At 47.3% G+C, this 142,268-nt stretch overlaps 5 protein-coding genes across 9 annotated transcripts in view; 2 read left to right on the top strand and 3 right to left on the bottom strand.

Moving 5' to 3' along the window:
* The window catches only part of ADGRE1 (adhesion G protein-coupled receptor E1), a 48,828-nt gene extending 18,106 nt beyond the window's left edge, over window positions 1–30,722 (bottom strand). Inside the window, exons 1-15 of one of the 2 annotated variants that reach the window (XM_082620239.1) lie at window positions 30,683–30,722; window positions 27,217–27,279; window positions 19,474–19,620; window positions 15,807–15,962; window positions 15,565–15,684; window positions 13,749–13,895; window positions 11,490–11,639; window positions 10,453–10,593; window positions 10,221–10,367; window positions 9,424–9,512; window positions 8,067–8,150; window positions 4,889–5,066; window positions 4,128–4,247; window positions 1,965–2,164; window positions 1,334–1,504 (exon numbers count right to left, since the gene is read on the bottom strand). In XM_082620239.1, the coding sequence (XP_082476365.1) occupies window positions 1,334–1,504; window positions 1,965–2,164; window positions 4,128–4,247; window positions 4,889–5,066; window positions 8,067–8,150; window positions 9,424–9,512; window positions 10,221–10,367; window positions 10,453–10,593; window positions 11,490–11,639; window positions 13,749–13,895; window positions 15,565–15,684; window positions 15,807–15,962; window positions 19,474–19,620; window positions 27,217–27,279; window positions 30,683–30,713 (1,944 nt within the window). In that variant the 5' untranslated portion in view covers window positions 30,714–30,722. Of the gene's footprint in view, window positions 1–1,333; window positions 1,505–1,964; window positions 2,165–4,127; window positions 4,248–4,888; window positions 5,067–8,066; window positions 8,151–9,423; window positions 9,513–10,220; window positions 10,368–10,452; window positions 10,594–11,489; window positions 11,640–13,748; window positions 13,918–15,564; window positions 15,685–15,806; window positions 15,963–19,473; window positions 19,621–27,216; window positions 27,280–30,682 lie in introns of those variants that run through there. The other variant, XM_082620240.1, reaches the window with a different exon arrangement.
* Window positions 30,723–49,703: 18,981 nt separating this feature from the next.
* VAV1 (vav guanine nucleotide exchange factor 1) lies at window positions 49,704–106,176 on the bottom strand. Of its 2 annotated transcripts, none has more exons than XM_082622764.1 (27): window positions 105,890–106,176; window positions 74,336–74,452; window positions 73,773–73,831; window positions 73,585–73,653; window positions 73,193–73,301; window positions 73,006–73,101; window positions 71,745–71,813; window positions 71,457–71,560; window positions 70,746–70,845; window positions 69,897–69,992; window positions 69,610–69,678; window positions 69,269–69,355; window positions 69,084–69,169; window positions 68,528–68,660; window positions 68,122–68,231; window positions 67,191–67,292; window positions 66,849–66,946; window positions 66,733–66,755; window positions 66,511–66,556; window positions 64,114–64,250; window positions 63,726–63,791; window positions 61,523–61,554; window positions 57,419–57,535; window positions 55,858–55,945; window positions 53,356–53,470; window positions 51,876–52,027; window positions 49,704–50,009 (listed from the first exon to the last, which is right to left on the bottom strand). In XM_082622764.1, exons 1-27 carry the CDS (start codon window positions 106,091–106,093, stop codon window positions 49,956–49,958), a joined length of 2,538 nt encoding a protein of 845 aa, XP_082478890.1. In that variant the 5' UTR covers window positions 106,094–106,176; the 3' UTR covers window positions 49,704–49,955. The 2 variants fall into 2 exon arrangements, with proteins under 2 accessions (XP_082478890.1, XP_082478891.1); XM_082622765.1 differs by having other exon boundaries at window positions 51,876–52,024.
* Window positions 106,177–108,626: 2,450 nt separating this feature from the next.
* SH2D3A (SH2 domain containing 3A) lies at window positions 108,627–119,017 on the top strand. The gene is made up of 11 exons (XM_082620712.1): window positions 108,627–108,837; window positions 109,761–110,008; window positions 111,831–111,967; window positions 113,602–113,951; window positions 114,321–114,397; window positions 115,906–116,381; window positions 116,515–116,630; window positions 116,787–116,961; window positions 117,050–117,161; window positions 117,690–117,875; window positions 118,710–119,017. The coding sequence occupies exons 3-11, from the start codon at window positions 111,899–111,901 to the stop codon at window positions 118,868–118,870; spliced, it is 1,722 nt and encodes a 573-aa protein (XP_082476838.1). The 5' UTR covers window positions 108,627–108,837; window positions 109,761–110,008; window positions 111,831–111,898; the 3' UTR covers window positions 118,871–119,017.
* A 582-nt stretch (window positions 119,018–119,599) lies between these two features.
* On the bottom strand, window positions 119,600–128,189 carry TRIP10 (thyroid hormone receptor interactor 10). 3 transcript variants are annotated; one of them, XM_082621083.1, is made up of 15 exons: window positions 128,083–128,189; window positions 126,796–126,911; window positions 126,655–126,711; window positions 125,642–125,789; window positions 125,502–125,564; window positions 125,200–125,304; window positions 124,985–125,113; window positions 124,226–124,372; window positions 123,921–124,115; window positions 122,706–122,873; window positions 122,333–122,442; window positions 120,692–120,824; window positions 120,330–120,475; window positions 120,129–120,250; window positions 119,600–120,018 (listed from the first exon to the last, which is right to left on the bottom strand). In XM_082621083.1, the coding sequence occupies exons 1-15, from the start codon at window positions 128,104–128,106 to the stop codon at window positions 119,870–119,872; spliced, it is 1,812 nt and encodes a 603-aa protein (XP_082477209.1). In that variant the 5' UTR covers window positions 128,107–128,189; the 3' UTR covers window positions 119,600–119,869. The 3 variants fall into 3 exon arrangements, with proteins under 3 accessions (XP_082477209.1, XP_082477211.1, XP_082477210.1); XM_082621085.1 differs by lacking the exon at window positions 128,083–128,189 and adding an exon at window positions 127,873–128,038; XM_082621084.1 differs by lacking the exon at window positions 122,706–122,873.
* Window positions 128,190–130,300: 2,111 nt separating this feature from the next.
* Window positions 130,301–136,879, top strand: GPR108 (G protein-coupled receptor 108). The gene is made up of 18 exons (XM_082621082.1): window positions 130,301–130,459; window positions 131,173–131,292; window positions 132,095–132,145; window positions 132,373–132,455; window positions 133,282–133,406; window positions 133,523–133,584; window positions 133,671–133,739; window positions 133,836–133,940; window positions 134,151–134,284; window positions 134,393–134,468; window positions 134,942–135,015; window positions 135,105–135,222; window positions 135,308–135,438; window positions 135,524–135,567; window positions 135,820–135,869; window positions 136,059–136,142; window positions 136,245–136,369; window positions 136,557–136,879. Exons 1-18 carry the CDS (start codon window positions 130,340–130,342, stop codon window positions 136,627–136,629), a joined length of 1,644 nt encoding a protein of 547 aa, XP_082477208.1. The 5' UTR covers window positions 130,301–130,339; the 3' UTR covers window positions 136,630–136,879.
* Window positions 136,880–142,268: the final 5,389 nt, after the last annotated feature.

The following is a 142,268-nucleotide window of genomic DNA, read 5'->3' as shown; positions in this document are numbered from 1 at the left end:
AAGTTATGTTTACACTACACCATATTCTACTAAGTGTACAATAGCATGTGTCAAAAAATGTACATACCTTAATTGAAAAATATTTTACTGCTAAAAAATGCTACCATCATATGAACCTTCAGTAGGTCATATACTTTTTCCTGGTGGAAGGTTTGAAATATTGTGAGAATTACCAAAATATGATGCAGAACATGAAGTGAGCAAATGCTGCTTGAAAAATGGCGCCAATAGACTTGCTCAATGCACACAGAGTTGCCAAAAACCTTCAATTTGTTAAAAAAAGAAAAAGTATCTGCAAAGTGCAATACAACGAGGTATGCCTGTAGATGATTCTGTAGAAAGAGACTTCTGGACTCAGACCATCCTGGGTTCAAACCCCAACTCCACTAATTACTGGCTTCATGACTAGACTGGCTGCTGAGCTCCAGTCTCCCATCCTGCAAAATGGGTCTAAAAACACTTAAAACAAAGGGTTCAGGGCTTCCCTGGTGGTACAGTGATTAAGAATCCTCCTGCCGGGCTTCCCTGGTGGCGCAGTGGTTGAGAGTCCGCCTGCTGATGCAGGGGACACAGGTTCGTGCCCCGGTCCGGGAGGATCCCACATGCTGCGGAGCGGCTGGGCCCGTGAGCCATGGCCACTGAGCCTGCGCGTCGGAAGCCTGTGCTCCGCAACAGGAGAGGCCACAAGAGTGAGAGGCCTGCGTACCGCAAAAAAAAAAAAAAAAAAAAAAAAAAAAGAATCCGCCTGCCAATGCAGGGGACACGGGTTCGAGCCCTGGTCCGGGAAGGTCCCACAGGCTGCAGAGTAGCTAAGTCCATGTGCCACAACTACTGAGCCTGTGCTCTAGAGCCCCCAAGCCACCACTACTGAGCCCGCGCGCCTAGAGCCCGTGCTCCGGCACAAGAGAAGCCACCGCAATGAGAAGCCCGCGCACCGCAACGAAGAGTAGCCCCCGCCCGCCGCAACTAGAGGAAGCCCGTGCGCAGCAATGAAGACCCAATGCAGCCAAAAATAAATAAATAAAAATTTAAAAATAATAAGAAAATAAAAAATAAATAAAGGGTCCAGCCCATAGGAGGTGCTCAGTAAGTGGGGTCCGTGATTGTCATCGTGCCTGCACCTGTTTAGGGTCATTTATCATTTTATATATGAGTGTCATGGCTTCCCAAACAGACCATGAATTCTCTAAGGGCAGAAGTATGGCCCACACCCCTTCTATCCCCCATAACCCCTTCCCACAACACCCAGTGCCATGAGAGGCATACCATGGATGTTTAGTCAATATTTTCCCATTGGATCTGGGGAGCTAGAGTACAGAGCATCAGTACTGACCGTGAGCTCCGCAGCAGCCATGATGATGGCCAAGTTCACCATTCGATTACAGCTGCAGCCAGTGTGCGTCTCAGAAACTTCAAGGATCGCACAGCCAGATTGTGTCCATCTACCTCCTTCAACATCTGTGTTCCAGGAAACGCAGATGGGACTCTCAAAATTCTGCTTTGGCTGAAAATTCAAAGGCTTTTGTTACCTGAGAATCCCTCTATTCAAGAATCCATTCAGGATTCAACTTGATCAACCTCAAGAAGATGTGGGTATGTTCTGTAGGGAAGGGAGAAAAATGCTGATATTTCAATGTGCAGTCATGAAAAGAAATGTCTTGGGTGCCAGACCTGTCTCTACCACTAACTTGGTCATAGCTAATGTAAATATCCGTGTAAATGTTCCTGCATCAACATGACTTAATCTAGCCTAAACCTTGCCCATTGATGAATGGGAAAATGACACATAGAAATAGGAGAGCTCATTTTTCTAGTGGTGGATTTGGGGAAGTGGCTTGAGTTATCAGAAATTGTGGACACTTGCTGCTTTAATGGGTCCCCATCAAATATGAGAGTTAAGCTCACTTGAGAATGGGGAATTCTCAGAATGCAGATGGGGGTCCAATGGAAACCTCTGCACAAACCTCAATGTTCTCCAGGGTGTAGGTGACTGGTTTAGAGAACCCATCTTTCTTCTCTCCTGTTATGATGCCCCCAACAATGCGAGAATTCAACTTCAACTTCCTCTGGGAGTTGGCCAAGGGCATCTGAGGGTCTTGGAAGAAGCGCTCATCCAAAACGGACTCCATACCCGCAAAGGAGACAAAAGCCACCCCGTTGATCCCTGCAATTTCCCCCAGAAGCAAAAAAAAAGGGGGGGGAATCATTTGCTCAGTAGTTATTATAGATGACCCAGCCCATCCACACGCATACACACTTTCTTATCCCATGCATCTCTGCACCACTGGCTTGCTCTGAGAATTGAAACACCAGTGGACTTCCAGGTAGGTGAGCCTCACCAGAACCTTTAAAAAAAAAAAAAATCTCGAAGTACTATCACCTGGAAAAAAATCTTGGCTACATTTAAAAATAAATTTGAATTTGTGTTTTTAAGGGACAATTCAACTCAGCAGTGGGAAATAAGTTCCCCTCCCACATTTATGGTTATTCTTGTTCAGTCTCTCTGGTGGGCATCCGCTTTCAGTGTTGGTGGTCTCCAGGGATGTGTCCTAGCCTGTTCCTTGTGCCCTCCAGACAGCATATAGATCAGGGAGTGATGAACAATGACCTACAAGCTAATCTGGCCATTGCCTGTTTTTTTGTAAATAAAAGTTTCATTGCAACACAGCCTCACCCATTCATTTACATATTGCTTATGAATGCTTTTGCACTATGATGGGAGAGCTGAATCATTGCGACAGATTGTATTGTTCTCAAAGCCTAAAATATTTACTAACCATGCTTTACAGGAAAGGTTTGCCAATCCCTGATACAGATTAGCTCTGTCTGCTAGAAATATCGTATAAGCCACATATGCAATTTTACATTTTCCAGTAGCCACATTTCAGAACAGTAAAAAAAAAAAAGGTCATTTTAATTGTGTATTAACTCAATACCTACAAAATATTACCATTTCAACATGTAGTCCATATAAACAATTATTAATAAGATATTTTACATCCTTCATCTTTGGCACCAAGACTTTGAAATCCAGTATGTATGTCACCCTCACAGCCTAACCACACTTGAAATGCCAATAACAAAACATGACCAATGGCTGCTGGATTGGACAGGAAGTGTCTTGACACTCCTGTACTGTGAGATTATTTTCTTTAATTAATATTTTATTGGAGTATAGTGGATTTACAATATTGTGTTAGTTTCTGCTGTACAGCAAAGTGAACCAAACATACATATACACATATCCACTCTCTTCTAGACTCCATTCCCAGAGATTATTTATTTAATGTCTGACTTCCCTAGCAGATGGAAAACTCCCTTAGGGCATGGGCTATTTCTGCCTCTACCATCATTTATTTTTTTTTTTGGCCACGCCTTGTGGCATGTGGGATCTTAGTTCCCCGACCAGGGACTGAACCCGTGGCCCCTGCATTGGGAGTGTGGAGCCTTAACCACTGGACCATCAGGGAAGTCCCCCTCTACCATCATTGATTCCCTCACTTCTTGGCACAGGTCTTGGCACCTAGGAGGTGATCAATAAATATTTGCTAAAGAAATTAAAATTAAAAACAAAATAAATACATGCACCCCAATGTTCATTACAGCACTGTCTACAATAGCCAAGACACGGAAGCAACTTAAATGTCCATCGACAGATGAATGGGTAAAGAAGATGTGGTGCATATATACAATGGAATACTACTCAGCCATAAAAAAAGAATGAAATAATGCCATTTGCAGAAACATGGATGGACCTGGAGATTATCATACTAAGTGAAGTAAGTCAGACAGTGAAAGACAAATATCATATGATATTGCTTATAGGCAGAATCTAAAAAACAGTGATACAAATGAACTTATTTACAAAACAGAGACAGACTCACAGACTTAGAGAACGAACTTATGGTTACCGGGGTGGGGGGAAGGGTGGGGAGGGATAGATTGGGAGTTTGGGATTGACATGAACACGCTGCTATATTTAGAATAGATAACCAACAAGGGACTGTTAGAAAAAACTTTTTTAAGTTAAAAAAGGTTTAAAAGGTAATAAATAAATAAATAAATAAATATTTGCTGCTTGAATGCACAATAACCACCCTCTCTGATTCTCAGGAGTGGGTCTGTACCTGTGGATTCAGATTCTTCGATTGTGGAGCACCAAATCTTCATCTTGTCCCCTTTCGCTTTCAAATTAAAGGCCTCATTCTCTTCAGTGCATCCTTTGTTGATAACTTTGGTCTCAATGTCTAAAAGGAAGAAAGGGAGAATTTACAGGAGGTCACCCAGAAAGTGGGTCTGGAATTTGGTTTCTGGCCAAGAAAGGGACGCATCCCTGGTTGCAAGAGGAAAGGACAGACAGAACGATTGGTCATGGGAAAGATCCTGAGGCCCTTGATGAATGACAGGAGGATGGTAGCACCAAATAAATGAGAAACCCAATTGTAATTCTAGGAGTGAGCGCTCACATCCTTAGAGGATGCATCAGGGAAAGATGGGCTTGAAGTCAACAATGATGGAAAGCAGCAGAGTCATGGTCCTCTGACTACTCCAAATTTAGACAGGTTTTTCAAAGCCAAAGGAAATTGAAAGAGTCTGGAGCATGCCCAGCATAGTGGACAAGAAGGGTTCAGGTTCCACAGTCACTAACTAGGAGGCCTAGCTCCGCCACTCACCAGCTGTGTAAACTTGACCAATGACTTAACACAATGCCAGGCACTCGATAAATGGGAGATGTTGTTACAATAATTGGACTTGCTTTGCTGTACGTTCAGAGGTTGGAAACAGCTGGGGAAATGGTATATGGGAAAGCCATGCAGAATCACATTGCCAAAGTCACTCGTCTAAATCAGCCCCTAGGTGTGACCTTGACACGAAGGATATGTCCTACCTAAGTAGTCCGTCTGAATAGTCTGACTGACATTCGCTGAGGGTTTCAGAAAAGCTGCCAAAGTGGTGCTTTCCACGCTCTCCAGTAAGACTGTGGCCAGGGTAGATGTCTTCTCTTTGGTGAAGTTGGACCATGTGGATGTTTGTTCAATCACAGAGGCAAAGCTCTCAGCCGTTCTCTGCAAGGAAAGGTGTGTTTGCGCGCGCTCTCTCTCTCTCTTATCAGTGAAACAGCAGCTGTTCCCTCTCTCATCAAGAGAATGGGTTGACAGTCTAGGATAATGAAGACTGTGAAAGGACATTCACTCAGCCTCCATTTCCTGATTCAAGAAGCCCCACTGGGAATGCAAATTGGTGTCGCCTTCATGGCATGCAGTAAGTCAGCACTTGTCATGGCATAAATTGCACATACCCTTTTGACTCAGCAATTTCCCTTCCAGGAATCCCTCCTGCAAGAAATACTTTAAAATTGTGCAAGAATCTTGTCTAATGATGTTCATTTCAGTGTGGTTTGTGATAGCAAGAATTCAGAAAACCTAAATGTCCAACTGATTGGTTAAATAAAAGATGATAAAATCAAATCATGGGATAGTATACAGCTGTTAATAAAAGAATGACTTAGTATATCTATGTATATTAACAAGCAGAAAGGTCCATGAGCTACGATTAAGTAAAGCAAATTACAGAATCACATGTTATATTATCTCCTTTTGTTTAAAAAGAACAAGTACTTTAATTTAAAATTTTGTATTTATGGTATTTATGTATCTGACACTAATTGAGATTTTAAAATAAATATAATTAATACTTATTATGAGCCAAGTATTAAGTGCCTTATATATATTAATTTATTTAATTTTATGAAGATACTTATGAAATAGAAGCTATTATTATTTCCATTTTGGATGAGAAAACAAAGATACATATCTAGTAGGTGACAGAACCAAGATTTGAACTTTGGCAGTCTGGTATCAGAGGTGGAATCCTTAATCACTGCTCTAAACCACTCATAGTAGGTACTCAATGTGTGTTTCAATGTGTGTGTGTGTGTGTGTGTGTGTGTGTTATACAAGCATTCACAAAGTAAAAAAGGTATGGAAAAATATGCATCTAAATGTTAACATTGGTTATGCCTAAGGAATAGAGTTAAGGAAAGACTAGCAATAATAATATTAATATTAATGCTGATACTGTTCCCTTGATTATTGATTACTGTCAATAAACTGACTATAAAAATGTAATCCCATCAAAAAAATATGAAGAGAATTCACAAGCTCACAACCTAATAAATGAAGGGAAGAAATTAGTTGAAGCCAATCCAATGGTGAAGGAAATTAACTGAAATCTTAGCAGGGAAACCAATTTCTATGTATCCAAATTTGATGATAAGAAGATAAGAATTTCAATAAAAACTGGATCAGAGTGAAACTTGAGAGATGTTTGGGAAAAACAGGATGCGCTGAGTTTTATAACCATATCCCAAATGAAAGGCATGAGTTTGGGGTCCCTCCCCCTCGACAGAGCAGAAAAATCATCCTGAAAAACTGTGGTTCTCAATTCTGTGGCTGATGAAATCTCATCAAAATCCCCTTTGACATTAAATCTATTCTTCTTAGCTAGGAAGTTTATTTTATATCCTCAGGAAAGAAAAAAAATAGCAAGCAAGCTAAAACTCCATAATGGTAATACTTCTGTGTTAATTTTAGAAGGTTTTGTAATCTTTGGCATAATTTGGAAATCTGTTGTTTAAAGGGCTGGAACAATTTGACACATTAGAGAAGGAGACTAATTAACCACATGATTTCATGGCAAAAAGCAATTAGACGTGATTTTAATATGAACAATTTAAGAGAACATGGCTGTTGATACACCATATTACACATTTTTTAAAAACTCTGAATTATTATATTTATGCACGTGACTGAGTGGATTTATGAATCCCTTAAGGGTATAGTGACCTTGCCTTTTAGGTTTGTAAATCTTCCTCATTAAGTACTTAAAATCTGGGGAGAAATGAGAATATTTGTAAACATGGTAGAAAATGTTTGAGGGAATTTAAATAAATTTGTTGAAAGGGTTCATTGTTTATACAAATTTAATCTGAAAACCCTATGAATAAGTGTACATTTCATGAATAAGCATGTTATACTAATAAATTACTTTAAAGTTCACCAGAATACAAATGAAAGTGTTATTCTTATTTTCATACAGATTTATAAATGAAATAACAACATCCATAAGTTACAACTTAAAGTCTTAAGAGAAACTATTTTTTTAAATCTGCAATTGTAATGACATAGTCATCCCCCTCCTAGGTATTTACCCTAGAGAAATGAAAATTCAAGTACACACACACACACACACACACAGATAAATGTTTATAGTAGGTCTACTGATAATTGCCAAAAGCTGGGGTGGGGATGGAGAAATGAAGAGATCTTGGTCAAGTGGAAACAACTCCAATATCCTTCAAAGATGAGTGGATAAACAAACTGTGGTCCATCCAGAAAATGGGACACTACTCAACCATAAAAAGGAGTGAAGCACTGACACAGGCTACAATGTGGATGAAGCTTGAAAATATGGTGCTCAGTGAAAGAAGCTAGACTCAAAGGGCCACTTATTGTGTGACTCCATTTACAAAACACTCTTGAAAAGACAAAACTATAACGACAGAGAACAGATCAGGGATTCACAGGAGCTAATGGTGGAGGGAGTGAATATCTGACTATAAAGAGGAAGCCCAGGGCTTCCCTGGCAGTCCAGTGGTTAAGACTCTGTACTTCCACTGCAGGGGGCATGGGTTCGATCCCTGGGCAAGGAACTAAGATCCCGCATGCCCCGCTACACAGCCAAAACGTTCCAAAAAAAAAAAAAAAAGAGGAAGCCCAGTGGAGTTGGTGGGGGTGGGGGGAGGAGAGGAGGGTCAGGGGAGAGGGATGGAACTGTTCTGTTGTCTGACTGTGGTGGTAGTTACACAAACCTACTCAGGTAATAAAACTCACAAAACTGTACAGAAAAGGGCAATATTCCTGCATGTTAATTTTTCAGACCTTACAACTGGAGTAGATTAAACGTTAACTCACAACCCATTCATGATAAAGAGGATTTTGTGCACCCGAAGTGTGCCCTCAATATGTTTGAAACTCGAAACATGATTATGAAGACTTCTTTGTTACCTTCAGAGAGACGACGGTGGTTTTGTTTTTACAGACATCATCCAGAATGCTGAGGGTGGCATTCATCAGTGCACAAAAGGAAACCTGTATCCCAGAGGGAAGAGCATTTGTGAGCATCGATCAAGTGTGCAATGTACAAACTGGGCCATCCAGCCCACCACATGGGATGGTCCTGAATTCCTGAGGTGTCACAAGTCTCTAGAATTCTCAGGGAGATAAAAACTCACCTTTTGATCAGAATTGGAATCATAGCATCTTTCTCTTCCATAAATAAGAAAAGAAAACATCAACCAACAGCAAAACTATTGAGTGGGGTGAAAAGACCAGTGGTCTAAGTGGAATATAATTCAGCCATGAAAAGGACTGAAGCACTGACACAGCCACAACACTGATGGACCTTGAAAGCACGATGCTTAGTGAGAGAAGCCAGACACAAAATGATACATAGTGTGTGATTCCATTTATACGAAATATCCAGAATAGGTAAATCAATGGAGATAGAAATTAGATTACTGTTTATTGGGGGCTGATGCCAGGGAGGGAATACAGAGTAACTGTCAATGGGTACATAGGGTTCTTTCTGGGGGTGATGAAAATGTTGTGGAGATAGAGGTGATGGTTGCACACCACTGTGAGTGTACTAAATGTCTCTGAATTGTACACTTTAAAATGGTGAATTTTATGTGTATTTCACAATTAAAAAAAAACAACAGTTAACCAAAGTGCATGGGAATTCCAAAGCTAATTTACAAACTCATATTTAATATAGTGACATCAATACCTGAAGATGCTTCTGGAGTCTTTACTTACTAGAATGACTTCATTAGAGAAGCAAGACATCCAAATTCCTCTGCCTGGCCTGGAGGCTGTGTATCACCCATCCCATATCACACAGATGCAGCACATACACCTTCACTAATAGTGAGACTCCAATACCATTTCTTCTTTTAGTAAACAAATCCCCAAGTTTTAGATAGACAAATGTCCTTCCTTTCCAGCTGTCCTTGAAGCTATGTGTAAGCAAAAGTGATACTGGGTCATACTCTTAAAGGGAAGGACTGTGTCTTTCACTTCCCATTCTCTTCTGCCCACAGCTGGAATGCAGACTTGATGTCAGGAGCTGGAGCAGCCATTCTGGACTAAAATGAGGGAGACTTGTGTTGGTGATGGCAGAGTATTATGAAGCCATCATGTCAGCTCTCAGCAGCTTATACTCAGACTGTTACAAAGAGATAAATAAATTTATATCTGGTCTAGGCCACCGTATTTTTTGACTTTGTTAAAGCTGCAAAACAACATTCTACCTAAGTGCCTTCTGGGAAAACTTCAAGAACTAAGAACCTTCAAAAATACTTACATATTCAGGCTCCACTGCTGCTCCCACTTGGCACAGCTGGACCCACTCATTGTTGGGTAACACATCTTCTTTACACTTGAAGGGAACCCCTAAGAAGAAAAAACAAAAACAACCAAATCAAACTTAACCACAGCAAGGTATGATTAAAAGGCAAGTCTGATTCCTTCACCCTCTGCTTAAATCCATCCATTGTCATATTATACAACAGTGGAAATGAACAAACTACAGCTACATGCTACATCAGCAACTCTGAGAAGCATGATAGTAGGTGAAAAAAGCTAATCAGAAAAGACTATACATAATATGATACCAGTGTTATAAAACTCCAAAGCAAACCAAACTAAGCAAGGAATGTTTAGAGGGGGAATATTTTAAGTAGGGGAATTACAAAGTTCCATGTGGTTCCCTCTGGGGAGGGGTCAGGGATACGGAGTAAGGAAGAAGCATGTAGGAAATGCAATGGCATTGATGATGTTCTAGTTCTTATGCTACCAAGGGCCTCAGATATACTCATCTTATTATTATACTTCATTGCCTCCATATAAGTTATCTATACTTTTAACATATCATATAATCCATAATTTAAAAAATATAAACCTTTCAAACTTCCCCATGGATTGATGCTTCAAAAATAATTTATCAAATGAGTGATTAATGAATGATTAAATGAACAGAAAAAGAGAGAATATGTGGACGAGGTTAAAAAAGAAGAGGGTACAGAGGTTGGGAAAAGTGAGGATTCTACAACCAAAGCAAGACACAGATTCCATTGCCAAGACATGCAAGGAGATTATTACTTTTGCAACTGAAGTTGCCATATTTCCAGGAGACTTCTGGATTGGGATGAAAGCCCACCATGCAGCCACAGCTGTAGGAGCCCAGGGTATTGGTGCAGACAGAATTTGGGCCACAGGGTGATGGATCCTGGAGGCATTCGTCAATATCTGCGGAGAACTCAAGAATATCCAACAACTCAGAGGAGTAAGGAGATACTTCCTTCCAGGGATGTCCAGCAAACCCTCCGCTCACCTATGCAGTCCACTTTTGGGTCTATGGAGTTGAACTCTCCGTTGCTTGGTGCAAAGCCAAGGTGGCAGGTACAAAAGTAGCTCCCGGGGGTGTTGGTGCATGTCGCATTGAAAAGACACTTATCAAGGCACTCATCAATATCTGTGGAGTAGAGAATGGCCATGAGGCAGAGTGGGCCACCAAGCCAACAAAGATCATGCTTTGCCTTCCAAAGCAGAAACTGGCCGCTGAAACATGGCATCCCAACCAGGAACTACATTTCCCAGAACCCTCTGCATCTAGGTGGGATCATGTGACTAGCTTTCACTTATGGGAACATGACATATGTCACTTCTGGGCCAAGATGGTTAAGAAGTGGGTGTGCCTTTTCTCTCTTTCCCCACCGCTGGCTGGAACCAGGAATTCTAATGCCATAAGGGATAGAAGAACCAAGAGATACAAGGAGACTGGACACCTATATCACCTTGTGGAGGAAAGCTGCCCTTTGGCCAAGTATATCCATATTGGATTCATATGAGAGTAAGAAATTTCTATTATGTTGAGCTAGTGGTTCTCAACTGAGGGAGATTTGCCCCTCTGGGGACCTTGGGCAATGTCTGGAGACATTTTTGTTGGTCGCTGGGATCCAACGGATCGAGGCAAAAGATCCTGTAATGCACAGGACAGTCCCCCAGAACAAAGAGCTATCCAGCCCCAAAAGTCAATAGTACCAAAGTTGAGGAACCCTGACCTAACTAATCTCCCTCAGAGGGTTTCTGAGCCAGCTGCCATGATCTGAGGAAGCCCAAGCCGCCATGAGGAAAAGTTCATAAGGAAAACTGAAGGGCCAACTAAGCTTCCAACCAGAGACCAGTACCAACTACCAGTCATGTAAGCAAGGTCATTTTGGACCTGCCAATCATCCTAGTGCCCCAGAAACACCATATGGTCAACCCACAGAATCATGGGCAAGAACAATTGATTGTTGATATAAGCCACTACATTTCAGGGTAGTTTGACATCCACTGAGAAGTCCCCCAAATGGCTGGAAGAGTTACCTGTACACTTGAAAGCCTCAGGTTTCTCGGGGCTCCACAAATTAGGTGAAAAGAACCCTGGCAGGCAGGAGCAACTGTATTTTCCCAGGATGTTGGTGCAGATGGAACTGGGACCACAAAGTGTCGAGTTCCTGGAACATTCATCCACATCTAAGCAGATAATCAAAAGGATGAAGGAGGCTGAGGCTACAGCAGCAGTTCATAGCCCTACCACTGACCTAAAGCCAATGGGTTTCCCCAGCTCCTCTGGGCTCACCTTCTTAAACACATTTGCATCACTATGAAAAGGAAACATTTAGAGGCATGTGTATGACCCATGCAAATCTTCTGATGAGGCTCCCCACAGCTCAGGATAGAATCCATACTCCTCATTAGAACATATAAGACCCTAAGAGTCTGTTCCCAGCTGAGCTCATCCTTTCCTTCTAATCCCTTCATAATTCATGATCTGGATTCATCGATTACCTGTAGTTTCACAAAGGCTCATCCTCTCTCGCCTGTGTTCCCTCAGCCTCAAACTCATTGATGAATCTCAATTCCTCTCCAAGAAATCACTATATCAGAGTGGAGGGGTAGAGAGCATGGACATCTTGAGTTCAAAGTCTGGCTCTGCCCCCTTATAATCTGCATGTTACTGGGTGCTGTGGAGTGAATTACATCACCTCCCCCCAAATTCATATGTTGAAGCCCTACCCCCCAGTGGGATGGTATTTGGATGTGGAAAATAATTAGGTTTAGATGAGGTCATGAAAGTGGGATCCTCATGAGAGAGAAGGAGAAGAAACACAAGAGCTCTCTCTGCCCTGGGAGAGCACAGCAAGAAGGCAGCTGTGTACAAGCCAGGAAGAGATCTGTTTCCAGAACCCTAACATGCTAACACCTTGATCTTGGACTTCCAACCTCCAAAACTGTGAGATAATAAATTTCTGTTGTTTAAGCCCCCCAATCTCTGGTACTTTGTTATGGCAGCCTGAGCTGACTAATACACTGGACAAGAGAATTCATCTCCGTGTGTCTCCATTTCCTCATCTGTGAAATGGAAGTAATCATAGAACCCACCCCACAGTGTTGTTCAGAAGATTACATAAGGTGATACATTATCTTTAAACACTCAGAACAGAACCTGGGACAGAGCAAGTACTATGTTAAGTATTCATTAACTAAAATAAAAACTTAATGGCAAACGTGTTGAGCTTTCTTTGTGGCAGGCAATGAGGAAGATCCTTTACATTCATCCACTCAACAAATGCTCACAGCAGCCCTGTGAGGTGTGAACTAATATTTCCATTTTTCAGAGGAGGAAACTGAGGCTTCAAAATTGTGCAAAGTCACATAGCTTGTGAAAGGCAGACCTGGGATTTAAATTCAGGTTCTGTCTGGCTCTGGAATTTTTACATGACAGCTTTCCAGGCTGTCTTGAGTCTCAGAGACTGGAAATTTGGTGATTAACTTGATATCTGTCCTGCACAAGCCCACCCTGAGTTACCAGCAGGGGTAGCCTCATTCAGAGGCAGCAGATCATGGTGGCTGAGGTATGAAGTCACACTAGGCATAGTTCTACCATGACTCTCTTATTTCCTTTCTATTTGACCTTGGGAGAGGTGATTCCACCACAATGGAGGCTCAGTTTCCTCATCTATAATATGGGTATAAAGTATCACTGATAGCATCAGGTTGTTGGGCACATATGAATGAGCACATATATGGAAGAGCTTAGTGCCTTGGCTGGGATCCTGCCTTCAGGACTGTGTACCTGCTGTTCCCCCTTCCTGGAACACCCTTCCCCAGATAACCTGTATCTCACTCCCTTCAGGTCTTTTCCCAAATGTTAACTTCTCAGCATGGCCTTTCCCTACCACGCTATTAAAACTACAACTTCATCCTCTAGTATTCCCTACCCACCTGTCCTGCCTTCTTTGTCTTCATCTCCTTTAACTATCCCTGACACACAATATGTCCATGAACGTATTTTGTTTGTTCCCTATCTCTCCCCACACTGGATGATAAGTTCCATGAGAACAAGTGTTTTTGCCTGTATTACACACTGCTGTATCCTCCATCCCTAGAATAGTGCTTGGCATGTAGTAGGTGTTCAGGAAGTGTTTGTTGAATGAAAGCATGAATGGATGAATGATTATTGGCTTCAGCTTTGCAGATGAGGGCTTTGAATTCAGCTGAGACCCACCTCAAATCCTCCCCCACCACTGCTGTCTTTGCAAACAGATTGGACTTGATTCCCCAAGAGACCCATGAACCTACCTTCACAAGTCTCTCCCAGGCCCTGGAAACTCATCTTTCCCCTGCTGGATTCAAATCCTGGGTTGCAGGCACAAGAGTAGCTTCCAAGACTGTTGTGGCAAGTTGAATGCTCTGGGCAAGTTCTATGATCAGCACATTCGTCCACATCTGGTGAGTGGAAATGGAAACCCTGGTCAAGGTGGAGGAAGCAGTGAGGACAGGAGACTGCAATCAAGAGAGTCACTCCACCTGTCCTCCACCCGATGCTCCCCAATAGCCAGACTTTCCCCTTCTCTCTAACGTCCTTGCAGTTAAGCATGGTCTTGAGAATAATGCTGGCCAACCGTATGCAAGCAAAAGGGTGGCAAATAGTTTCAAGTCACAACGATCATAGATTGCAGAAATGGCTGTTATCCTTTACTCCTCTCTGTGTCTACAACTTGGGATGAGGTTTGTGCTGTACCATGTGACATTGCCACTCCTCTCTTTAAGATGTGGAGTTTGTTTCCCCAGCCCTTGACTGTAGCTGGCTCTATGACTTGCATTGGTCAATAAATATGGCAGAAGCAATGTGATGCCAGTTCCAAACTTAGACCTTGAGAAACTTACTTGCTTCTGCTCACACTTTGGACCCCTTGCCTCTGCCATATGAACAAACCCCAGGTTAATTTTTAAAAAAAGACAAAGTGCAAGAGAGTTAGATCATCCCAGATGAGCCCCAGATATGTGAGACCGCCCAGCCAAGATCAGCAAAGCTGACCCGCAGCTGTCCACAAACACATGAACAAGCCCAGTGGAGACCCAAAGAACTGACCAGAAGAGCCCAACCTAGACTGCCAACATGTGGAATCCAGAACTAAACAAATGATGGTTGTTTTAACCACCAACTTCTGGGGTGATTTGTTACTCAGCAATAGCTAACTGCTACAAATAGATCAGAAAAGTCAGAAATGACTTCAAATATCTCTAACTCCAAGCCAAGGGGGTATGTTGAGGGCTTGATCACTCCATGCCTTGCTTGATAGAGTCACCCTCCCCTTAAATAAATAATAATGCTGCAGCAGACTCAGGAAGATGGAGCCCTTGTCTCTTGGTGAGAATATTCTGGCTGCAGTGCAAAGGATAGATTCAAGGGATCAACACTAGAAGAAGGGAGAGACTAGTGAGGAGGCTGTTGCAATAATGATGAAACCTAAACCAAGGATGGAAAAGAGTGAAGAGATTCAAGACATATTTAGCAGGCATTTTGCCCAATGACATGATGACTGATTTAATATGGAAGGGGAGGGAGGATCAAGAATAACTCTCAGGTCTTCATTCCAATACCTTTCAGGGAAAAGTTTTGAAGTTTGGGTCTGAGCTCTCCCCAGGACAGAGTTTATCTCAGTGCTACTGACACTTCAGACCAGATCATTCTTGGCTGTGGGGAGGCTGTTCTGTGCATTGGAGGATGTTTAGCAGGGTCTCTGGTCTCTACCCACCAGTTGACAGTAACACAAACCACCCGCCTCCACCACCAGTTGTGACAACCAAAAATGTCTCCAGACATTGTCAATATCTCCCCCCCACAGGGTGGTGAGTGAATCACTCTAAGGATAGAGCTCCCGTTACTCTCAAGTACTGCCTGACCCACTGCTTAACTCATAGTAGACCCTCAACGGGAGTTCAAATTCATGTTCTTCTACTTAATAGCTGTGTATTCTTGGACAAATGACTTTACCTCTCTGAGCCTCGACTGGATTATTTCTAAAATGAGGATCATAATCCCTACCACATAGGATCACTATATGAAGTTCTTAATTAATCGAGTAGGTAAAGAAGATCAGGTTCTCTATACCTTCACAGGTGGAGTTTCTAGAGGTGAATCCAACTTGGCAGCTGCATCTGTAGCTTCCCAAAGAGTTGGTACACTCAGAGTGCTCTGGGCAGACCCCACTGTAGAGGCATTCATTAATGTCTGAGGAGCAGTGGAGGACGTTGGGGAGACCAAAGATTAGGTGTCTATGGTTAGAAACACAGTACCCAACTCAACAGGAGCTGTCCACCAAAGACCCATGCTTGGGAGCCTGAGCGCATTACCTGTACAGGTGAAATGACCTGGCTTTCCTGGGTTCCAGTTATTTCCAGTGGGAGAAGAGAAACCAGGCAAACAGTTGCACTTATACCTCCCCGGCAGGTTTCTGCAGATTGAGTTAGGACCACATGGTGGGTGGCTTTGAGAACATTCATCTATATCTGGAGAGAAAAAGAGTCAGAGTGTTACAAATTTTCTTCATCTTGTGAAACAGTTTGTATTTTCCAAAGTTGGTTGAAACAATGTCTTCCATCCCATATGCCCTTAATTCAATGCCCTTTCATTGGTATTCCTTCCATCAAGCCCTGGGGTCTATATTTCCTCCCCTTGAATCAGACCATGCTAGTGACTATGGTGGTGGTGACACTAGGTCCTAAATATACCATGCAAGTCATAAAAATGTCACACACTTCCACCTTGTTCTCTTGAGAAGCTCATGCTTGACTCAGCCGCCACACTGTGAGGAAGCTCAACCAGCCATGAAAAAGCAGCCCACGTGGAGAAGAACTAAGACCTCCAGCCCACAGCCCTGGCAGAGCAGCCAGCCAACAGCCAACACCAGCTTGCCAGCCTTCTGAGTGAGCCCCATGCAAATTGGATCCTCTAGCCCCCAGTTTAGCCGACTCAACTAACAACGTGTAGAACAAAGTCAAGTCATCCTCAGCAAACTCAGTCCAAATGGAAGATTCATTCATGAGCAAAATAAATGATTGCTGGTGTTTTAATACACAAAGTTTGCTGCTCCCCAGCAGTAGATAACCAGAACAGTTTCCAAACCCTCCTCTAGGAATTTACTCATTGAAGCACCCATAGAATTGTGCAGTCACGGTACCATGGGGTGATCCTCCCCTAATCGCCTTCAGCCCTACTCTGTCAAGTCACCCTAAATAAACACTTACGATGCACTTGTCATGCAAATAGAACATAAAGGCAAGTACCCTATAGCTCCCTCCCAGCAAACTGTGTCTCTCCTAGAGAGAAATCTGTACCTGCCAATATATATCAAGATAAGATCACAGGAATGTTCGTTCCAGCTTTAAGTAATGAAACATTAGAAAGACCTAGTGTCCATCCATTTCAGGGTGATTAGGTCTGGAGTTGACATAAAGAATAAGGTATCATCGTCCTTCATTTGATAAATATCTATCAAATATTCACAATGTGTTAGGTACCACAGGTCAAAGACATAGAGCGGACAAGATCCTTGCTGTAGTAGCCACCATTTTGTAGATGGGGAATGTTGCTCTCACCCCTTATTTAAAAATAAGGGACCAACAAGACTACTGTGCTTACTGAATAACCCATGAACTGTAGCCTAAAGGTTTTAAAAAGTATGTTTGTACAGATGACCAATGAAATGATGCTCAACATCACTAATTATTTGAGAAATGCAAACCAAAACTACAATGAGGTATCACTTCACACCAGTCAGAATGGCCATCATTAATAAGTCTACAAATAACAAAGGCTGGAGAGGGTGTGGAGAGAAGGGAACCCTCTTACATTGTTGGTGGGAATGTAAATCGCTGCTGCCACTATGGAGAACAGTATGGCAGTTCCTCTTAAAAACTAAAAATAAAGTTGCCATATGATCCAACAATTCCACTCCTGGGCATATATCCGGACAAAACCATAATTTGAAAAGATACATGCACCCCAATGTTCATAGCAGCACTATTTACAATAGCCAAGTCATGGAGGGAACCAAAATGTCCATAAACAGATGAATGGATAAAGAAGATGTGGTCCATATGTACAATGGAATATTACTCAGCCATGACAATGAATGAAATAATGCCATTTTCAGCAATGTGGATGTACCTAGAGATTAAAATACTATGTGAAGTCAGACAGAGAAAGACAAATACCGTATGATACCACTTGTATGTGGAATCTAAAATATGACACAAATGAATTTATTTCCAAGCCAAAAATAGACTCCCAGGCATAGAGAACAGACTTGTCGTTGCCAAGGGAGTGGAGGGGAGGATGGAATGTGAGTTTGGGGTTAGCAGATGCAAAGTATTGCACATAGGATGGATAAACAACAAGGTCCTACTGTACAGCACAGGGAGCTATATTCAATATCCTGTAATAAACCATGATGGAAAAGAATCTGAAAATATATATATATACACACACACACATATACACAGACACACATATACATATATATATATAACTGAATCATTTTGCTGTACAGCAGAAACTAACACAACATTGTAAATCAACTATACTTCAATAAAAAATAATTTTTTTTTTCTTTTTCTTTTTTTTTTTTTTTTTTTTGCAGTACGTGGGCCTCTCACTGCTGTGGCCTCTCCCGTTGCGGAGCACAGGCTCCGGACGCGCAGGCCCAGCGGCCATGGCTCACGGGCCCAGCCGCTCCGCGGCATGCGGGACCCTCCCAGACAGGGGCACGAACCCATGTCCCCTGCATCGGCAGGCGGACTCTCAACCACTGCGCCACCAGGGAAGCCCAATAAAAAATAATTTTTAAAAAAAAGTATGTTTGGGCCTCCCTGGGAACTATAATAATACAAATCAGTTATCTTGTTCAGAGCTCAGCAAATGATTTACAGCCCATAAGTCAAATCCAGCCTACTACCTGTTTGTGTAAATAAAGTTTTATTAGAACACAGCCCCACTCATTTATTTATGTATCATCTATGGCTGCTTTTGCACTACACCTGGAGTACTAAGTAGTCAAGAGAGATCATTCAGCCAGCAACCTCTAAAATATTTACTATCTGGCCCCTTACAGAAAAAGTTTGCAGACCCCTGCAAACTATGTCAGAGGCATAGTCGGGCCTTTACAGTCAAGAGGAGAGTTTGGGTCTAAATACAAGGAATACAAACCAAAAACTTAGCTTATTCTGGGAATTATTTTAGTTTCTATTATTTATGTTGATAGTAGCTCTTGGGACTGTACATGTGCCTAGAACACTGCATACACTACTGCATATAATCTCAAATATCCTTTAATGTAGTTACTCTTATACTCCCATTTTACAGATGGAAATAGTGAGCCTTAGAGAGATTAAATACAATTTCCCAATGCTTCACAACTGGACTGTGGCAAATAGGTAAGTGGTTGAGAGATCGCTGTTACACTCAAAAAGACCTGGGTTTGAATTCCAGTTTGACTGATCCTAAAGAAGTCATTTCAGTTCTCCAAGCCTCGGTCTTCTCATCTGTACGGTGGAGATCATCACAACGACTACACTTGACGTAATGTGCAAATACACATAAAGCCCTTCACACAGGGCCTGGCACTCAGTACATGCAGAAATTCTTGTGATTTGCATGGAGAGGCGACCAGAAGGAAATCAGTGGTTATTTCTGTATATTGACAAATAGCATAATTTTGTTTCTTTTTATTCTAGCACTTGTCTCTAATCATTGGAGGTTTTTGTGACCAGGAACAGAAAGAAAGGTGGCGGGGGAGGGAGGGAGGGAGGAAGGAAGGAAGGAAGGGATTAAGAAAAAAGGAAAGAGAAAGAAAGAAAGGAAGGAAGGAAGAAAGAAAGAAAGAAAGGTAGAGACAGGGAGGGAAGGAGGGAGGAAATAACGCTTGGGAATAAAGAAAAAGTACCTACATCTGCTGCCCAACCAGCTTCCACCTGATTTTCCAACCAAATGTTAGAGGATTTTGAGGGGGCATGAACTCACCTTTGCATTCCACTTGTGGGTCCCTGAACTTTGTCAGTCCACTGCTGGACAGGAAGCCTTTTTTGCAAGTACAGTAGTAACTTGTTGAAGTGTTGGTGCAGGTTGCGTACGCCGGACACGTGGTGGTATCTGCACACCCCTTCATATCTAGGCAATGGAGAAGAAAGGATTTGGATTAAAGCACCGAGTGGGGCTGCAAGGGAAGCCAGCGCAAGAGAAGGAAGCTTACTGTTATGGGTTGAATTGTGTCCCCTCTCCCCAGAATGTTGAAGTTATTGAAGTCCTAAACGCTGGTCCCTGAGAATGTGACCTTATTTGGAAATAGACTCTTTGTAAATGTAATTAAGACCTAAATTAAGATGAGATTATGCTGGAGCAGAGTGGTCCTTTAATCTGATATGATTGGTGTCCTTCTAAGAACAAGAGGCGAGGCACAGAGACAGGGAGAACAGCACGTGATGATGCAGGCAGAGATCAGAAGGATGCATCTACAAGCCAAGGACCACCAAGCATGACCAGCAACACCAGAAGCTAGGAGAGCTTGGAATAGATTGTCCCCTACAGGCTTGAGAGAAAGCACCTTGATTTCAGACTTCTGGCCTCCAGAACTGTGAGAGGATACATTTCTGTTGTTTTAAGCCACCTGGTTTGTGGTAATTTCAGCAGCCCTGGGAAACTGATACAGCTACCAAGGGAGCTCAGTGAAGGACCTTATAGACCCTAGACCCTTGCTTCTCCAAGTGTGGTCCATGGACCGGCAACAGCATCATCGACTGGGAGTTTGATGGACATGCAAAATCTCAGGCCCCGCCACCAACCTACTAAATCACAATCTGCATCTGAGCAAGATCCTCAGGTGATTTGTGTGCATATGAAAGTATGAGAAGCGCTGTCCTGGATATTTGCTACTCCAAGTGGGGTCCACAGACCAGTAGCATCTGCCTCATCTGGGATCCCCAAGAGATCTCGGGAAATCAGATGCTGATTCGGGTCTCGGGATGGACCTAAGATTCTGCATTTTGTTGTTGTTGTTGTTTGTTTGGTTTTTTTGCGGTACGCGCGCCTCTCACTGCTGTGGCCTCTCCCGTTGCAGAGCACAGGCTCCGGACGCGCAGGTTCAGCGGCCATGGCTCACGGGCCCAGCCGCTCCGCGGCATGTGGGATCTTCCTGGACCGGGGCACGAACCCGTGTCCCCTGCATCAGCAGGCGGACTCTCAACCACTGTGTCACCAGGGAAGCCCAAGATTCTTCATTTTTAACAAGTCCCTGAATGAGCCTCAGAGCTCTAGACAGAAGAGTTATGAGCGAACATTACAGCCCTGCAACTGATTTTATTGCAGCCCCAGCTGACATCTTGATTTTAACCCGGTAGGACCCATTTCAGACTTCTGACCTCCAGAGCCGTAAGATAATGTTTTTGTTATTTTAATCCACCAAGTCTGTGGGAATTTGTTACAGCAGCCACAGAAAACGAATCCAGTTCCCATTATACAACTGTGGAAAACTGAGGGTCAGAGATGTTCAGCGACTTGCCCAAGGACACACAGCTCGTGAGAGGCAGCAGCAGGCCTGTCGAAATCCGAAGTGCGTGGTTTTCACTGCTGCTAGGGGAGAAGAGGTGGGTCTGGCTGGAAATGGAATAAATCTTCAGACAATTGCTAAGACAATTCTATGCAAAAACTTTTGCAATTGGTTGTTTCAAGTCTGTTGTCCTGATGGACTGTGAGCTCCCAGAAGGCAGGGGTTTGCGTCTGTCTCATTTACTGCTGTGTCCCGAGTGCATAGTGGGTGCTCGGTAATGAAGACCTCACTGAGAAGGTAACATTTGAGCAAAGACCTAAGGGAGCTGAGTGAGTGAGCTATGAAACTATTTAAGGCAGAGGAAACAGCAAGTGCAAAGGTCCTGTGGCAGGACCATGCCTAGTGATGTCATGGAATTACAAGACGGGTGTGGTTGGAGCAGAGTGGATGACAGGTGCATGGGAGGAGGTGATATGACAAAATCACGTAGGATCTGCTGGACCATTGTAAGATTTCAACTTTTTATCAGAGACGGATGGGAGCCATGGGAGAGTTTGAGCAGAGGAGGAATCCAGCATCACTTAGGTTTTAACATGATCCTCCTGGCCACTGGTTGGAGGATGAACTGTATCGGAGCAGAGGTAGGATGACCAGGTAGGAGGCAACTGCACTTGTCCAGGTGAGCGATGATGGTGGATACAGGCCAGGTAGGAACAGTGGCGCACATAAGATTCTGGGTTTATTCAGAAGGTAATGCTAATGGGATTTGCCAATGGATTGGATGTGGGATGTAATAGAAAGAGAGAAGTCAACAAAAGTGCCCCCATCAATTAGTCGGATGGGAAATCACAGGAAAGCTCTTTATAAATTGCTGCAAAAACAAAAGGGACAGATTTTCATTACTAAGGTCTTGAGAGCCAGACTCTTTGCTGCCTGCACCCTGCCTTGTTTATTTCCTTCCCCTGCACTATGCCTCAGGTTGTATCTCTCTTCTCATTTCCAGCTTCCCCTTTCATCAGCAAAGGCAACATTTCTTTTTGCGGATTTACTGTGTATTACCAGTTGTGAACTCTCAACTTTGAGTTTCCCATTACTGTCTTTCTTCCTCTAGCTCAATCTCTCAGGACTCAAATTCACCCCAAACCAGAATAGCAACACAGTCCTGTGTGACCGGCCACCTGTCAGCTTCTCTGGCTCATCTTCTACCTGGTCCCACCACCCAAACTCACCTTTGCTCAGTTCTCCAAATTCTTTCTGGCCTGCAGATCTTGAGACTTGCCAGAATCGTGTGAGCCAATTCCTTACAATAAATATTTACGTATACTTGTATGTAGCTATCCATTCTATTGATTCTGTTTCGCTGGATAACCCTGACAAATACAAACACCTACTATATGCCAGGCAATATTCTAAGCCCTGTGGATTCAGCAGAGGAACAAGACATACAAAATTCCCCACCTTCACGGAGATGATAATCTGATGAGGCATACAATGTCAAAAATAGGGTAGTCACTGAGAAGATAACTCATGAGCTGAAGCATACAGAAGGTGAGGGAGGGAGCCATGTATACATAGGGAGCAAAAGATTCCAGGCAGAAGGAACAGCACATGCAAAGGCCCTGGGGCAGGACAGTGCCTGACGTGTTGCAGGAACAGCAAAGAAACCTGGGTGGCTGGAGCAGAGTGAGCAAGGGAGAGAGAGGGAGGAGGGGAGGGCAGGGAGGAGACAGGGCAGGTCATGCAGGACTTTGTGGGCAGCAGGGAGGATTCAGACTTTTGCCCTGAGGGAGGAGGGAGCCCTGGAGGACCGTGGGCAGAGGCGGGGCGGGACCTGACTCAGGGGCTCACAGGCGCCCTCTGGACATTCTTAGATGGGCAAGGAAACAGGAGACTGGGGCAGAAGCCACTTCAACAATCCAACTGAGACATGCACATGATCCACAACCATGAGCAAAACAACTTAATAGATGGTCACTTAATTGACCAACATAGAAAATGAGACTCAAGGAGGCAAAGAGACTTTTAAAAATATAACTAGAACTACCATTTCCTAGGTGTCTTCCATGTGCCCAGTCCCTTCCTTAGATGTTCTGCAGTCCTCACGATAATGCTTTGAGGAGAGATGACCAAGCCATCCTGGTTTTCCCAGGACTTTTCTGGTGTTAGCACTCAAAGTCCAGCATCCTGGGAAACACCCCTTCCCTCCAGTCTGGGTCAAGCCAGGATAGTGGGTCACCCTACTTCAAGGTAAACGTTAGGACTCCTTTCTACAGATGTGGAAAGGGAGGCCCAAGAGAGTTTGTAAAACCGTTCCCAGGTCACACCACGAGTCAGAATGCAAGAGAAGAGCCAAGTAGGGTGGATGGGTGTTAAGAGGGAGACCTGCTCATCATCCTGGCTGTGCTCCACCACTGGTTACCAGCTTTGGCGCAACTGCAGCTGAGCCAAGTAAGAACCAGTTAATTTGAGATGCTCAGAGGAGGAGAGAGAGGAGGAAGGGGGGAAGGGAGGAAGAAGAGGGAGGGGAGAAAGAAGAGGAGGGAGAGGGAGTGGATAGGGGGAGGGGTTGTCATTAATCAGGTGACAAAACCGAGTGACAGAGGCATTTGCCCAAGGTGGGGGAGTCTCTTAACAAAGTGTGTCTCCAACCGCCGCGTCTGCTCACCTGCAAGGAAAGAGAAGTTGATGGATCCCTTTGAGATCTGGCCATGACCCATCCTTTCAAACCAGGCTACCTTTTCCCCTGGGTACCAATGATCACAGTGGTGAGTTATGAAAGAGGGAGCGAGGATGTGAAGAGGAAAACCCAGCCTCTTCCTGGGGATTTACCACCATCAGCTCACGAGTACTTCACACCTTGCCAAGTAAGAAAGGATGGGATTCCAATGTTCATGGAAGCACTTTTTATAAGAGCCAAGACATGGAAGCAACCTAATGTCCATGGACAGATGAATGGATAAAGAAGATGTGATATATATATATATATATATATATATATATATATATATATATATACACACACATACACATACAGTGGAATATTTCTCAGTTATAAAAAAGAATGAAATAATGTCATTTGCAGCAACATGGATGGACCTAGAGATTATCATATTAAGTGAAGTAAATCAAAGACAAATATCATATGATATCACTTATATGTGGAATTTTTAAAAAAATGATACAAATGAACTTACTTACAAAACAGAAGTAGACTCACAGACATAGAAAACAGACTTATGGTTACCAAAGGGGATAGCGGGTGGTGGGTAGAGATACATTAGGAGTTTGGGTTTAACAGATACAAACGACTATATATAAAACAGGTAAACAAGGATCTACTGTACAGCACAGGGAACTATATTCAATTTCTTGTAATAATCTATAATGGAAAAGAATCTGAAAAAGAATATATATACACGTGTGTGTGTGTGTGTGTGTGTGTGTGTGTATAAAACGGAATCACTTTGCTGGACACCTGAAACTAACACAACATTGAATATTAACTATACTTCAATTTTTAAAAACAGTTTAAAAAAGGGGGGTGGGGGGAATTCCCTGAGGTCCAGTGGTTAGGACTCTGTGCTTCCACTGCAGGGGGTATGGGTTTAATCCCTGGTCGGGGAACTAAGATCCCGCATGCTGCGCGGTGAGGTCAAAAAAAAAAAAAAAGTTTGAAAAATATGGGTGGGGGTGATAGCAGCCGCTCTCAGCCCTACCCCCATCCAATTTACCTGATTCGCATCGCCACACTGTCTCGCTGGCCTAGAAGTATTGCCTGACAGATGCAGGAGTGTAACGGTCTCTGAGCAGGCAGGTGAACCTCTGTGGTGTAATTCACACTCCAGAGCTCTTCCTGGGATCAGGTTGTGGCTGAAACTCTCCTGAAACACCTTCTGAGTAGCTAGTTCTTCCCCTATCCAATCCTGCTTCCCTCCCTCCCCTACAAGTGTCTCCTGAGAGCACTTCCTTAATAAATTACTCACACAAGAATCCTCACCTCAGACTCTGCTGCTATAGAAATTAACCAAAAGCAGGTGGTGATCCTTATTTTTGTTTCTTTGGGGTTTTTAAAAAAAATTTTTTTGAGGTATAGTTGATTTACAATGCTGTATTAGTTTCAGGTGTACAGCAAAGAGATTCTGTTCATATACATATATATATATTCTTTTATATATATACACATATATATTCTTTCAATTCATATACATATATATATATTCTTTTTCAGATTCTTTTCCATTATTCCAAGATATTGAATACAGTTGCCCGTGCTATACAGTAGGACCTTTTTGCTTATCTATTTTATATATAGTGCTGTATATCTGTTGTTTCATTTGTCTTTATCTTTTTTTAAGAAGGTAATAATTACTTATATTAAAAAAATTCAAACAATGCAGAAGTATATAAAATTAAAAGTGAAGATTTCCCTGTGCCCCATCGTTATACCCAGAGGTCACCACTGTCAAAAGCTTAGAGTGAATCCTTCAAGGCTAGGTCCTATTCACAAGCTCAGTCATGTAAATATAACATTAAATATAAATGAATTTATAAATTCACACAATCTTCTGAACACAAATGGTATCACTCAACATACAGTCCACTGTGCTGTCCAACACAGTAGCTACTAATCATATATGGCTGTATACACTGAAATCTATTAAAATTAAATAAAATGAAGCATTGATTCTTCAGTTGCACTAGCCACATTTAAGTTCTCAGTAGCTCCATTGACTGGTGACTACTGTAGATGTAGAACATGTTCATTGTCATAGAAAGTTCTTTTGGACAGCTCTGTTCTACTATTACTTTCTTCTTCATGTAAACAAGAGCAGCAAAATTTGCCAAGTGTTGAAGTTGAGCAATGGGTACATGGGAGTTTGTTATACTATTTTTCCTACCTTTGAACGTTTAAATATTTCTATAATTTAAAAAATTAAGAAAATAATGTTTGGGGCAATTTTCCAAGTCAGTTCACATGACCAAAATTGAGCTTTTTATCAGCTGTATAGCATTCCATTATATCCATGGGCTCTAACTGTGCCAGAGATAGCTAGGTAGCCCAAGATCGAACAAAAACTTCACACTCTCCTTTCCATGGTGTAGAATTGACAGTAGGAGGCAACTACCCTGCCATGGACTACATTTCCCAGCTCACCTTGCATCCAGGTATGGTCATGTGACCATGAATGGCCGTTGACCTGTGTCACTGCAGAGCCTGAGTTTTAATAATGTGGCTTTGCCACTGTCTGCAGAGTCTCTGAGATACTAGTATGGCTGAGCCACAAAACAGAAAGCATCTGTGTCCCCGAATCACCACATGTAAGAAAACCACCTACCAGCCAGAAATATCCTCATTGGACTCTTAAACAAACAAGAATGAAATTTCTTTTTCTTAAGCCACTGACAGTTTGGGGTTTATTTGTTACAGTAGCTTGAGCTGGTCTCACAAATGCAACAATTTATCCAGCCAGTCCCCTGGTGTAAGCATACATTTAGTTTATTCCAAGTTGTTACCATTTTTTATTCCCCAGTGGACAAAACACCCCATTCAGAGTCCACACTTCACTGTTGCAAGATGCCATAAGCTGCCCCTACGCCAACACCCACACACCATCTCGGGAGGAATGAGAGTAGGGTGAGGAGATTTGAAAGATTAACTCTTCGTACCATAAAGACTGAGTTTCCCAAATAAGGCTGAGCCAGGAAACTGAGACACTGAGAACACAGAACTGGCCATGTTTCTCCTCCTGGATCCAGCAGGAGCTTGTATGGAAGATCAGAATACTGAACGAAACATCTAAAAATGCACTTTTTTCCCCCACGTTGAGTTGTAGTTTAAATAAATCCCATCCCCAGCCCCACTGCCCCATCATTCATGAAGCTCTTCTCACACATGCCAGGTAGTATACAATGTTACCTCTTTGGTTTTAAGCTTCACAACATCCCTGTGACATAGGAACCCTCGTTACCTGTATCTTGCAGCTGAGGAAACTGAAGATCAAAGAGGCCGTGTGACTTGCCAGAGGTCGTGTGACCTGCCTGAGGTCACACAGCAAGTTTAAGGCACAAGAGAAAAAGCTTGGGTGGGAACCGGGAGACCTGGATGTTATCCCTTGCTCAGCCACGGACTAGTTTGTGGCAAGTGTCCAGCTGTGTCTCAGCCTCCTGGGTCAGAAGAGTCTCCTCCCCGCCACACTGGGCATAGAGATTCCCCAACTTACGTCTTGTCTTTGATTCCAGTGAGGATAATGTGAACATTCCCCAGGTGTATATACCACAACACCCTGTGAAGAAAGAAAAGAAAAACACCATGACCCATCAAGAAGCTCTTTGGACTCAACCTGAAAAACTACTCTTGGTGTAGCCTCATAGAAACAGATTTGATGAGCTTAGATGAAAGCCCCAAGTGAATGACAAGCATACATTATTTTATATAACCATTCCTGCTTTTCCGCACTTCATTTTCGTTTTTCATTTTGTTTGTATTATCTTCATTTTTTTTCATTTACAAAGAGTTCCAGATGATTTTCAAAAACATACATTGAGGAAATTCCCTGGAGGCCCGGTGGTTAGGACTCCGCACTTCCACTGCAGGTGACATGGGTTCGATCCCTCATCAGGGAACTAAGATCCCGGAAGCCGCGCAGCACGGCCAAAAAGAAAAAAAAAAAACTAATAAGAACCTACTGTATAGCCCAGGGAACTCTACTCAATATTTTGTAATGGCCTATATTGGAAAAGAATCTAAAAAAGAGTGGATATATGTATATGTATAACAGATTCACTTTGCTGTACACCTGAAATTAACACAACATTGTAAATCAACTATACCCCAATAAAAATTAGAAGAAAAAAACCCCCATACATTGAAACATGCATTCTCAAAAGAAATGATATCTCCCCCCAAGAGCAAAACTTGGTTCTTGGGAAGAGATGAAAAAACCTTATTCTTCATGTATAAGACACACACAGATATACATAAAATATATAAATAAGTGTATAGTATATCTGTAGTATTAAATTTTAATGGGAGGGTAAGACAATTTTTTAACATCTAAAAGGCAGTGCAGTCCCCCAACATTTAGCTCCTCTCCATCATCCCATCATATCATCATCACCATCATCACATCATATTATCATCATCTTCAGCATCACCAACATCATCACCACCATCATCAATGTTAGCATCACCACTCTTTGCTTATCAAGGGCAGAATAGAGTGCTAATGGCCAACACCAGTGCTGACACCCCAAAGAAACAAGTCTGCATTTTAGCATTTGAGCTCCACAAATTACCTGCTCCTTCTAGTGAAACCTGCCAGTCAACAAGTCCCACAGACCCAAACTCCCAACTTTCTTATTATCACTAACTGAAATTCTCTTGCTCTTTAATTATTTTAAAGACAACAGAACATTGCGTTTAAGCATATCAGTGCTAGGGTCAAAATGCTTGGGCTTAAAACTCTGGCTTCACCAATTACAGACTACGTGGCCTTGGGAAAGTTACTTAATCTCTTTGTGACCAAATTTTCTCCTCAGTGAAATAAGGGAAACGGATCCAATGTACAACACAGAGAAAACCCACACTTGTTGCTTAGATAGGGTCTCCCATTCTTAGATTTGAACCAAAGACCAAAACTCATGAGACCCGTGAAGGAAACCATGACATGAAAGATAAGCAAGACCAAGAAAAACTGACACCTGAAGAAAAAAAAATTAAGAGAGCAGACAGGATGGCTCCATCTCATTGTTCAGGCCTCAGCACAAACATCACTTCTGCAGAAATACCTTCCCTGACTTCCCTCTTCTATGTCACCCCCGGTCACACTCTGTGACAATTTCTTTCGTAGCGCTTGTCACTCCCTGAAATGCTTTTGTTTATTTGTTATTTGGAGCAGCATAGTTTAGAGATGTACAGACTCTGGATCCAGGATGCCTGTTTTTAAATCCTAGCTCTACCCATTACTAGCTAAATGGTCTTGGGCAAGTTATTTAATCTCTTTTGCTTCATTTTTCTCCTTTGTAAAATGGGACAATTTTATTTTCACTGGGGTATAGTTGCTTTACAATGTTGTGTTAGTTTCTGCTGTACAGAGAAGTGAATCAGCTATGTGTATACGTATATCCCTCTCTTTTGGATTTCCTTCCCATTTAGGGCACCACAGAGCACTGAGTAGAGTTCCCTGCACTATGCAGAGTGTTCTCATTAGTTATCTATTTTATACATAGTAGTGTATATCTGTCAATCCCAATCTCCCCATTCATCCCACCCCCGCCCTTTCCACCCCTTGGTGTCCATATGTTTGTTTTCTACGTCTATGTCTCTATTTCTGCGTTGCAGATAGATTCATCTGTAACATTTTTCTAGATTCCACATACATGCGCTAATACACGATATTTGCTTTTCTCTTTCTGACATACTTCGCTCTGTATGACAGTCTCTAGGTCCATCCACGTCTCTACAAATGACCCAATTTTGAAAATAAAAACAAAAATAAACAAATGGGACCTAATGAAACTTAAAAGCTTTTGCACAGCAAAGGACACCATAAACAAGACAAAAAGACAACCCTCAGAATCAGAGAAAATATTTTCAAATGAAGCAGCTGACAAGGGATTAATCTCCAAAATATACAAACAGCTCATACAGCTCAATATCAAAAATGCAAACAACCCAATCAAAACATGGGTGGAAGACCTAAATAGACATTTCTCCAAAGAAGACATACATATGGCCAAGAAGCACATGAAAAGATGCTCAACATCACTAATCATTAGAGAAATGTAAATCAAAACTACAATGATGTATCACCTCACACCAGTCAGAATGGCCATCATCAAAAAATCTACAAACAGGGCTTCCCTGGTGGCGCAGTGGTTGAAGGTCCGCCTGCCGATGCAGGGGACGCGGGTTCGTGCCCCGGTCCGGGAAGATCCCACATGCCGCAGAGTGGCTGGGCCCGTGAGCCATGGCCGCTGAGCCTGTGCGTCCGGAGCCTGTGCCCCGCAGCGAGAGAGGCCACAACAGTGAGAGGCCCGCATACCGCAAAAAAAATAAAAAAAAAAAAATCTACAAACGATAAATACTGGACAGGGTGTGGAGAAAAGGGAACCCTCTTGCACTGTTGGTGGGAATGTAAGTGGGTACTGCCACTATGGAGAACATTATGGAGGTTCCTTAATAAACTAAAAATGGAACTACCATATGACCCAGCAATCCCACTACCCTGAGAAAATGGGACTATTAATGACCCAATATCAGAGACATTTAGTGAAGACTGAATACATTCTCTATTTGAGGAACTTAGATAGGTGCTGCTTGGGAGGTTGCTATTACCGTTAGTGGCTTCCTTTCTTCCTATCTCCTCCTACCGGTATGTCAGCCTCACAAGGGCAGAAACCTTGTCTGTTTGTTCACTGCTCTATTCTCAGTGCCTAAAACAGCACCCAGCATACAGTGGGTGCTCAGGAAATACATGTCAACTGAATGGCTATAACGAAACTCTTCCTTGACAGATGAATTCCCTGAACTGACTGATTTTGGTCAAAGGTTCCCCAGTGAAGATGTTTGCAGTGTCCAGCCTAGAATTATGATCTCTTGGCTGGACAGTCGAGGCCCTCCCTTTTCCTTACAGTCTATTTCCAGTTCAGACTCTCCCCAGACCCCCTATTCAGGCTCATACTCACCCCAAAAGAGGAGAAAACTGAAGCTCCACATCGTGCAGGTTCTGTCATTCAATGAAGAGTACTTTCTCGCTGTTTCCAGGGTTTTCAGTAAAAGAGGGCGTGGGGAGAGGGGAAGGGCAGGGCCAGAATTGCTCAATGCAGCCAAGGCATCATGGCCCTTTTTGCTGAATTGCCTCCACTCATAAAGGAGAGTCTGACAAACCTCTAATCCTCTCCTTTCTCTACAGTGAAGAGAAGTTTGTCCGGCTGATGGGTCTCTGTGTGGGTCTATCTCCCTCTCTCTCTCTCTCTCCTTCCTTCCTACTCACTTTTTTCTTCCCCCAGCAACATCTATCTCCCGTCTCTCATCACCTTATTTTATTGCACCCAATAATAAATAAGCTTCCACTACCCAATGAAGCAAGCCCCAAACTCAACCGTCTCCTCCCAGCCTGCCCCATACAAACATCATCAGAGCCCTCAGGTACCAGGCGCTGTGCTAAACACGTTTCCAATAAAATTTAATTTCACCATGATGTCAACATCATATACTAGGGATTCCCACCCCCACCTATTTCATCAAAAAGTACAATTAAAATGGAAACCACGGTTGAGAGAGGAGATGCGACTTGTCAAAGATTACCCAGACCCGAGCTTTGAATCCGGGACCCTCCTACTCCAAGGTCTAGAGCTTTCACCATTTCATTTGCCTTTAGCTCCCCACAATATCTGATCACTGGACAGTGACACACCCCATTCCCAGCACTGCCCCCAAACCAACCCAACACACACACACACACACACACACACACACACACACACACACACACGCCATCTCATAAACACGTTGGTCTAGGAATGTCTTAGTTAGGGCCCCCAGTTGCAGATGCTCAGACAAGGATTCTCGTGAAAGTAGTTCATCAGGGAGGTGACCCCAAAAAACTCCAGCTGAGGATGGGGGAAGTGAGAGAGGGAAGGGAAAGAGCCTGCAGTGAATGTTATCAGGCAAGTTACCCAGTAAGAAACTGAAACTTAATGTGGCTGGGGACCTCTGGAAGGTAACCTAGAGTACACTCCTCAGAGTTATCCCAACTGTCGGGGGAGGGAGTTGGGGTATTTATCCACCAGCTACCGTCAGTCACTGATTGAGGCTTGTGTCAACCCAAGACCTGGCCTCCAAGCAGATAGAATGGGCTCCAGTTCATAACCCTGTTGATAACAAAATGCAGTGGCTGGCACATGTCAGACTAGTGTGCCCTAAGGGTTGAAGGTCACAGGTGTGGACGGGCACCAACAACACCTGCTCCAAGCCAAAACTTAGGTGCAAAAACCAGCCCCGAGTTCTTGGGAAGAAGAGCCCCACTTGTTTTTATATTCTCCTTTTTTGCTCTGTGCAAGGCAAAATATACACCTTGGAGTTATGATTGCTGAAGCAGATTCATCAGTGGTTCCATCTGTTCATCAGGAGACCCTACCCAGTGAGGCTGCAATTAAGAGCCAGAACAGAAATACAGTAAAGTTCACAAAGAAGGAAGATAAATGGAGCTATGTTAAGAGAAGCTCTGGAGGATAAAAACAGACTCTAGCACCAGATCGCCAGGGGTCCAAATCTTGTCTCCACTGCTTGCTAGTTATGTGTGGTCCTGGGCAAGTTCTTTTTAAAATTTTTTTAAACATCTTTATTGGAGTATAATTGCGTTACAATCGTGTGTTAGTTTCTGCTTTACAACAAAGTGAATCAGTTATGCATATACATATGTTCCCATATCTCTTCCCTCTTGCGTCTCCCTCCCTCCCACCCTCCCTATCCCACCCCTCTAGGTGGTCACAAAGCACTGAGCTGATCTCCCTGTGCTATGCGGCTGCTTCCCACTATCTATCTACCTTACGTTTGGTACTGTATATATGTCCATGCCACTCTCTCACTTTGTCACAGCTTACCCTTCCCCCTCCCCATATCCTCAAGTCCATTCTCTAGTAAAATAAAGAAGATGTGGCACATATATACAATTGAATATTACTCAGCAATAAAAAGTAACGAAATTGAGTTATTTGTAGTGAGGTGGATGGACCTAGAGGCTGTCATACAGAGTGAAGTAAGTCAGAAAGAGAAAAAGAAATTTCGTATGCTAACACATATATATGGAATCTAAGAAAAAAAAAGTCACGAAGAACCTAGGGGCAAGACGGGAATAAAGACACAGACCTACTCTTTTTTTAACTTTTATTGAAATATAGTTGATTTACAATATTGTGCTAGTTTCAGGTGTACAGCAAAGTGATTCAGATATATATATATATATATATATATATATATATATATACACATATATATATATTCATTTTTTACATTCTGTTCCATTATAGGTTATTGCAAGATATTGAGTATAGTTCCCTGTACTATACAGTAGGTCCTTGTTGTTTATCTATTTTATATATAGTAATGTGTATCTGTTAACCCCAAACTCCTAATTTATCCCTCCCTTTCCTTTCCCCTTTGGTAACTATAAGTTTGTTTTCTATGTCTGTGAGTCAATTTCTGTTTTGTCAATAAGTTCATTTGTATCACTTATTTAGATTCCACATATAAGTAATATCATATGGTATTTGACTTTCTCTGTCTGGCTTACTTCACTTAGTATGATAATCTCTAAGTCCATCCATGTTGCTGCAAATGGCATTATTTCCTTCTTTTTTATGGCTGAGTAATATTCCATTGTATAAATATATCACATCTTCTTTAGCCATTCACCTGTCAATGAACATTTAGGTTGCTTCCATGTCTTGGTTATTGTAAACAGTGCTGTTGTGAACATTGGGGGTGCATGTATCTTTTCAAATTATGTTTTTCTCTGGATATACACCCAGGAGTAGGATTGCTAGATCATATGGTAACTCTACTTTTAGTTTTTTAAGGAACCTCCATACAGTTCTCCATAGTGACTGCACCAATTTACATTCCCACCAACAGTGTAGGAGGGTTACATTTTCTCCACACCTTCTCCAGCAATTAATTTCTCTATGCCTCAACATGGCCATCTGTAAAATGGGCTTGATAAGCAGGATATATTTCATGGCGTTGAGGCGAGCATCAGAGGAATGGCTGTATGTGACATGCTTAGAACAGAGCCTGACACACAGGAAAACCTCCAAGGCTTGGCTATTACTCAAATTCTTAGCCCTCCCTTCAAGAGGGGAAACCTAATTCTTCTCTCCTTGAGTATGAGCTGGACTTAGTGACTTGTTTCTAAGGAGCAGAGAAAGGAAGATGTGACCTTGTGTGGGATCTGAGACATCTGAGGTTGTAAACATCATGGTGGTTTTCCCCTCCCTCTTTCTTTCCAGGATCATTCACTGAAGGGACGTCAGTTACCATGTTGTAAGGACACTCAAGCAGTGCCATGGAGAAGCCCACATGAGGGGGAACTCAGATTCCAGCCAACAGCTTGACTGTGACCTCCTGAGAAGACCCTGATCCAGCTCCACCCAGCTAAGCCACCCCCAGATTCCCAACCCTCAGAAACTGTAAGAAAATTAAAAATGTGTTGTTTTAAGCTGTTACATTTTGAGAGTGATTTGTTATCAGCAGGAGACAACTGATACACTTAGAAGCAATTGTCCCTGTCAGTTAAAAAAAAAAAAAAGATCATCATAACATCATAGGGTTTGAGGTTTAATGTGATAAAACCATAAAATCCTGCCTGGAAAAAATAATACTCAATATTATCAGTTATTATTGACATTGTTTCAATAATAAGTGGTCACAGCTACTGATCAGAGGCATGGTGCCAGCAGTGACTCAGTTAGAAGAGTCAGCAAGTCCATTTCAGGCAGGACCTTCCATTGTACATGAAAGAGTTTAGATCGTCTCCGCAGGGCAATAAAAGAGATTTCATCGAGGAAGTTACGGTCACATTGGTATTTTACAACACTTGCGTTGTGTAGTATGGATGTCAGACAGGATGTGGTCATTGGTGGGGAGATGGAGAGAAGAAAAGTGTGATGACCTGGAGGAGGGCAAGGGCTGTGGAGACGAAGAGGAATTTAGGATGCAGGAACAGCAGAATGGGGGGATGTCTGGATGTAGGTGGGGAGTCTGGGACCGAAGCAGGAATTGACCTTTGGAGGTAAGGTTTTTCAACCAAGCCCAGATTCCTCAGGGGGCCTGGGGGCAGGACAAGGTTGTGGATGAGTTTCCTGATGCTCCCAAAACAAATCGCCACAAACATAGTGGCTTGAAACAACACAAATTTATTACATTACAGCTCTGGAGGTCAGCGTCCCAAATGAGTCTTAGCAGGGCTGAAATCAAGATGTCAGAAGGGTTGCGATCCTTCTGGAGGCTCTAAGGGAGACTCCATTCCTTGTCTTTTCCAGCTTCTGGAGACAGCTGACATCCCTGGGCTCAAAGCCCCTTCCTCCATCTTCAAAGCCAGCAATGCAGTATCTCCAAAATCCCTCTCTCTCTTTCTCTCTCCCTCTCTCTCTCTCTCACACACACACATTCACTCTATGGATGAATGGATAGATAGATAGATAGATAGATAGATAGATAGATGATAGATAAATGATAGATTTGTCTCATTCCCCGTCTGCAGTCTCTCTCTCTCTCCGTCTCCTTCTCTCTCTGACCCTCCTTCCACTCCCCTTAAAAGGATTTTGTGATTACATTAGACCTACTCAGATCGTCCAGAATAATCTCCCGTCTCAAGACCCTTAACTTTATCACACCTGCAAAGTCCCTTTTGTGGTAGAAGGTCATATATTCACAGCTTCCAGGGACTAGGATGTGGCCAACCTGGCAGGGGTTGGGGGGAGCCTCATTATTCTACTGACAGCAGATGGGGTCTGGGATCCTGGTGAGTGATTGGGGATGCAAGCTACCAGTCACCCTTCAAACGCTAAAGAAGTGACCGAGGCTATGAAATCTGGACGGCAGAGATCTTCCAGGGATGAGGGCAGGTGTAGGGGGAGAAGAAAGGGAAGGAAATGCACAATTCTAGTAAAGTGGCTTGCGTAAGACTAACTATTGTGACTTTCCCGGCAAAGGGGAAATTGAGGGACACTCAAGACTACAGAAGTCAGTCTGGAGAAGCCCCAGAGACGTCACTCATCTGTACTCTTTTTTTTCTTTATTGGAGTGTAGTTGCTTTACAATGTTGTGCTAGTTTCTGCTGTACAGCAAAGTGACTCAGTCATACGTATACATATATCCCCTCTTTTTCAGATTTCCTTCCCATTTAGGTGACCACAGAGCACTGAGTAGAGTTCCCTGTGCTCTACAGTAGGTTCTCATTAGTTATCTATTTTATACATAGTAGTGTATATATGTCAATCCCAATCTTCCAGTTCATCCCACCCCCCTTCCCCCCTTGGTAACCATACGTTTGTTCTCTGTGACTCTATTTCTGCTTTGCAAAGAAGTTCATCTGTACCATTTTTCAAGATTCCATATATAAGTGATATTATACAATATTTGTTTTTCTCTTTCTGACTTACTTCATTCTGTATGACAGTCTCTAGGTCCATCCACATCTCCGAAAATGGCAGCACTTTTTCGTTCCTTTTTATGGCTGAGTGGTATTTCATTATATATATGTACCACATCTTCTTTATCCATTACTCATCTTCACTCTTAATGAGGGTGTCGGAGGGAGGGTGGCTCCAGGGCAGCCCTACCCAACTTGACATGTTCCTCCTGTACTCTAAAACCCCCCATGGCTCCCTAGTACCCTCAGGATGAAGTGCAGGCTCATTAATACAGCACTCAAGACCCTGCCTAGTATACCATAATTCAAAAAGAAACATGCACCCCAATGTTCATAGCAGCACTATTTACAATAGCCAGGACATGGAAACAACTTAAATGTCCATCGACAGAGGGATGGAATACTACTCAGCCATAGAAAAGAATGAAATAATGCCATTTTCAGCAACATGGATGGACCTATCACTCAGATTGTCATCCCGAGTGAAATAAGTCAGACAGAGAAAGAAAAATATCATATGATATTGCTTATACATGGAATCTAAAAAAAAAATAGGTACATATTAACTTCCAAAACAGAAATAGAGACACAGATGTGGAAAACAAACTTATCATTACTGGGGGGGGGGGGAGTAAAGTGAGGGAGGGATAAATTGGGAGATTGGGATTGACATATACACACCACTATATATAAAATAGATAATAATAAGGACTTACTGTGTAGCACAGGGAACTCTACTCAATACTCTGTAATGACCCATATGGGAGAAGAATTTTAAAAAGAGGAGATATATGTATACTTATAGCTTATTCACTTTGATGTACAGCAGAAACTAACACAACGTTGTAAATCCACTATACTCCAATAAAAAATTTTTAAAAATTAAAAAATAAAAACCACAATGCAAAAAAAAAAAAAAGACTCTGCCTAGTCTTATATTGGTCCCCCTCTCACTTCATTGTTTCCTTCACCCTCCAAAGCCCCAGTCATCCTAAACTAACCAAAGTCTCCTATAGTGGACACTGTCGATGGCACGTCCAGCCACCCTTGAAGCTGGACACCCATCTTCCAGCTGCTGTGGGTGTTGCCTGCTAACAGCTCACAGCTTCCTGTTCTCCAGAGAACTGCTGTCCAGTTCAATGCCTGCACAAACCCTCAGACCCAGCCCACGGCCAATAACTGATGGTCATGGAGGTCAAAACCTCACTCAAAGTGAGGTCAAGGGCTTCCCTGGTGGCGCAGTGTTTGAGAGTCCGCCTGCCGATGCAGGGGACACGGGTTCGTGCCCCGGTCCGGGAAGATCCCACATGCCGCGGAGCGGCTGGGCCCGTGAGCCATGGCCGCTGAGCCTGCGCGTCTGGAGCCTGTGCTCCGCAATGGGAGAGGCCACAACAGTGAGAGGCCCGCGTACCGCAAAAAAACAAAAAACAAAGTGAGGTCAGCTGGGTAGTGTTATTCAGGCTCCAGGGATGCCCGTGGGGTCAGGCAGAGTCTGGGCTCCAGCTAGGACTACCTCCGTGCTCAACTCTTTCTTCTATCCTACCCTGTTCCCCTCACTTGTCCTCTGCTAAATGCCCTCCCTCAATCAACCGTGAAACAAGAATCCTCATGGCAGAGTCAGCTTCCAGGAGGGCCTAAGAATCCCTCCCAGCCATTAAACACTAAGCTGTCTCCTGACCCCAGGTCTGACATGGGTACTCACCCCATATCCTATGCATCTTTCCCATGTAAATATCATCTCCTCCCGTGCGGAGTGGGGGAGGGAGCGTTCCAATATAAATATCACCTCCTCCAGGAAGGCTTCCAGTGTAAATATCACCTCCTCCAGGGAGCCTTCCCATGTAAATTTCACCTCCTCCAGAAAGCCCTCCCTGCCCTCCACTTCAAGATTAGCACAGACCTCCTCCGTGCTCCCCAATCCCAACAGTCAGTATGATCTATGCTTGTTTGAATGTCTGTTTCTCTCCAAAGACTGGGAGCATCCCCTGGGGTAGGGAAGGAATTCTGTTGCCTGTTGTATCCCAGAAAATTAAGAAACAAATGAGAAGGAAGAAAGAAAGAGGAGCTGATGAATCTCCTGACCCTCCCCTGGCCCCAGAAAGAGGACCAGAGATTTGAGGGCGTGGGAGCTGGACAAAAGGAACAGGAGTCCTAGGACGGATGCAGTTGATGAAGGACAGAGCCACAGAGCCTTCCTTAGAAGGATTCACAGTTATCCGGGCTCCTCAGACCCCTGCCAAGCAGGGGTGGTTTGTTGACAGTCCCCAAGAACCACACCCGGTTCAATGACTCCCTAGGATGACTTACAGAACTCAGCCTATAGCAATCATCACAGTGAGATACAAAGAAAATCAACAAGAGGAAACAGTTGAGGTCCAGAGGAAATTAGGTGCCAGCTTCCAGGGTGGCCTAGGGCCAGGAGTGGAGGGAGGGAGGGATTACAAAAGGGCTCAAGAAAATTTAGGGATATGATGGAAACATTCTGTATCTTGATTGTGGCAGAAGTTATCAAAATGCATCCAATTTTACACTCGTGAAAGGAAGCAGTTTGTTGTTCATAAATCACCCCCTCAATAAATTTGGTAAGATCCGCTCCAAAGTAAAGAGTACCCAGACCCAGCATTCTGCCAAGTTATGTTATTGTGCATGCTACATGAAGGGACCCAATTGTTATATTGAGCCTACTGTGTATAAAGGGACCAAATTATTTTATGTTATGTAAAGGGGTCAGAAGACATGTGTTTAGAGTTTCTCCAGTGAAGTGTGGTCTCTTTTCCATTTAAACGTTTGTTTAAATAGAAAGCTGATGTTATTTCACAGTGATAAATACACATGACCTTAGCAAGTTTAGGAACGATCTAAATCTATACTTCCTTTAAAACTAAACTGAAACAACAAAAACTAGTACAGTTCAGGTTTCCTAACTGCACCCTGACAGATAAGAAACGTTTCTTGGAAATACTTTCACATCAATAGTTAGAGCCTGGTTACACCCTTGAACCTACATAGTGAATGTGTAATAATTTGCATTTCCATTTCCCTGTGGGTGCATCACTGGTGTTTGCAAGCATTGCTGTACACCTACTCTCCCTCTGCAAAAGATCTGCAGAAACTCAGTTCCCTGAATGGTTTTCTAGTTATCATTCCATCTCACAGCTAGAGGAACTGTAACTAGACCTCGTTTGGACAGAACCAGAAGTAGAACCAGAAGAGGATGTGGATAGACAGAGCTACGAGAGAAAAATAATACATCATCATATTTGCTCCCTAAACATAGGGCCCCCCCACCCGAAAGCACAAGCAAATAGGAGCCAGAATTTGAGGAAGCAGCTCTCCAACGATGTAAGAAGAAAGTGGCCCTCAAGGTCTGAGCCTCTGAAAGGAAGGAAGATTCTGGAAGGAGAGGAACATCAGGAGACAGCCCAAACAAGAAATATTCTAAGCTCATATTCCATGAGCTTAGAATATGTTGGCAGATAGAACTAGTTTCAGTGTATTTGTTTGCTAGGGCTACCCTAACAAAATACCACAGTCTAGGTGTTGTTGGTTTATACAACAAATATATATTCTCTCATGGTATAGAGGCTGGAAGTCCACAATCAAGGTGTCGGCGGGGCTGGTTCCCTCTGAGGCCTCTCTCGTTGGCTTGTAGACGACTGTCTTCTCCCTGTGTCCTCACGTGGTCATCCCTCTGTGTGTGTCTGCGTCCTAATTTCCTCTTCTCTTAAGGACACAGTCCTATTGGATCAGGGGCCATCCTAATGAACTCATTTAATGTAATCACCTCTGTAAAGACCCTCATCTCCAGGTACAGTCACATTCTGAGGTCCTGGGCATGAGAACTTCAACATATACACTTGGTGGGGGGTGGGGGGACACAGTTCAACCCATCACACTCACATTCCAGCTCCAACCACTTAGCATGTGACCTTAAAACGTGATAGCTTCTTTGACCCTCCCTTTTCTTGTCTACTAAAAAAATATGTCTACTTCTGGAAGCAACCTAAATGTCCATCAACAGAGGAGTGGATAAAGAAGATGTGGTACATATATACAATGGAATATTACTCAGCCATAAAAAAGAATGAAATCATGCCATTTGCAGCAACATGGATGGACCTAGAGATTATACTAAGTGAAGTAAGTCAGAAAGAGAAAGACAAATACCATATGATATCACTTATATAGGGACTCTAAAAAAATTGATACAAATGAACTTACTGACAAAACAGAAATAGACTCACAGACATAGAAAACAAACTTATGGTTACCATAGAGGGAAAGGGAAGGAGGGATAAATTAGGAGTTTGGGATTAACAGATACACACTACTATACATAAAATAGATAAACAACAAGGTCTTCCTGTAGAGCTCAGGAAACTATATTCAATATCTTGTAATAATCTATAATGGAAAAGAATCTGAAAAAGAATACAGATGTAGAGATAGATAGATAACTGAATCACTTTGCTGTATACCTGAAACATTATAAATCAACTATACTTCAATTAAAAATTAATTAATTTTAAAAATATATATGTCTACTTCAAAAGTTATCATAGGGACTAAACGAAGTAACACATCAAAAGCATTTAGAGTAACAAGTACACAATCAACAAACATCAACTATATTATCACTATTACAACACACTACATACATACACATCCATGTACGTGTATATTATTATTACAGGATATGACGGTGGGGCTCTCTCTCGGCCAGGCTGCAGTTCCCAAACGTGGGAGAACATAACAATAAAATGCAATAAAAGAGTTTTATTATATCAGCCAAGCAGAGCTGGCAAAGTAGATGGCTAAAAGCCAGGCTTGTGATCCCTTAGCTCAAGGGTCAGCAACTTTTTCTGTAAAGGTCCAAGTAGCAAATATTTTCTACTTTGGCAGCCTTTGGATCTCTGTTGCCACTTTTGTCATCTTATTGTGAAAGCAGCTGTAGATGGCATGTAAATGAGTGTGGCTGTGTGCCAATAAAACTTTCTCTGTGGACTCTGAAATTCAAATTCCATATACTTTTCACTTGTCATGAAATACTGTTCTTCTTTTGATTTTCTTCAACCATTTTTTTTTCTTTTTTCTTTTTGGCCGTACCACGAGCTTGCAGGATCTTAGTTCACCTACCAGGGATCGAAACCGCGCCCCCTGCAGTAAAAGCCTAACCACTGGACTGCCGGGAAATTCCCTCTTCAACCATTTACGAGTGGTAAAAACCACTCTTAGAAGCACTATTCCCAATAGCCAAAAGGTGGAAACAGCCCAAATGTCTGTCAACAGATGAGTGGACATACAAAATATGGTATATCTATCTGTTACCCAACCAAACTTGGGTCCAAGCTATGGTGTGAATATATTATGCATATTTACCACAATAAAAAAATTATAAATTTTTATAAACCTTCAATAGCTTCCTATGGTAACCACTGAAGTTCTGCAAGAAGTCTTTGTGAGAATTAGAGAACAATGCCCCCCTTTGACACCTGCAGCTTAACTCAGGATGAGTTTCAGTATCCCCTTATTCCCCTAACCAAGCACTTTTCTACAGAATGCAAGTATATACAGAAACACTGGCTTCCCATTAAGGTTAGAAAAAATCCCAAGTTTTCACCATGGTTTGTCCCTGTCAACCTCTTACTTCTCTCTTTTCTCTATTTCAGGCCACTTTGGCCTTATTACTAGTTCTTGATTTCACCAAGCTCATTCCTCATACCTCCATAAAGTGGTTTAAAAAAAAAGAAGGAGAAGAAAAAGAAGAAAATGTGTCCCATGTCTGACTTCATTGCCTGAAATTCCACTATTAGAGAGTCATTCCTTTGGCTGAAAGCATTTCTCTTCCAGAAAATACAGGGTACTGACTCAATAGCCTCCTCAGAGCCTTTTCACTTGCCATTTCCTCTGCTTGAGGCACAAGTTTTTCCTTCCCGCTTTTCCATGGTGCACTCTCTCCATTCACTCAGGGTCTCAGTTCAAATGTCAGAGATGGCTTCCATGGCTGCCTGATCAATAATAACCACCCACCACCATCAAGGTACTCTGTACCCTGCTACTCTACATCCTTTTTCTCCATGAAGCTAATCTCTAAGTAAACTCAAGATGAGGCCGCATCTTTGCTCAGCTTTTTCTCTTGCCCCTTCCTGCTTCCAGAGGTCAGGGCGTCCAGGGAAAGAAGGGAGATGCAAATTATATAGGGCCCTTTGGGTCATCCTAAGGGTTCACCCTGGTGCCTGGACTATATGATATTGGTTGTGCTTTTGCAGAATTGATTGGAAATTGGGGAGATATTACTGGAGACAAAGAAAGTGATGATACTTTAAATGACTTTAAATCAGCCATAGCAGGTATAAAATGCCATGCCAACATCCACTGATTAAATCCCCTTACTCCATGGCTCCCTACCTCCTGTAGTTTAAAGCTCAAACTTGTAAGCCTGGCCTGGAGCCTGCTCTTCCAGCCTGGTCGGGGAACAGTCTAAGCAGAAAGCTTAAAGTCGGAGAAAGCAACAAGGGGGCAGTACACAGCTTCAAACTGGTGAAGTGAGGACACAGTGGGGAAAGATTTCACGGGACCTGAGCCCCTCCTGCCCTGTCTCAAACAGCGTGCTGGGTCCCCAGGGATAGGATTTCGTCAACAGTTCCCATGAAATGTAACGGGGCCCCAACATGAAAATCCACCGCAGGAGTAAACTTTGGGAGGTGATGGATATGTTGATGGCATTGGTAGTGGTGACGGTTTCGCAGGTGGATATGTATCCCCAAACTCATCGTGATGTATACACTCGTGTATAATTTTTCATGTCAATAATACCTCAATAAACTGGGTTTTAAAAGAAAGAAGGAAAATTTGCCCTGTTCCCGATTTCATTGGCATTCCACCATTAGAGAGTCATTTCTTTGGCTTAACTTTATATTCCAGGAGATGCAGGGTACTAACTCAACAGCCCAAACTGAACCCTGGAAGGGTTTAAAGAGGAAGAGCCTTTGGACCACAGTAAAAGGCTCTGGGTAGAGCCCACTCTACCTACAGTAGGTGCCTTCTCAACAGTATAAACACATGCTTATCCTTCAAAGACCCAGATCCAACCTCTCCTTCCAAGAAAATCATCCCTCTAGGCTCCTCCGACTCTGTGTTTCTCCCTCTTGCCCCATCCTGCCCACATGAGGCTGCGAGTGTTTGTATCCAACAAGACTCTGAAATGAGACCTCTATGGATCCCTTCCCTGTGCTCTTGGGTGAATGAATCGAGGCGGGGTGGGTACCCCCGGGCAGTGTGATGATGCTGCAAAGCCAAAAGCATCAGGGGTCCTTTCTGGTGCCCAAACCTAGGCCCATATAGACAGGTTTGTGAACAAGCACACACCACACACACACACACACACACACACACACACACACACCTACCTTTCTCTGGTCTCTCCTCCCTTCCCTAAGCAGGGATCTAGGTATCAGCCAAAGAGGTTGGGGCACTACTGCTAGTGTCCACCAGGGGGCAAGCTTGGCCTAACTTTGTTGCTATCTGCCTTTGTAATGCCCTCGTGTGTGTGTGTGTGTGTGTGTGTGTGTGTGTGTGTGTGTGTGTGTGTGTGTCTTTGTGATGTTTATAAATGTTTGATCCAATGGGTATCCGTCCGATTTCACCTGTGGATGCCTTCATTAGAGTTAGTAAGGTCCCAGGGCAGGGTGTATGAGTGAATATGTTTGAGGGTGTGTATCTGTCAGTCTGTCTTCCTATTTCACGTACTGTCTGTTATGTGTTTGGGGTGTGTTTCTGTGCCTGGCTGAGTAGATATATGTCTCAGTATCTATAGCTTTATACGTGCACCTGTGAATTGCAGGTTGAAAGGAGGTGTCAGTATTTTTACATCTGTGTATGTGTTTCTGTTCATATTTCAGTCAGTTTTGGTGTTTGGGGAGGGGAGTATTTGGGTCTGGGGTCTGTTGGCCTGTCGCAGTGCGGGGGAGTATTTCTGTGTCTGTGCATCTCTGGAGCCATCTGCTTGCTGTTGTGGATGTGGGTAGATCCTTTTTGTCTGTCTGTCTGTCTATCTATGACCACCTGTGAGTCTGCTTGCCAGTTTCTATTTGCTGTATTTGCCCATCTGTGTGTATTTTGGGGGCTGTGTTTCTTCATGACAGCCTGTGCATATGCTTGGCCTGTTATGTGGGTGTATCTTCACAAGGGGCTTTGTATCCATCATGTGTGTTATGGGTTAAATTGCATTCCCCCCCAAAAAAAAACCCAAATTCACATGTTGGAGTCCTAACCCCCAGAACCTCAGAATGTGACCTTATTTAAAAATAGGGTCTTGGCAGATGTGATGAGTTAATTTAAGGCCATGCTGGAGTAAAGTGGACCCTTCATCCAGTATGACTGGTGTCCTTATAGGAGGGAAAATTTTATTTTGTTTTGTTGTGGCTTCGCAGCCCTCGGCCCTGAAAGCATGGAGTCCTAACCAGTGGATTGCCAGGGAATTCCCTAGGAGGAAGAAATTTGGGCACAGACAAATGCACACAGGGAGGACACCATGTAAACACTGGAGTTTTGCTACCACAGGCCAAGAAAACTCCCAGGAGGTAAGAGACAGAGATGCCTGAAATAGATTTCTTTCTGGTGTCTTCAGAGGGAGCACAGCCCCACTGAAAACACATTGATCTTGGACTTCTAGTCTCCAGAACTGTGAGACAATATATTTCTATTGTTTAATTAAGCCACTCAGTTTGTGGTACTTTGTTACAGCAGACTGAGCAAGGTAATACAGTGTGTGTGTATGTGTGCGTGCGTGCATGCGTGTGACAGCCGGATGTAACTGACAGCCAGCACCAGAGAACTTCCGAGTTAGGGCATCACGGGGTTGCCTTGTGTTCTTTTGAACTTCTCTCTGCCAGTACATTCGGGTGACATCTGTCCCCTGGAACCAAAGTCTCCAGCCATCAGCAGGCCACTCCAGGGCACACCTGAGGCCCCTCCTCTCTCCACCAGCCAGCAAGAGGTGGCCTCCTCCAGCAGAGGTCTGCCTGGTCCCTCTGGGGGCATGTAAGAAAGCAGGTCCGACCACTTCTCCAGATCCTCACTCTCTCCCTCCCCCTCTAAGCAGAGTTAATGCTCATTTGCACATTCCCCCAAATTCCTCCCATTTTTCTTTCTTTTAATTGAAGTATAGCTGTGTTAGTTTCAGATGTACAGCAAAGTGATTCAGTTATACATATATATATTTTTTTCCATTATGGTTTATTACAGGATATTGAATGTAGTTCCCTGTGCTATACAGTAGGACTTCATTGATTATCTATTTTATATAAAGTAGTTTGTATCTGTTAATCCCATACTCCCAAATCATCCCTGACCCCCATGCTTTCCCCTTTGGCAACCATAAGTTTGTCTTCTATGTCTGTGAGTCTGTTTCTGTTTTGTGAATAAATTCATCTGTATAATTTTTTAGATTCCACATATAAGTGATATCATACAGTATATGCCTTTTTCTGACTTACTTCACTTAGTATGATAATCTCTAGGTCCATCCATGTTGCTGCAAATGGCTTTATTTTATTTTTTTACGGCTGAGTAGTATTCCACTGTGTGTGTGTGTGATACACACACACACACACATCTTCTTTATCCATTCATCTGTTGATGGTGCATCCCAATTCTTAGAAGGACAGCAGTCACATTTGATTAGGGTCCATCCTAATGACCTCGACCTCATTTTAACTCAATTACCTCTTTAAAGAACCCATCTCCAAATACAGTCACATTCTGAGGTCCTGGGAAGGTTAGGACTTCAACATACAAATTTGTGGGGACACAGTCAACCCATAACTGCCAGTGTCACTAACTCCTTGTCACAAAAGTGAGGGGACTTCCCTGGTGGTCCAGTGGTTAAGAATCCCCCTTCCAATGCAGGGGACGTGAGTTTGATCCTTAGTTGGGGAACTAAGATTCCACATGCCAAGGAGCAACTAAGCCACGCGCCACTACTAGAGAGAAGTTCACGCGCCACAACAAAAGATCCTTCATGCCACAACAAAGATCTCATGTGCCGCAACTAAGACCCAACACATCCAAATAAATAAATAAAGTGAGTAAATGAATCAATGAATGAATGGATGTTAGAACGGGCTCTCTGGCAGGTTCTGGTTTTGTTCCAAGTATTCACTGCCTCTCCCTGGAAGAGGAGTAAACCCTCCTGCCCTGCTGATGTTACTCTGGGCCATACAACTTGCTCTGGCCAATGAAATGTCTTCTTGTCATCCCCAAGAAGAAACATTAGGAACCACTGAGTGGTCCTGCCATCTCTCTTTTCCTTCTGCCACAAGCCTGACGCATCCCAAGGCTGGAGGTCTCCAACAGTGTGATTCCTGCAGCACCTTCTCCTTCCAGAAACTTCTTCTTCAGCAGAGTTGAGGCCAATGCATGAAGGAGTTGTTTGTGAGATGTTGAGATGGGGAGTCATTTTTTACAGCAGCAATACTCAGCCCAAGGTGACTGATACAGGTCGTGTTGTGCTGGGGCTTAAAGACCCAACCAAAGACCCCCAAGACCAGGGTTAGAACTCAAGTTCAAAGTTCAGCCTGGGGCTGGAGGACAGTGATTCAAGACCTCCAAGAATAAGTCCATGACCTCAACCTCATTGACACCATTGAATTAGACAACCCAGGTAGCCACATTAGGTAAATTCATGGCGTGGCTCAGGAGGAAGTTGGGGGGCAGGGCAGAAGCCCCTCCCCATAATCCCTGACCCTTGGAACTCCATTCCCTCTCCAATACCCTCTTTCCAGTTTCACAGCCCTTCAAACACGGAGCACACGTCACACCAGACTCTGGAGTCTGGATCCTGCACCTGGCCAGGTATGCACAGGTGCTGTCTGGGCACTGGCTTACCTGGGGTTGGGGAGAGAACTAGGAAATGATTAGGTCCCCACCAGCTACTGGAACAATGGTTAAGAAGGTGAAGAAGGCGGCTTTACACTTAGACACAAACTAACTATGCTCTCAAACAGGTGATTTATCTTTCTCCGGTTCAGAAAGGTGAAGTCACTTTTCCAACATGTGACAGCCAACTTTGTAAGGGCAGAGCTGACCTTAGAATCCTCCTGGAACCTTGGCCAAGATGCTCAACTGCCCACGAAGCTGGTTGTGAGATTATATTAGATAACATCTGTGAAGAGCTTACTATCGTGGTACCAGGCAACGTTGAATGTTCAACATGGGGGCTGCCTCCATCATGAGGGGGGTGGAGTAATATTCACAAGTATTACCTATTTTCCATCAAATTAATATATTGCCCATGGCCCCTCCTCAGCCTTGGCCACCATCATTTTTTTTCTCCTAAGAGTTATTCCTGCAGGAGATTTACCAAAGAAGCACCTTCCTGGCTTTCGAACTTCAAAAGCCTAAAGATGCTGATTCTTGGCTTTTGAGCCCCCACCATCTAAGCCCTCAAGAGCTCTAGATAAAAGTCTGGCCAAAGCAGTTGCCAGGGGACAGTGGGGGAGGGAAAGGGAACTCATTGCTCAGTGGGGACGGTTTCCCTTTTGCAAGATGACAATTTCTGGAGATTCATTGCATAACAGCATAATATTCATCCCATTACTGAACTGTACAGGTAAAACAGGTTAGGATGGTAAATTTGATGTTATGTGTGTTCTGCCACAATTTAAAAAAATAATAAATTCTATTAAGTAAAAAGAAAGTCTGGCTATAGATGCTATAGTCAGGCTGAGTCAACTTTTCCTGCAACAAAATAGATCATGGTTTCCCAGTGTGGATGGGAGGAGTTGGGTGGGAAAGATAGTTAAACTCAGAGACAGGTCCAGGGATGCATCCCTGTATCCTATTAGCCCAACCCCAGTCTAAACAGCTTCAGGATCAAGTGAAATTTGAGACATCGTCCTCCCAAAAAAATGCAGATATATGCAAATTCTGGATTTTCTTTCAGAGGATTCAAAGCTCCTCAGGGATCCACAGACCACTGGTAGGATCTATGTGCCTTAGACCAATGGGCTTAAGATGTCTAAAAGACAGCCCAAAATTACAGGGCACCAAACAGAAGCAAAAACACTGGAAAGGCATTTGGATTCTCTATGGAATGGTCATTAATCAGATTAAGCAGAGCTAAGTCTTGAAGTCTGACAAAAATAAGGGCTCTGCCATTCTGTGATACCAGATGAGGACTAAAGTTTCCCTGGAGCCCCCTGGACCCCAGGATAGAGCAGGCTCTACGGAGTTTCCCCACACCCTGCATATGGCAGCATCCATTGAGTAGGGATGGCTGCAAAGGACTGTGCAGACCCTGTCAGCATCCCACCCATAGCGCCCCAGTACTGACAAGGTCCCTACAGGTCAGTGGCTCCAAATATGCCTGTGGTTCTCTGGCCACCAGAAAATGTACTGCCTATATACAAGCAGCTCTCAAGCAATGACAAATGGAAGTTGGTGGATAAATACCCCAGCTCCCTTGCCTCTCAACTCCAAGGCTTGTTCTATACTGACTTCCAGAGGTCCTGAATGAAGAGGAGACCCCATTGCCCAAAGCTGTCACCTCATCCATGCTCCCTGTGTCTCCCTCCCCTTCCCATCTCTCTTCCCTGCTCCATCCCAGCTGCTTCCTTGGATCACCTCCCAGATAGATTTTGAACCCCCAAATCCTTGTCTCAGGCTCTGCTTCTGGAGCAGCTCAACCTAAGACGGTGACTGTATAATTTTTATCATCCAAACCAGGACACTTTGGAGAATGAAAAGGATCGTGGTTAATAACTACACTAGGGCAATAGTCAGGACTGTCCCGGGGAAACCAGGATGTAGAGTCATTCCACTCAGCACTTAAGGGGAAACAGCCAGACATGTTGCATGAGCCAAGAGGGATGTGGAAAATGCAGAGGCACCAAAGATGAAACAGAAGCAATTACCTCTCAGCAGGAGGCAGTGATGGAAGATAACCACCAAGAACCAGCAGTCTTTCCAACACTCCAGTTCCAAAGCCCCTGGAATTGAAACATGACCTTGGAGAGAATTGACTCAGCAGACCCAGATTCAACCAAGATGAAGTTTTTACCACTTAGCAGAACTGGAGAGGCTCCAAAGAGTAATCATGTCCTATTACAGAAAAAAACTGATAGTTACATTTTTGTGATCTGGAATCTGTGAGTGTAAAATTCTTTCCTGCCACGTGGGGGTCCCACTTCATATTTCAGGTTTTCTTTCTTTCTTTCTTTCTTTCTTTTTTTTTTTTGCGTTACACGGGCCTCTCACTGTTGTGGCCTCTCCCGTTGCGGAGCACAGGCTCCGGACGCGCAGGCTCAGTGGCCATGGTTCACGGGCCCAGCCACTCCGTGGCATGTGGGATCTTCCCGGACCGGGGCACGAACTTGTGTCCCCTGCATCGGCAGGCAGACTCTCAACCACTGCTCCACCAGGGAAGCCCCAGGTTTTCTTTTAAATGGCAGAGAAAAGTGATAGAGCTGGAAAGCAGGAATTAGTGAGGGGGCTTTGGTCTGTGTCCCAATGCCCTTTCCCATCTTTCCCTTCCCAGGTCTGACACAAGTCCATCCATTCATCATTTTATTAAAAGCAGTTGATTGAGCCCTGCTTTCTCAAGGGGACCCAAGAGGAAATCAGTGTATTATAAATTAACCATGGCAGGGCATCATCCCAGGAGTCCTGCCAGCTAGACGCTAGCCCTCCACAGTCCATCCCGGACTCTCAGCCCGCCAGGACGTATCACAGCCCCGAGGCCCACTGCCTGCTCATCCCAGGCTCAGAGCCTAGAGTTTCTCATCTCTCTGCCAATGTGCCAAAGCTCAGCAGTACTCAGAATAATCCTCTTCCACATAGTTGGAGGGGAACCAGCCAACCTGGAAAGAGACAGGGAAGTGGTCAGGGCAGCCTCTGCACGTTCTCCCACTGTTCCTCGACACACCAGGAAGGTTCCCTCCTACCACAGGGCCTTTGCACCTGCCATACCTTCTACCCCAGAAAGTACCTCCCCTAGATACACCCTCGGCTGACCACTCCCACCTCCTACAGTCCTTTACTTACATGTCACCTTATCAGCAAGGGCTTCCTAACCATCCTATTTAAAATTGTAAACCCCATCCACCCCAACAGTCCTTATCCCCACTTCCTGCTTTTCCATAACACTTTTCACCATCTAATTGATTATATGTTACTTATTTATCGGCTTCTTGTCTGTTCCCCCTCCCTTCACTACAATAGGCCAGAGATTTTTGTCTGTCTTATTCATCACTGAGTTCCAAAAGCCTAGAATAGTTCCTGGCACACAGTAGATACTTAATAAATATTTGTTGAAAATATGGATGGATGACACAAGAGGGAGGAGATATGGGGATATATGTACATGTGTAGCTGATTCACTTTGTTATAAAGCAGAAACTAACACACTACTGTAAAGCAATTATACTCCAATAAAGATGTTAAAAAAAAGATGGATGAAATGATGGATGGATGGAACGATGGATGGATGGATGGATGGATGGATGGATGGATGGAATGATGGATGGATGGATGGATGGATGGAATGATGGATGGATGGATGGATAGATGGATAGATGGATGGATGAGATGATGGATGGATGGGTGGGTGGATGGATGGAATAAAGAATGGATGGATGAAATAAAGGATGAATGGAAGGATGGATGGATGGATGGATGGATGAATTCTTTACAGCCTAAACCTTCCTAAACATCCCAAAATCCCCCCTCAAGCCCTAACTGTTCTCTACCACACACTAAATTTACCCTCCAAGGTTCCTAAAACTGTTCACCTAAGCAATTATCTAGGTCACTTTTCACATTTCCCTCTGGTAGAACTGAAGCTTCTAACCAGTGTCTTTCTCTTCATTCAACAAATATTTTTTGAGAAACCAATACAAGCAAGGCAGTATTCTAGAGGCTAGGAATTCATCAGCAGACGAAATAAAGAATACGCTCTGCCTTGTGAGACAAAAATAAGAACCAGACAGAAACTTTTTTGAGAAAATTTAAGTTCCCTCCTGAAAGTCCAAATTCAGGCAGACAAAAGATCAGCAAAGGCAAAAGCGGTTGGTCTCAGTTCTGCCTTTTCATGCATTCAATAAATATTGACTGACATACTATGTGACAATCACTGTTCCAGGCACTGGTGATACTGCAGTGAACAAGATAGAAAAACCCCTCCCTTCGTGTTCCCCAAACACGCCAATGACTCTCTCACCCCAGGGCCTTTGCACGTGCTGGTTCTTCTGGAATACTTTCCCACACCTCCCACCACCCATGACCTGGCTGACTTAACTCATCCCTCAGTGATCAGCTTGGTCTCTCAGAAGGCGTCCTGACCTGCTCCCAGGATGAGCTGGGGGTTCCTTGGGGGCTCCCAAGGTGCCTTATGATTCCCCATCTCAATCTCAACCACTCACTGTTGTAACTGCATGGTTACAGGTCTGTGCTTCTCACCAAACTATGAGCTTCAGGAGGGCAGTGATTGTACTGTGCTCATTTTTGTCTCCTTGGCACCCAGCTAAATGCCCGACACATAGTAGGTGCTCAATAAATAAATGCAAGGTGCATAAATAAAATCTCTGTCCCTTCATCCCTTCCTACCAGGGAAGCCCTTCACACGAGCCCCTGCCCACTCACTCCACTCCATCATCCAGTAGAGCTTCACTAGAGCCAGCTCACCCCACGCCCTTTCCCTGGCGCTGCCACACTCCGCCCCAACTCACCCGGCCATAGATCTCCCCTCGCCACCAGCCCTGCTGCCCCTTCTTGTTAAGGATCTTGATGATGTCACCCTCTTTGAGGGACAGCTCTGATCGGTCCCGGGCGCAGAAGTCATAGCGGGCTTTGGCTGTGCCAAAATACTTGGTGCTCCCTGCTGTGTGGGAGAGAGCAGAAGTGGGAAAGGGCCCTGGAGCAGACACACACCCATCGTCTGGGGGCAGTGGGAGGACAATGCTCCAATAGACCAGGATGAAGAAGGGCCCCTCAATGCTTCTTTCCACTGAGTGTTGGGGGGCCTGTGTTCTGAGAGTACACAGTTGTCTTCCCAGAATCATCCTTCTAGCCCAACCAGCATCCAAACTTAGAAAATAATACAGTTATGATCTTTTAAATGTTACGTATATATTCATAGTGAAAGAAACAGAAGAAAGATGTGGAAGTTCTCATTCTAGATAATATTAATTATACTAAAGAAGTCTAAGGGTTGAAAAAGAGAGGGAGAAAGATAAGAAAGGGAAAAACTTTCCAAAGTACAATATTAAGTGATACTGTAGACTATAAAAGTAATTTCTAGTATTTCTGCAAATATGCTAAGATTGAACATCCAAATATTCCCCAGGATGAATAAGTAACTTGCAGACAGATAGAAACATTTATTTGATTGGGTGATGAGAATAGGGATAATTTTGGTCTCAGTGTCCTAATGTTATGCTGGTGTTGCTTTTTCAAAAATATAACTTTTTAAGTGGTGAATTGTTATTTTATTGGTAAACATTTTAACAATAATTCATTTTAAAATCCCTCTTTAAAAATATTTTGGACATGTATGTAAGAATTCAGAAACTCCACCACCCAGGTGACTTTTCTGAAAAACATACTCCAAAATGCACTCCAGAAAAATAAAATTTGAATCAGAATTTTAAAGAAATTTTAAAAATAAAGGAAAACACAGAAAACAATAAATATAGACAGTCTAAATAATTCTTGATATTGAATTTGCAAAGTGAAATGCAATGGTGAAGAAAAAATTCCTAAAATATAAGGTATGATTGTTTTCATTCATAGCAAACCGTAGCCTACATTCCAAATAACTTCAACAAACCAGGTGAGTTAAGAGATACAAAGGAAAAGGAAAGAAAGAGTGTACTAAAGGTCTTGCCTTTCTGTGGGAGAAGGTTATTGATACTAATTCACGCCTGATATTGATACAAAAATAAAGGCTTAAAATGTGTAGGTGAGGACCCTTCTGGTTCCCAGTGTCCTCATCTTCCAAAATATGAAAGTAAACCCTTTCATCCAAGTAAATGGATATGCAAATCTCTCAAGAGCAAAGGGACAAACTGGAGGTGGGAATTAGCTCAAGCTGTTTCACAGATAGGACTTTTCTATCCCCACAGGAAGGAATGTCCACCGCATCCCCACACTTTCCCTCCACAGTGGGAAGGAGCTGGCACAGCAGGCCCCCAGCTGGAGACAGCCTACCTGGTGGTTTGCTGATGGTTCTCCTCTCAGGCTCCTTGAATGGGAACTGCAGGATGGTGTCCAGTGACTTGAAGCAATCCTTCAGAGAATTCTGTTGGTAGAATTCTACCAGCTCCTGCAAAGAATACAGCAGGACAGATGCTCTCCCAGAGGGCCAGCCCACGATGGGGACACAGCTGGAAGGAGCCACATCCAACTCCTCATGTGAAACAGGTCCTCCTTCTGGCCTCCCTGGCAAAAGATGCCTTGAATGCTCCCCACGATGGGGAGCTCACTCTCTTCCTGGTCAGCCAGGACCATTTTATGGTGAAGAAATCACATTGTCTCAAGACAGTTCTCCTAACAGCCAGTTCATTTCATGATACATTTACCAAATAATCAACTTGCCTGATGACCAGCTCACCAAAACCAACCCTCCCTGGGTGTCAAGAGCACTCTTTTTACAAATAATTCTAATAATAACAAATGCTGTTTACTAAGTACCTACTGTGTGCTGGTCAGTGTGCAACCACACATCATGAAAATCTCCTAATAATCATGGGAGGTGAAAACATTGATGAGACCCCTATTTTATAAATGGAGAAACTGAGTCACAGAGAAGGCTCATGGAGGGTCCCACAGCTGGAAAAGGGCAGATCCAGAATTCAGTCCCAGGACAGGCAATAGAGTGTAGCAGCTAAGAGCTGGCCTCTATAATAAATTGATCTGAATTCAAGTCCCAGATGTGTTGTGTTTATGAATATTTCTTCCACAAACGGCTCAACCTGATTCTAACAGTGGGGAAACCGTCAAGTCAACATTAACATTCTGCAAAACAAAATGCCTTATGTTTTGGAGTTCTAGACTTCAAAAGTTCCAAAGTCATGAAAGACCAAAGAAATAAATAAAAGACTGGGGAACTATGGCAAATTAAAAGAGACACTAAGGAGATGAAAGGAATGTGTGATTCCCCTAATTATATCCTGGGGGAAAAGGTCATAAAAGACATAATTCAGGCAATCAGGGAGCTTGGAAATGGGCTGTGTATTATAATAATAATTTTGTATCAATGTTCAACTTCCTGACTGTGATAATGACACAGTAGTGAGGCAAGAGAATGTCCTGGCTCTTTGACAGTCACGCTAAAGTACTTATAGGGAAGATCATGATGCCTGCAAATTACTCCTAAATAGTGCAGAATAAATGTGTGAGTGTGTGTGCAGAGAGAGAGAGGGAGAGAGAAAAAGCAAAAGAGGAAGAATATTAACAATCAGTAAATCCAGGTGAAAGGTCCACAAATATTCATGACACTATTCCAGCAATATTTCAGTAATTTTTCAGAAATAAAAAATGGGGAGATGGTCTTCCCTGGTGGCGCAGTGGTTGAGAGTCCGCCTGCCGATGCAGGGGACACGGGTTCGTGCCCCGGTCCGGGAAGATCCCACATGCCATGGAGCGGCTGGGCCCGTGAGCCATGGCCGCTGAGCCTGCGTGTCCGGAGCCTGTGCTCCGTAACGGGAGAGGCCACAACAGTGAGAGGCCTGCGTACTGCAAAAAAAAAGAAGGGGGGGGAGCCAAAATTTTCAGAGTAAAATGTTTGGGTGCAAAATAGATTTGTGGAATGAGTGAACAGTCCCTAACCTTTTGGGCAGTCAAAGATCCATTTGAGGCTCAAATGAAATTTGAGATACCTTCCTCCAAAAAAAATGCAGATATATGGAAATTTCTGGATTTTTCTTTCAGAGGATTCAAAGGATCCTCAAGCATCCACAGACCATGGGTAGGATCCATGTGCCTTAAACCAATGGGCTTAAGATGTCTAAAAGACAGCCCAAAATTATAGGGCACCAAATAGAAGCAAAAACACTTGAGAGGCATTTGGATTCTCTGTGAAATGGTCATGAAGCAGATTAGGCAGAGCTAAATCTTGACGTCTGACAAAAACAGGGGCTCTGCTATTCTGTGATACCAGATGAGGACTAAATCTCAGTTTCCCCCATGTGTGAAATGGGAACTCAGAGAGTGAGTTGAGGGGATGACGTGCGGTCCTATCTATAATATGTTTGGCACTCAGTAAGCGCTTTGTAAAGGTTCACTGATGCTACTGTTGTTTCTCTTTGGTTTTTTGGGGTTTTTTTTGCGGTTCGCGGGCCTCTCACTGCTGTGGCCTCTCCCGTTGCGGAGCACAGGCTCCGGACGCGCAGGCTCAGCGGCCATGGCTCACGGGCCCGGCCGCTCCGCGGCATGTGGGATCTTCCCGGACCGGGGCACGAACCCGTGTCCCCTGCATCGGCAGGCGGACTCTCAACCACTGCGCCGCCAGGGAAGCCCGCTACTGTTGTTTTCGTTGTTATTATTATTCTCAGTGTTGATGATTAGGAAAATGAGTTTAAAGCCAGTTGCTCCATAGTGCCTCTTGGAGGGGCTGTTCTGAATGTAGGAAAGGGGGTCCCAAGGTGGAGCTTCAGAGAGGGTCCTACCTAGATTCTGGAAGGCTGGGTTTAGGGATACATTGGCCCTTACCATAAGCCCCCGGAAAGCCTTCTTCTCTGTAATCCGGTACAGTCCTTCTGCTGTCATGATTTTAATATGCTTGACCTCAACATTATACCTGGAAGCAGGGAAAGAGAGCGAGATGGTCACTGGGTCCTGAGTCTGGGAATTCAGGCCCATCCCCTGTCGAGTCTCAGCCCCATGCTACACACCCCCAACCATGGAAGAAGCGTTCTTGGCTACTTCAGGGAGGGGGCGACCACTGGAGCCCAACAGGATCCCTTCCCTGGAGCCTTTGCTGCTCTAAACCTTAATTTCTTCCTCCATAGAACAGAAATCATCTTCCTTGACCCACGGGGTTGCCGAGAAGTCAAAAATGCCTTATAAAGAAAGCACTGTTGTAGAGTAGATAGGATGAAATCGCCACTTCCACTAAAGTGAATGACCATAGAATCTAAAGGATGTGAGAGAAGGGGTCCATTTCCAGCAATATGGAGGACCACAGACTAGTACGGAAGAGGCATGAATTGGCAGAAGTGGTTCTGCCAATATGAAGAACTGGATAACCAAAAAAATCTCCTACTCAAAAAACCCCTAGAAATGCCGTGAAAAAAATGCTGAGCTCTCAAAAAAGTAAGGGAAATCCCCAGAGGCCAAAAATGAGGATGAAACTTAAAAGTATATGTCTTTTTACTCTTTTTTTTTTTTTTTGCCACGCTACGCAGCTTGGGGAATCTTAGTTCCCCAACCAGGGATCGAACCCGGGTCCCCAGCAGGAGAAGCACAGAGTCCTAACCACTGGACGGCCAGGAAATTCCCGAGGAGCATATGTCTTAATCACATAGAAACATGAGATGAGTTACTGGGTCCCTGTTGGGTAGAGAGTTGACACTGAGACCCACCCACACCCCATAAGGGTGGACTGTCAAAAAGCTACAGCCTCAGGAAAAGAGGTGGTCTAGAAAAACCCACCTATGAGCACAGCAGGGACCATGTGAAAGCTTGTTTGTCTCAGACCCAAAACAGAAAAGTCACCCTTGAGAATTCATAACCTCAGTCCTACCCTCTTATGGGTTTAGCATTTATACTTAAACCACCTGTGTAGTCTGGGAAACTAAGGAATTAACCAGACATATTTTAACCTGAAAAAGAAATTAACTTGTTGGTGATTCCCAACAGAAGCAAATGCAAAACCTCTGGGGACCCAGGCAGCAAAGATACCCACAGGGAAAGCCCCACTTAAAATCACAAGACCCAGTGACAAAACCAACAAGGAAACAAGTCACCACAAGCAAGAAGCTGCACCCAAGAAACAGTAAGGCAGGAAAGTCAGGGTCTGCAAGACTTGGGTCCAGATTGCATTTCTGCCTCTTCCTAGAGTATGCTAAATGCCTCCTGGAGCCTCGCTTAAGAAGCGTATCTCTTTCCTGTGGGTTGCCAGTCAAGTAAAAGAAATAAGAAAGATTAAAAACACCTAGGACCCTGCGGGAGCTCAATAAAAGATAACTAGCGTGACTGTACATTTCCTTCTTCCTAAGCACCTGCAGTGCCCAGGTCACAAGGGGAGATAGGTTGGGAAAGGAGGAATTACTTAATGCTGATGGCAAATTCTGCAGCATCTTTCACTCTCTGTCGCACCAAAAACGTCCCGTCCGAGCGGTTGGTGAGGATGCTTTCTGCCGCGGCTCTCTCCATGGGGCCCGCGTACCTGTCAAGATACACCAAGGAGAAAGGTCCACACAGCCCCTATGTTGCCCTATTGAGGCTGCTTTCCCCCCCAACCCCTGTGATTTCTTTTTAAGTTAATGACAGCCTGGGTCTAGCAGCGCCCTTAGACACCAAGGTAAACCTTGGGGGAGGCAGTGGCCAGAGTCCCGAAGTGGGCAGTGGCCATTAGATATCTGTAAGTCACACCCAAGGTTTCACCCCTGGATTGTAGGAGACAACTCAGTCCTTTGGGTGTGACTGTGTCTCAGTGTGACACAATAAGAAGTATATATTTGGTTTCTGTGCCCCCCACCCTTTCCTGGCACATAACTCCTAAAACCTTTAGAATCTCCGAAGTGATAAGTGTCTTTTTGTATGCTAATGAGATGATTGGGGGCTCTTGGATAGCCTCAGGATGGGGGCTGGTGGCCAGAAGAAACAACCACGTGGTTAGAGGGTTGGAACTTTCAGCCTCACCCCACCCTACATATGGGGAGAGAAGAGGGGCTGGAGGTTGAGTTCATCACTAATGGCCAATGATTTAACCAATCTTGCCTACGTAATGATGCCTCAACCAAACCCCAACCAAATGGTTTTGGAGAGACTCCAGGTTGGTGAACACAGGGAGGTACCGGGAGGGTGCAAGCCCAGAGAGGGCGTGGAAGCTCCGCCCCCTTTCCCCATACCTTGCCCTGTGCATCTCTTCCATCTGACTGTTCCTGATCTGACTGTTCCTGAGTTGAATCCTTTTATAATAAACTGGTACTCTAGTATGGAAACTGTTTCTCCAAGTTCTGTGAGTTTGTGTTAGCAAATTACCAAACCCAAGGCGGGGGTTGTGGGAACCCCCCATTTATAGCCGATGGGTCAGAAGTAGAGGTGGCCTGAGCTTGTGATTGTCATCTGAAGTGGGGGATTGTCTCGTGGGACTGAGCCCTTAATCTGTGGGATCTGATGCTAACTCCAGACAAACAGTGTCAGAATTGAATTGAATTGTAGGACACCCAAGCTGGTGTCTGGAGAATTGGAGAATCGTTTGATGTAGGAAGAAAATCCCACACATTTGGTTTTAGAACTGTTGAGACTGTGAGTATAGAAAAACAGTTGTTGGGTTTTCTTTCTTTTACTTGCAATTTGGCATGCCTGGACAGGTATTTACTGAGTGTCCACTGTCTGTCCATCTCTGTGGTCACCAGGACGGAAATAGGGTGAGGAGAGTGAGACACAGCCTCAGGTACAAAATTTAAAGGGCAAGCCAAAAACTCAGGCATCAAGATAAATAATAACAAGTAAAATAAGTAGTATTTTAATGCAGTATTTTTAAAGTGCAAAAACATCCATAAAAGGAATGAAGTACTGATATATTCTACAATGTGGCTGAACCTTGGAAACATGATGCTGAGAGAAGCCAGTTACATAAGGGCATGTACTGTATGATTCCATGTATATGAAACATCCAGAACAGACAAATCCATAGAGACAGAAAGTACATTAGTGATTGTCAAGGGCTGGGGGAAGGGGATGGGGGTGATTGTTAAGGTGATGGGGTTTCTTTTTGGGAGGCTGATGAAAATGTTTTGGAGCTAGATAGAGGTGCTGCTTGCACACCATTGTGAATGTACTAAATGCCATTAAATATACTGGGCTGGCCAAAAAGTTCATTTGGGTCTATACGGAAAAACCTGAAAGAATTTTTTGGCCAGCCCAATAGATGTGAAAAATAAATAAAGATGTGATTATGAATATTTTATGCTGTAAATGTAAATATATAACATAAATAACATATATTAATTATAGATAATATATAATTATATATGATATATCAATGTGGGCATGAATATATTTATGGCATAAATTTAAATATAAACATAAAAATATAACTATAGATAACACAATTATAAATAATATATAAATATGAATATGAATGTGTTTATGCTGTAAATGTAAATACATAACATATATATATTAATCACATACTATATAATTATAGATAATATATGTAGGAATATGAATACAATTGTGCCATAAATTTAAATATATAACATAAAAAATATATACAAACTATAGACAATACATTTGCCATATAAAATATGAATTATTTATTATATATAAATACAAATATGTTTATGCTATAAATGTAAATATGTAACAATATATATTAATTATATACTATATAATTACAGATAACATGTAAATGTGAATAGCACTATATAAGTGTGAATATAACATAAATAACGTATGTTAATTATACATAATATATAATATAGATAATATATAAATATGAATACAAATATATGCTATAAATATAAATATATAACATAATATGTATTAATTTTATATAATACATAATTATATGATCTATAAATGTGAATATGTAATATAAACGTAAATATTAACATAAATGCCACTTTGGTTAATTTTATGTCATGTAAATTTCACCTCAATTTTTTAAATAAATTCAAAAAAAATCTGTGATGAGCAAAATGTCAAAATTTTAAATAAGGACAAGATCTGACTCTGCAGTTGCCAGATTCACCACAATTCACCTTTCCCTACTCCCAGCCCTATCATATCCTGTGTCTTTATTTACAGTTCTGGTATTTTGCTCATCACAGATTTTTTTGCCTTGCTGTCGATTTTTTAAAATATTTCATTAAAATAGTATGGATCTCGATGCCTGAGTTTTTTGGCTCCCCCTTAAATGTTGCACCCAAAGTCGGGGTCTCACTCTCCTCAATCCAGTTCCGGCCCTGGTGACCTGGTGACAACATCTGGCAGGGCAGGGGCAGGGTGAGCACAGCCTCAGGTGACCATGGTTTAATTCCTGGCTCTGCCACCTAGTTGCTCTGTGACCTCGGGAACTGAGTTTGCTACTTTGAGCCCCAATTTCCTTTTCTGAAAAGAGGAGATAAAACTGCCCATCACAGAGGGACATTTTTGACAAATGGCAATAATGCAGTTGGTGCACCTCATACATGGTAGGCATTCACGACACGGGTGTGTTATTATGCTCTTTGTGTAATAAGGTTAGGCTTTGGAGTCAGGCAAGCTTGGGTTCGAATCCGACCTCCTTCACTTCCTCACTTTGTGATACTGAACAAATCACTTGTCCTATCTGAGCCTCAGTTTCCTCCTTTTCAGAAAGAGAGTAAGAATAACACGTACTTCAAAGTGTTACTACCAGAATTGAATGTGTCCTTGAAGTGCTGACACACGGTCATAAAAACAATACCATAGCATGTCCGAATCTAAGGTGCCAATGATTGTAAAATTCACTGTGCTTTCATGGGCAATTATGAAATAAAAATTACTACCCATAAAATTAGGCAGAAGACTCAGACACCACTAATTGTAAGAGTCATTCCAATGCCAGAGATGTTAAAACGTGGGGGAGAAAAATGCATATTTTAGAATGCATGAAATGCAGTCATAACAGCGAGTGCTAATAATAACAGATAATAAAGTGCTTTTTGTGTGCCAGGAACAGAGCTAAGCACTTTTTAGGCTCATGGAAACCACCTAACAGCCTTATGAAGCAAATATTATTAATCTGTTTTCCAGAGAGGAAAGCTGAAGCACAGAGAAGTTGAGTTACTGGCCAAAGGTCACAGAACTGGGTAATATTGGAGTCAGAATTTGAACCCAGGTCAGTGGACTCCAAAGCAACACTGAAAACTTCCATCCCTCACTGCTCTATCAGTAGTAGGTCCTCAAAGAAAAGGGGGGTGGGGGTGGGGAGAGGGAACTGCCATTATATCATCACCATCATTTTCCTTCCAGTGAGAACATAATGTCCCAAAGTCAGGGAACTTCTTTTGTTTGTTCTCTCAGCAGCCGCCAGCATAGGGCTGGAGCCAGCAGTTAATGCCCAAGGTTTGAAGAATGAATAACTGATTGGTTTGTAGCCCCCATCCCCACCCCAATGCCCAGCCCAGGCATCCACCCCAAAGCACCCCAAGTTGAAAATTAAAAAGGTGGTTCTACTTACCAGAGATGAACAGACAGGTCCTGAGGGGGACCCTGGGGACACAAAGACCAAAACTCAGGGCAAAGGGTCCAGCATGCAACAGGCTTCAGGGCACTACATTCATTCATTCATTCATTCATTTTTTCCACTATCATTTATTGGGGGCACAGTGCCAGGCACTGTGCGCTTCACTGGAAATACAGTCCCAGAATCCAGGGGGAGAAATCGGTCCACCCTCAAATGAATCAGCTTTAAAGAGGCAGCTACGTTTGTAGGCAGAAATTGGAGAGATGTTCAGATCTTGGCTTCTGAATGCCATGTTCCAATGAAAGGACCCAGGCTCCTTGGGAAAATGGTTGATTCCAAGATTGGGGCAGAAAAAGTACAAGAGAAGTCTGCTATTGTGCAAGAAAGTAAGGAAGGTCTCAAAGAATGATGGGGACATGTCAAAAGGGCAGAAGAGCCAGCCTGAAGGGGCTCCCATTGGTCAAGGGTGGGACAATTTTAAAATAAAAATCCAGGAACATTTCCTGAGATAGATAACACACAGATACATAGATAGACACATAGAAGATTGATAGATACATAGATACACAGATACACAGATAAATACAAAGATGATTATTAGATAGATACATAGATGATTGATAGATACACAGATACACAGGTGGATACATATATACAGAGATACATAGATGATTGATAGATACACAGATACATAGATACACAGATGATTGATAGATACATAGATATAAAGATGATTGACTGATACACAGATACACAGATAAATACATAGATGATTATTAGATAGATATATAGATGATTGATAGATACACAGATACATAGGTACACAGATGACTGACAGATACATAGATACAAAGATGATTGATAGATACATAGATGCATACATATATAATATCTAGATATATAGATTAGAAGAGACAGTTCTTCTTTACAATAGAATATCTGCTAATAACTTCGCAGGAAATGATGGAGTTGGAAATTCATAATGTAACTCCACAGTGGAGAAATGACCCCAAGCCAAAAAAAAAAGTCAAAGATATTTTTGGGAAAAGTATAAACATGTACTCTGGATTACATAATATATAATGATTTATATTATATATAATAATTTATATAATAGTATAATGTCCCTGTTGAATTTCATGTTTTTAAAAATCATGCTATGTTTATACAAGAGAAGGTTCCTGTTCTTGAAAGATATTCAGAGATGAAGGAGAAATACGTCTGTAGACTTACTTTGAAGTACCTCAGGAAAAATAAATAATAGACAATTTTTAAATAAATAAATTGTGCAGAGAAAGATGATAGAGTAAATGGGACACAATGTTAACAGGTAGTGAATCTGAGTAAAAGATGTATGGAAGTTCTTTGCATTATTCTCAGGACTTTTCTGGAAGCCTGAAATTACATAAAATAAAATGAAAGCGACAAAAACGAGACTTTCCCCCTGCAGGCTCCTATGAGGGCTGTGAAGCAGGCAGCAGGGTCATAAGGGAGGATAAGGTTTGGGAAGAGTGGGGAAGATCTGAAATCATCATCAGGAAGAGGGAATCAGGGGCTTCCCTGGTGGTGCAGTGGTTAAGAACCTGCCTGCCAATGCAGGGACACGGGTTCGAGCCCTGGTCCGGGAAGATCCCACATGCTGTGGAGCAACTAAGCCCGTGCACCACAACTACTGAGCCTGCGCTTCTAGAGCCCGCAAGCCACAACTACTGAAGCCCTCGTGCTACAACTACTGAAGCCCGCGCACCTACAGCCTGCGCACCACAACGAAGAGTAGCCCCCACTCGCTGCAACTAGAGAAAGCCTGCGGGCAGCAATGAAGACCCAATGCAGCCAAAAATGAATAATAAATTAGTTAATTTTTTTTAAAAGATGAGGGAATCAGGGGAGCAGGGAACAGGTGAAGAAGGACAGGGGCCGGGCAGAGTGGTGGGCAGCTCTGTTCCCAAAAGCTGAGCAAGGAGGCACGGGGTGGGGAGTGACCCTGTAGAGGACTCCATTCGTTGCCCCAGAAGGAAGGCAGAGGTTGGCCAACCTTCTGGACTCCTCTCTGGGCTCAGTCACTGAGGTAGGGAGTGACCTGCCATGATGGGCGGCCCCCTCCTGACCTCAGGAGTGTCTCCCCAACGCTGCAGAGAGTCGCGGGACCCTCTCTGAACTCCCCTGCCCTCTCTCCAACCAGACTTGAGACACTCACATGCACGTAGGGCTTGACCCTGTTACAGGGAAACCAGCCAACTTCATTGGTAGACGTATTCCTGCCCTAAGAAGATGGGAGGGAAAGATGGACAGAGAAGTTACAGGCATCCAACATGTGTGTGTGTGTCCATCTTTCACCCAATGGCCACTCCGCATGGTCATCTATCTCTCCATGGCCTGGATGCCCAGAGAAGTGTCAATCAGTATCAACTTCCTGAGAAGACCACCAGCTCAGAAGGGCCAGGCCAGCCCCCAAAATCCCCATAGACATCACTCTCCCCAGAGCAGCCATGTCCAGTTGTGCCATGATCCCATTCCCAAGGTCACCTACACCCTGACCCAACGCTCAGGTCCTTCTCCATCACTCCCACGGCCCCAGCCTGTACCTCCCACCAGTTCTGTTCGGCTTCGGCCTTGGTGAGTTCCACAATGTCTCCAGGGCTGAGGCGTAGAAAAGGTCCAATGGCTCCAGGGGGTGGAGGCAGCCCATAGTACTCCTGGCACACCTCCATCTTGGGCAGGCCTGGAGGGGCGGGGAGGTGGTGATACAGCATGGCTGGTAGTCCAGGACTTTCAAACCTGAGTCTCACCACTCACCAAGATGGCGAAAATTAAAAAGACAGACAATACGGAAATACCAAGTGGTGGCGAGGTTGTGGATGGAACAACTGGAAGTCACCTGGATTTCTGGATTCTATTTTTTTTTCTTGAAGAAGTTTTTAATATGAAAATATTTTAAATAATTTTTTTGGCAGAAACAGGGAGGGTGGCCACCACCCCATAGCCCATTCCTACATGGTTGTAGGAATCCACTTTGGAAAACTATTTGGCTGTATCCACTAAAGCTAATTCCACTCCTGATATATCACCAAGAGAAATGAAAACATAGGTCCCAGAGAGTCATAGACAAGAATGTTTACAGCAGCTCTCTTCACAGGAGCCAAAAAAATTGGCAACAAACCCAGTGTCCTCAAGAAGATGGATAAACACAGCACAAAATACAATAAGCAACGAAAAAGAACAAATGACTGCTTCAGGCAACCACACTAATATGCAGTAACTGAGTCCATGCTATACAATTTCATATGTACAAAGTTCAAGGGCAGGCAACACTAATCTATGATGATAGAGGTCAGACAGTGGTTCCCTCTGGGAGGCAGGATGGACTAGCAGTGAGTATGACCAACACCATCCAGTAAAACTTTCTGTGATGATGGAAATGTTCTATACATTAATCTGAATGGTGGTTACATGGGTAGAAATTCAGTGAGCCATACATTTAAGATTTATTCATTTTATACACTTTATGGTATGTATTTTCTATCTCAATAGAAATATTTCAAAAAAAAAACAAAAAGAAAGAAATATTTCTATCTCAATAGAAAATTATATTATATATTTATATATATATAAAATGGATATGAGCAAGTGTATATATGTGTACATATATATGAACATATATGTATTGGCTATGTTTATATATATATATATATATATATATATATACACACTCACATACACTCATATATATTTCCTCCTACTGAGGACATTTGGGTTATCTGTTTTTTGACCAATAAAGCTGATATATACATTTTTGTATAAAGCTGATTTTATACATATGTATTATTATATTATATATATAGTGTGTATATATATATATGTTCCTGCTATTGAGGACATTTGAGTTGTTTCTAATTTTTGACTATTACAAATAAGACTGATGTATCTATATCTAGCTGTAGATAGAGAACTACAGCTAGATATCTATGTATCAGGATACATAGATAGATAGATAGATAGATAGATAGATAGATAGGTGATAGATAGATTGATCTGAAACTGAATCTTTACACTGACTCTGTATGACTATGAGCAAAGAGTTTATTTTTCTCGGCCACACCGAGTTCTTTAATGATGCCTTGCCGTCCTGCTTCCTAGCCTTCGTACATGCTGTTCCCTCTGCCTGGAACACTCCTGCCATCCTCATCTGTCTGACTACTCCTTATCCCTCAAGTGTCCACTTTAATGCCACCTCCTTTGAGAAGCCTTCCCTGAAGGCTCAGGTTCCTCAGGTCCCCCGGTTGAATGCTCTGGAAAACCCTCTACTTCGCCCACCTCAACTGGAATGACTTAGCCGAAGTCTGTCTCCTGATACCAGCCTGGGAGCTTTGGAAGGACAGGAAGCACACTGTTTTTTGGCACCATTTGCCCCACACAATATATACAGTAGATGCTGAATAAAAATCACCCATCACGACTGTGATCTCACAAACATCATTAATATATACCAAAATCCAGGCTTTCCCCACTGGCATTGGGCTAAAAAGAATTCTGGCTTGGTCAAACTCTGCATCTCCTGGAACCATCCAGTTGGACTACACTTTGCTGAAACTATTCCATTATGATAAGATTTTGTGATACAGAATCAGTAGGAGAAGGGATGAAGTATGCCCAGCCAGCTAAGATTACAGATGGAGTTTGTAAGCGAGAAAAAAGGGGGGGGGGCAGTGAATAATAAAAGTGAATGGGAGGGGTGGAGGGATAATTTGGGAATTTGGGATTTATGTTCCATGCATCCCCTTCACAGTGTTTGAGCAAAGCTAGTAAAGAATTTGAGTTCGTTATTTATAAATTCCTTTTGGGTTTCTAGGACTGGAACAAATGCTTTATAAGCAGGGCATTATGTGGTCATTAATATAATTGTTGAGATCTGCCCCTGGGCCAGCATCACTGAGGCAGACTAGATTTATTTCTGCCCCACACAGCGCCCCGTGCTGACTCACCCAGCTCATTCCTCTTTTTGTCTTGAGCCCGCCGATGTGGCTTATCCTGGAGGGAGAGACCAAGACAGCAAGTATCGCTACCTGTGCCCAGCCTGAGGGCTCCTCAGCCCTTATCTGAGCACCCAGCAAAGAGCCATGCCCACTGCCAAGGGCTCCCAGGTCCTGCCTTCCCTACCCACCCCCCTGATTTTCCACACACAGAAAGGAGCATGGGGGTCTTACCTTCTTCATAGTTCCTGCAAAATCTATGAGAGGGTAAAGGAAATACTAGTTAGAATGGGAACCCCCCACCCTCCATGCAGAAGCAAGCCCACCTCCCAACTTCAGTCTCCTGGTACCTTGCCCGTGTCGACCACATGGAGGGACCCTCCCCAGACACTCCTTGTGTGCAGGTGCCCGGCACCGCTGGCAACGGTAGCCCTGATAGAAAGTGCCTCTGGGATGCAGGGAGAAGATAAAGAAGAGAGCCAGTGATGTTGAATGAACACAGCCAATCGTTTTACCAACAACATAAAGGGCCCCTTTGTGTTCTCTTTAGAGCAGGACAGAGATGGAGAAGCTAAAGGTCAAAGGAGGGCCTCCCCCCTCCCAACTCAGGGCCATGACAGCCAGGGGAGCCCCCCCCAAAGAGGAAGAGTCAACCCAGCCCAGGACCCAGGTCCATCCTCCCAGACTCCCACCTCAGCAGCATCTGGCAAGCCTTGCAGGACGTGGTCTCCTCAAAGGAAAACATCTGGAAGTCATGTCCGTTGGCAGTGGAGTTCTCGGGGTAGATGTTGGAGCTGGTGAGGGAAGATAATTCCATGCAATGGAACAGGATTCGGTCATAAAAGGGAATGGAGTACCCACACACACTGCAGTGTGGATGGATCAAGACCTCATTCTTTTTTTATGGCTGAATACTATTCCATTGCATGGATATGCCCTGTTGTGTTTGTCCATCCATCCATTGATGGATGTTTGCATTGTTGCCACCTTTTGGCTGTTGTGAATAGTGCTGCAATGAACATGGGTGAAGACAGAAAGCGGATTAGTGGTTGCCAGGGGCTGGGAGCAAGGGAAATGGGGAGTGATCACTTAATGGTTGCAGGGTCTCCTTTGGGGTGGATGAAAATGTTCTGGAACTGGATAAAGGTGATGGTTGCACATTGTGAATGTACTAAATGCCATTGAAATGTACACTTTAAAATGGCTATGTTTGGGGAACTCTCTGCTGGTCCAGTGGTTAGGAGTCTGTGCTTTCACTGCCAAGGGCCTGGGTTCGATCCCTGTGGGGGAACTAAGATCCCACAAGCCGCGCAGCACGGCCAAAAAAAAAAAAAAAAAAAGTCTAAGTTTTTGTTATGTGAATTTCACCTCAAGAAAAAGAAGGAGGAGGAAGACAAGAAGGAAGGATTTTCAGGCTGGTGACTGAAGCTTACGAAGACTTGGCATTCTGGTGATGCAGACAGCCTTAAAAGACTGTCCCTCTCATTTCCCAGATGAGGAAACTGAGATTCAGAATGGTCCCATGACAGAGATGAGGTGACAGCACAGAATTGCCTCCCAGATCTTGCACCCAAATGCTACCGTCCTCTAAGGATAGAAAGCTGGAGGAGGCGGGGGTCTTACATGGCCATCTCGAACTGCTCCATCCACTTCTTCTTCAGTTCTCGTGTCTTGAAGAACAGCTCATAGCCCTGGGCACCTTGGTCCTCAATCAGGAGGAACATGTGAGTCCACTGCAGGGAAGCAGGGTTGAAAATGAAGGCACCTGCTCGGAAGAGGGTGGGACCACACACCCATTGACCCTACCACTGTGGGGAGAAAAGGGTCAAGCCAACTACAGCCTGTCTGCTCCCAGGAGAGCCATGCATGGGTTACCATGGAAAGGGCTGCCCAGGAGAAGCAAAAACACATTCACAAATCTAAAATCACACAACACACGCACTTGCATTCCAAAGGCCAAGTGGAGAGCTCAAGCTGCATTGAGGCTCCCCAGCACTGAGGTTCCCCAGTTACAGCCTCCAAGCCTCACCTTCTTGTTGTCCCGCTCTCCGGAGGAGTCGTCTCTAACCTGGAAGCTGTGCAGGTTCACAAAGTCCTTGAGGTCGTAGGTGTCCCCTCGGCGCTTACAGATGAGCAGAGCTTTGTCGAGCAGGAAGGCGTACCTGGAAGCAGCTGGGTCAGGTGCCCCTGTCGGGCTCCTCCTTAAGTCCCCACCAGCTCTCTGCCTGATCACCCCCCCCCCCACTTTCCGGGCCCCCCACCCTGCTGTCCATCTAGGATTCCTGCCCTTTTCCTCCTCTGTGGCCAACTTGGCCATGCCTACCTCACCCACGCGATCCTTACAGGTCCTGCCACCTGTCGTTCTTGGCTTCACCCACGCATCCATGCTGGCTCTGCCCCGCCTCTCCATCTAGGCTCCACCCACTGATATGTGTGGCCTCACCCACCTGTCTGTCTAGAAATAGGGCCAAGCCCCTGCCCAGACTCCACTCCAGATCCGTGTTGGCTCTGGCCACCTGCCTAACTAGTAGCCTGGCCCCGCCCCTGTCCAGGCTCCACCCCAAATCCATGCTGGCTCCGCCCACCTGTCCATCTTGGAGCGCCGCTCCACAGAAGTGATCTTGAGCTCGCCATCGATCTTGGGTCGGCCATAGTGGGCCAGAGACTGGTCCTACACAGCAAACAGGGTGTCTGGTAAGAGGCCACGCAGGAGACCAAAGCCCCTCCCCACGTGGCCACGCCCCTGGCCATGCCCACTCCGCCCCCTCACCAGGTTCTCGATGGACAGCTGGAAGTTGGTGATCTGCCTCAGCGTCTCGTTGTCGCGCTTGACCTCGTTCACGCACTGTGCCAGGTCCTGGGGGTGGGAGAGGGGTGAGCCTGGGCCCCCCCCACCTGGCCGGAGACAGGGGGTCAGCCCCCAGCAGTGGCTGGCAGAAGGATGTCACTGTCCCCGAGGGGGACGCTGCGAATAACTCACTCGGCGGACAGGTGTGTCCCTGTGCGGTGGAGGCAGGGGTGGCCCGTGGGTGACCGTGCCTCGATAGTACTCACTGACTTGAATGCGTATGTGTCTGTGTGTCCCCATCACCCCTGTGTGTGACCACTCACCCTCATGGCATCCAGGGCCAACCGCAAGTTCTCCTTCTCTGTTGGGTCCTGCGTGTGTTTCACCAGCTCCTGCATGACCCGCAGAGACGTATATCACCCGGGGCCTCTGCCCTCTCCTCCTGGGGAGCCTTCCAAACAAGCCTGGCCCACCAGCTCCTTCTTCATCCTTCTGCTGTCCCTAGAGGCATGGCCCCGGTGACCCCACCCAGAGAGGGGAGCCCAGCCCCCAGGAGCCCTTGCAGGGAGGTCGATGTGCCAAACCCATGCCTGGGCGCCCCCTTGGGCACCTGGAGGAGGAGGTGATATTTGAGGACCCGCTGCATGGGCACCATCAGCAGGTCCCGTAAGGTGAACCTCCCGTTGTTCGCTCGCTGAGAACATTCCTGGGAGGTTGGAGAAAGAGGTGAGTGAGAGAGGTAGAGGCAGGTGGGGGTTTTTATAGAACCTGAAGCGTCATCTCTCCCCCAGGGAAATAAGGAAGAATGCCACGGGGTGAGGGGTGGTTTAAGACCCAGCTGGAAGGCTGCCTGGGGAAGAGGTCCAGGATTCCTCAGCTGAGGGGGGCTGGAGAGGGGGAGATCGACAGGTCTGGAGGGTCCCCACTGTGGAGACCAAAGAAGCTGATGGACGGCACACATAAGCCATTCCTCAGCATCCCTGCCCCATCTGTGCTCCCACTAGACACACGGGTCCAGGTTGGGGTTCAGTCCAGGATCAGTGCTCAGCCCAGGATCAGGACTTGGCTGGGATTGGGGTTCTGTGTGAAGTTGGAGTTCAGCCCAGACTTGGGGCACAGCCAGGGTTGGAGCTCTGTCTGGGGTTCAGTGTGCCCTCAGAGTTCAGATCAGGGTCAGAACCTCAGCCTGGCATCAGGGCTCAGCCCAGAGTCAGGGTTTAGCTGGGGTTAGGGCTCAGCATTCTGGTCCATCTCCTCCTGGTCCATTTCTCCCAGTTGGCTAGTCAGTACCACCCTCCCCAAACCTTCAGCGGGCCAACTTCTGGTTGGGCTGCAACAGAAAGGGATGCCATCTCCAGCTCGGTTTCCTCTCTACTGCCCCTGGAGCCTGGGAAGGAGTGGGAGACACACACACACACACACACACACAAACACACAAAGATGTAGCCCATCCCCCCACCTCCAGCTTCATCTGCACATCCTCCCGGGCTGTAGCCACACGGTCCAGGTGCTTGCTGGCCGACTCCACCTGGCTGCAGTAGCGGCCATAGATGAGGAACCTGCGGGAAGATGACAGGTGGCCGGGGAATGGCAGCTGGCACCAAGGTCAGGCAGATCTGGGTGTCAGTCCCAGCCCCACCTCTTCCCAGCTGCATGACGCTGAGCCTCAGTCTCCCTGTCTGTAAAATGGTCATAACAATGGCACGCCACACACACACACACACACACACACACACACGTGGGGTTATTATAGCATTAAATGAGATAAAGCACAAGAAGCTCTTATCAGAGCACCTGGTGTATCGTCTCTGCTCAATGTTCATTTATTTAATAAGCATTTATTGATCACCTACTGTGTGTCAAGCCCCATGTTAAGCACTTTAAGCATCAATTTACTCAGTCCTCACCACAACCCCAGGAGATACGTTCCTGGATCACACTGATTTTATAGATGTGGAAGCAGAAGCACAGAGAGGTTAAGTGACTTTCCAGTGCCACACAGCTCTCAAGAGGAAGAGCTGGGAATTTAACCAGAGATGGGCAGCCCCTTGCCCACGAGCAAAGAAGGAAAAGCCCTCTCTGTCCAGTGGTCTATGAGGGTAGGGCCTCCCAAATGCCCACTCAGGGCAGGGTGACCTCCAGAGGTCTGGGCTGGCCAGCTGGGTCTCACCTCTCCTTGTATTTGATGAAGACCTGGTAGAGGGTGGGTGCGCTGGGGTTGGCCAGGGCTTCCTTCATCTCCTTTAGGAAGTGGGTGTGCACGCGAAGCAGGTCCTACTCGGAGAGAGGGGTAAGGGCTGGGGCGGGAGCCTGGGGCTCGGGATGCCAGCTGGGAAAAGGGTCATCCACCCACCCCTATGTCATTCATCTTCCACCCCCCACACTCCAGGGACAGGCGAAGCCAGCAGACCATCCCCACTGGACAGAAGTCCAGGAGGGCGGGAATTGGTCAGTTCACCTCAATGTTGATGAAGATGATCTCAACGTCTTGAGGTTTAAGGAACCGCTGCAAGGGCTTCATAAAATGCTGTCGGTGGAGGGGGAGACAAGGATGAAGGATGAAGGAGGAGGGAGGATGAAGGAATCCCAGAGAGACGGGGAGGAGGAGACAGAGACAGAAAGGGACAAACAGAAACACAGAGACTGAGCTAGAGAGGGAAATGTGTAAAGAGAAAGAGAGGCAAAGAAACAGAAAAGGAGAGAAAAGAGAGATGGGGAAAAAGTCCACACAAAAACCTGTACAAGATTGTTCAGAGCAGAATTAGTCATCATAGCCCCAAAGTGGACAGAACCCAGATGTTTGTCAATGGATGAATGAATAACAAAATGTGGTCCATCCATGAAAAGGAATGAAGCACTGACACACACTACAATGTGGATGAACCTTGAAAACATGATGTTCAGTGAGAGAAGCGAGACACAAAAGACCACATAGTGTATGAGTCCATTTAAATGAAATGTCTAGAATAAGTAAATCCATAGAGACAGAAAGTAGATTAGTGGTTGCCAGGGGCTGGGGAGAATGAGGATATAAGGGGTGATGGCTAAGGGATATGGGGTTTCTTTGGGGGATGATGAAAATATTCTAAAGTTGGGAATTCCCTGGCGGTCCAGTGGTTAGGACTCCACACTCTCACTGCCGAGGGCCTGGGTTCAATCCCTGGTCTGGGAACTAAAGTCCCACAGGCCGCGCAGTGCAGCCCCCTGCCCACTCCCCACCAAGAAAAAAAAAAAAGAAAGAAAAAAATGTTCTAAAATTAAGCAGTGGTACACAACATTGTAAATCAACTGTACTTCAATAAAAATGTTAAAATAAACTGTGGTGACGGTTGTACACCTTTGTGAATATACAAAAAAAACATTAAATTATAGATGTTAAATGGGTGAAATGTATGGTATATTGATTAAATCTCAATAAAACGGTTAAAAAAAGAGATGACCAAAGGACAAAGAGGAACTAGAAAGTGAGAGACAGTAACAGAGATAGACGGACAGAGATGAGGATACAGGAAACGGTAGAGACAGGGATAAAGAGACACAGAAGGAGAGAGAGATAAACAGAGGAAGAAGTAGGGAGAGACACAGAAGGACCAGAGACGAGAAGAGACAGAGAAATACAAAGCAGCGGGGACAGGTAAGAGCCCCAGGCTCGCATGGGACGGATGCTGCGTCTCCGCTCCGCGCATGCGCATGGAAGGGGCGGGGACTGAGCATCGCACCTGTTGGATGGAGCCCAGCGTGTCCGTGTACTTCTCTTCTGTCTGCTGGATCTCCCGCAGACAGCAGCACCGCTTGTCATACTCTGTCATCTTGGGCTGAGAGCGGAGAGGAGAGGCCGGTGTTGGGGTGTCCGGGGCCGCGCCCCACCCATGCGCCTGCCCCGCCCGACCCTGCTCTCCCACACACCGGCATGGGCACCGGCTCCGTGCGCATGAGGTCCTCGTACACCTCGTCACCCTCGGCCTCCTCGTTCTCCACGCAGTCGTACAGGTCCTCATCCTCCTCCACCGTGTCGCTGCGGAGGCGGAGTCAGGCAGGGCCAGGGGCTTCCCCCAGACCAGGGACCCTTCTGATCCCCTGGGGCAGGGTCCTCGTCCCCTCAGACCCTACAGATCCCCTGGGGCAGGGTCCTCGTCCCCTCAGACCCTACAGGGCAGGGTCCCGTCTCCTCAGACCCCCTGGGGCAGAGCCATGTCCCCTCAGACACTCAGAGCAGGATGCTGATCCCCTCATATCCCAGGGCAGGGTCTTGGTCCCCTCAGACCCCCCGGGGCAGGGTCGTGGTCCCAGACACTCACTCGATCTGGTCGGACAGGCCACTGTAGATGTCCTCATCACCCACACTCTCCTCCTCAGTGGGGAAAGGCCTGGGGGAGCCAGGATGGTGTGAGCCAGAGGCCAGAGGGCCAGGTTGGGAGGGAGCTTCCAGGAGGAGGAGGATTGGGGCCAAATGGGTCCAGAGCTGTCGGCTCAGATAGTTACTCACATGATCCCCTTGTTCTGGGCAATTGGGGTCCAGGACAGAGCAGACAGAGTGTAGATGACCTGTGACAAGGGCCGAGGCTGCTCAGCAAGCCCCTTGCCCACCCGCATGCCAGAACACAGCCTCCAAGCACCCGACCTTGAGGTTAGACCCCATGCCCCTGGGAGCCTAATTTGGGATTTTCCCACCTTCCCATTCCCCAACCTCAGCATGTCAGCGTTCCTTTAACTGAGCACCCACCACTTGAACCCCTTGTTCTATTCAATCCTCATAATCACTCAGAGAGGATGGAGTGATATTACTTCCAAATTAGACAAGGGACTTAAGGCTCAGAGAGATGTGGCCACATATCTGAGGTCACACAGCAACTGGTGGAGCAAGGACTCAAACTCAGTTCCACATGTCCTAACCCATGCTCTTTGCACCTGTTGTACAGCTTGGTCTGCCCCATCAGTCCTTCCCCAGTAGCCTTTGGCTTGCCCAGTGTAGACATTCATGGAAATGAATTGAAACCCAATCTTTGGGCTCTCGGTGTCCAGCTCACAGGCAGCTCAGTCCCAGCTCACCTTCCCGAAATCCTGCACATCAAAGAGGTCAAAGGCCTCAAAGAGCTCACTCCGCTTGAGGCCAAACTTCTCATAGCAGGTAGACAGGAAGGTGCGGATATTCTTGAGGCACAGGAACTGTGGAGAGATAAATGAGAATGGACAAAACATAATGGGACAGGGGAGAAGCTGACCCTTGGCCATCTGGCTTGGGGACTGGCACAGAAGAGGAAAAAGAAGGCACAGCCCCCCCACCGAGTAAAGATCAAGCTGTACCTGAAGCCAGTGTACCCCTGAATCTTTTTTTTATTGAGGTAAAATTCATAAGATATAAAGTTAACCATTAACAGGTAACAAAATGTGGTGTATACATACATTTGGAATGTTACTCAGCCATTAAAAAGGAATGAAATTTTGATTTATACTACAACACAGATAAACGTTGAAAACTAGGCTAAGTGAAATAAGCCAGACACAGAAGGATGACTATTGTATGATACCAACTACATGAGGTCCCTAGAATAGGCACACCCATAGAGACAGAAAGTATGGTGGTGGGTAACAGGGGCTGAGGGAGACGAATAGGGAGTTAGTGTTTAAAGGGGACAGAGTTTCTGTTGGGGAAGATGAAAAAGTTTTGGATATAGTGGTAACAGTTACATGACATTGTGAATGTGTTAAACGCCCCTGAATTGTACACTTACAAATGGTTAAAATGACAAATATTATCATTTTATTTATATATAAATTAGTTATGTATTTTATATAAAATTTTATTTATAATTATAAAATATATTTATATTATTTTATATATATAATGATAAATATTATGTATAGTTTACCACAATAAGAAAATTTAACCATTAACCATTTTATTTATCTTTTTAATTAATTTTTATTGGAGTATACTTGATTTACAATGTTGTGGTAGTTTCTGCTGTACAGCAAAATGAATTAATTATACATATACATATATCCACTCTTTTCTAGATTCTTTTCCCATATAGGTCATTACAGAGTACTGAGTAGAGTTCCCTGTGCTATACAGTAGGTTCTTATTGGTTATCTATTTTATAACCATTAACCATTTTAAAATGTACACCTCAGTGGCATGTAATACATTCACAATATTGTGCAATCATCACCCTGTCTAGTTTCAAGACAATTTATCACCCGAAAGGAAACCATGCATTAAGTGATGCAGTCACTTTGCATTCCTCGCTCTCCTCCCTTCTCCCTGGAAACCACTCATCTGCTCTCTGTCTCTATGCATTTACCTATGTCCATCAGTTGATACTGGATACACAAAATGAGGCGCAGCCAAACAGTAGAATACAATTCAGCCACAAAAAGGCGTGAAGCACTGATATACGCTGCGAAGGGGATGGTCCTCAAAAACATGATGCTCCGTGAAAGAAGTCAGACACAAAAAAGGTCACATGTTGTGTGGTTTCATTTATATGAAATATCCCTGACAAGGATCTACCATATAGCACAGGGAACTATATTCAATATCTTGTAATAACCTATAATGGGAAAGAATCTGAAAAAGTACATATATATATATATACACATATATATATTGAATTGTACTCTTACAAATGGTTAAAATGACAAATATCATTTTATTTACATATATCAGTCATATATCTTTATATAAAATTTTATTTATAATTATAAAATATATTTATATCATTTTACTTATATATATAATGATAAAAATTATGTATAGTTTACCACAATAAAAAAGTTTAACCATTAACCATTTTATTTATTTTTTTAATTAATTTTTACTGGAGTATAGTTGATTTACAATGTTGTGTTATACATACATACACATATACATACATATATATGTATGTATGTATGTATAACTGAATCACCTTGCTGTACACTTGAAACTAACACAACATTGTAAATTAACCATACTTCCATTTTTTTTAATCAAAAAAAAGAGAAATATCCTTGAACTTTTCAATTTCATGAGTCAACACATTCTTTTTTTGTTTAAACCAGTTTGGGTTGTGATTTGCAACCAAAAGATTCTAGGTGATATCTCAGTTAAACATACAAGATGTCATTCTGGCTTTGGGGTGGTGGGTTCTGATGTAAACAAGCCCTCATGTCCTTGCATTTGCCCATCATCAGCTCATCAAATGTCCCAATGGGATCAACTGTCTCTAACGTCTCTCAGATTCTAAATGATTATAACCAACCTCCGCACCACCAGCCTCCCCCAGCATGCGGAGCTGGCCTCTCCCATGGCCCCCAGCACTCTCAAGGAACTCCGCGTGAACCAAGATTCCTGAAGCATATTCATCAGGAGAGCTGGCTAAAATGTACCTTGCAAAACCACATATTGTGTGACTGCTTTCATATGAAATGTCCAGACCAGGCAAATCCAAACAATGGAATATTACTCAGCCATAGAAAGGAACAAAGTACTGTTTCATGCCACTGTGTGAATGAATCTTGAAGACATCATGCTCAGTTAAAGAAGCCAGTCACAAAAGGCCACATAGTGTATGATCCCATTTATATGAAACGTCCTGAATAGGCAAATCCTTAGAGACAGAAAGTAAGTTAGTGGTTGCCAGGAGCTAGGGAGTGGGAAGAATGCTTAATGGATGCAGGATTTCTTTCTTTTCCTTTTTTTTTTTTTTTGGCCGTGCCACGAGGCTTGCAGCGTCTTAGTTCCCTGACCAGGGACTGAACCCCGGCCACGGCAGTGAAAGCTCCGAGTCCTAACCACTGGATCACCAGGGAACTCCCTGGATATGGGATTTCTTTTGGGGGTGATGAAAATGTTCTAGAATTAGACAGTGGTGAAGGTTGCACGACTTTGTGAATATATTAAAAACCACTGGACTGTACACTTTAAAATGGAGAATTTTATAGTATATGAATTATATCTCAGTTTTTAAAAAGTGCATCTTCCAGGGGCTTCTCTGGTGGCGCAGTGGTTGAGAGTCTGCCTGCCGATGCAGGGGACGCGCGTTCGTGCCCCGGTCCAGGAAGATCCCACATGCCGCGGAGCGGCTGGGCCCGTGAGCCATGGCCGCTGAGCCTGCGCGTCCGGAGCCTGTTGCTCCGCAACGGGAGAGGCCACAACAGTGAGAGGCCCGCGTACCGCAAAAAAAAAAAAAAAAAAAGTGCATCTTCCAGGTTCATCCCCTCATACTACTCAGTCAAACTCCGCTGGACACCCGAGTCAGGTCCCACCCCTCCTCTGCCCACAGCCCTCCAGGGCTCCACCCTCCTTCAGGTAAAAGCCAAAGTCCTCCCCATGGTCCACAAGGTCCTGCACGACCTGCCCCGTCCACTCCCTGCCCTCCCCTCCTCCCTCTCTCTCCCTCACTTACTCTGCTCCAGACACACGGGTCTCCTCACTGTTCCTCCAACACACCTGCCCCAGGACCCTTGCACTGGCTGTTCCCTCTACTTGGAATGGACTGCTTGGACACTGAATGGTGTCCCCTCCAAAACTCATGTGTTGAAATCCTAATCCTCGGGACCTCAGGATGTGATTATATTTGGACATAGGGCCTTTAAAGAGATAATTAAGGTAAAATGGGATCATTTTACCCATTTGACTGGAGTCCTTATAAGAAGAGGAGATTAGGACACAGACGCGCACAGAGGGAAGATCATGTGAGGACACAGGGAGAAGGTGGCTGTCTGCAAGCCAAGGAGAGAGGCCTCAGAAGAAACCAAACCTGCTGACACCTGGACTTCCAGCCTCCAGAACTGTGAGAGAACACATTTCTGTTGTTTAAGCCCCCAGGTGTGTGGTACTTTGTTACAGCAGCCCAGGCAAACTCATATACTCCAGTGTGCACAAGGTTCCTGGCCACCTTCTTCAAGCCATTCCTCAAAGGTCACTTTCTCCATGAGGCTTCCTCTGACCACCCTATTTTAAATTGCAACCCCCCTCCTCTGGCATTTTTTATCCCCTCCAACTGTGCTTCATTTCTTTCTTTTGTTGTTCATCTCCCCCAAATCAAATGTCAGTTTCAGGAGAGCAGGACCATTGTTTTGTTTCTTGGTGGACATACAGCATCTAGAATAGACCCTTGATAGATATTTGTTGGATTGATGGATGACAGTGAGGGCCTGAAAATCTACATTTTTAACAAGCTCTCCAGGCAAATCCCAGGTACTTACTAACCCCTATTCTGTGATTCTACAGTAACAAAATTTGCATTTTGGGGATGCCTACTTCACGTGGTTGGGCACTCAGACTTATTCCGTTCTCTTGATAACCCCATGAGTTTTTAATGCCCATTTTACCTCTGAGCAAGCAGGCTCAGAGAGGGAAGGAAAGTTGCCCAAGATTATTAACAGCAAGAATAAGTCTGTGGCTGGGACTTCCCTGGCGGTCCAGTGGTTAAGGCTCCACGCTTCCACTGCAGGGGCCATAGGTTTGATCCCTGGTCAGGGAACTAAGATCCCACATGCCATGCAGCATGGCCAAAAAAAGAAAAAAATATATATGCACAGGGAACTCTGCTCAATATTATGTAACAACCTAAATGGGAAAAAAATTTGAAAAAAATAGATACATGTATAACTGAATCACTATGCTGTACACCTGAAACTAACACAACATTATTAATCAACTATATTCCAATATATAATAAAAAGTTAAAAAAAAGGGTAAGTCTGTGCCATAGAAAATATACTTGTGCTTACCAAAGGGGAAAGGTGAGGGGAGGGATAAATTAGGAGTTTGGGATTTACAGATACACACTACTGAATATAAAATAGATAAACAATAAGGACCTACTGTATAGCACAGGCATCTATATTCAATACTCTTATAATAACCTATAATGGAAAAGAACCTGAAAAAGAATACATATATATATATATATATATACACACTATATATAATTGTATCACTTTGTTGTACACTTGAAACTAACACATTGTAAATCAACTATACTTCAATTTTTAAAAATCCAAATAGATAGATAGATAAACAAACAAATAAAGCAAAATGAGTAAGTCCATAGAAGAGCTGAAATTTAACTCCAGGATGGTGTGAATCTGGAGCCAGTTTTCCTGACTATAGCTTCAGTGCTTTGCCTTGCATGCAATGGAAACCAGCATGAGCTCCCGCCACGTGCTCCATTCCCAGCGCTGTCTATATATTGTTTTAAATTTATGTATTTTAAATAAAAATTGCATATATTTAAGGTGTGCAACAGGACAATTTGATATGTTTATTCATAGTGAAAGTATTACTATAGTCAAGCTAATAAACATATCAACTCTTCCCATAGTCACCATGTTTTTGTGTGTGATGAATGCTGTTGAAATCTACTCTCTTAGCATATTTACGGTGTTCAATACAGTGTTACTAAGTACAGTCATCACGCCTGTACCCTAGACCTCTAGACTGACTCATCCTATGTAACTTCAACTTTATACCCTTTAACCAACGTCTGCCCATTCATTTCCCTACCTCCACCCCAGCCCCTGGTACCTGTCCTTCTATTCTCTGCTTCTATGAGTTTTATTCTTTCTATATAGAGAGATCAGCTCATCAAAATTAATTTAAAAATTAAACAGGACTTCTATGGTGTGCGTGATTTGGATATATATATTTTTTCAGATTCTTTTCCATTATAGGTTATTACAAGATATTGAATATGGTTTCCTGTGCTATACAATAAGTCCTTGTTGGTTATCTATTTATTTTTTATTTATTTATTTTTGGCTGCATGGGTCTTCGTTGCTGCACACGGGCTTTCTCTAGTTGTGGCGAGTGGGGGCTACTCTTCGTTGCAGTGTGCAGGCTTCTCATTGCGGTGACTCCTCTTGTTGTGGAGCATGGGCTTAAGCACGTGGGCTTCAGTAGTTGTGGCACGCGGGCTCAGTAGTGGTGGCTCGCAGGCTCTAGAGCACAGGCTCAGTAGTTGTGGCACACAGGCTTAGTTGCTCCGTAGCATGTGGGATCTTCCCAGACCAGGGCTCAAACCCATGTCCCCTGCATTGGCAGGTGGATCCTTAACCACTGAGCCACCAAGGAAGTCCCAGTTATCTATTTTATATGCAGCAGGGTGTATATGTTAATCCCAAACTCCTAACTTATAGAAATGTTTTTATCAATTTAAATGTTTCTTTGTATTCCTAGCTTCTTGAAAAGTTTTTGTATTTGCTCATTTTATTGAATCAGGAATGGATGTTGACTTTCATTAAGTGATTTTAAAGATCTGTACAGGACGATCATGTGTATTTTGTTCTTGATTCTATTCATGTAGTGAGTTATATTAATTGAATCCCCAATATAAACCTTTGATTCTTTCTGAATGACTCTAAATTTTTCTCTGCATTTGAAAAAGGTAGAAATGAGTCACATGTTTTCTATGGGCTCTAAAATGTAGGTGTAAGACCCTGGCTATAATTTTACTCAGTGTCATTAATTCCTTTGTATCTAAAAATTATAGATTTTTGGAGGCTATTCTGCCTCAATATTTGTGGATGCTTTTGCTAGCACGCATGTGGCCACATTTAAGTCAGGTCAGAAATGATTAAAATGGTGAATAAAGGGAATTTATTTTTAAATTTAAAAATATATATATCATATTTATATGAGAGGTATCATGGAATCCTTGCAACAATCCTGCAAAATAATTATGATCATTATCCTTGTTTTACAGATATGGAAACTGAGGCAGGGACAGGCAGCTGGGGTGCAAACTCAGGCAGCTGCATTTATGAATCAATTCAATACACACTGTTCTTTGTATCTGTGTATCTCACACTTTCATTTTCAGATTGTATCTTCTTCTCAATTATTGCCACATCCACAGCCTACCTAAGCCATCCTACATCCTATGTGGAACATGGACTTTAAATTAACTTTAACATAAATTAATGTATTTAAGGAGAGAACATCCTACTCTCAAAGTTTCCTTTGAGAAATTTCTATTAAATTTCTATTAAAAGCAATTTCTATTAAAAGCCCAGGATTAAGTGTTATAAGCAGAAGCCAGTGTTAAATAAATATGATGTAAACAGTGTTATACATCATATTTATTAGCTGGATCCTGTTGCTTGCCCAAGGCTTGTTCTGTCAAAAAGAGATTAGCAACTATGACAGATGCATAAAAGACACAGTAGCAATTCAACATCCATTTATGTTCACAGAAAGAGAGGAAAAAGAACTCTTGGCAAAGTAGAAATGGAAAGGAACTTCTGTAACCTGCTAAAGAGCATCTTGAAAAAACCTTCAACCTTTGTCTTAAGTCAAAAGCAAAACATCATACTTAAGAATGAAATGCTGCAAAGATTTTTTTTGAAATAAAAACAAAGGCAAGGGTGCCCGCTGACGATTCCTATTAACTATACTAAAGATCTTAGCCTGCGTTGTAAGACAAGACAAAGAAATAAAAGGAAAGACAGAAAAGAAAGAAATATCAGTACAATGCTCATTTTTGCAGACACTATGATTGCCAACATAGATAAGCCCAAAAGAATATACACATAAATAACTGAAATTAATAAAATAGCAATGTTACTGAACACAAAATCAACACACAAGGTTTATTGCATGTCGGTACATCAGCAACAATCAATCGGAAAATGTGTCTTTTTTTCAAGATTACATTTGTAAAATTTTAGAATAAGCAGAACTAACCTATGGTGATAGAAATCAAATCAGTGGTTGCTTCTGGGGTGGGGAGGGTGGTAGAGATTGACTCAGAAAGGCCACAAGTGATAGAAAAGTTCTGTATCTTGATAGGGTGTGGGTTGCACAAGGGCACACGTTTGCTAGAACTGATTGGATGGTAAATTGAAGAACTGAGTATTTTTGTGTATGAAAATTGGACTTCACTTTAAATGGATAGCATTTCCCATCACCTAAAAAATGTAAAACAAACAGTCGAACAAAAAAGCTGATTAATATCTAACACATCGAACAAAAGAAGTACAAATCCTTTATGGAATAAATTATAAAATTTTACAGAAAGATATGAAGGAAGATCTAAATAAATAGAGTGAAATATATACTAATTCTTATCTAGAAAGACTCAGTATTTTTAAAATTTCAGCCTTCTCCAAAATTGAGCTATAGATTCAATGCAATTTCTATTAAAAGCCCAGAATGGTTTTTCATTGAACATCTTTCATGTGACCATCACTGAACTCCAGGGCTTTCTCTCAAACCTACAAGCTTCAATCCCTGGAGCCAGTAGGAATATCCTGGGATGGTAAAGTAGGGAACAGGATGGAGAATAAATTCCCAAAGCATACAAGAAGGGAATTCCCTGGTGGTCCAGTGGTTAGGACTCCACACTCTCACTGCCGAGGGCCTGGGTTCAATCCCTGGTCAGGGAGCTAAGATGCCTCAAGCCCCAGCAGTGCAGCCAAAAAAAAAAAGGATACAAGAAGATCCTACTTGCTGTGTGTCTTTGGGAAAATCACCTCCCCTCTCTGAACTTGTTATGAAAGTTCCTAAAAAATGGATCATCGTAATGCCTACTGTGTCATGTTGTTGTAATATGATAGAATAATGCATGTAAAGGGCTTGGCATGGTGTGAGCCCTCAGTATCTGGAAATGATCATTATCATCCTCACTATCATCAACATCACCATTATCACCATAATCATACCCATTGTTATCACCATTATTACCATCATGATTATCACATCATCACTGTTATTATCACCACCATCATCATCATCACCATCATCTTCATCATCATCATCACCATCATAATCACCACTACCACCACCATCATCATTACCATCATCATCTTCACCATCATTACCATCACCATCATTACCATCACCATCATCATCATCAATGTCACCATCATAATCACCACTACCACCACCATCATCAGTATACTCAACATCTTCCTCCTCCTCCTCATCAATATCACCATTATAATCACCATATTATCACCACCACCACCATCATCAATATTACCATCATAATCACCATCACCACCACCATCACTATCACAGTCATCATCGTCACCATCATCATCACCACCGTCATCATCACTATCATTGTAATCACCATCATCATCTTAGCTCCAGCTGGAAAGCCCAAGAGCATTCACTGACCTATCAATTTTCAGAACTGGAAAAGACCTCATATATCAACTAGTCTCCAATGTTCATCACCCAGAGAGAGGAAAAAGCCCAGAGAGGAAGAAGAAGGACTTATTCAAGGTCACAAGGCAAACTGGGTTATCTCGTAGCACCTCCCAGGTCTTAGTTCTACTCCTGCTGCCCACCTGTGGCAGAGGTCACTGGCAATCCACCAGAATTCATGCTTTTTCTTCCACGATATGGAATTGTGGCTGTAAAGTTGTCCGCACAGCCAAGGACTACATTTCCATCCCCCCTTGCAAAAGGGTGTGGTCATATGACTGGTTCTAGCTAATGGAATGTGAGTATTCACCATGTGCATCATTGTCAGGGCAATGTATTCAATTTAAGAAGTGGGATTGCCTTCTTCATACTCTATTTTCCCCTGTTGTCTGCAGGCAGACAGAAATGATGCTGAGACTCTAAGGGATAGTAAAGTCACAAATGAAAATAGTCTCTGAATCACCCCATGAGAGAAAAACCTCCTACTTTGTACCAGGAGGAACATTGGACTACTGTGTGAACAAGAAATACATTTCTATTACATTAAGTCACTGAAAAGGCTTATTTGTTACAGCAGCTAGTGTTATCCTAATACAGTAGACTTAAGGGCCAGAGTCAGCTGTCATCTGTTGGATCCTCAGAGGCTCCATGACTGCCCACTCCAGTTCTTCTTGTAATTGTTTCACTAATCACACACATGGAAATTAAAAAATGGCTGGAATCTGGGCTAAAGACTCCTCTCATATCTGCCTGGTGAACTCCTACTCATCCTTCAAGGCCCATCTCCAATATCTTTTCCCCCATTTCTTCGCCCAAGTGGAGTCCTCAACCTCATTCCCCTACCCCAGGATCCCTTAGTATAATGTCTCTCCCCACCCCAGGCCTGACCACAAGGTCTGTGACCTGCTTGCTCTGTTCCCTCCACCAGAAGAAAGCAGGGCCCAGAGTTGAGGCATCTCTGGAGCCTGTATGTGGTGGCATGTAGTAATGCCCAATTAGTGTTTATTGAATAAATAAACAACATGGGGATAAGTAGAGGAGAGTCTGGACTTCTTTTCCCACCCAGGGTCGGGTTTTCAGAACAACGCACCGCCCTTTCATTACCATCAACTTCTTCATTTAAAGCTGCGGAAACAGGTTCCTTCATCCATCAGTGGGCACTTCAAACTGAATAGGTTCAAGGCGGACATCGTGGCTACTTTAAACCCACTCCTACTCCAGGCTCTCCATCTCCACACAGAGACTCAGCTGAGGAACACAGGATGATTCTTAACACTCCCCAAGCATCATAATCAAGTTAGATTATGTTTATGGATTATTTTCTCCAAACCAGGAATGCATCTAAGTGTTTTGCAAGTATCAGTTCATTTAATCCATTCGAAAAGATACATGCACCCAATGTTCACAGCAGCACTATTTACAATAGCCAAGACATGGAAGCAACTTAAATGTCCATCAACAGATGAATGGATAAAGAAGATGTGGTACATATATACAACAGAATATTACTCCACTGTAAAAAAGAATGAAATAATGCCATCTGCAGCAACATGGATGGACCTAGAGATTATCATACAAAGTGAAGCAAATCAGACAGAGAAAGACAAATAACATATGATATCTCTTATATGTGGAATCTAAGAAAAGGATACAAATGAACTTATTTCCAAAACAGAAACAAACTCACAGGCTTAGAAAATAAATTTATGGCTACCAAAGGGGAAAGGTGGGGAGAGGGTTAAATTAAGAGTTTCAGATTAACAGCTACACACTACTATATATAAAATAGATAATCAACAAGATCCTACTGTATAGCACAGGGAAGTCTACTCAATATTTTGTAATAACCTATATGGGAAAAGAATCTGAATCACTTTGCTGTACACCTGAAACTAGCACAACATTGTAAATCAATTATAGTCCAATATAAAATTTAAAAATTTTTTAATTCATTTTATCCTCCCCTTCCAGTCAATCAAGAGGTACTTCAGATTCACCATCCAAACTACCTCTCAATCCAAGCCCTTCTCACCATTTCCATTGTCAAATCCTAGAGCAGACACCACCATCTCTCACCTTTGTGACTGTATTAGCCTCTTCAGTGGTCTCCCTAATTCATGTTTCACCCCTCCCAGCCCACCTCCACACAAATGTGACCATGAAACCTTGCCTTGGTCACCCATCGACCTCAAAATAAAGTTCAACCTCACCATGGCCTGCAAGATTTGGTCCCTGTGGAATTCTGCAAGAACTATCTTTTTTCTCACACTACCTCCCCTACCTCGGCTCCAACTTGGTAAAAATGGTTTCCCCACCCTAAATGCAACATATTTTATGTTTTCTTGCCTCCATGCCTTGTTCCCTCTGCCTGAATGCCCCTTGTGATCTTTTACATATAGATTTCAGCTCCTACCATCTAGAAGTGGAGTCTATTTTCCCATCTTCTGTGTCTGGGCTGGTCTCGTGACTGGCTTTGGCCAATAGAAAGTAGCGGAAGTCACATTGTGTGAGTTTTGAGCTTAGGCAACCAGACCGCATGGCAACCTCTGTTCTCTCTTTCTTGAAACACTGTTGCCAAATGAAAGAGCTCAGGTTAACCTACTGGAGGATGAGTGGCAAGGTGGAGCAGAGACCAGCAGGCTTTTGGAGGCTGCAAGGAGGCAGGAAAACACCTGGTCAGCTCCCTTTGGGGTCCGTGGCACCTCCATCCGTCCAGTCGGGGGGACTCTAGTGGTCTCTCCCTTCCTTTCTCTCTTTTCCTTTATTTTTGTGATAATAGACTTTATTTTTGAGAGCAGTTTTAGCCTCACAGAAAAACTGAATGGAAGGTAGAGACACTTCTCATACACCCCTCTACCCCAATGCATGTGTAGCCTCCACCATTACCCACATCCCTCACCAGAGAGGGTACATTTGTTAAAATCGATGAACCTACATTGACACATCATCACCCAGAATCCGCAGTCGACATTAGGGTTCACTCTTGGTGTTGTACATTCTATGGATTTGGACAAATGAGTAATGACATGTGTCCACCATTATAGTATCATACAGAATATTTTCACTGCCCTGAAAACCATCTGTGCTCCATGCATTCATCCTTCCCTCACTTTAACCCCTGGCAAGCCCTGATCTTTTTACCGTCTCCATAGTTTTGCCTTTTCCAGAATGTCATAAAGTTGGAATCATACCGTACATAGCCTTGCAGATTGGCTTCTTCCACTTAGTAATATACATTTAAGGGTCCTCCATGTCTTTTCATGGCTTGACAGTTCATTTCTTTTAGCTCCAAATAACATTCCATTGTCTGAATGTACCAAAGTCTATCCATTCACCTACTGAAGGACATCTTGTTGGCTCCCAAGTTTTGGCAATTATAAATAAAGCTGCTATAAACATCTGTGTTCTGTATGGGACATAAGTTTTCAACTCCTTTGAGTAAACATATTTTCTTTTGAATTAAACATTATCATTACGTTTCAAACCCATGTGCAATAGTCTCTAATCGCATGCCCTTCTTTCCCTCCCCACTGGTAACTCCTATCCAGAAATGGGTGTGCGTGGTTTCCATCGGTGTCCGCTTTCTTTTACTATGCATGCATGTGTCCACAAAAAATATATGGCTGGTTCTGTTCTGTTCCATGCCCCTTGCGTTTCTGCCCCGCCCTCTCCCTGCCTCTCTACAGCCTCATTTCCCAAAGTTGTCTCTGAAGAGTAGCTAGGTGGATCAAAACTGCCTGCAGGGGCCAACCCCTGCCCTCCGGAGGCTCCAGCCCTTCGTAGGAGGCACCATTTATTGAGAACTGAGCCTTTTCCAAATCTTACCCTAAGAGTCTGACATGCACAGTTTTGTTTATTTGTTTGTTTGTTTTTTGGCCGCGCAGCATGCAGGATCTTAGTTCCCAGACCAGGGATTGAACCCACGTCCCCTGCAGTAGAAGTGTATTCTTTTTTTTTTTTTTTTTTTTTTTTTTTGCGGTACGCGGGCCTCTCACTCTTGTGGCCTCTCCCGTTGCGGAGCACAGGCTCCGGACGCGCAGGCTCAGCAGCCATGGCTCACGGGCCCAGCCGCTCCGCGGCATGTGGGATCTTCCTGGACCGGGGCACGAACCCGTGTCCCCTGCATCGGCAGGCGGACTCTCAACCACTGCGCCACCAGGGAAGCCCTGGATTCTTAACCATTGTACCGCCAGGGAAGTCCCCGACATGCACAGTTTTTTTTAATTCTCCCAACAAAGTTGCTACTGAGATCTAATAACAGTTGCTACTGAGATCTAATAACTAATAATGTTATTAGTTGCAGGGTCTAATAACATCTGCCCTTCCAGTTATCCAAACCCAAAGTATTGGAGTGGCCTTGACTATTTCTCTCTTACTCCACTTCCAATCCATTAGCAAAATCGTACTGGTTCCATTGGTATATTTCTCTATTTCTCTCTTACTCCACTTTCAATCCATTCCAAAATCCTATCGGTATATATTCAAAATATACCCAGAACCCCACCCACTTCTGTCCACCTCTACTGGTCCAAGCCACCATCATCACTCACCTGGATAACTGTGATGGCCTCCCCAGTGGACCCCTTGCTTCTTCTTCTTTTTTTAAAAATTTTTTTGGCGGCGCAGCATGCGGGATCTTAGTTCCCCAACCAGGGATCGAACCCACACCCCATGCAGTGGAAGCGGAGTCTTAACTACTGGACCACCAGAGAAGTCCAGGACTCCTTTCTTCTGCTCCTGGGCCCCTACAATTTATTTTCAACCCAGCAGCCAAAGTAATATTGTCAGAACCCTCCCAAGACAATCCACCCAGATACAAACCCAAGTCCACTCTGCAGCTCACAAGACCTGCACAACCTTTCCCTGTCACCTCCCTGCCTTCACCTCCTCCCTATCATCACTATTCCTAGAACATGTCACACACGATTCAGCCCCAGGACCTTTGCATGGACTATTCTCTTCTTCTTAGAATGCCCATCCCCCCGTTAACCTGGTGCCGCCCTTCCTTGGCTCTTTTTGGGCTTTTGATGAAATGTCACTTCTCAGGGAGAACTTCCCAACCACTCTATTTAAAATTGTAGGGAATTCCCTGGTGGTCCAGTGGTTAGAACTTAGTGCTTTCATTGCTGTGGGCCCAGGTTCAATCCCTGGTCTGGGAACTAAGATCTTGCAAGTCATGTGGCGCAGCCAAAAAAATAAAGTAAAATAAAATTGTAACACACGTGTATTTCACTTATTTATTTTGTTATTGTCTGTCTGTATCCCCCCACCCCAACCCTCCCACACACACTAGGACATCAGCTCCATGAGGGCAGGATTCTCTGTGTAGCTGGTTCATTGCTGTAGCCTCAACACCTAGTACAATGCCTGGCACACAGTAGGTGCTCAAAAAAAGTTGGTGAAGGAATGGAACCCCATTTGACAGATGGGACAACTGAGGCTCAGAAAGGAGATATCCCCTTCCCGAGGATGCACAGGTAGAAATGGGGAGCCAGATACCAGCTCTCTGGGTCCAGAGGTCACGTTCCTCACCTGACCTCTTCAAACCACTCAAGGCTGCCTCATGGTGCCACGTTGCAGGTGGCATTTGGGGGGGTTCAGCACATAACAGGAACCATATGTACCACTCTCCAGCCCAGCAGCCTTTGCAAGGTCATGGGCTGACTCCAGGTTCACCAGGGACAACAGAACAGATGGCCTAGGGAGGAAGTTCCCTGCTGACCTCAGGAAGATCAGCTGAGACTTCAGACTGCTTCCCCCCAGTCATGTGACACCTCAAAGGGGGAAAGGGGGTATGACTCATCAGCCCCTTGGCTGGAGTAGGGCCAGCTAAAGCAAGGGGCTCCCTCCGACATCAGGAATGACAGAGGTTAGACCACTAGAAGGACTTTCCTGGTAGCCTGAAGTGTGGGTGAAGGTGGCAAAGGACAAAGGTAGGAGCGGCATGGGAGACTATTTCCTCCCTGTTGGGAGAGGGGGGCAACCCCCTCAGTTCCCCTCCTCTTCCCACCAGAACCTCAGAGTCGGACTGGCATCTTGCCCATATGCAAATCAGCACCCAGACACTTCCCCTTTGCCTGCAGTTCCCCCAACATGACAACCCCTGCCCCAGACAAAGAAAGAGCTGGAAAGTTTGGCCAGTTCACCACCCTCTTTCAGGGAACCAGCGTGCAGGGACAGAGGCCCCTTTGGGTGGTGGAGATGGGGGGACAGGAGATGGGGGGCATGGAGCAGGAGAGGGAACCCAGAACTGAGCCCATGAGTGCAGGAGCCAGCTTCCCCACACCCACCCCAGCCCCAGGGAGCCTACCGGAAACAGGAAATGCCTGTTACCAGGGTTTGCTCTGGGGAGTCGAGAAAGGGGGGCCCTCTGTGTTCAGCCCTTACAGCCCCTTAATCTCGAGGTTGCAAAACTTCATTCTGCAGACCAGAGAGGGTGGGTGTGCTGTGCACCCTTTTCGAAGCCTGCAAGCAGAGGTGCAGAGTATAAATGCCTCTTCCTGGCCTTCAAAACCCACCCTGCTCCCGCCGTCTCTCTCCTCTCCCCTCCCCTCCCACCCCAGCACACGCTCAACATCTCACTGCCAGTCCAGGGGGTCAGACGGACAGAGTTGACTCCGAGCCCAGCCACTGCAAGCTGAGGGACCTTGGATGGGTCACTGTACTTCCTGGTGCCTGTTTCCTCATCATCACCATGGGAATAAAAATATTCACTGAATCTCCACTCTAGCCCCCGGCCCACCAGTCAGGGTCATACATTCATTCAGTAAGCATGTATCGAGTGTCTACTGAATACCAAGCCCTGGGACCTGTCGGCAGCCAGACAGAGCCCTGTCCCCACAGAGCTTACAGTCTAGTGGCAAGGCAGACGCCGAGCAGAGAGGCACATGAATCACTGGTTGATCACCACTGTGGTAAGCACGGAGCCCTGTGGGATCTGGTTAAGGGGGAGATGAGTCTGGTAAAGCCAAAACTCAGAGACGAAGCAAAGAGAAGAAGCAGTCCAGGAAAGCCTTGCGCACAGCCAGTGGGGAAATGTCAAATGGTGCGACCACTTTGTAAAAGTGGTTTGGCAGTTTCTTAACAAGCTACGCGTGCACCTCCTATATGACCTATTCCATCCCCAGGCGTTTACCCGAGAGAAATGAAAGCAAGTGTTTATACAAATGTTCAGAGAAGTTTTATTTGCCAAAAAGTGGAGGCAACCCAAACGCCCATGGACGGGAGAACAGATAAGCAAACTTAGTAAGTCCATGCAATGGAATACTACTCAGCCAATAAGGAATAAAGACCTAAGACACGCAACAGTTCAGTGAATTGCAAAAGAATTATGCTGAGTGAAAGAATCAGCCTCAAAGAGTACATATCGTATGCTCCCCTTTATATAAAACTCTAGAAGCTGTGTAATAGGGAAGAACAAAGCTAACTACATATTGGAGCTGTCTCTTTTACTCTAGCCCTTGTATAATTGCCTTTGCTACAAGTTAAGAATGTAGTCTGTAGCCTGAAATATACAAGATAGCCCATTCTAAAGGCTCTGACCTTTAAAGGTATTACACTTTTCCATTCATATGGAGATAAAAGTTGTTCAGAGAATAATGTTAATCCTGTTGGAGGTTTATAGGAACATTGTGACCTAACCTACGTGGACAGCTGCAAAAACAAAGGATTCTGGCACCAAGAAGTTTGCAGCAACCAACCACACCCTCTCCCCTTTTAGTATAAAAGAAGCCTAAATTCTAGCTCAGGGAAGATGGTTCTTTGGGACACACGTCCATCTTCTCAGTCTGCTGGCTTTCTGAATAAAGCCGCTATTCCTTGCCCAAACAACCCATCTCTTGATTTATTGGCCTGTCATGTGGCCATCGAGTTTGGACTCGGTAACAGATACAAACTACTCTATAGTGACCAAAAGCAGATGTGGGATTGCTTGGGAATGGCAGGTGGGGGTTAGATAGGAGGGATTACAAAAGGGCAGGAGGAAACTTTTGAGGTGACAGATATGTTCAGTCTCTTGATTGTGGGTCTGGTTTCACAGGTCCAGTATGTCACCATTTATCAACTTGTGTATTTTAAATATGTCACTGATTGTATGTTAATATGGCTGTTTTTAAAAAACCAGCAGGAGACCAGATTCCTGCTGTGTGTTTCCCTAAAACTAGGAGCTTTAGAGGAGCTTTTCAGGGATGAGAGGATGGGAAGAAGGAATACTGTAAGCCACCATTGGTCAATAATGCAAAACACACTCCCCTGTCCCATTTTTTGTCCCTACCCTTGATAAAACAAAATAAGTGAGACACAAATATATGCTTTTTCTGTCCAAATAAATCTTACTTTAGAGTGTGAGGTGGGGGAAAAGCGTTCCAGGCGAAGAGAATGGCATGCAAGGGGTATCTGCTCATTTAACCACCCCTTCATTGATTTGGCAAATATTTATTGAGCATCTATTATACTCCAGGTACTGGTTTAAGTGCTGGGAATGCAGCTGTAAACAAAAGAGATTCACATCCCTGCCCGCATGAGGCTGACATTCTGGCAGGAGACAAACAACAAGTGTGTTACATGAATATATATATATATATATATATATATATATATATATATATATATATATATATATATATACACATATATATATCTTGTTAGAAGGTGGTAAATATTAAGCGAGAAAAATAAGATAAGGGGATGGGGCATGCCAGGAAGGGGTGCGATTCTAAATGAGAGGGCCAGGGAAGGCTCATGGAGAGAGTGACATTTGAGTAAAGACTTGAAGGAGGGAATGATCTGGGTAGGTGTCTGGAGGAAAAGCATTCCAGGCAGAGGGAACAGCCAATGCAAAGGCACTGAGACTGGACCCTGCCTGGTGCTTTGGAGGAAGAGGTTAGAGACCAGTGTGGCTGGAGCAGAGTGAGAAAGGGGGAGTGGGAGGGAGTGAACCAAAATTGGTATCAGATGCTGATTTACCAAAACCAGGGCCATGTGATCAAAATGGGGCAAGGGTTGTCATTGGAGCATCCCACCATCCTGCCATATCTCCCGGAGTCCCAGAGAGGGAAGCACAAATGATTGATGCCTTTTGAAGCTTTTTCTTCAACTCCCCCACTCAATCACAGATCAGACTGAAGGCAACAGCCCCACATTTCTTGGGGTGCTCAGATGCTGCACCCATCTTGGGGTCATTCTGGGTCCCCCAGGCAAACAAGCACAAGACAGCCACCCCAAGGTGAAGTTCTGGAAACCCTGTCCTTTGAGGAGTCATGAAGTCACTGTGGTGTTCTTCCTGGACCAGAGGGAACTTGGGAGAAGCTGAGGATGGACTCCTGGGAGGCAGGTCTCTGATGGGCTGTCTGGAGGAAAGGCAATTAGCTGTGTGCTTGGGGCCTGTGACAGGAGAGTCCTAAGAAAGGAGATCTGGGTTTGATCTAAGAGTTAGCTAAACTCCAGAACAAGCAGAGCCATTAAAGCTTAGGAGGACTCTGCCACAGGAAATAAAACCATTGCTTATCATTGATTCTCAGGCAAATAGTGGGAACAGCAACTTTCTTTAACTGAGATAATACACTGAGCTCAAAGAGGCAGTCACTTCCTCAAGGCCTGCTTGCTCTCAGATCCTACCTGCCCTTCCTTTGCTTTGCTCTGTATCGAAGGGAACTACATTTCCCAGGTTCCTTTGCACCCTGGCTTCCAGGTAGTTTCAGCCAATGGGAGGCCCAGGCAGGAGACCACAAGGTGGGACGAAGAGAGAAGCCAGGGTATCTCTCCCTCTCTTATTCTGCCTCTCCAGCAGCAAATACACACCTCCATGGTCTCAGCTCCCTGAAGACAGCTCTTGCCCAAGGTTCTAGCTCTTGTTAAATGGTTCTGGCCCCTGGCCCCTGGTCACACCACCTCCTTCTATTTTTTCTCCAGCCTAGTGGCTACTCTCTGGGTTACCTTAGTATCACCCGTCTCTCCTCAGCAATCCCATCACCATTAGCCAATTCCCTGAATTAAATCGTCTCTGTTTGAAAGACCTGAGAAGACTTCTGCTTTCCTGGCTGAATCCTGACCAGGAGAACCAGAAATCTGAATCTAAGACTATCTCCGTAACCACTTGAAAGGCTCATATGCTCCCCACAAAAGAGGCAGTATTCTTATAGTGCTTGTGGTCACAGGTTTGGCGGCCTGGCCACTTGCATTCAAATCCAAGCATAGCTACTTATTCACCTGAGCAACTTACTTAAACTTTCCATGTTTCTGCTTCCTCATCTGTGAAATTATGACAATAACAGGTAACTGATTGTGCTTTCCAAAGATGGCCACAAAAATATCACCCATCCAGCGTGCTCTTCTGCAGTGTGACTTGTCACACCCTCCTCAAGAGGTGGAGTTTGATTCACCTCCCGTTGAGTCTAGGCTGGTCTTAGCGACTTGCTTGTCACTGAGAATGCAGCCAAGTGCACTGTATGATTCCCAAGTAGGTTAGAAGAAACCCTCCAGCTTCCGCCTTGTTTCCTTGAGAAACACTTGCTCTCTCTCCACGCTCCTCAAAACCCCAATCACCATGTTGTGAGGAAGCCCAAGCCACATGGAGAGACCAGGTTTCCAGGCAACAGCCCCAGCTGAGCAGAGCTTCAAGTCATCCCAGCCCAGGCACTCAACAGGGGAGTGAAGAATCCTCCAGATGATTCCAGCCCCCAGACATTCAAGGTTTCTCATCACAGAGCTGACAAACCATCATCACCATGCCCCATCTGAATTCCGGACTCACTGAATCTGTGAGAAGGATAACATAGTTATTGACATACATCACTTAGTTTGGGTTGGTTTGTTTCACAGTAACAGATAACTGAAACACAGAGGTACCTTCTCCATGAGCTTGCTGTGAAAATCAAGTGAGTGCATAAGTTGTAAGTACGTAGAACAACACTTGCACGTAGTAAGTGCTCAGTAAATGGGAACTGTTTATGTTGTTATTCATTATACTTTCTGAACCTATTCCCATCCATTTCATTAAAACTGTTCTTTTCAACTTAAAAAAAAAAGAGTGGGGCTTCCCTGGTGGCGCAGTGGTTGAGAGTCTGCCTGCCGATGCAGGGGACACGGGTTCATGCCCCGGTCCGGGAAGATCCCACATGCCGCGGAGCAACTAAGCCCGTGCGCCATGGCCGCTGAGCCTGCACGTCCGGAGCCTGTGCTCCGCAACGAGAGAGGCCGCAGCAGTGAGGGTCCCACGTACCGCAAAAAAAAAAAAAAAAAAAAAAAAAAGAGTGGATATATGTATATGTATAATAGATTCACTTTGCTGTACACCTGAAACTAACACAACATTGTAAATCAACTATACCCCAATAAAAATTAAAATAAATAAATAATTTTTTAAAAAACTATTCTTTTCAAAGTACCAAGACCTGGATGTGGATACGCTTTGCTCTTTGGGTCCCTTGACACTATGCCCTTCTGGCCACTTGACACTACAGCCCTATAAGGTAGGGACTATCCTTACCCCCTTTTCAAAGAGGGGGAAACCAAGTCACGGAGAGGTTCAGCAACTCACCCAAGATCCCAAAGTCAGGGTCAGCACCCGGAACCCCAGGCAACCAGAGTCCACGGCCCTCAAACAGGGTTTCTCAGTCTCAGCACCATTGATAATTGGGCGGCTGTCCTGGGCATAAGAGGACATGTAGCAGCATCCCCGATCTCTACCCACTTGATGCCAGGACCACACCACTCCATCCAGTAGTGACAACCAAAAACATCCCCAGGCACTACCAAATGTCCCCTTGGAGGACAGAGCTGCTTGCCCCAACCCCAGTTAAGAACCACTGTGCTGTGGCCCGGGTTCAATCTCTGGTCAGGGAACTGAGTTCCCACAAGCCGTGCCACACGTTCAGGAAAAAAAAAAAGTCGCTGCAGTAACCACCACTCTGGGCTGCTTTCTATCGCCAGGGTCACATGGCCCAATCAGAACTCCCCAAAACCTGTTCCTCCCCCAGGCTTCCCATCTCAGCAAATGATAGCCCCACTCATGCGGGTCCCTAAGCTACAAACTTCAACATCATCCGACCTCCTTTCATTCACTCCCAGCCCCCCTCCATCCAATCTGTTAGCAAGTCTGATCAGCTCAACCCCCAAAATGGGAGCCAGATCCATTGTCCCCAGCTCCTCGTCCAAGCCACCATCACTCTTCCCTGGGATACCTTCATCAACCTCCTCCTCCCAGGTCCCCTTACTGTCACCTCTATTGTCCTTAGAGTCCAGTCCCCATGGAGCAGCTTAAAACACTCCAAGACTTCCCATCATATTTAAATTCCACACACATCCCCACAGCCACCTCCAGTGAAGTGCCTTCCTCCCAAACATCACTTCCTTCTGCTCTCCCTTCTCTTGCTCACCTTCTGCCAGCAGATCCTTCATTCTCATCCTCCTGCCACAGGGCCTTTGCACAGCCTTTGCCCTCCCTGCTCCCATGCTTCTCAGAGCTGGTTCCTCATCCTTCAGCTCTCAGCTTTCCTTGACCATCCTCCAGAAGCCTGCCCCCTTTGTTCTTCTCCATCCTGACCCCTGGCTTATTCTGTCTGCAGCACTTACTACCGTGTTTTATTGATTTGCCTGTTTATTGTCTGTAGCGGGTTAAATGGCAGCCCCCAAATAGATACATCCACATCTGATCCCTGGCACCTTGGTGAGTGTGATGTTATTTGAAGAGGAAAAAAAAAGGACTTTGCAAGACTTCATTAAGGATGTCAAGGTGTGGAGATCTTTCTGGATTATGAGACACACAGACAGATAGACACAGAGGAAACAGCCACGTGAAGATGGAGGCAGAAGCTGGAATAACGCAGCCACAAGCCAAAGAACGCCTGGAGCCAGCAGAAGCTGGAAGCAGCAAAGATCGGATTCTCTCCTATAGCCTGGAGATGGAGCAAGATGCTGCCGACACCTTGTTTTCAAACCTCTGCCCTCCAGAACAGTGAGACAATATAGCTGTTGTTTCAAGCCACCCAGTTTTTCAGACTTTGTTACAGCGGCCACAGGAAACAGAACACAGGCAGCCTTCTCTCCCACAAGGCCATGAACTCAGGAGAGCAAAGAGGAAATCTGTGGTGTTTCCCATCACCCCAGCCATCTGCACAGCGCCTGTTGCCGATGATAAAATAAATGAATGTCTAACTTGAAGAAGCTCTCAATCTCACCTTCACCCCAGCCAATAATTGTTCACTTCTCTTTGGATTCCGCTCCATCCCCCCAACCCCGCCCACCCACCTCCCCACCCCCCTACCCATCCCCCACCTCCCCGGACACAGGAAACTCACTCCCTCCAAAACAGTGGTTCTCTCAGGGGCAATTCTGCCCCCCAGGGGACATTTGGCCATGCCTGGGGACATTTTGTGGTCACTACTGAGGTGGGGGGAGAGTGGGTGAAGGTCAGGGATGCTGCCCAACTTCTTACAATGCACAGGGCAGCCCCCAAGACAGAGAATGAAGCCCCAATTTCAGCACTGCTGATGCAGAGAAACTCTGGACTCAATTTATTGATAGTACTTGATGCCAATATAAACATCGATTGATCGATTGATCTGTTGCCTCCTGACTTCTCTTCCCCGCTCTTCTGGTAACAGTCCCTCAGTTTCCCAGGTGAAACAGCCCCTCCCCGAGCCTAGCTCCTTTGGGTAGAGTCGACCCTGCCCCCAGCTCCAGAAATGGGCATGTGACCTGGCCTGACCAATCAGACCATACATTCTCCCAGGCACAGCAATTGGTTCAGAATTGGACATGTTACCCGCCCCCCCAAACATTCATGTGCAATGAAAGAGAGATCTGGGGTTTAGAGGCCATTAAATCGACCCTCCCATTTTCCACTGGACACACAATTGTGGGAATAAAAATTTGGTATATCTGGGCACTCTTGTTTGCCTCCATGAGGGGAAAGGATGACTGAAAATGGAGGGAAACACCACAAAGAAAGCAGAGTTAAGAGATGGAGTGCAACGAGGAGAGAGGAGAGGGTTCCTGAGATAGCTCCTGAACCCCTGGATCCAGCCGGACCTGAAGGCATTTCCTCCCAAGCTTTTCAGTTATATGAGGTAATAAATATTATTTTTGACTAAGCCAGTTTCAGTTGGGTTCTCTGTCACAAGATCTAAGACTCTTGCTTGAAACTTCTGCAGACTAAGTTCAGAATTTCCTCAAACCTTAAACTTCTCCAACTGAACATCCCTTATTTCTTCCACTATTCCCCAAGGGACCTGACTGTCATGTTCCTCTTAAAGCCCAGGTCTCAGAACACCATCCCTGAGATCAAAGGGGACAGTCCATCTTTACAATGTAGTGAGATCTTTAAAAGCCCAGCTATGCCCACCCAACACACCCTCCGGTCCTGCCCACTTCCTGGCACCATTAATGTTAGCAAGGGAAACAAACAGAACTTTGTCTTTCAGTCCCTCAAATATTCCCCAACCTCCCACACGCAGACTGGCGTGTCACCTCCTCCAGGAAGCCTACCCCAATTGTTTCTGGGGGTTCTCTTCTCTCTGCTCTCACAATACCCTGGGCTTCACTCACCCATCCCTGAGCATGTTCATCTGTGTTGTAACTGCCTATCTCCTCGTCTGTTTCCATGATTTTCATGATGGTCTGTGTCTCATTCATTGTGGGATTCTCCATCAGAAATGGCTCTGAGGTGGGTGGTAGCATCATCATTACTACTGTTGTTATTATTGCTGCCATCACCGTCTTCATTTGCCTCATTTTACAGATAAGAAAACAAAAGGTGGGCCTCCCTGGTGGCGCAGTGGTTGAGAGTCCGCCTGCCGATGCAGGGGATACGGGTTCGTGCCCCGGTCTGGGAGGATCCCATATGCCGCGGAGCGGCTGGGCCCGTGAGCCATGGCCGCTGAGCCTGTGCGTCCGGAGCCTGTGCTCCGCAACGGGAGAGGCCACAGCAGTGAGAGGCCCGCGTACCGCAAAAAAAAAAAAAAAAAGAAAACAAAAGGTGAGAAGCCACATAACTCGGAACTAGTAAAGGCAGGATAATCTCAGGCAATCCATCCTCAATCATCGCTAACCAACTACCACTAACCAGTAGTAAGTAAGCACTCGACAAATACCTCCTAAATCAGGGAGGGATCAGCAAACTCTGTAAAGAGGCAGACAGTAATTTTTTTTTTTGGCTTTGCAGAGAGAAAGCAGCCACAAACAATGTGTCAACAAGTAGGCAAGACCTTGTATCAATTAAACTTTGTTTACAAAAAGAGGCAGACAGCCCATGGGTTATAGTGTGCTGACCCCTGTATTAAATGACTGAAAAAATGAAGTGAATATTTGATCAACATTTATTGAGCACCTACTATATGCCAAGTGCTGTTCTAGGAACTGGGGACACAGTTGTGAACCAAACAGACAAAAAGTTTTGCCCTGACACTCCAGTGTGGGAAGCAGATAATAAGCAAATAAGTTAAAAATTATGGTAAGTCAGAGAGGGCTAAGTACTGTGGAGGAGGGTTTCCCTCATGGCGCAGTGGTTAAGAATCCGCCTGCCGATGCAGGGGACATGGGTTCGAGCCCTGGTCCGGGAAGATCTCACATGCCGCACAGCAACTAAACCCGTGCTCCACAACTACTGAGCCTGAGCTCTAGAGCCTTCGAGCCACAGCTACTGAAGCCCACGTGCCTAGAGCTCATGCTCCGCACCAAGAGAAGCCACTGCATCGAGAAGCCCGTGAAACCGCAACGAAGAGTAGCTCCCGCTCGCCGCAACTATAGAAAGCCCATGCACAGCAATGAAGACCCAATGCAGCCAAACACAAACAAACAAATAAATAAATAAATAAATACTGTGGAGGAAAATAAAAGAAGGAAGAGAATGGTGGGGAGAGGGGTAGGCAGGGGCAGGGGGTGTGATTTTTACATACGGAAACCAGAGGAAATCTCTCTGATAAGAAACCTTCAGGAGATAAGAGAACAACCAGGGTGTATATCTGGGGGAAGAGGGATTTGTAGAGAAAGAACAGCATGTGCAAAGGCCCTGGAGCTGAATTGCACCTGGTGGGTTCTAGGAACAGTGAGGGCGGGCCCATATGGCTGGAGTCGAGTGAGGGAGGGGGAGAGAGGGAGGAGATGAGGTTCTGCAAGGTGGGCAGAGGCCACATGCATAGGTTCTTCTGGGTCATGATGAGGACTTTCACTTTTACTCCAAGGGGAGCCATGCGTGGGAGGGCTGGGAGCAAGGGGAGGGACAGGGGTTTCCAGCATCCGCTGTGAGTCCTGAAAGGTGACATTTCCCAGTATTGGACCCAGAGAGGAAGTCAGTGAACAAAGCAGAATGCAATGGGAAAGAAGGCACAGCGCAAATGTTGACACCCGCCACCCAGGCTTCTGTCCCGGTCAGCCCCAGTGGACATGTTTAGATGCGATCTTCCACCCAACCCAACCCAACCCACTTGGCTGAGATTTGCTTGCACCAAGCCCCACCTCAAGTCCCCAGCTGCATCCTTCCCCCATGGCTCTGGTCCAGGTCCTCCTCATTCCTCATCCCACAGAGGTTTCCTCTAAACTAGCCCCCTCCAGACCTGCAACTCTGAAGCCAGTTAGGCATCACCCTGAGGTCCTCTGGCACTGCCTTCTCTATATCCACCCAACCCATTTCGTTGTCCCCCCTGGCACCCAGCTAAGCTACATTCCCATTCCTGTCTTGCAGCTGGATGGGACCATGTGACCAGTGGAACAAGAATGGAGGTGATGGTGCCACTTCTGGGCCTGGCCCCATGAAAACCTCTCAGGGCTTCCCTCCTCATAACTCCCTCCTTGTCCTCTGGCTGAATAGAGAACTCCAAGGGCTCCAGGGAGGATGGGGCCATGAGATGGAAAGAGCCCAAGTCCTGTAGGAACTTTGTAAAGAAGGGCTATCCTCTTAATCCCCCAGTTGACCCAAACTGGATTGTGATATAAGCTAGAAGTAAACTCTTTAGATTCACTGAAGCAATGCAGTTCATTACAGCAACTAACATTTTGCACCCAGACCTATACCACATCCTACAGGCAAGCTCAGATCCACTGAAATCAAATTAGCAAAAAAGAATGACTCCCATTAATTTAGCACTTGCTATACATTAATCGTACGTCAATCGCCATGATAGGAATTTAACTTACCTTATCATGTTGAACCCTCACATAACCCTGAGATAAAGGTGCTGTCCACACCCCCATTCTGTAGATAAGACAACCTGGGCAGAAATAGGTTAAGTAATTTTGTTTCTCCAAGATCACAAGCCTAGTAAGTACCTGACTTGAAATTCAAAGCAGCCCAATATATAAAGAGTTCCTAAAAATCAGTAAGAAAAAAATGCCAGCAGTCCTAGAAGGAAAAAAATAATGGGCAAATGAAATGAACAAATATTATTTTGCAGAGAGAAAATATAAAGAGTTCTTAAACATACGAAAAGAGGCTCTATCTCACTCAGAATAAGAGAAATGTACATTGAGTCATAATGAGCTTCATTTATCACCCAAGTTGGCAAAACTCCAAAAGCTTAACAACTGTTGGCAAGGCAGTGGAGAAACCAGCATTCTCATTGCTAGAGGTAATGTAATTGGAACAATGCATATGGGAACAATCCCATACAGAGAACAATTTGGCAGGATCTACTGAAAACACAGACTCACCCGCTTTGAGCCAGCAAAACCTTCTGGGAATTTATCCCATGGATATACATGCTCATGTATCTGGCTGCAATAATAACATTTATATGTAGCTAGATACTTTTCTAAGTTCTTGATAGTAACTCATTTATCCTTCAGAACAATGCTTCCAGATGGGGATTTATTATCTCCATTTTACAGATGAGGAAACGGAAGCACAGAGAGGTTAAGTAACATGCCCAAGGTCACACAGTAGAGGAGCCAAAAAACAGTTCATGGACAAGGTTATTCATCACAGTTAGTTTGTCAGAACAAAAGCCTGGTGCAATCCAAGTGCCCATTAATAGGGGTGATGGTAAATTAAGTGATCCCCAAGCCGTGCAATGGAATACAGTTTAGAGAAACAGTCCCTGGCCACATGCCTGCAGTGTAGCCAAAAAAAAAAAAAAACAGAGTAGGGATCCTGGTACCAGGCTGCCTGGGTTTGAATTTCTGACTGTCACTTTCAAGCTGGGTGCCCTGAGGCAAGTGACTTAACTTCTCTGTGCCTCAGTTTTCCCATACGCAATATGAGGACAATGGTAATATCTACCTCGTAAATTGTTATGGAGATTAAACAAGTCAGTGTATAGAAAGTGTTTCGACCAGGGATCAGCAAACTTTTTCTACAAACATCTGGATAGTAAATATCTTCACCTGAACAGGCCAGACACTCTCTTCGTCAATTACTCAACTGTTGAGTTGTAACTGGAAATCAGCCATAGATAATACGTAAGCAAATGGACGTGGCTGTATGCCAATAAAACTTTATTTATAAAACATGCTTGTGGTTCACATTCGGCCCTCCCATTGTAGTTTGCCAACCCCCAGTTTAGATGAATGCCTGGCACACAGTTAGCCCAGTATAAGTGGTTTGTTAAGTAAATGGACAATCTAGAATATCATGCAGTCATTTTTTAAGAAGAATGAGAACAATCTCTATGTATTGATTTGGAAAGATTCCCAAGACGATGATTAAAGTGAGAAAAGCAGGGTATAAAGCAGTGGGTGGTATGTGCCATCTTTTGTAGTAAGAGAGGAGGGTAGTTAATAAAAACCTGCATTCCTGTTTGCATAAGGAAATTCGAGAAGGCTATATAGTCAACTTAAAGAAAAAAGGAGTCACTTATGGGGGAAGGTAGCACCTGGGTATCTGAAGAAGATGGCTAGAGGTTACACTTTTTCCCTGTGCACCTTTTTATGTGTTTTGATCTTTGAATGATACACATGTATTATTTAACCAAAGAGTCAAATATTTTAAAGATTCTACCAGGCTGTCTGTCCCCCAGCACAGGGTGTCACAACCTCAGCACTGTTGATATTGGGGCCGGATAATTCTCTGTCGTGTGTGACACTGTTGAGCAGAATCCCCGGGCTCTATCCACTAGATGCCAGTATCAGCTCCCAGACGTGACAACCCCAACTGTCCCAGGACATAGCCAAGGATCCCCTGGGGGCGAAACCACCCCAGTTGAGAACCACTGCCCTGACCCAAACTCCTCCAGGCTGTGCTATGCTGCCAACCTTCCCTATATCCCTCATTTTCCCTAAAAAGACTTTTTATAGAGGGTTTATCAGGTGTCAACACAGTGCTGAGCAGTATTGAAATACTACAACAGTCTTCCCCAAAAAAGGTGCCGTTTTTAGCCACAGTTCACAGATGGGGAAACTGAGGCTCAGGGAGGCGAAGCCAGCAAGGGATGCTGTCAGGATTGGCTCCCAGGTCTGGCTCCTCCAAGCCACCACCGTCAACCCCCACCCCAGCCCACACCTCGTATTCTAACTCTCCTACCCTCTCCCTTCCCTGCCTCTGCCAACGGCACCAGCATTTACAGGCTGGGGACCAAAGCACAGAGAGGTTAAGTAACACGCCCAAGATGCCACAGTGGAGGAACTGAAAAAAGATTCATCATCTTGGCTCCAGTGGCCGCTCCCATCCTGAGTCTAATCAGCTCCCCCGTCCTGGTGGATCTTTCCCACAATGACTGTCACATTTGTCTCTTCCTCTCCACTTCCTCAGCTTTAAAGTTTCATCTCTGCCACCCGGAATTTGGGCTCCCAGAGAGAGTGAGAGTGTCTGGTCATCACTGTGGCCGCCTATGATGGTGTCATCGTCTTTCTGGGTCTCAGATCTCAGCTTGGAGACTCGCTTCAATCTGACCTCACCCATGAATCATGCCCACCAGCCAGCCCACTCACTGCCCTGCAGCACGACTACGTGGGAACTGACCTGCTTCCACCTCAGAGCCTTTGCACTGGCAGTACCTCCTGCCAGGAGTGCCGTTTCTTCAGAATCACATGACTCATTCCCTCACTTTACCCAGGTCTCTGCTCAAATGTTGCCTCCTCAGTGAGGCCTCCCAGACCTCCTATGCAAAAGTGCAACCCCACATTCCCAAGCCCCCTTCTCCAGGCCATGTACCACCTCTGACAATGTATGTTTCCTTATTTGCCCACTGTCAGTGCCTCCCACTAGAATGTGGGCTCTTCGACAATAGGGGTTTGTGTGTGTCTTTTTCCCACTGTCTCAGCACCAAGAAGAGGCTCAGCGTACATCATAATTGTTGATGAATGAACGAATGAATGAATGGATTAATTAATTAATATGCTCTTCCCACTTTCTACCCAGGGAACAGTGGAGCGAAAGCCGAGGAACTCTGAGGAGGAAATGAGAGAAACTAGGAAGCATCCTAATTCCAGGCTCCACACCTTCATGCCATTGTGTGTCCCCCACCCCATCCCACCCCCATCAGGAGCCCTCCCTTTTCTCTCTCTGCCCTTCCATATCCCACTGGCAGTTCATGTCCCAGGCTTAAATCTGTTGATGGACAGGGACTTGAAAACTTAGAGAGGCTGTTCTTGTGATACCTCCCTCCAACTTAATGTGACCACCTTTTAGCTTCCTGCTCATGGCCCCACTGTGAATGGGGCGCAGGGCTGAGCTTCAAAGGGAGACAAAATGCGCAGGGCAGGATGGCACAGAGCTCCCAGATGGGGAGGATCAAGGAACACCCCTGCCCAGTGCAGGGCCTGACACAGCTAGGCACCAGAACCCAGAGCAATTAGAAAACTCCTACTCACCCTTCAAAACCCAGCACAAATGTCCCCTCTTGCATAAAGCCCAACTCTCCCAGGCAATGTCTTGCCTTTGTTCCAGGGCCCCCAGCCCAGAGGTTTCTTCCTCTGCCCTGGTCCTGACAACACAAGGCTGGGGGATGTCTGTCTCCCCCAGTCTGGGAGCACCTTGAGGGCCAGACCCAGGCCTGGGTCCTGGGTGTTGCCCAGCACAGAAAATCAGGACACATTAGTCCCTGAAGCTGCCCTCCTAGAGAATAATGCCACAACCCCTTGCCTTTTATCAGAAAACCAGCTGTAGGGAAGATGCAGGGAAGGATAGAAGTTCATTCTTAAGTCTAACCACTTTCCCATTAGCTGCTGTAGAAGCCTCACTGGATCTCGATTGCTCAGAAGTCTGGGGCCTGACTGGTCCGACAGCTACTTCCTTCTGTGTGGAAGCCAGGAGGCAAGCAAATGGAGGAAAATTTGGGATGGCCTGTGGCCAGAGCAGCTGGTGGCTGGGGGTGGCAGGGGAATCTCTGGGGTTCCCCCGCTGCCATTCTTTCAGGAAGCCTGCCTGGGCTAGGGGAGGGTGGGCCTCTTCCACGTGTGGCCCTATCCCCAGGAAACACCCCCAGGGACCCCCATAGGCCCACTCCCTGGTCACTGACTGCCCCTCCCCGCATCCACACATGGCATCTCAGGCCAGAGAGGGGGCAATGCCCGAGCCTGCCCACCATCCGTCCCCAGAGAGGTCCCCCTCTAGCCCACAGCGCGTCCAGATAAGCCTTTCCTCCCAGGGTAGGGCCTGAGGGCTGGATGGCAAGTGTCAGACCCGCAGGGTAGGCAGGGCATCCCCAACCGTCAGCCATCACTTTCCACCCAGAACTCAGGAGGCCAGAGGGAACCAGAGAAGGTACAACAGAAAGAGAATCCAGTCCAGTTACCTCCCCCACCCCACCGCATTCAAATAGGGATTTGAATAGATTTCCTGAGCTGGGGGCGGTCACAGTCAAATCCTCCTCCCCCTGGACCCCGGGGCCCTTGCAGAAATCCCTACAGAGAAAAAGCAGCTATTTCTAGGTTCCCAAAACCCCAGGACCCACTTTCGGGGTTCTGGACCAGGTCCTGCCTCAACGTGCCCCCTGGGATGGATGGAGTTAGGAAGACCAGACCCCCAGGCCCATAGCACCCCACCCACCCCATGCTGCCCCAGGCCCAGGCAGGAAGCCAAGGGGAAGATGTGAGGGGAAGGAAGGGGCCCAGGGCCTGGGAGGAGGAGACACATGTGGGGGAAGGAATCGGAGGAGGCCCCTCCCCCATAGCCAGAATCTTGAGGGGTGGGGGGTGGGGGTCAAAGGAGTTGAAAACCTCAGGCACCCTATTGGCCACCCAGGGGGTTCCTAGTCCCCCTCAAGACGCCCACAGAGTCCCTTTTTGGGGCTTGATCCCCACTGGAGCCAGCCTGGGGCTTTGGGTGCTTTAACCCCAAGTTTGCCAGTTCTCAGCCTAGATGTGGGTTAACTGAGCCTATGAGCCCATTCCCGTTAACCTTGGGTGGGCCACCCCTGTATCCCCGAGTGTTACAACCCCCATATCCCCCGTACCCTGTGCCAGACCCTGCGGCGGGGGGACATCCTCCCCTCTACACGGCTGGCCCAGAGGTGCAGAACATCAACCCCCTGGGTACCAGCCTGGGATGCCTCCCACCACCCACCCTGGGGCAGGCCCGTCAGTGGCCATCTCACCTGGGACATCTGGGGACGCAGGTTGACCTCCCGCAGGTTGATGGCATGGGGCAGCAGGTTGTTGAGCAACTGGCACAGAAGGACGCCATCCCGGAGGGCCTGCGCCAGTTCGCACACCTGGGCCCCATCCCAGGTCACGCGGTGGCTGGGTGGCAGTACCCGGCACTGGATCAGCCAGTGGGTGCACTGGCGCCACAGCTCCATGGTTGCTGGCTTCCCCGGGCCGGCCCGTGCACCCTCGCGGCCTCCTTCGCCGCCCGCCCGCTTGCCTCCGCTAGCTAGCTACCACTTCCTCTTCTTTGCCTGTAACTGTCGCCCTGAGACGGGGCGGAGGGGGAGCTGTGGGGCGGGGGGCGGGGAGCACCTGCAGCCCAGCTCCAGCCCAGCCCCTTTCAAGCAGGACCTGGCCTCTCCTTCCCCCACCATCTAGTACTGGGGCATCTGGGAATGTTCAGGGTAACAAGGCGGAGGCCTGCCTCCTTCCTCTGTATCCAACCCAAGAGCGGTACAACCTCGGAAACATACTCAAAATCCGCCCTGTTCTCACCCCTCCCTCCTCCACCTCCACCCTCATCCAGCCCCCAACCTTGGCAGCCTGGACCTCCGCCCCACGGCCGGGCTCCCGTCCTCATCCCCCCTACACACGATCTGTACTCCCCACATCAGAGGGCACCTATGAACACCTAAGTCAAGTCGGGATGCCCCACAGCCCCCCTCGTCTGGGATAAAAGTCATCCCTGCAGCCCACAAGGGCCTGCATGAGCACTCATCACCTCCCTGCCCTACTTCTCCCACTCTCCCCCACTTTGCGCTGTTCCAGCCAAATGGGCCTCCTTAGTGTTCTTTCAACACACCACGTAGCCCCAGAAGCTTGCCCTAGAATCCTGCCACAAGGCCTTTGCACATGCTAGCCCTCTGCCTTAGGCAATTTCACGGCCAGCTCCCTCACTTCCTGCAAATCTTAGCTCTAGATCATCTTCTCATGAAGTTTTCCCAAACCTCTCCATTTCAGATCAGAGCCTTTCTTCCCACCCCATCACACCCTATCCCACTTCCCCACCTGTTATTTTATTATACTTATTTCTTTATTGTGTATTGAGAAATTTGTGTCTGGAGTTGGAACCACTCCCCCCAGCACCTGGCACATATACATGCTCCATAAATATTTGTTGAATGAATGAATGAATGAATAATTGAAAGCTCTATGGCTCTACCTCTGACATTTATCCCAAATCCGTTCATTTATTCCCATGGCCCTGGCCATCATCTTTTTTGAACTTCGATAGTGTCGTTCATTGGTTTAGCAAATATTTACTGTCTTTGTAGCCCTTATCATTACCTGAAATCATGTGCTCTACGAGGTCTCTCTACCCACCTCCAGCCCACTAGATTGTGAGGAGTCTCCCCCCTCCGTCTCACAAGCACCCACCCACCCCACCCGCCACCCGAGCCACCCCCCGGATTTTCCTTTTTAATTATTGTAACCACTAAGGGGCGCTAGACTCCTTTCACTGGACATACCCCCTTCCCTCTGACTGTATCAAAACCAGGCGGGGAGTGGGTCAAGGAAGGGATACCCCTCAGCCTGTCCTGAGACTGGAGTCTCTTCCACATTGGCAGATGGGGAAACCCAGCCTGGTAATTCCCAGATTTACGATCTTACAGGCACCAAAACTTTCTTCCCCAACCATCCGTGTTTCTCTATGCGTCAATTTTCTCATCTGTAAAATGAGTGACAGTAACCTTCACCGTTTAGAATTACGGTAGGGGTCAGAGATGGTGGGGCTGCAAAGATCAGAGGAAGACAGGATAGCGCTCCAGGGCTCCGCGCTTGAATCCCACCTTGACCAATCACAAGCCGTGTCAAACTTGGGCAAACTTGGGCTGAGCTGTCCCATGCCTCAGTTTCTGCATCTAGAAAATGGGGTGATGAAAACAGTACCCATCTCATTGAGAGGTCTACGTAAAAATGTGTTGAAGCAGGGCAAGCAAAGAGAACGGTCGTGGCATACAGTAAGCGCTTAATGAATGTTAGCTGCAGCTACTGCTTTCAATTCTGTTATTATTATGCGCCCTCAATAAACTTGGCCAGAGCGTCCTCTTTCTAGTTCCAGATTCCTCCCTCCCCCACCTTTCTCACGCTTGTCTCCGGCTGACAGGATGGAAGCCCCCCTCCCCTCCTTCCCTTCACGTAGGAAACCACCTGAAAGTTTACCCCCCAGTCCTGCCAGAGTCTAGATCAGCTCCAACGTTCTGTTACTGGGAGAGGCTGTCGTGTTTTCCCGCATCTCTCTCCACAAAACCCGACACCCAATGGGGTTCCTTCCCGGAAACCCAGGGGGGTGGTCTGGAGGAAGCTCACGCGGTCACGTCACAGCTGCCACCACTCCCTGCCAGGCGAGAGAGCCCGTAGGGACCGCCCCGCCCCTGCCCTGAACACTGAGGGGCTAGGAGACACGCCTTGCCCCGTCCCAAGGGGCCAGGGATGCTTAGGACCAGCCGAAGGCCCTAAGCCAGCCGGGGCCTGGCTCTAAGGGGCGGGACTAAAAGAGGAGTGAGGAGATGAGTGGGCGTGGTCAGCCCGAGAAGGGCGGGGCAAATTTAAGGGGGCGGGGTCCACTAGTAGGAACGGAGTTCCCAAGGGGGCGTGGTCTACGGGAAGAAGGTTTTATCTGAAGAGGGTGTGGTTAGCGAAAAGAAAGTTTCTAAGGGGGCGGGGCGAGAACAAGGGGGCGGGGTGAGAGCCCGGAGGTTACTGTTGGAGAGGGAGCGGGGCCTGGAGGGCGGGGTTTAAATGAGCGGGGCCAGGTGTTGGGGCTCGGTTCCCCTCGGGCGCGGTGGGTGAAGGCTGGACCTGGCTGGGGCGGGGAGGGAGGGGTCTGGAGCCGCAGAGCCTCAGGCTTCCGCCCGGCCCCAGGTTCTTGGGAGCTCCGCGGGTCCCGGCCCAGGTGAGTGAGGGGCCCCAGGCAGATCCAGGACCGGGAGATTACTGGGGCAGGGAGTTCTTTTTTCCAGGTGGGGCCACCAGCTCGCAGGGAGGATCTGGGTGTCTGTACACGCGCGTCCGCGAACGTAAAAAGGGTCGCCTGACTGGGGCGCTGTGTATCACGCGTGTCCGTGTACCTGGGCGTCCTCCTCCAAGCGTGTTTTCTGTGCAACACGGAAAGCCTCCCTGCTTCCACTTTTGCCTGAAAGATCTTTTTAAACCACAAACCAGATCGTGCCCCTCCCTCACTTCAAACCCTTCCCGTAGCTCCCCTTCCATCCCACTGAGATGAAAATTCGAGGTCCACCAGTTCCTGCATCGTCTCTGCCTATCTCACTGCTCTCCACTTCACTCCTGGCTCACAGCACGCAGCCCCACCAGCCTCACTGATGATGTAAGATGTAAAAAGCAAGCTCCAGGCCTTTGCACTTGCCGTATCCCCGCCTGGACTGCTCTTTCTCCACATCTTTGCATCACTGTCTCCCCTCTACTGAGGTCTCAGCTCCCAGCCAGCCTTCTTGACATTTCCCTGTTTTATCACCTTCATTGTTCACCCTTAGACATTACCTTCTTCATTCATCCTGCGCTTATTTGTTTTGTGTCTTGCCCACCGGAGGGGCCTTGGTCTCATTCATCACTGTTTCTCCAGGGTCTAGAACAGAGCCTGGCACGCAGTAAGCATTCAACCAGTCAGTGTTTGCTCAAGTTTGAGGCTCCGCGTCCACCTGTGTCCCTGTGTCTCTGTGCAGGTGGCTGCCCTCCTGCGCATGTGTGTGCATGTATGTGGCCAACAGAGCATGAATAATCTCCTTCCTCCTTACCCCAAGCTTGCCTCTCACCCACCCCCTCTCCTGACTCTGCCCTGTTCCTCTCTCTTCTGCCCAGATATCCAGAAATTATTCCAAAGGACGCAGGGCGGGTGGATGACTTAATTGGCCTGTGGCTGACCTGTGCCCACTCTGAGATCCCCCTGAACTAATCACAGCCTTGTCAGCGACGCACCACCACACCCACTAAGGGGCACGTAAGACAGAGGAAGCTGGAGTCTGGGGACTCTTAAGACCAAGGCCGGGCCTGGCCCAGGTGACAAACAGGAAGTGCTCAGGCATCCAGGAGACACACCTGGCTTTCAGGTATGCGGCACCTAGAGACAGCGCTCTGCTCAGTTCCCCCGCCCCTTAAGCCACCTAGGGCCAGTCTGGGAACTTCCTGACCCTTTCAGTCCCTCAGCCCAGTTGACTCAGGTCGTAAGAATCCGGGTGCTATTTCCCTGCAGACCCCACCAGGCCCAGAAGATCTTGGGGGCAGGGAAAGCAAAAAGCAAACCCCTTGCTTCCCTCCCATCCAGGGCAGTTTTTTCCACCAGACACTTGAGACACACAGGGGCCTGAGGCCTGTGCCATGATTAACATGTCCTAAAGCATCTGAGACCTAAATTTGACTGCAGTAATAAGGAAATGGATCCGCTCCAAAATATGAAAATCTGCAAATGCTTATTTGCTGACAAGTCTACAAAAATATGACCTTTTAATGTCCTTAAAAATGGCTTTACATGGGGCTATCTATTTTGGCTATTAACGTCAGGTTGTCACTCCTCCAACTACTTCTAACTGGGTCTGTTACACCTACATCAATCATACTGGGCTAATAGAAGAGGATGTCAAAAATGTATATGACTGGGCTTCCCTGGTGGTGCAGTGGTTGAGAGTCCGCCTGCCGATGTAGGGGACACGGGTTCATACCCAGGTCCGGGAAGATCCCACATGCCGCAGAGCGGCTGGGACCGTGAGCCATGGCCGCTGAGCCTGTGCGTCCGGAATCCGTGCTCCGCAACGGGAGAGGCCACAACAGTGAGAGGCCCGCGTACCGGAAAAAAAAAAAAAAAGGCCTTACATTGGAAAGGCACCTATGGGTTAGATTTTTGTACAATCTAAGAATCCTTGAGTATGCATATAGGTGGCTGAGATGCTATGGACTTTAGTAAATTAAATTCTCCCCAGCCTGCAACTTCTTTCACCCCAAGAACCACCTGGCTTGCTCCCTCAAAATCCTCCCAGTGTTCACCAACAGAGACCTTCCCGGGCCACCCTATGGAAAAATCTTAACTCCACCCCTTGAATCTTCATACCCCATCCCCGGTTTCAGTTTCTTGTTTAGGTCTCTCGGATCTATCCTATACTTCCTCATCTAGTTACTTATTTTTCCAATCACTGTCTTCCCTACTAGAACATCCCTACTAGAATTCCTGTCCTAAGGACAGGAATTCTGGTCTGTGTTGTTCACTGCTAGGTGTCTAGTGCCGAGAAGGGGCATCTGGCACACAGTGGGTGCCCCATGAATATTGGTTTGAGTGAATTTGTTAATTAAATTTCTCCAAAACGTAGCAGTACGTCATCTGCATAAAAAAACTGCATTACGTTTGAAAGCAATGCAGAGGTCTTTGCTCTTTGCAAGAATCCCAGTGAATGCATGACTCTTTCCATGAAATCACAGCCTATTCTAAATTAAAGTTACTCATAGCCTGATTTTAATCTGATATATATATATATCAAATATAATTCAGATATAATTTATAATTAAGATATATAATCGGACTAAGGGTAACGTCTTTAACTTAAAGTATAAATATATAAATAGTTATACAAAAATGTTTATATATTTTAAATATAAATATTTATATATAATTATATTTATATATTTTAAATATAAATATATAAATAATCTATATTAAAATATTATATAGTATACATTAAAATATTTTAATATATTATATATAATTTATGTAAAGATATACTATATATTAAAATATAATATATATGTTTATATATGCATATACAGAGAGAGTTGCATTTTAAGGTTCAATAAGATATGGGCTGTTGTCTTCAAAACCATGAGGAACATGGAAGGGCTGAGCCGGACGCTCAGGATTCAAGAGTAATTATTCCCATTTTACAGATGAGGAAGACTGGGGCCTGTTGGAAGTACAAAGCACAGCCCCTGCACTCTCTGCCCCTGAGAACTCCATGCAGGTGCCACAGGATGGAGAGGACTTTGCTGGCCAACCCTGGTACCACGGCCCACTGTCCCGCCAGGTACCACTGCCTACTGATTGGACCATCTGATGGGGACCATCTGATGGGGAGTCTCGCCCCTTTGACCTTTGACTTACTGGGGACTCCTGGATCCCAGATGAGGGGCTTAGGGTCAAGGTCTATCAGAAAGAGTGGCTCAAGGGCTGGGGACTGTCTTGAAGCTTGGTTGGTGTGGCATGTCACTTCTTATATTTAAATTATCACTTCCTTTGGGATGGTGTTGAGGATGGTGTTGGGGATTGAAGAGGGTCCTAATGACCCCTCAAACCACCCCTTGGCTCTGCTTCTCTCTCTCTCTCTGGATCCCAGGCCACCCGTGGCCGCCAGGGGCCCATCTCCCTCTCAATCCAAAGTTCCTCACCCTCATCTCCAACTTAGGGGTCACCTTCAGGAGTCCCAGGACTGGGGGTATCCAATCAAATCATGAGAGGCAGTATAGCTTAGTGGTTAAAACACCACACTTTAGCACCAGACAGCCTGGGTTCAAATCCCATCCCTACAACTCACATTGGGTGTGAACTAGGGCAAGGTATTTGATATCTCTGGGCCTCAGTTTCCCCATCTGTAAAATGGGCATAATAGCACCTACCTCTTAACCTTGGTAAAGGATTAAGTGAGTTCATACATTTTACACCTAAAACAGTGCCTGGCAAATAACAAGGGCTATACATGTGTCCATTGCACATACTGTCCAGTCCCCAGCCCCCATCACCAGCTCCACTTTGCCCCTCTGTGATGTTGTGGCCCTCAGCCCTGTTTTCACATCAGCCACCATGGCTGGCATAAGACTGCTTGACCATTTTTTTAAAGGTTGATTTAAAGGCCACAGTCTGTTTGGAAGGACCCAGTGAATGGCTTTTCTGGAAGCCACATTTGCATAGCAAGCTCAGTGCATGTCCTTGGGTTGGAAGTTGCATAAGTCAGTGTTGGCTAGTGGCTGTAAAAAACATTCCCAAGGTGTCACCAGCCAGACTCGATCAACATTTAAGGGTGTGACTTCCCTGGTGGCCCAGGGAAGACTCTGCACTCCCAGTGGGTAAGACTCCACACTCCCAATGCAGGGGACCCAGGTTTGATCCCCTGGTCGAGGAACTAGATCCCACATGCATGCTGCAACTAAGAGTCCACATGCCGCAACTAAGAGTTGCATACCACAGCTAAAGATCCCGCATGCCGCAACTAAGACGCGGTGCAGCCTAAATAAATAAATATTAGAAAAAAAATTAAGGGCTAGTTCATGTCACAGTCTGAGGGGATGCAGAGCTCCAAAATGAGTTAGACCCAAGCCCTTTCCGTCCTGTGTCTTCGCCATCCCCCAGGGCTTTGGGGACATCAACTGACAGAGGACAGAACCTGTAGGATTGTACAGGAGAATTTTATTGGTCAGGTCAGGACATTCCCCACAGCCCTTCTGCCCTCATACCATTGGCCAGATCTTGTCACATGGCAGCTAATTGCAAGGGGGCCTGGGAAATGTAGTCCAGAGGTATGCCTATGAAAAAAGAAGAAATGGTCTGACACAAAGGTACCCAGTCTCTGGGTTTTTTTGAGTGGGTGGAGGGGGGTGGGGAGTCATCATTAACTACTGATACAGGCTTATGCCTAAACCCCTTGCCCCTGTCCTCCATCCCCAGAAGGCTGAGGCCCTCCTCCAGCAAGATGGTGACTTCTTAGTTCGTGCATCTAAGTCCCGTGGGGGCCACCCTGTGATCTCCTGCCGTTGGCGGGGCTCAGTCCTACACTTCGAGGTGTTCCGTGTGGCCCTGCGCCCCCGGCCAGGCCGGCCCACAGCCCTCTTTCAGCTGGAGGATGAGCGTTTCCCAAGCCTGCCTGCCCTGGTTCACAGCTATGTGACCGGCCAGCGTACACTGTCCCAGGCCACGGGAGCTGTGGCATCCAGGCCAGTGACGCGGCAAGGACCTATTCGACGCAGCTTTAGTGAAGACACCCTTCCAGACGGCCCGGCTTGGACAGAGCCACTCAGGTACCACAGCCTCCCAACCTCCCTGACGACACCCAACACCACCCAGGGTTCTCCACCTTGGCACTGTCCACTAGTGACATTTGCGGCCAGATTATTCTTGGCTGTGGGGGGCCGTTCTGTGCATTGTAGGATGTTCAGCAGCATCCCTGGTCTCTATATACTAGATGCCAGTAGAATACTCTGTACGCCATCCCCCTAGTTGTGACAACCGAAAATGTCTCCTGACATTGCCACGTGTCCCCTGGGGGTATCAGTCACCCTGGTTGGGATCCGCTGGTTCCGAATGATGGGATGTAAGGTTTTCTGGGTGTTGATGGGGGCTGCTCTGCGCAGAGTAGGACAACACATCTCTCCCATCTCTGTCCCCAGGGCTAGGAAGCGGAGTGACAGTCAGCCCGCAGGCTTGGAGCATATGGGGCAGCCAACAGAAGACCGCCCTGGTTCAGGTAAGGGTCTTCCAGGACAATGCATAGCTCAGAGATTGCTCTGCCATTCACTACCCAAGTGAACTTTGGCAGGTGACTTAACCTCCTGGAAAAAAGAGATGGTGATGCTCTCAATGTTGTCATGGTGACGAAAAAACACAGGACTAAGGAACTTTGTAGGTGCTTAAAAATATGGGTTTACAATGATTCCAAGAAGCCCTCTGTTCTCTAACCATGGCTGACCTCTCTAATAATTCCTCTCACATCCTGTAGTCACTCTGGGCACATCGTCTTCCTTTCAGTTGCTGGAACCTTCCAACTTTGTTCCTGCCTCAGGGCCTTTGCATTTGCTGTTCTCACCATTGGAGAGCCCATTCCCTAATCTTTACCTGGTTGATTCCTTCTCATCTAATGTGAGTTCTTCAAAGCAGCTGACCCTGACCATCCTACATAAAGGAGGAGTCCCCCTTATACCCTGACTGCTCTGTCCACCGCCCCCCCCAATTCAACATGAGCCCTCATTGTGTGCCAGACACTCTACTAAGTGCTGAGATATGTCAATGAACAAGAAACACAAAGATCCCTGCTCAAGTGGAGCCAACATCCTGTTAGAGGAAGAAGGACCATGAACAACAAAAATGGGTCAATTACGTATGCTTTGGGTTAAAAATTAAAAGCAGGACACAGTAAGGAGTATGGGAATGGTAGTGAGTATTACAATTTTAAGTAGTAGTTAGGAAAGGTCCCATGGAGAAAGATTTGAAGGAGATGAAGGAGGGAACGATGTGGATAATTGGATGAGAATGACCCAGGCAGAGGGAACAGCCAGTGCAAATGTCCTGGGGCCAGAACAAGAGTTTGAACTGTTCATTGAACCAAAAGGAGGTGAGTGTAGCAGAAACACTGGGAGTGAGGGGGAAGTCACGAGAGATTGGGCTCAAACTGTGAGGGCTTCTTGGACTAATATGAGGACTTTGGCCCTTATTCAGAGCGAGCTGGGAACTGTGGGGAGGTTTTAAGCCCCTATAACAGGGTCGACTTAAATGCTTAGTAAATACAGAGTCTCCCAAAAGTCTGGGTGCAGTTTTAAGTTCCAATAACCTCAGAAGTAAATATGCCACAAACTTAACGAAAGACATCATTTGAAATTTTGATAAATTCAGTTTCTTTGATGCTTATGTAGCTTTGTGAATTTTGAATGACATTTTTCATTTTAATTTCATACAGTCAGGGCTTACCATCTTCAATCAGAGGGGCAAAAACAAAGAATTCAAACTTGAAATGTAGTATTCAAAAATTGCAAAACTACATACGTGTCAGAGAAAGTTCATTTTCAAACCATTGGTAAGTGTGTAGCATTGATGTTGGTGAAGTTGTTCAATTTCAAAGCCGCACCAAGATAGGCTGAGATACCTGGTTATTGGCTGAATGAGGGGATGAACCAGGAGGTTAGTAGCCCATGAAGCCACTGACCCCTCCCAGCTATCTTCTCTGTGCACCTCTTTCACCCCCTCTTGTATGACCCCCAGGAGCTTCCACTATGCCTGCATCTGCCCTGCCTCGGACAGGTAGTGACTCCGTGTTACTAAAGGTGCCTGTTCCCCTGGGGTCCATTGCTGACAGCCTCAGGGCCTCTGATGGGCAGCTTCATGCCAAAGCACCAACCAAGCCACCTCGAACATCCTTACTGATGCTGCCTGATGCCTCTGGACGCCCCCCAACGTACTGTGAGCTGGTGCCCCGAGTGCCCAGGGTCCAGGGAACACCTGCTGGCCAGAGCTGCCCAGAGCCAGAGGCACCATGGTGGGAGGCTGAGGAGGAGGAAGACAGATGTTTTGCAAGACCGCAGGCAGAGGTCTCTTTCTGCCCACCTGACAACCCCTTCTGCCTGCTGGGCTCCCAGAATCGGCCTCTGGAAACCGAAGTCCTGCATACTCTCCATGGCCTGTTCCTGGAGCACCATCCTGGGAGCACCGCTCTCCACCTGCTATTGGTGGATTGCCAGGTGGGTCACCTACAGAGGTTTTTCCTCCCCAGGCAGGGGCTGAAGCCAGGACAAGGCCCAACCCCACCTCACATCTGTATACTCACTCTGCTCCCTTGACTTCTCTACTCTTACCCTGGCCCCCTATTGCCAGGCGACTGGTCTCCTGGGAGTGACCAAGGCTCAGCGGGGCGCCATGGGGGTCGCCTCTGGTCTGGAGCTGCTCACACTTCCCCATGGGCATCGCTTGAGGCTGGAACTGCTGGAGAGGTGAGCCAGCCACCTGGAATCCCTAGGGTCTCCAAATCTCCCCATTCACGGTCCCCTAGAGAGGTGGGGGATGGGCAATGCCACCGACTGTCCCTCCTCACCCCCGCATTGCAAACCTCCCCACTGCCCCCAGACCCTTGCCTTCCGCCTCCACAGGCTCGAGACGCTGGCACTGGCGGGGGCGCTGGCGGTGCTGGGCTGCGCAGGGCCGCTGGAGGAGCGCGCGGCCGCCCTGAGGGGCCTGGTGGAGCTGGCCCTGGCGCTGCGGCCAGGGGCGGCGGGAGACCTGACCGGACTGGCCGCGGTCATGGGCGCCTTGCTCATGCCCCAGGTGCGTGGGAAGCGGGGATGGGGAGAAGGCCAGAGAGCAAGTGATGGGGAAGAGTGGAGAGGAGGCGGGCTCAGCTTTCTTCCTCCAGGTGTCGCGGTTGGAACGCACGTGGCGCCAGCTGCGAAGGAGCCACACCGAGGCTGCGCTGGCCTTCGAGCAGGAGCTGAAGCCACTGATGCGGGCGCTGGATGAGGGCGCCGGTGAGTGGCATCTTTCGATGAGTGGTAACTAAGCGGAATCCCAATCCGGGCCTAAGCCCCGCCCGGGTCTTAGGTCCCCGCCCCTGCTTCTCTCCTAAGCCACGCCCCCTGCCCTAGGCCCGGCCCCCGATTCACATCCAGGCTGGGCTCTGGCCTCTGAATCTCGTGCCAAACCCCTCCCCTTCCTTCTGTCCTAGGCTCCACCTTGGCCTTACATTCCGCCCGCTGTTTCGGTCCTAGGCTCCGCCCCTTAAGCAAGGCTCCGCCCTCCTCGCCCTAGCCCACGCCCTCTGTGCGAGTCTCGGTCGGGAACTAATCCCTAGGCCCCGCCCTCACTCTGTCCCAGGCTCCGCCCCTGCCCTAGGCCACTCCCCGGTCCTGCTCTGGGCCAGGCTCAAGCCTCTGTTTCTGACCCAGACCCCAACCATTGCTTTGTCCTAGGGTGCCTCGGCCCAATGTATGTCGCACCCTCTTCACCCTAGGACCCGCCCTCTGCCCCTAGCCCAGCCCAGACCCTTCCCCCAACAGGACCCTGCGACCCAGGGGAGGTGGCGCTGCCGTACGTGGCGCCCGCGGTGCGCCTGCTGGAGGGCGAGGAACTCCCCGGGCCCTTGGACGAGAGCTGCGAGCGGCTGCTGCGCACCCTGCACCGGGCGCGTCTGCTGGCCCGGGACGCGCCCAGATTCCGCGAGGCGGCGGCTCGGCGCCTGCGAGGTGAGCGCCTCCTCTGCGCCGGGTTGCCAGAGGATCCCGGAACATCCCCTCATGCTCCAACTCGGTGCCCCCAAACGCACCGGGCCAGGGAGTAGAGCCTCCCACCACGCCTCCCAGAGCCCCACCCAAACTGGGACGGCCCGGCCCCACAGGGTTCTCACCCTAACACACGCCGCAACCTGCAGTGTTGACGGAAACAGTGCCCTCTGCCCCCAAAGGGCGGCCCAGCCCCCCAGAGCCACGCCCACAGGGCCCCACTCCCACTCTCCCAACTGGGAAGGCCCTGCCCCTAGAGGATCTCGATCCGCCACCAAGAATGCCCAGCTCCCTCCAAAATGACTCAGACCTTCAACCTGGTAGAATAGAACATCGCCCCCGCTGAGCTCAGAGCCACACCCCTCTCCTGCCCTGGGGCAGCCCAGCCTCCAGGATCCCCCACCTGGGTCGTCCCTGCCTTCACTGGTGACCTTAGCCCCCCTGTCCCTCCAACATCGCCCAACCTCCTCCCCCCCCAAGTTTGTCACTCAGGACGGCCCGGACCCCAAATCCCACCCTCGGGCGTGGCTCCACCTCCAGGCACAACCCCTAAGGTGGGTCCCCCAGGATCTGGCCCCAGGAACAGACTGCCCCCGTGCACCCTCCGAGCACCTCAGCCACCCCACCCCCACTGCTGCAGACTCAGGAGCCCCCTTCCGGCTAACCCTACCCAGTTGTCCAGGTAATCTCAGGCTGAGTCCCTCCGGGGTCAAAGTCCCTGAGGGAACAAGGCAGGTGTGGGAGGGGCAAGGCAGTTGCCTGGGCCCCGCCCCCAGCCCCGCCTGGCCCCGCCCCCAGGATTCCGGCCCCACCCGGAGCTGAGAGAGGCCCTGACCACTGGTTTCTTGAGGAGGCTGCTTTGGGGGAGCCGAGGAGCTGGGGCGCCGTGGGCCACACGTCTTGAGAAGTTCCAGCGCGTCCTCAGCGTCCTGTCGCAGCACCTGGAGCCTGACCATTGAGAGCACAGACCCCCCCCTCTTCACGCTGGGATACCAAGGCTTCCATGGAGACCAAGGAAACCGCCCAAGCTTCCTCACACAGCCAAATGCAGTGGGGACCTGCACCCTGCCTCACAGGAGGGGACCTGGTTTGCAAGAACCCACCCTGTGCCCTAAAAAGGCACACTGATCCTGGCGGAGGGCAGCCTCCTCCCCACGCTAGAAGACCCAGGTGTCTGGAGGCTCTGGACGCCCTCTCCCACCTGCCCCCTCACATATCCCACAAAGGGTGAACGTGTGGCTTTTAATGTTAAAGAGAACTTGCAGATCTGTAAGAGGCCTGAGTTCAAATACGTTTTAAAAGCTGTGTGACTTCTACTGGATCACTTGACTTCTCTGTGCTGGCCTTCAACATATAAGTGGGGCTGTGTACTTCCTAGGGGTTGTGGTGGGGATGAAAGCTCAACGTTTGAATGAGTTCATAGGTGGAGAATGCCTGGCACACAGTAGGTTCTCAACAGGTGCTACCTGTCCTTGGTGAGCTGCAGTGAACACCAAAGGGGTGATGTCTGGCACCCTCCTCCCTACTAGAGTCAGAGACAAGCACCCAACTCCTAAGAAGGGGCAAGGTTTGTCTATGGTGTCCACAAGTTCGCTTCCCCTTCCTCGTTCCCTGTGTGGCCCTTAAGGAGGGTGGTATTTGAATATCCAACCCCAGTATCCAAATCTCCTAATAAGACACAGACTACATGAGCTTTCCATCATTTTTTTATATAAAACAAAACGGCCCCAGCCGGGCGGCAGGAAGAAAAGATTCGAAACATGAGTATGTACATCGATGGTAGAAGGCACAGCGGGCCCATGTGGAGTGAGGAGTGGGGGGGTGGGGCTGGGGGCAGCAGGTTACACAGGTCTCAGCTGAAGCCACGGGGGAAGAGATAAAGTGCGTAGGTCCTGGGGCACCCCCCGTGGCCCAGAAGCAGCAGCCAACAGCCCCCCTCTTCCCGCCTCTGGCAGGGTTCAGTTGAGTGTGACACGGAGGTAGGAGGTGGGCACATAGCCCTCACCTCCCTGTTTCCGCCTGACCCGGGTCCAGCCGTCGCCTTTATCTTCTTCCATGAGACTGAGGTCCTCGCCCTCGGCCATGGAGATGGTGCCCTCGCTGGACCCTGTCATGGGGGCAGCGGTGGGCTCAGGTCTGCTGGAGGCAGATCTCAACAGAACCCAGCCCCAAACACTGCCCCCAAAGCCACTGATGCGCCTCCCAGGCTGTCCTTACCTTCAAAATGGTAGATGGCCACACAGTGACCTATGGGGGATGCAGGCTCCTCCTCAAAATCCTCATCGAACTCCGTGTAGATGGGAGCATCCTGACCCTCCTCGGAGGGGGGCTCTTCAGAGCTGGTTGGAGAAGGCAAAGCAGGTGAAGACAGGTCCCCCCGGGGTCCAGGGACAGACCCACACCAGCCTCCCTGCTCACCTCTCCTTATTATCCTGTGATCCGTTGTTGCTGTTGCTGCTGCTGTCTGGTGGGGCGCTGGCTGGGGGGTCTGGAGGCCGAGTGTGCCGGCCCAGGGTGTCCCCCCGGTTGCTTAGGACCCGGCTCTCGGCTTCTGCCAGCCAAGCCTGAGAGGAGGAGACGGCACAGTCAGCTCCAGGGCCAGGCTCTGGGATCAGCCTGCTCTGGCTTGGAGGTTTCCTGAGATCACCCATGCACACCCAAGGCAGTGATGAGAAACAGCTGAAGCATACCCCCTCAATACCTCCCTGTCCCCCTCCCTCCCCCAAGAAGTGACTCAGCCAGGCCTGCCGGCCCCGCCCCTCCCCAGGGTCTTCCCTGACCTCATACTTCTGTACTTCCAATTTCAGCCGTTCGATGTTGTTCAGGGTTTCTGTGATCTGGGGTTCCAAGCTGGCCGGGTCCCCCATCTGGGGTGTCTTCTCATATACATCCTTCATTTTCTTCAAGGCCTCCCTAGGGTGAGACAGACGGAGGAGAAAGAATCCCATGTGATTTAACAAACAAAAAATGTGGGCTTTGCTTCAGGGAGCTCAGCCAGTGCTTCATAGCTTGGGTTCAAATCCCAGGGTGGGCATTTCTTAGTTATGTGAGTTTGGGTTAAGTTACTGACACTGTGTCTCAGTATGCTTGTCTGAAAAAGAGAATAACGGGATCTATATAGCTATGTCTATATATCTCCTGTGAGTTGCTGTGAAGATGAGAACAGTGCCTTTATGTATTCAGATATATACTGAGTGCATACTACATACCAGGAACCTGTTCTAGGCATTAGAAATATAGCACTAAACAGGACAGTCAGGGTCCTACCTCTACTCACAATCTCTCAGGAAAACGGGAATTCTAATGATCCACATAAGGGCTTTAGAATAGTGCCTGGCATACAGTAACACTCTATAAACGCTAAGTATTACTATCATTAGTCCCCTGTCCCTACTTCCTCCATGTAATGGTTACAAGCATGGTCCTCTGGACTATGTCAAACCTGGGTTCAACTTCTTTCCAGGCCTAGTACCTGATGCACATTACAGATGAGGAAACTGGAAACAACTAGAATTCAAGGCCAGTCCGTCTGGACTCCAGAGCATGCACCCATAACCCCCCCATTATAAAAACTCAGGAATGATAGAGTTCTCAAAAGGAACTTTACACCAATAAAAGCTGTCTTGTACAAGAAGTTCTGTGCAAACGGCAAAACATCATTTGGCTGTCTGTCCGCAAGTGGCAAACGTCATTCTTATTATGTAAGAGGACTGGGAAGAGAATCTTGTTGCTTGGAAAGAGTGAGTAAAGATTTTCTTTTTTTAATCTGGCAGGTTTCTTTATCGTTAATACGTTAAGTGTTTTGAGTTATTAAATGAATAACCATGTGCTTCTTTTTCTTTTAGCCAATTAATGTAGTAAGTGAGACTGATAGATGTTTTGATATTGAACCATCTTTGCATTACTGGGATAACACCCGAATGATCACGATTTTTTTTGTGGTCTTTTTTTTTTTTTAACTGCGGTAAAATGTACATAATATAAAATTTCCCATTTGAGCTATTTTTAAGTGTATGGTTCAGTGGCATTAAATTCATTCATGTAGCTGGGCAATCACCACCACCACATGGTTTTTTTTTTTTTAATACACGATTGGACTTGCTTGGCTAGGATTTTGCAATCTAAGATCATAAGTTAATTAAATAAGTCCATAATTTTATCTTCTTGAATTCTTGCTAACCCAATTTTGGAATTGAGATTCCACCAGCCTCCTAAATGAGCTGGCAGCTTTCGCTCTTCTTCTGTTTGTTGGAATGACTTATATAAGATAGGAAGTCACTGTTTCTTTTAAGTGTGGTAGGAATCACCTAGAAACCCATCAGGGCCTGGAGTTTGTTGGGGAGGAGATCTTCGAGTACCATTTCAATGTAATTCATTTATTATTTCACCTTGTTCCTTACCTGCCCACCCCCTCACCTTACCTCTGGTCGATCTCCTTCTGTAGTTCACGGTTCCGTTCTTCCAGCTGCTGCTGAAGCCGCTTTCTCTGCTGCTCTGGGGGCAAGTGGCTGAAATCCTCGGTCACCACTGTCTGCAAGGTGGAAGAAGACTGAGCTCGGGAACACAGAGTCTGAGCTTCCAGGGTCTAAGACATGCCTAAGACACACCAAGTCCACCTTCCTCCCCACCCAAGGTTCTTGGGGGGCAAGGCCATGCACAGAGCAAAGCAGGTCCAGGTGGGGCCATGGAAGGAGGGGGCCCAGCCGGCGGCAGGAAGCGAGCCCAGGGTCCCGCCACCCGGCCGCTGGGCAGGCTGGGGCCGCCCCCTCCTCCTCCCCCGGAGGCCTCACTTACCCCACGGCTGCCTCGAAGGCTGCGGAAGGATGCTAGCCGCGGTTTGACTGACTTACTGATCTCACTCAGTATGGCCAAGGGGTCGAGGCCGGAGCGGGGGGACGGGGGTCCGTTAGGTAATGCCGAGGGCAGGGGGCCCCCCAGGGGGGAGAGGGGTGGAGGGCGCGGCTACCGGCAGGGGCCAGGGAGGACATGGGTCAGGAGGGGCAGGAGGACGTAGAGAACAAGGACGGATGAACGGAAGGACAATGGATACAATAAAGAAAAAGGGGAAAAAAACCAAATGGAGAAAAGAAAAGAAAAAAAAAAGGTAAGAAAACCACAACTCAAGATGCACAATCACACACACAGAAAATGCATGCAGAGAGCAACACACAAATCTGGGAGGTGGCAGGAGGGCACTAATTAGATTGTGAGCCAGAAGGCCAGACCCCTCCCCCACCCTCCATCTCCCTTGCATCCTATGTCCAGTTTCTAGAATGGAGACTGGGGGTACAGGGAGGCCCATGTTTCTTGTCCCCCTCCCCAGCTTTCTGGGCTCACAGTCTAGAAGGTGGAGGGAGAAGCATGCAGGAATCAAGGTCTCAGACAAATATGGGGCCATAGATGTCAAGGGCAAACTGAGAGAAGGGTCAAAGGCATGAAATACCAAAAGGGTTACAGCTGGGGTTTAAGCTGGGGGACGGTACGTATAAACTGAAGAAGGGTATCAAAGTATACACCAAGAGGGATCCAAAGTGTAAAACAGGAGTCAAAGGTATAAACTAGGGACGAGGGGATTGTCAAAGGTGTAAGAAGCCAAGGGTGTCCAGGTATGTGCCTGACATTGAAAGCTAAAAATCCCGAGAAAAACCAGCCTGAGTGTGGGGCACCTAGAGACGCACCGGAGGATTGGAGAGACTCAGGGGGGAGTCCCTAGGGCTGGTGTCCCAATCCCTCACCCAGCCCTGAATACCCAAAGCAGCTCTTCTCCCAGCATCCTGAGAAGCAGCAGACAGACGCCACAGGCCCCCCTCCTTGCCCCCCACTCCCCAGCCTCAGGGGACTCCCAGGCCAATTGCCCGGCCGCCTTCCTTCCCTCCAGCCCGGGCCAGCAGCCAAGAGAAAAATTCCTGCCCAGGACTCAGCGTTCCGGCGGCTGGGGCTGACTCAGTGGGGGCCCCTGCTGTCTCCACTCACACCCATCCCCTCCACCCCAAGGGCCCCGGCCCCCACCTTGTTCTTCTTGCTGAAGGGCCAGCGCTTAGCCCGGCTGCGACCAGGGCCTCGGAGCTCGGGCCGTCCATCTGAGGGGGTGCCCAGGCTGCTGTCCGAGGGCACGCGGTTCATGGGCTGGCTGAAGTCTTCAAATTCCACATCGCCCGGGCGGGCAAATCCTGACTTGTGCAGCTCGATTAGGACCTGGGAGTCCTGGGGGAAGGGATGGTGAGGGGCAGTCAGGGGAAAGACTGGGTGCCTAGCCTTTGGGCTTCTCCCACCCCCACCCACCCCGCCGTGGTCCACTGGGACCAGGCACCCACGTTCTTGGCATCCACAGCATCCGCAGCCACCTTCATGCCCTCCAAACACTTGGCGATGATGGGTACCACCTGCAGCTCAGCCTCTGACAGGAGCCTGTACCCAGCCCCCAGGTGGGTGGCCCGCCGCTCGTCCATGTCCTGCAGCTTCTGCAGGGACAGGGGTGTGGGGTCTCAGGGGTGCTGATGGAAGGGCTGGTGGCAGAGTGATTCACTACACGAGCATGATGGAGACCCACACTGGCCCCAGCCCCAAGCCCAGTCTGGCAGGGAAACACAGAATCGAACACAGAGACTTCCAGCTCAGTGTGGTCAGGGAAGAAACAGGAGGCCAGGGAGATTTCAGAGGAGAATTTGAGGACCTCCCCTCCCCTTGCCTAGGGAGTCAGGAAAGGCTTCTCAAAGGAGGTGAAGCCAGGGATTTCAAGAAAAAGCAGACCCAGCACCAATACTGCCAGTTCCAGGGCTGGGACAGAGAGTAGAGTACAAGGCTGAAACAGAAGAGGGAAAATTCGAGATCTTTCAGAGGTGTTGTTAGAGTTGGGGCTTGGAAGAATAAGTAGGAGTTGCAAAAGGAAAGAAAGACAAATCTGGCAGAAAGAACAGCTTGAGTAAAAGCGGAGCACACTTTGACTATTTGTTTCTAATTCCTTCTCAATTTAGAGATTAGGGCATTACAGCCAGGGTTTTGACAAATGTGTAGGAGTTGGTTAACTCTGTGGTTTCAGGGGGCAGGTGGGGCTGGTGGTGTGGAGCACTCACATTAAATATCTGGGGCATCTGGGAAAAATAGAAGTGAGCCTGGTCTCGGTTGAAGCGCTGTAATTGGGCTGCATACTCATTTTTGCTTTCTTCTGCCATGTGACTCCGAAGGTGGGCCTGTTGCTTGGCCTGAGGAATATCGAGGTGGGGGTCATGGCCCAGTTCCAGCCTTGCCTAACCTTGACCCCCAAGCGTGTCTCAGACCCCGCAGGCACCTTCTCCACATCAGCCTTGGTGGCATTGATATCCTGGTCCAGCCGCTCGGCCGTCTGAGCTGCCTTCTCAGCCTCCCGGCAGTCGCGCTCAAACTTACGCTTACTCTGTGTTGGGGACAGAACAAGAATGAAGGAGCCACCAACCAAAGTTTCATGGACTGGTGGGAAGTCACCCAGGGGGTCAGGGCTGAAAACCCACAGCAGAGGTGGGGTCCTGGCCAAAGAGGATACCTCTGTGGATTGGCAACCCTCACCCAGCTGCTCGGGGCCAGAGCCATGCTTCTCCACACCCACAAACTCACATTCTCTAGCTGCTTGAAGCCACTTTCCAGCTGCTGCTGGGCCCGACGGCCTTCTTGGAAGTGCTATGGAAAGACGGGGGTGATAAGGCTCACCCTGGTTTCAGGGGCCCTTGGGAAATCCCAGAGAGGGGATCACCCACCATCTTTCTCTCCTGTTTCATCTCCTGTGAGTACTTGGCCAGCTCGAGACACACGTGGACACTGAGGTTCTCAGCCACCAGCTCCCGCTGGCCCGCAAAATCATTCACCTCCTGGAGAATCTGTACAAATGACTGTTGCTGGCTGAACCTGGGATGCGGTGGAGGGGGACAGGGGCTGAGGGTCAGGGTCCCCAGGAGCCACATGCCCCAGGACCCACCTCTGTATGAGAAAATGTGAGCCCCAAGACATTCACCCCAGAAACAATGATAAATTCTGGTGTGCATCCCCAACCCTTGGAGGGGACAAAGAACTCAGCATTCTCAGAATTTGGGGGGTTTTAGAAAGGGGATATGATGCTTACACCACCTTTTTGCATCACCCTAGTGGTGTCAGCGGCAGCATCCTGTAACCAAATACTATAAATGTTTTTGCAAGGAGAAATATTAATATCCACGCTAAATGGAATAAAAACCAAGACTGTAATGAACGTAATAAACATCAAGTCAGTTCAGGTCGGAGGTTGCCTCCAAACAAGTGACCAAAAGAACTTTTGATTTCTAGAGCTTTTTGGATTCTGGACCTGGGGACCTGGAATAAAGTGAAATGGTCTGGGCATTGTTTTAACACGTTATCTTAATCTTCACATGAGCCCCTACAAGGACATCATCATCATCCCCAATTCACAGGAGAGGAAAACAGAGGCACAAAACTTAAGTCACTTGCCCAGAGTCATTCATTTAGTAACTGTTGGAGCCTCTCCCATCTAACAGGTGAGGAAAATAGAGGCAGAGAACTTGAGTCAACTGGCGGAAGCAGTTTGGCTGGAAAGTAGTGGATTTAGAATTCCAACACAGGTAATACGGTTTCTGCATCCAAGCTCATACCTCTAGGTGGAACTGGGGTGAGAAGTGAGGGATCTGCTTGGGTGGCCCAGCTTGAGGGAGAAGAAGTGGGTCCCATACCCACTGCCCTCCCAAATCTAGCCCTGCATCAATCCCCTCTTCGTTCTTACTTGGATTCTGGGTCATCTTTGCCAGGTCTTTTGGGCATATATTTTTTCACCAGGCTCCTACGGAGAGAGGCAGGAAGGCTGAGCCCCCAGCCCTCCAACCGCTCCCCCTAACCCCAGGGCGAGGCCACCCTAGGGTCTCACCGCAGCTGCTTTGCATAAGCCTGCTCCACCTCCGTCCGCTCCTTCACGAACTTCACGTATCTGTCCAACAGGTCCAGACCCCACTGCGTGTGCCGCTCGAGCACCTCAAACTGATCCTAGCGGGGGATTGGGAGGACTGGGGTCAAGACCTTGGGACCCCACAGCCTCCGACCAAGCGGCAGGGGAGCCTCCAGGCTCCGAGTTCCAAGAAGGCGTGGCTTCCCGGCCCCGCCCCGGAGCGGCGAGGGGGGAGGCAGGAAACCGGCGGGAACCCCCTCCCCTTCCCGGGATGGGCCAGGGAACAGGGGCGGGGCCCCAGCTGGACTACAGGGTCCCCTCTCCCGACGTCCAAGAGAGGTGTGGAATGGGACAAGGCCACTCCCCCTGCCCCGGCTCCCCTAATCCCCCCCAGATTCCAGAAAATCCGGCCGGCCCGGCGTGAGTCAGGGCCAGAGGCGCAGGGTTCCCCACAGCTTGGGGAGCCTCTGAATGGCCAGAGGGTGGGCACCAGGTTCCCCCGGTTGCCATGCTTCCCCGGGTGCCCCGAAGGGTGACTCAGTTTCCCTCACTGATTCCACTGCGCCTCCAAAAGAAATCCCAGCATTGGTGTGTGGGGCGATCTAGTTACCCCGGGACACCCAGGAACCGAGGAGTGCCACCGTCCCCAGAAAGAGGAGGGGTCAGAGGTCCCGGCTAGGAAAGGGGCAAATTTCTGGGGCTTCCAGGGCACAGGTTCGAGGCGGTCAGCTGGCGGCCCCTCCCAGTGCCTAGGGCGGGCTGGGGGAGGGGGCTGAGGCCGAGCCTCGCAGCCCCCTTCCCCCTACAGCGTCCCAAGCCCCTAGTTGTTGATTATAGCCAACGTGAGGGCGGTCTGTACTTCCAGGTCCCACGTGGGGTTGATAGTGGCCAGAGGGTCCCCTCCCCCGCCCCAGTCGGACAGGCGGAGGGCGGGCAGGGGCCCAGGGGCCGTAAGATAAGCCGCCGGCCCAGTCAGGGCGCTCAAAATAGGTGACCTCTCCCGGTCGCCCCGGCCTGGTCCCAGGACTTCTTTTGCCCTCCTCACTCTGAACCCCGTACCTCAGTTTCCCTACGCCGCTCCTGCAAGGTCGCCCTCCGCTCCCGGGCGTCCTGAAACGCCCTAGGAAACTCCGAATGAGGGCGGAAAGCGGGGATTCCAGGGGTCGGTGGAAGGGAAAGCGCAGAGACCCCTCTAGGGTACTGCAGGGGCAAAGCGGGGGTCTGGACCCCAGGAAGGGAGGAACTTGGAGCCCGGCGGATCGGACTCACCCACAGTTCGGTGCCCCAATCCATGCTGCTCCCGCCGATGCCAACGCCGCCGCCGCACCCGGTCCCCACCGCCCGCCGCCGGGAGACTCAGCCCAGGGCGCTGAGCCCGGCCCCGCCCCGTTAATGCCCCGCCCACTCCAGGCTCTGCCACGCCCCATAGGCTCTGCCACGCCCCCGCCCGCGCGGAGCTCCGGCTCAGCCCCCTAAAGGTGAGGCACACCCCCAGGAGGCGGGGCCAAACAGACGCCCCGCCCCCTCTTAAAGGAACGTTGCCACCCGAAGCCACTGGACAGACTCCTTAAAGGACCCCCACCCATTTTCCAAATCCCTTAGGACCCTCTTGTCCTCCCACGCCTGCCCCGCCCTGGATTGTTTTTCCTTTCCTTTTTCCTTTCAACCATTCATTAAAGGGCCAAGACACTAAAACCCCAACCCAAGAGGTTCTTCCCCCACCCCATCGCTGGGAGAACCTGAGGTCACCTCGCTCTTGCGGGCCGGCCCGGCTCCAGACGTCTACGTTCGTCCCACTAATGGTCTGGTCCCTCCGGCCACAGGGCGGATGGGAGGACTTCGATCCTGTCCAGGACGCGTCTCCACCAAGGCCTGGTCCATTAGCGCCCCCACCGCATCCTGCCTCCCTCCCCAAATCTGCACCTGGAAACCAAGGACAAGCTGTCCTTGGGGCGCCGGGCCCAGGCCTTTCCCCGGCTTCCGTCCAGTTCGAGCCTGCACCTGCCCATTTTCCAGTTACATCCATTAAGGCACAATCAGTTTTAACTGTCTGCACCGACCCTGGGATTCCGACTCCACCCCCGCCGCCCCTAGAACCCTGGGGCTTGGAAGTCTGTCGTCCCTGTCATAAAAGTCTGTTCACACGTTGTTAATCCCTTTGAGGCACTGGGATGAAAGGGGAGAGATCCTAGCAGCAACCTCCTTCATTCTCTCCCTCTTTTGGTGCTTTCTCTTTGGCTACAGAGGTGACAGTCGCCCTGCTGGGGCTGGGGGCTCCAGGACCCCGGGGACAAGTTAGGCTCTGAGCCCGCAGGCTCCCAGTACACAAACTGAGGAGCCCAGGAGGATCGCTCCGGGAGCCCACACCGGGACAGATGGCTCTGCGAGGACCTGGCCCCACCTGCTGGTGGCTTCTGAGTTAGAAAACTTCAAATTACAAAGTAGACTTGTGCTCCGGAGGTTAGAGGATCAGATCGAATCAGGAATTCAGCCTGGGGTCTGGAACTCGGTGGCTCAGCCTGGGAGCAGGGTCTCAGCCTCTAAATGAAGTTGGGATTCATCCCAGGTCGGCACCACAGTTGGGATGGAGTCTGACTGGGATAGGAGGCTTAGCAGAGGGCTCAGCCACCCAGTCGAAGGCCTGGGACTCAAACTAAGGTCCACAGGTCAGTCCTAATCTGACGTCAGGGGTCAGTCCTAATCTGAGGTCAGTCCAGGTGGAAGCTCAGCCAGAGATTAAGACTCAGTATAGGCTGAGGGTAGTAGGGGGTCGGGGAGTCTAGGTTTCGGCGGAGGTCAGGGCTCAGCTGCAGGAAGGGGGCTCAGGCTGGGGCCGGGATTCAGCCTGACTCAAGACCAGCCTGGGATCTGGGGATGGGCCTCCAGTTGCCTCACTCCAGGACAGAAGGGTCCACCTAAGGCTGGTGACTCAGCCTGGGATCATGGGTCATCGTAGGGTCAAGATTTAGCTTGGGGCCAGGTTTTGGCCTCTCGGTGGATCAGGAAGATTAGGAGAACAGGACAGGCTTTAGCAAATGCATGTGTTTACCAAAAGCCCGAGCTTTGGCTGGGAGCCACCTCCCCGGGGTAAGAAAGGGGACGTCCGTCCTTAGGGATACTGGGAAGTGTAGTTTATTGAACGCCCCCTTGAGCTGTTTGCTCCCCCTGCGTTCTGGGTAATGTAGTTCTGAACCGGTCTGTCAGTTAAGAGTGGATGGAGGAATTCCCCTTTAGGGGCCGGATATCAGATCCATCACAATTGGTTGGATGAACTGTTTATCAGAGTACATCCGGGGACAATCTTTCTAGTGATTGGTGAGTGTGGAGGCGGGGTTAAGCGATATCAGCACTCCCATTCGGGGCCCGGGCTGTCCATTTGGTGTCGTACAGGGTGCGGGCTCGAGAGGAGGCGATTGCTGATTGGTTGAGCGGGCTGAAAAAAGCTGAAGGGTCGGCCCCCACCATGCGGCGATTGGCGGGCCTGAGGGCGTCAGAGGCGGTGTCGGGGGAGGTGTTGGCTTCAGAAATGGCAGTGAGCGAGAGGAGGGGGCTAGCTCGCGGGAGCCCCGTGGAGTGGGGGCAGCGGCTACTTCTGCTGCTGCTGTTAGGCGGTTGCTCTGGGCGCATCCACCGGCTGACGCTGACGGTGAGTCCCGCCGCGCAGCGGTCTGGGGTGTGGGTCGCAGCTTTGGCCCGGAAAAGCCCCTGGCTTGGAGTGGTTTCGTCTGGATGGAGCGGTCCGGCGCCCCCCTCTTCCAGGTCCGGAGTGGTCTCGTCCGAGGAGCCCCCTCGGTCCTCCTGTTGGAGTTGCCTGGCCAGCCACGCTGTAGTCTTGCCCCGCCCACCGGGGTGGGGGGGTTCATCTCCGGAGACGGCGGACTCTGAGTCCTCTAAATTCTTGGGATTGCTTTGGGGACGCTAGGGACCCTTGACGCCACCCAGGGAAGTCCCTGGAGGTTCTAGAATAGGGTCCTCTGGGTACTCATTGGGATCTTGGGGGCTCAGTTGGAATCTAAAAATTTTCCGGGAGGTGAGGGCCAAGCACCCCAAGATGCGTAACTCTGCTCTCCGGGTGATGCTCACCCAATAGGGAGACTTCCAGGTATCCCAGACTTTCGAATCCCGGACTCTCCGAACAGTGGCCAGAGGATCCGGAGCCATCCTGTCCCTGCCTGGGATTGGTCTAAGGTTATGGCCTCCAGAGCTGGCCCTCTCAACCTCTCCCGTCACCCTTTGGACCTGTCCTAAATATAGAGATACCCAGAGGGGCCCGAAGCCCTTGGGGGAACCTCATGCTAGAGCCCTGGGGCTGGGCTGGTGGGAAGTCTGAGCTGCCTCTGCCTTCTTGGTCTCTGGCAGGGGGAGAAGCGAGCAGATATCCAGCTGAACAGCTTTGGCTTCTACACCAACGGCACTCTGGAGGTGGACCTGAGCCTCCTGCGGCTGGGCCTCCAGGAGACAGATGAGAAAGCCCCATTGGTGAGGGGCTTTGAGGAGTTTGCTGGAGGAGGGAGAGGTGCACAAGTTTCTGAGCTCCGCCCCCCCCCCCAATTCTGGATTCACATCCTAGTTCTGCCTCTCACCCATGTGATCTTGGGCAAGTCCCTTGATATCTCTGAGCCTCTGTTTCCTCATCTGTAACTTGGGAATAATAATTTCTCATGCAGTACGTGCTAGGCACTGAGCTGGGAGAGGGGAGCCTACCAGTGAACAAGACAGCCCCAGTTCCTGCAGTCGAAATGAGAAGTTAGTGTTTATTGAACGCCCGCTGGATACCAGCTACCATGCAAATCTATTTCCATGAGTCTTCTGTCATAGCCACCTCTCAGGAATGCTGTGAAAATACTACACCTGTAAACCCAATTTTACAGGTGTTTACACAGACTCAGAGGCATGTGGCTTACTCAGAGTCCAAGAGCCTGGATGTAGATCCAAGTGTGTTGGCTTCCAGAGCCCAAGGCAGGGAGCCATAAACATTCGATTTAATTTATTTTTTACATCAACATTTTAAATGGGGGGAAACAGGGTGGGCTAGGTCGAGGACCAGCGAAGGTCTCCCTGAGGAAGTGACATCCCAGTCAAGGGGCAAGGATGGTTAGGAGTTAAAGGAAGAGGGTTAGGGGGCTGGGGGCAGATGGGAAAAGTCAGTGAAGTGAGTGAACATGGAATCTCACGCTTAGTAGGCTTTCAGGAAATTTGAGGTTACGTTACTATTGCCACTGATAGAGGTGGCTTGGAGGTCCCTGCTGGTGTCCCTCACATCATCTCTTTTTCTTGCCAGGTGGGGTTCAGTCTGACCCGGGTTCGATATGGCAGTGTTCCTTCCTATTCAGTGAGTGGAGGGGGCAGAGCTGGAGGGGGGAGGGGGGAGTGAGGAGGGGCAGGGGTGGTGGAAGGGGAGGATGGTCTGTCAGCATCTGGAACCCAAAGGTCCCTGTCCTTTCCCAGAGAGGGGAGCAGGGAGAGACCCTCCCTTGCCCGGGTGGATGGGGAGGAAGGCAGAGTGAGGCTGGACCAGTGGGAGTGGGTGACCAAGGCTCCCTGCTGCCCACTCTCCAGAGCCGGGACCCTCACGACTGTCCTCTCCGGAAAAACAGTAGCAACCTCCTGGTTCTCTTCCTCATCAACACCAAGGATCTGCAGTGAGTTGGAGGGTTGGTGGCTCCCCTTGAGATCCATCATTGGGGTTTCCCGGGTTGTGCTACCCACATGAGCTGATCAGGTGGAATCAGAACCATCCAGAAAGAACCTTGACTCCTTTGGAGAAAGCCACTCGCTTTTTTTTTTTTTTTTGGCTGCACCACGCGGCTTGTGGGATCTTAGTTCCCAGACCAGGGATTGAACCCGGGCCCTTGGCAGTGAAAGCACCAAATCATAACCACTGGACAACCAGGGAATTCCCGTCACTCGCTTCTTAATTTTGCCCTCAAGCCTTCTGATTATGGGAGGGAGAGAGGGGAGGAGTGCCCAGGGAGTATTAGGGTCTCAAGGCAGAAGACCCAACACAGAGGGGTGTTGTGAGAATTAATACAAGTCATTTGTGCTTGTAGGATGCACCCTGTGCGCCAGGCAGCGTCCTGGGATCTTTACAGGTGTTAACTCATTGACTGCTTAGACTGTTATTATCCCCATTCTAAAGATGAAAAAACCGAGGCTGAAAACTGGGATTTGAACCCAGGGTCCAAAGATACTCTTGTTGCCTCTCTGTATATACAGCATTTTCTTTTTAAATAGTGTGTACTTCAGTAGAATGAGTGACTTAATGTCACAGGAAGTGACAACTAATCCTCGGTGCAGGCAGCTCAGGGATGCAGCAGCCATCTCGATGGGTGGTGGCCAAATGCTACAACCTGGTGACCACTGATGGAGCCCGACGCTGAGCCCCAGAGGGCCCGAGGGGCCAATGAGTCCCTCAGCAGAGCAGGTGTGCCTGACCCCAGCCTTCAGCCTCCCAGCCTCATCCCACAGGGTCCAGGTACGAAAGTATGGGGAACAGAAGAAGCTGTTCATCTCTCCCGGGCTCCTCCCTGAAGCGCCCTCTGAACCAGAGCTCCCGAAGTCAGAACACAGGGTCAACCCCAAGGTGGATGGCGGTGAGTCAGGGTGGCCGTGCGGGCATGGAGGGGCGGGTGGGCAGGGCCGCTCCACGCGTCCCGCCCATCATTCTGCTGTCTGTCCATCTCTAAAGTCACCTGCTTGCCCCTGGCAGGGACCACCACTGCACCCGACAAGGCCAAGTTGAAACCCACAGGATCACAAGGAGACCAGCAGGTATGGGGAAGCCAGGGCAGGAGGGAGGAAGCCCCGCCCCCAGGGGGGGCCGGCTGATGCTCCATGGAGGTCCTCTGTCCCCTCAGGGCATCGGTGGGAAGGACCGGGACCTGGTGTTGGGCCTGGGCCATCTCAACAACTCCTACAATTTCAGTGTGAGTGTCTGGGGGTGCCCACAGCCCCTCCCCTCCACAGAGCGGGGACCCCCCACGCTGAGGCCTCCTCTCCCCTCTGTCTGCCCCACCTCCCAGTTCCACGTGGTGATCGGCTCGAGGGCTGAGGAAGGCCAGTACAACCTCAACTTCCACAACTGCTACAACTCGGTGCCGGGCCAGGAGCAGCCATTTGACATCACGGTGAGCAGGGGTGAGGAGGGCGGGCAGCAGGTTCGCGGAGTGCTCACTGCAGGCCAGGTACTCCGTGCCCATTTGGGAGACGGGAAGATTGAGGCTCAGAAACAGGGAGTCGGCCAGCGAGAGAGCGGGAGAGCCAGAGACTCACACTCAGGGCCCCGCCAGTCTGGAGCTAGTGCGCAATTCCCCTGCCCACCGCTGTCCCCTCCTCAGGTAATGATCCGGGAGAAGAACCCCGAGGGCTTCCTGTCGGCGGCGGAAATCCCCCTCTTCAAGCTGTACCTGGTCATGTCCGCCTGCTTCCTGGCCTCTGGCATCTTCTGGGTGTCCGTCCTCTGCAAGAACACGTAATGCCTTTGCCCCTGGGGGTTCCCCACCTCCCCTCATCACACCTTCCCACTCCTACCCCTGACCGATGCCCTCCCACTCTCTTCTGTCCCCGACCCCGCTGCCAGGTACAACGTCTTCAAGATCCACTGGCTCATGGCAGCCCTGGCTTTCACCAAGAGCATCTCTCTCCTCTTCCACAGCGTGAGAGCCTTGGGCCGGGAGCAGGATGGGGTGGGCTGGGGTCTCAGGGGCCAGGAAAAAGCCCCTACAAGCCACTCCTCAAATCTCTGCAGACCCTGGGCTTGGGAGTTCCATTTGTCCATACATATGTCCATCCATTTTATCACCGTGTCCAGCTGTGCATCCAGTCGTGTCCAGCTGTGACCGCCCACCTTTCAGTCTGACTGTCTGTGGGTCCAGCTGTGAGTGTCCACCGGGCTGATTGTCTAACTGTCCATCCACCCGACTAGGACCTTCCCTCCATTGTCATGGCTGTGACTGTCCAGCCACCGTTCTGGCTGTCCCTTTCTCAGTCCACTCACCATCCTGATCATGACCTTCTGTTCAGTCCACTCCCTGGCCACCCATCCGACAGTGACTGTCCGTGTTCCCAAACCACCACCATCTCCATCCCCCCCATCCATCTGTCTGACTGTCCGTCCATCCATCTCCAGATCAACTACTACTTCATCAACAGCCAGGGCCACCCCATCGAAGGCCTCGCTGTCCTACACTACATCACGCATCTGTGAGCGCCCTTCTCTGCCGGGGGCGGGAGGCGGGCAGGGCAGGGCTGGGCCCCCGAGGCTCACCACACCCCCTGCCCCTCTCCGCCAGGCTGAAGGGCGCCCTCCTCTTCATCACCATCGCCTTAATCGGCTCTGGCTGGGCCTTCGTCAAGTACATCCTGTCCGACAAGGAGAAGAAGGTCTTCGGGATCGTGATCTCGCTGCAGGTGCGCATGGAGGCCCCAGGGTGGGCAGGTGGACGTGAGTGCAGGCTGGGCCCACCCATCCCACCCACCCACCCCCGCCCCGCAGGTCCTGGCCAACGTGGCCTACATCGTCATCGAGTCCCGTGAGGAGGGCACCAGCGACTATGGCGTCTGGAAGGAGATCCTCTTTTTGGTGGACCTCATCTGCTGCGGAGCCATCCTCTTCCCCGTGGTCTGGTGAGGACTCCCACCCGACCCCCTCCCCTGCAGGCACGGGTGGAGGCAGTGCTGACTGCCCCCCACATCACGCACTCCTTCCCAGGTCCATCCGGCATCTCCAGGACACGTCTGGCACTGATGGGAAGGGTGAGCTGTGCCCTCGGCCCTCGGCCTGCTCCTGGTCCCTCTTGCTGACCCCTGGATGCCTCTTCCAGCTCCTCTGACTGCCTCTTCCTGCCTCTCCACCCCCTCACCATCCTGGGACATTCCCCTCCACACTATGCCCCTGAGACACTCACCCAAATGTCCTCCTGTCCCCAGCCCTTCTCCACCCCTGTCCCCTTCGTCCTGCCCCCTGCCTCCTTCCCTTGACCCCCACTCTCTGTGCCTACCCCTCAGTGGCAGTGAACCTGGCCAAGCTGAAGCTGTTCCGGCATTACTATGTCATGGTAGGAGCCCTGTGCTCACTCGGGAAGCTTGGGAGGGGGAACAACCAGCCCACTGGCACACCCACCCTAACCCCTCCATCTGCAGTCCCTCGGAGCCCCGCCCCCCTGCCCTCTGCCCGTAATCCCCGGCCCCCATCCCCAGGCATCACCAGTGGTCCCTCAGCCCTGTGCCCACCCGTGTCCCTGCAGGTCATCTGCTACATCTACTTCACACGGATCATCGCCATCCTGCTGCGGGTGGCCGTGCCTTTCCAGTGGCAGTGGCTGTACCAGGTGAGCACTGAGGCCCCAGGTGGGGCGGAGGGTGGCCCAGACAGAGGAGGTGGAGGTGGGGGCGTGTGCCTAACACTCCCACTCTGCCCCCTCGGCCCCCAGCTCTTGGTGGAGGGCTCCACTCTCGCCTTCTTCGTGCTCACGGGCTACAAGTTCCAGCCCACAAGGGATAACCCGTACCTGCAGCTGCCCCAGGAGGACGAGGAGGATGTGCAGATGAAGCATGTGTGAGCCCTGGGGTTGGGGTGGGTGGGGCTTGCGCAGCAAGGGGCTGGGCGGGCGGGGCTGTGGGTACAGGTGGGTGGAGCCTGGGGTGGGGCCAAGAGGCTCTGGGGTAGGTGTGGTGGGCTGAGTGGGCGGGGCCTGGCTCCCCTCGGCTCACGGACTATCTCCTTACTGTCTGTCTGCCTGCAGAATGACCGATTCTGGGTTCCGGGAAGGCCTGTCCAAAGTCAACAAAACGAGCAGCGGGCGACAGCTGTTGTGATCATGTCCCCGCCTCGGACACTCCTTCATCCCTCTTCATCCTCCTCTCTTCACACATTCCCTGCTCCGGCTTCTCCCAAAGAGCGTGTGGGGAGGAGGGGGCCGGTGCTCACAAGGCACCCAGCTCCCTGGGACCTGAGTTCCTGGAGCCTGTTCAGAAGAAGACAGACAGCCCCCCTCCCTCACAGATGTTGAGCACCCTGTCCCCACTTGCAACTGTACAACAATGACCAATCTGTTTTGCTACCCCAGTTTCTTGCCTTTCTGGGGGTTGAGAGCTAATGCAGGGGTTACGTTTGAAATTGAGAGGTCGTGGGGGGCATGGGGCGGGGAGAGGTTGCAGTATCCATTGCTTTGCACATTCAACAAATGTTAATTGAGCGACCACTGCGTGCCGGGCCGTGTGCCGGGTCCTGAGGACAGAGCAGTGACGAGGACCCATCCGGTCCCAACACTCAAGGTGTCACCAGATGGTTCCATCACAGGGCCCTGACCCAGCCTGGGGAATCAGAGGTGAGCAGAGAGAGTGGGGAAAGACACAGGCCCAGATGAGGGGACAGCATGTGCAAAGGCTGAAGGGGAGAAAAAAATGGTGATTGGGTGACTCACAAGTGACTCAGGCTGAGTGCTGTATGCCACACCCTATTCTAAGGCTTCCAGGGTCTTTAACTCTTGAAAAGCTTATGAGGCACAGAAAGGCTGTGTAACTTGCCCAAGGTAACACAGCAAACAAGTTGTTAGAAGGCTCAGGACTCAAAAACACCAGCAGTCTGGTTCCAGAGCTGCCCATTCCCACTGCGTGCACTGCCCCTCTGCACCTAGACTCCCTGCCACCAAGCCTCTTGACCTTGCCCCCATTTGCTGTGTGACTCTGTTAAGTGGTTTAACCTCTTTGTTTCCTTGCTTGTAAAATGGGGACCCCATAGAGTTGAGTATCACATATGATAATGGGAGTCTGGCTCAGCACAGTGCCCTGCAACACAGCCTGACCTTTCATGGATTTTTCTGAACCTTAAGGAGTTCAGATTAGAGATGCACCTGTACACACACCTGCACACACACCTGTGGGCAGACCGCCATGATGCATTTCTTCCCCCGCCCCACTTCACTCTTTAACTAGAGCACTCTGAACCTATTTTGGAGCTCTGAAAAATACTCCTTGGTGGGGACCACAGGCATGGGCCAGGGGGAGGGAATCAGGCTGGGGTCAAAGCTTCCTGCAAGCGGAAATGTGTCTAACTAGGGCCCAGATGAATATATAGCCCAGCCAGACAAAAAAGGAAGTGGGAAGGCTTTGCAGACTGAGGAAATTATGCAGCAAGGCAATGCCCAGAATAGCTTGCAAGCTCCACTGCAGGTCTGGCTTGGCCAGTGGGAGGGCAAGAGCAGCTGGCAGAAGCCTAAAAGCAGGCAGACACACTTGGACTTGATTCTGGGGCCCACGGGAGCCAAGGAAGAGTTTAAAGCAGGGCGGGACGTGGTACTACAGGGATGGTGTTTTACACCACATGCATGCTGGCGTGGGCAGAGTCATGGCTGTCCCAAGTGGTCCCCATCCTAATCCCCAGAGCCTGTGACTATGTTCCCTTACATGACAAGAGGCACTTGGCAGGTGTGATTCAATTAGGGATCTTAGAATAAGGGATGATTCTGGATTATTTGAGTGGGTGCGTTGTCATTACAAGGGTCCTTTTAAGAGGGAGGCGGGAGGGTCAGGATCAGAGAATGAGATGTGATGCTGTCAAGAGGCTAGCGTGATGGGCTTTGAAGATGGAAGAAGGGGCCACTAGCCAAGGAATGCAGGCAGCCCCCAGAAGCTGGAAAAATCCAGGAACGGATTCTCCCCTAGAGCCTCCAGAAGGAACACAGCCCTACTGACGCCTCAGTTTCAGACTTCTGCCCTGCAGAACTGCAGTATAATAAATGTATTGTTTTAAGCCACCAGAGTTGTGATCATTTGTTACAGCAGCAGTCAGAAACTCACAGTTTAGGAGCACAAACTCTGGAGCCCAGCTGCCAGGTTCAAATCTCAGTTCTTACCAGCTAGAGGATCTTGGGCAAGTGGCCAAAGCCCTCAGCTTCTTTATCTGTAAGATGGGGATAGTAATAGCACCTAAGGCATTTGGAATAAACAAGTTAGATGCATAAAATCGTTAAGATGCTGTAGCTGAGATGTTCACAGTCATTAGTGCATATTCCTGTATCATGCATCATAATTTTATAGAAAGAATGCAAAGGTGTGCTTTAGAAAAAAAAATTCCCAGTTGCTGTGGACTAGATGACCTGGAAGAGGTGAGTTTACAGCAAGGAGGCTGGGGCCTTAGGGGTGGAGAGAAAGGATGGGTTGGGAGAGACGGTCTAGGGGTCATAAGGCTGCTCACAGGGGATGGATGAGGTAGAGGGGGGAAGGGGGGGACTCTGGCTTGGAGGCCCGGAGGGACTGTCACCGAAATAAGACAAGAGAGAGGAGGAGCAGGTGTTAGTAAAAATAAAATTCAAGTACATTGTGCGCTGGCCATGTGCTGGGCACTGGACTCAGCTTGCCTGACACCACATGCTGTCACCCCAAGACTCAGAGGTTGTGAATGTCTAATTTACAGATGAGGAATCGAGGCTGGGAGAAGGCAGAGCTGCAGTCAAAACCTCTGGCCTGGAATTCCCTGGTGGTCCAGTGGCTAGGACTCTGCATTCTCACTGCGGTGTCCTGGGTTCAATCCCTGGTCAGGGAACTAAGATCCCACAAGCCCTGCTGCGCAGCCCAAAAAAATAAAGGGTCCCTGGTGCCCAGGCCTCTGCTATGCTGCATGAGGGGGTGGAGGGTAGGAGCCAGAGGGCAAGTGGATGGGTTTAATCAGGTCAAGGTTAACCACAAGTTAATGAGTAATAAGTTGGGAGAGAAGGGTAAGTCCAGGCTGCTGGTGGGGCGGGGAGCTGGGGGGGGCGGTAGTTGGAAGCAGGGCCTGGCTCTGGGTCCTGGAGGAAGATTCCCAGAAAGCAGTATAGCACCCATCCTGGAACCACCCATCCTGGTCGAGGGGAGGGGGAGAGGGGGCATCTCTGCTGCTCCCTGGCATGGCGGCGCCTGTATGGGGAAAGGGTGGGGATGGGATGCATCCTGGAGATAACGGCACTGAGACAGGTGCGGGAGAGGGGAAGGGGGCACCTGGGCTCCCCCCACCTAGAAATCATGCCCATTTCCCCCTTTATTCTCTCTTTGCACCCCAGCTAGGGTTGCCAGACAAAATACAGGATGCCCAGTTAAATTTGAAATTCAGGTAAATAACAAATACTTTGTTGGTATGAGTTTCCAGAGGGAATTCCCTGGCGGTCCGGTGGTTAGGACTCTGTGTTTCCAGGGCAGGGGGCCTGGGTTTGATCCCTGGTCAGGGAACTAAGATCCTGCAAGCAGAGTGGCACAGCCAAAAATAAAAGAGTCTCCTAGATACCCCACTTAGAACCTGCCCGGCAGCCTCACTCTTCTTCGGTCCACACCAGGAATGCGTCCTTCTCTTTCTCCCCTGCTGGCTTATCTTGCCCGCCATCCCCCTCCCAAACTCCTGGGCGCAAATGTCCATTCCCCAGGAAAAAGCCTGGAAGAATTCCTCTGGTTTCCTTCCCTTCCAGGAGACCTTGGTCCATTTTCACCTCCATCCCTCTGGTCAGTTCTTGGAGGTCATGGGCTGGACCCTTCCCAGACCTCCACCACCATGGCCATGAGCCTCCCCTCCAAGCGCAGGGCTCCAAGCCATCTGTGTTCCCTTAATTGTCAAAACAGCAGGAACTACCATCAGTCCCATTGCTCAGATGTACTAACAGAGGCTCTGGGGTAGGAGCAGCCAGCCTTGCAGGGAGACCAAGGCCAGCAGGAATTCCTTCTCAAGGTTGTAAAATCACAACCCTGAATGCTTAAAGATATAATGAAACCAGGAGACTGGGTGGATATTTTGGTAGGGGGAAAGGGGAGGAAGGTAAATATTGGGGTTTGGGGGATCCTAGCAGGTGGCCCCCTTCCCAGTTTCAGAAGTGGAACCCCATATCTGGAGAGTAAGCAGGTGTTTGCCTCACGCTCCTCCTCTTCCAAAGAAAGGGTGTCGCAATCAAAGCAGACAGAAGCCAGGTTTGTTCTATTGCTCCACGCCACCCCCTACTTGGGGCAGGGGGGCGTGACCAGGAAAATGGAATGGTTTACAGGAAATCAGAGTGAGGTCCCTGTTAACCCCTTCAAGGAAGCTTTGGTAAACAGCCTTCCAAGGGTCTGGATCCCCCATCAACACACCATCCCCCTCCTACACCAGGCTTCACATCCCCCCTTCCGCCAGATGCTCAACTTAAAATCAAATTAAAATGACACTGAGGCAAAAATACAAAGTTCTGCCAATATGCCCTCAAGAGGAGGCCATGAGGAAATTGGCGATTTTGTGCAGGGCCGGTAAGTATGCAAATCAATATAATTATGGAGGGGAATTTAGCGATATCTAGCAAGATTACCGTTGCACACAGGCTTTGATCCAGAATTATCTCTTCTCATTGTGGTAAGAACCCTTTGAAGTCGCTGCTGCTATAACCCTACTTTACAGGAGGAAACTGAGGCTCAGGTGGTTATCAGTAAGTTGCCCAAAGTTTACCACTTAATAATCGTGAGAGCTGGGAAATAATGCAAGCTCAAGATTACTCCCTGGAGGGAGCATGGTTTTGTAACAATAGAAAGTCTGTCTGTCCATCAGTCTGGTTACTTCCACACAATGTAATACTAGGCAGGTGCCTGTAAGAACAAGGAAGCTCTCTGAGCACTGATATTAAACAATCTCTAAGGTATATTTTTTATGAAAAATCGAGGTGTAACCCAGGGAGACCAGAAGGCAGAGTGTGTAGAGCTTGCTGATATTTGTTTTTAAAACCTGTGAACATTTGTAAACACATAAGATACCTCTGGAAAGAAACACAAGATTTGGTTACATGGTCATGTCTGAGACCCTGATGGCTAGCGATAGGAACAGGAGGAAAGTTATTTTTAGACGCTGAACCATATGAGTATGCAAAAAGTTAAATACATTTTTTAATAATAATAATAATATGCTAAGAGGTTGCTGATGTAACACAAAAGCTAGCCATGGGACTTTCCTCAATTATGACTTTTATAAACCATCATAGCCACTCAGGCCTCTTTTTTTTTTTTTGGCCACAGCTTGAGGCATGGGGGAATCTCAGTTCCCCGACCAGGGCTTGAACCAACCCGTGACCCTTGCAGTGGAAGTGCAGGGTCTTACCCACTGGACCGCCAGGGAAGTCCCACTACTCAGGCTTCTTGATGAGAGGAGGTGAAGGGAGCTCCAGGCTCTCCTTGCCCTAGAAAACATTCTCACCTGGATGGTGAGCTCCTACACATACTTCAAAGCCCAGCTGAAATGTCCCCTCCTCCAAGAAGCCTTCCCTGACCCCCCAAGAAGCTGAGTTCTTCTCCACTGGGGAAGGCACTCCATGGGGCTAGGAGCTTTGGTGCTGGACTCTGTCCCCCACCCCCACCCCAGCATGGAAGATTCTAGAAGTGGGACTCCAGCTGCCAGGATAGAGATAGACTCACAGGGAGGGTTTGGTGAATAAATGCACAGCCAAAAGTGGACTGAGGATCAGGCCCACATA

This window comes from Mesoplodon mirus (genome assembly GCF_964341445.2).
Source record: "Mesoplodon mirus genome assembly, chromosome: 5".
Lineage (NCBI taxonomy): Eukaryota > Metazoa > Chordata > Mammalia > Artiodactyla > Ziphiidae > Mesoplodon > Mesoplodon mirus.
The sequence above is the reverse complement of the archived record's forward strand: the minus strand, read 5'-3'. Positions and strand labels throughout refer to the sequence as shown.

Bases quoted from the DNA above. Each gene is read 5' to 3' on its own strand.
- VAV1 (XM_082622764.1), bottom strand. From the start codon at position 106,093: ATGGAGCTGTGGCGCCAGTGCACCCACTGGCTGATCCAGTGCCGGGTA. The intron at 68,661-69,083 runs GTGGGCGGAGCC...AGCTGCTTCCAG, and splicing joins CGGCGCTCCAAGATGGACAG to GTACGCCTTCCTGCTCGACA. The intron at 63,792-64,113 runs GTACAGGCTGGG...CCATCTTCTTAG, and splicing joins CCGAACAGAACTGGTGGGAG to GGCAGGAATACGTCTACCAA.
- SH2D3A (XM_082620712.1), top strand. From the start codon at position 111,899: ATGCAGGTGCCACAGGATGGAGAGGACTTTGCTGGCCAACCCTGGTAC. The intron at 111,968-113,601 runs GTACCACTGCCT...CTCCATCCCCAG, and splicing joins ACGGCCCACTGTCCCGCCAG to AAGGCTGAGGCCCTCCTCCA. The intron at 116,631-116,786 runs GTGAGCCAGCCA...CCGCCTCCACAG, and splicing joins AGGCTGGAACTGCTGGAGAG to GCTCGAGACGCTGGCACTGG.
- TRIP10 (XM_082621083.1), bottom strand. From the start codon at position 128,106: ATGGATTGGGGCACCGAACTGTGG. The intron at 124,116-124,225 runs GTGGGTGCCTGG...CCCTTCCCCCAG, and splicing joins ATGCTGTGGATGCCAAGAAC to GACTCCCAGGTCCTAATCGA. The intron at 120,251-120,329 runs GTGAGCAGGGAG...TTCTCCAACCAG, and splicing joins TCACAGGATAATAAGGAGAG to CTCTGAAGAGCCCCCCTCCG.
- GPR108 (XM_082621082.1), top strand. From the start codon at position 130,340: ATGGCAGTGAGCGAGAGGAGGGGGCTAGCTCGCGGGAGCCCCGTGGAG. The intron at 132,456-133,281 runs GTGAGTTGGAGG...CTCATCCCACAG, and splicing joins ATCAACACCAAGGATCTGCA to GGTCCAGGTACGAAAGTATG. The intron at 135,223-135,307 runs GTGCGCATGGAG...CCCGCCCCGCAG, and splicing joins GGATCGTGATCTCGCTGCAG to GTCCTGGCCAACGTGGCCTA.